Raw genomic sequence first — 144,179 nt, forward strand, 5'->3', positions numbered from 1 at the left:
TGTTCTTAATATTACACATGAATAATATTACATGTGCCTGATATCACACGTGTACAATGTTATATGTGACTGATATCACACATGTAGAATATTACATGTGCCTGATATCACACGTGTACAATATTACATCTGTCTGATATCACACCTGTTACTATTCCATGTTCTTAATATTACACATGAATAATATTACATGTGCCTGATATCACACGTGTACAATGTTATATGTGCCTGATATCACACGTGTACAATGTTATATGTGCCTGATATCACACGTGTACAATGTTATATGTGCCTGATATCACACGTGTACAATATTACATGTGACTGATATCACACGTGTACAATGTTATATGTGCCTGATATCACACGTGTACAATATTACATGTGACTGATATCACACGTGTACAATGTTATATGTGCCTGATATCACACGTGTACAATATTACATGTGTCTGCCATCAAGCGTGTAGAATATTACATCTGTCTGATATCACACCTGTTACTATTCCATGTTCTTAATATTACACATGAATAATATTACATGTGCCTGATATCACACGTGTACAATATTACATGTGCCTGCCATCCAGCGTGTACAATATTACATGTGCCTGATATCACACGTGTAGAATATTACATGTGCCTGATATCACACGTGTAGAATATTACATGTGTCTGATATCACACGTGTAGAATATTACATGTGTCTGATATCACACGTGTAGAATATTACATGTGTCTTATATCACGTGTAGAATATTACATGTGTCTTATATCACGTGTAGAATATTACATGTGTCTGATATCACACGTGTAGAATATTACATGTGCCTGATATCACACGTGTAGAATATTACATGTGTCTTATATCACGTGTAGAATATTACATGTGTCTTATATCACGTGTAGAATATTACATGTGTCTTATATCACACGTGTAGAATATTACATGTGTCTTATATCACGTGTAGAATATTACATGTGTCTTATATCACGTGTAGAATATTACATGTGTCTGATATCACACGTGTAGAATATTACATGTGCCTGATATCACACGTGTAGAATATTACATCTGTCTGATATCACGTGTAGAATATTACATGTATCTGATATCACACGTGTAGAATATTACATGTGTCTTATATCACGTGTAGAATATTACATGTGTCTTATATCACGTGTAGAATATTACATGTGTCTGATATCACACGTGTAGAATATTACATGTGCCTGATATCACACGTGTAGAATATTACATGTGTCTTATATCACGTGTAGAATATTACATGTGTCTTATATCACGTGTAGAATATTACATGTGTCTTATATCACACGTGTAGAATATTACATGTGTCTTATATCACGTGTAGAATATTACATGTGTCTTATATCACGTGTAGAATATTACATGTGTCTGATATCACACGTGTAGAATATTACATGTGCCTGATATCACACGTGTAGAATATTACATCTGTCTGATATCACGTGTAGAATATTACATGTATCTGATATCACACGTGTAGAATATTACATCTGTCTGATATCACACGTGTAGAATATTACATGTGCCTGATATCACACGTGTAGAATATTACATCTGTCTGATATCACACGTGTAGAATATTACATGTGTCTGATATCACGTGTAGAATATTACATCTGTCTGATATCACACGTGTAGAATATTACATGTGGCTTATATCACGTGTAGAATATTACATGTATCTGATATCACACGTGTAGAATATTACATGTATCTGATATCACACGTGTAGAATATTACATGTGTCTTATATCACGTGTAGAATATTACATGTGCCTGATATCACACGTGTAGAATATTACATCTGTCTGATATCACACGTGTAGAATATTACATGTGTCTTATATCACGTGTAGAATATTACATGTGTCTGATATCACACATGTAGAATATTACGTGTCTTATATCACGTGTAGAATATTACATGTATCTGATATCACACGTGTAGAATATTACATGTGTCTTATATCACGTGTAGAATATTACATGTGCCTGATATCACACGTGTAGAATATTACATCTGTCTGATATCACACGTGTAGAATATTACATGTGTCTTATATCACGTGTAGAATATTACATGTGTCTGATATCACACATGTAGAATATTACGTGTCTTATATCACGTGTAGAATATTACATGTATCTGATATCACACGTGTAGAATATTACATGTGTCTTATATCACGTGTAGAATATTACATCTGTCTGATATCACACGTGTAGAATATTACATGTGGCTTATATCACGTGTAGAATATTACATGTATCTGATATCACACGTGTAGAATATTACATGTGTCTTATATCACGTGTAGAATATTACATGTGGCTGCTTTCATGCGTGTAGAATATTACATCTATATAAGAAATAAATGGACTGACAGCCCCAGGCAGCGCACTGACAGCCACAGATGCACGGAGCTTCGTCTTGGCCGGACGTGGATAGATTGTGTGGATGCACGCAGCGGGAAGAAAGGTCTAGCGACACGTTTCGATCTATGAATGGATCTTTATCACAGTTAGGAGGTCGTAGAGTTTGTCAGAACCAAACAAATGTTTAACAACGTCAGATGACTCCATTCTAAGGTCCTGAAAGATCCAGAATAATGAAAACATATATGAACAATAATATAAAGATAACCAATGAGAAGACTAACAAAATCCACCACAAGTATGGAACATAATTCATCCCGTCTATTAAGACCGGCAGGGATCTGGTTCTATCTGGTCGGGAATCTCTCTCAGGTAAAACTATCAGATCAAGCACATTCTTATCCTCTGCTGACAACGTTATCTCCAAAAGGCAGCGGAGAAAACCAGGGGATCTGCTGCCCGGGATCTGCTGCCCGAGATCTGCTGCCCGGGGTCTGCTGCCCGGGATCTGCCGCCCGGGATCTGCCGCCCGGGGGTCTGCCGCCCGGGGGTCTGCCGCCCGGGGTCTGCCGCCCGGGGTCTGCCGCCCGGGATCTGCTGCCCGGGATCTAATCCTTATAAACAGGAGGACATGGCTGGGGAGGTGAGTGGCTGGGACCCTAGGAGGGAGCGACCATGCTATTTTATTATTGTGGATAACTCAGACTTCCAGGTTACATTTCAGAAAGGCAGATTGGGTCTCAGGAAGAGGATGGGAGGGATCCAATGGTCGGATATCCTTAACCCCTAATCCATTGGCCGTACTATCCCGTCAAGGTGACCTGGGACTTAATTCCCAGGGACGGGACAGGACGTCATAGCGATGGGCCGCGCTCACGGCCGGGTGTCAGCTGACTATCACAGCTGACATCCGGCACTATGTGCCAGGAGCGGTCCTGCAGGGAGGTGGCTGCTGCTCAGAGCCTGTAGCCCTGCACGTCACATTGCTGATCTGACACAGCGTTCTGCACAGTGTCAAAATAGTGAGATACCAGCGGGCGGGCGCACAGGGGGAGGGAGGGGGGAGATTACCGGGAACTTTATTTTAACAACAAAACAAATAAAAAATAAATGATTTTTCATTCCTTTGCTCCAGCGAATGCTGCTGGGAAGAAGGAATGAATTCTGGATTCAGCACCCAAAGCAGGGGACAGCGCTTACTGTAGCGCTGTCTCCTGCATGGTGCGTGTGGTACCCAGTCGGCACACGGACACACGGACACGGATAACTCCAGTACCGATTTCTCCGGTACCGGAATTATCTGGATGTGTGGGACAGGCCTAACAAAAAAATGTTGGTTCCAAAATTGTGCTGATGTAAAGTAGACATGTGGGAAATGTTACTTAAGTATTTTGTGTGACATATCTCGGTGATTTAAGGGCATAAAAATTCAAAGTTGGAAAATTGCAAAATTTTCAAAATTTTCGCCAAATTTCCATTTTTTCACAAATAAACGCAGGGAATATCAAAGAAATGTTACCACTATCATGAAGTCCAATATGTCACGAGAAAACAACGTCAGAATCGCCGGGATCCGTTGAAGCGTTCCAGAGTTATAACCTCATAAAGGGACGGCGGTCAGAATTGTAAATATTGGCGCGGTCAGTAACGTGACACTTACCGGCCTTAGAGGGCAATAAATTACCTAAATACAAAGAAACATTAAGAAGCTTTAATGTAGAAAATGGTGTTATCTAAAAAAGAAAAATGATTCCCGGTCCACCCTGCATTCCTTATTGGTACAGCATTGCAAAATTCATAAGTCTTCACCCCCCGGACCCCCATTGTGTCTGAGCCCCTCGCAGGACCTCGATTGCTGCCTAAAACCTTTATTACCTAAAATTCCTTCCTGTGTAGAGATTCGGGCGATTTCTTGATGGCAGTAGAATCTATTGAATGGCAGCCGGGCTATGCTATAGACGTCATTGACTATTGTACTAGGATACCACAGCAGGGACTGCATGCGCTGAAGATTAGAGCATTCCAATAGAACACCTCATTTCATTTCTTTCATTGTAGAAGGGTTACATTTTGTCTTGACACATGACGCATTTAAACTCTTAAATCAATGGTACCTGCAAGTATCCGGTACCACCATGGGTACACCGCCAGCATGCGTTTATGCAAATTTATTTTTGGCGGCTTTCAAATAAAAATGACCTGCATTCATAACCCGTTCCTGGAACACATCAAACCCTACATTCGCTACGTGGATGATGTATTTTTGGTGCGGGATGGCGACCATATCATTTTTGATAATTTTGTCGAATATTTAAATACCACTAACCACGAAAACATGCAATTTACCGCTTGTTTTGGGCAGGACAAATTACATTTCTTGGATGTAGAAATCAATATTTCTGATGGGAATTTGCTGAGAAAAGTGAACAGAAAATCTCCTGCTCCTAATGCGTTATTCAGATATGATTCCGCCCATCCTGATCATAAAGGGGTCTCCCTGACAGTCACATGTTACACCTAAGGAAAATGAATCATCATCAGGTTGGCTTTAAGCAACAAATTGAGGAATTAAAGGCCCGGTTCCTGGATAGGGGCACAAGGGAGTCATATCACACAAAAAGAGATAGATCAAAACAAAGAAAAAAGCATTCCCATATAACACCTCATGAAAAATTTTTCAATTTTAGTTTTAAATATACTCTGGTGGATTGAATAATTCATTCCTGGATCCGTAAAAACTGGCAGGTCCTTGAATCTGATAATGACTTAACCAAGTCTGGAGTAATCATAATCTTGCTGACTTACTGGTACGGAATCGCACAGAGACTATAGAAAATATTTACTGCGAGTGCCCTAAAGGGAATTATAGATGTGAAAGATCATTTCATTGGGACATCTGTAAGAGTGGGACACATCCAACACCGGGGTCTTCATTTCATTACTTGCAGGACTAAATTTGTGTGTTTTATTATTTTCTGCCCATGTTTATTTTTTTACATTGGGAAAACCATAAGATCAATGTTCATAAGATTTCAGGAACGCTTTAACTCCACAGGGAAAGGCTGGCTGCGTTTTATAAAACATATCCAGGAGGCTCATGGTTCCGATCCCCATTGCCTACAATTTGCAGGGTTAAAAGTGGTTAAACCACCAAAAAATGGGGGCGACCATAACAAAATTCTAATACGCCAGGAAGCTAAATGGATTATTAAAGGTAACGCGCAGGGCCCCTTAGGTCTTAATGAAAGGTTGGATTTTTGAGTTTATCCGATCTGTTTCGCTCAACCCTAATGGGGATGAATATTTATGGGAGGAGGATGATGGGGATGAATATTTATGGGAGGAGGATGCTTCTCGGGGGGCAATACAAACTGGTGGCGTTGCACGGTCAGGTACAGGGTTTTTGCGGGAGACAAGTGATGTTGATTTGCCAGAAAGTGCTCCTCAACCCAGCCCAAGCAGTGAATTGACACCTGGAACATTGGCCCACATGGCGGATTATGCCTTGCGCATCCTAAAAAGGGACCCCCGCATTATCAAAATGATGACCGATGACGATTACTGGTTGGCCTGCCTCCTGGATCCTCGCTATAAAGGCAAATTGAAAAATATCATGTCACATGAGAACCTGGAGCAAACATTGGCTACCAAACAATCAACTCTTGTTGACCGTTTGCTTCTGGCATTCCCTGCACACAGCGGCGGTGATGGTTCTCACACGAGCTGCAGGGGCCAGCAGACCAGAAGTGTTAGAGGGGCAGAAATCAGAAGTGGCGTTGGACAGAGGGGTTTTCTGACCAGGTTGTGGAGTGATTTTGCTATGACCGCAGACAGGACAGGTACTGCAGCATCAATTCAAAGTGACAGGAGACAACATTTGTCCAGTATGGTTACTAACTATTTTTCATCCCTTATCGATGTTCTCCCTCCCAGGTCATTCCTATTTGATTACTGGTCATCAAAATTAGACACCTGGCCAGAATTGGCAGAATATGCATTGCAGGAGCTTGCTTGCCCGGCAGCTAGTGTCCTATCAGAAAGAGTATTCAGTGCTGCAGGTTCAATACTGACCGAAAAAAGGACACGTCCGGCTACCCGAAATGTGGATGATCTAACCTTCATTAAAATGAACCACTACTGGATTTCTAATTATTTTGCCCCACCTTCCCCTGCTGACACGTAGCTTGCCTGATAAATGTCTTGCTTTTGGCTTCCTCTTACTGATTTCTCCAATTCCTCCATTTGCAGCTGCTGAATGTCCACCGTAGGCTATTTTTATACCTCCCTAAATGGTCTGACTCCCCCACAGGGCCGTGGTCACCACTTGGCGCAAGCACCCGTACGAGTGCCGTTTGCCTGGACAGGTGGGTGCGCCCACTCTTGGGGGACGGCGCTGGCACAGGGTCCCTCATAGCACAATGAAGTGTCTCTGACGGTGGTGGTGCACACCCAATGTCAGACACACCGTCGTAATATGAGGGGCCCTGGGCCAGTACCGTCGCCCACGAGAGAGTGTCCCCCCCAGCTCGAACAGTGCTCTACCACTTGTAATACTTACCTCTCCCTGCTCCACCACTGTGTAGTCTGTGCTGATAAATCCTTCAATGGCACTGTCAATAAAAATTTATTGAAATGATAGATGATCGTAAAAATATACAGGGGCCCTGGCCTCCATTTAGACCAGTTAATACTTTGTCCCAACTACCACTGTCTGCTGCTCAGCAGAGGAGCCCACCCCTGTACCGAGCTATGCCGCCTGGTTAGTCCGGTTACCAATTTTGAACTGCATTTAGCCTACTTTATTATTCGGGCCTACTAACCGTGCCCCTCATTACAGTTGTCCTCCACTGAACAAAGCAATGCCGCCTGGTTAGTCCGGTTACCAATTTTGAACTGCATTTAGCCCACTTTATTATTTGGGCCTACTAACCGTGCCCCTCATTACAGTTGTCCTCCGCTGAACAAAGCAATGCCGCCTGTTTAGTCCTGTTACCAATTTTGAATGGCAGGCGCGGTACTGTATAAGGTGCGCGTTTCTGACTGGGGAGCACATAGAGAGCAGCATTATAATGATGTCTGTGCCAGTTCCCCTCTAGCATCACTCCCCCCTTAGTGATGCACTAATTAGAAGACCCCCAGCCGGCCAGTGGGCACTAGAGGGGAGGGGTCCTACGGCCACTCCTACAGGGGTTAAATCCAGGTGTCCGGCCGGGAACTTTCTTTCTCTTTTTCTCCCGGCGGACACCTGGAAGCTTTTGTCCCACCCACCCTCCCTTTTAAGGGCTAATGGCGTTACTAACCGGCGTGATAATGTAAATTTGTAAATTCTATTGTAATATATTAAAAAAAAAAAAATGTTATATACGTATGTTGATACAACTAACGTTAGTAATTTTTATTAAGTCACAGCGGAAGAAGCGGGGGAGGGCAAAGGTCGTAACCGCTCATTGGGCCAGTTCCCCTGTTGATCACGGACAGGAGCTCGGCGCGAGCCGCTCGTTACGATATGTAATTGCCCTTTCTCTGCTTATTTAATTAATAAACTGTGACCGACCTGTTCAACCCACCTAGGACTGTGTGTGTTTCATTACGGGATTGATGGGAGGGGGGAAGGCACTGGTTACGACACCCAGGTCTCCACAGTCCTGCATTTAGCCCACTTTATTCTTTGGGCCTATATATGTGTTTCCTCCTCATCCTGCCCATTGCCCAGCCAGTGATAGATGAGTCTGCTGGTACATTGACCCATAACGCAACATTTCCCGTGCACGCTACACTGCAAGATTGTGACCCTGCTGAAAGTCAGGTCCCCTTCCCGCATACCATACCACCTTACACGGGGACAAACAGGAAGGTGCAGATGAAAGTGCAGGTTCCTTCATCAGGTGTGTGAGGGGGGGGGGGGGAGGGGAAACTCGTTGGCGACGTCACTGGCACAGGGCCCCTCATAGTACGCAAAAGTGTCGCTGCCGGTGGGAGGCGCCCCCGCCGTGCAAACACACCGCCGTACTTTGTGGGGCCCTGTGCCAGTGCCAATGTCAAACAGTGGGCCCCCCCTGCTTGCTCAGGTTCACAGCACTTGCAAAGTTTAAATACTTACCTCTCCCTGCTCCACTGCCGTGACGTGGTCCAGATTTCCTGGGCCCACAAAATACTTGAACCAGCCCTACCCCCCACAACTTTGGCCAAATGACCCCCAATTTCTAATGCCTAACTTATTTTAAGGGAAATTAAGATTGACAAGCTTCAGTAAGAAGAATGGATGTTTTTGCCATTAAAATGGGCACTCTAGGTGTTTTCCTGGCCCCCACTCACTGCCGACTATGCTGCCCCATTGACTTGCATTGGGTTTCGTGTTTCGGTCGATCCCGATTTTACGACATACTCGGCCGATTTCACTCGACCCGACTTTTGAGATAGTCGGGTTTTGCGAAACCCAACTCGACTCTAAAAAAGTCAAGGTCGCTCAACCCTAGTGATTAGGATTATGGATCGGGTTGGGATTAGGGTTAGGGGTGTGTTGGGGTTAGGGTTAGAGCTAGAATTGGGGGGTTTCCACTGTTTAGTTACATCAGGGGGTCTCCAAACACGACAGCCAATTTTGCGCTCAAAAAGTCAAATGGTGCTCCCTCCCTTCTGAGCTCTGCCGTGCGCCCAAACAGTGGGTTACCCCCACATATGGGGCATCAGCGTACTCGGGATCAATTGGACAACAACTTTTGGGGTCAAATTTCTCCTGTTACCCTTGTGAAAATAAAAACTTGGGGGCTACAATCTTTTTTGTTGAAAAAAAAATATGTTTTATTTTCACGACTCTGCATTCTAAACTTCTGTGAAGCACTTGGGCATTCAAAGTTCTCACCACACATCTAGATAAGTTCCATGGGGGGTCTTGTTTCCAATATGGGGTCACTTGTGGGGGGTTTCTACTGTTTAGATACATTAGGGGCTCTGCAAACGCAATGTGACGCCTGCAGACCATTCCATCTAAGTCTGTATTCCAAATGGCGCTCCTTCCCTTCCGAGCCCTCCCATGTGCACAAATGGTGGTTTCCCCCCACATATGGGGTATCAGCGCACTCAGGACAAATTGGACAACAACTATTGGGGTCCAATTTCTCCTGTTACCCTCAGGAAAATACAAAACTGGGGGCTAAAAAATAATTTTTGTGGGAAAAAATGTTTGTTTTATTTTTACGGCTCTGCATTATAAACTCCTGTGAAGCTCTTGGTGGGTCAAAGTGCTCACCACACATCTAGATAAGTTCCTTAGGGGGTTTCCTTTCCAAAATGGTGTCACTTGTGGGGGGTTTCAATGTTTAGGCACATCAGTGGCTCTCCAAACGCAACATGGCGTCCCATCTCAATTCCTGTCAATTTTGCATTGAAAAGTCAAACGGCGCTCCTTCCCTTCCGAGCTCTTCCATGCGCCCAAACAGTGGTTTACCCCCACATATGGGGTATCAGCATACTCAGGACAAATTGTACAATAACTTTTGGGGTCCAATTTCTTCTCTTACCCTTGGGAAAATAAAAAATTGGGGGCGAAAAGATAATTTTTGTGAAAAAAATGATTTTTTATTTTTACGGTTCTGCATTATAAACTTCTGTGAAGCACTTGGTGGGTCAAAGGGCTCACCACACCTCTAGATAAGTTCCTTAGGGGGTCTACTTTCCAAAATGGTGTCACTTGTGGGGGGTTTCAATGTTTAGGCACATCAGGGGCTCTCCAAACGCAACATGGTGTCCCATCTCGATTTCAGTCAATTTTGCATTGAAAAGTCAAATGGCGCTCCTTCGCTTCCGAGCTCTGTCATGCACCCAAACAGTGGTTTACCCCCACATATGGGGTATCGGTGTACTCAGGACAAATTGTACAACAACATTTGGGGTCCATTTTCACCTGTTACCCTTGGTAAAATAAAACAAATTGGAGCTGAAGTAAATTTTTTGTGAAAAAAAGTTAAATGTTCATTTAACACACACATTATTAAAAATTATTTTAATGAAATAAAAACACAGGTTGTTGTAATAATGTATTCTACGCTCAATCCTTCTGAAGACGCTCGCTCTGTAACAAAGTAAAAATAATAAACCAACAATATACATACCTTCCGAAGATCTGTAACTTCCCACGATGTAAATCCATCTGAAGGGGTTAAAATATTTTGCAGCCAGGAGCTCTGCTAATGCAGCTGTGCTCCTGTCTGCAAAACCCCGGAGAATGAAGGTAAAGTAGGTCAATGACCTATATTTACCTTCATTTGCGGTGAGGCGCCCTCTGCTGGTTGTTCCTCGAGCGTGGGAACTTTCCTAGAAAGCTCCCAGGCTCGAGCTCATATGAGGACAACCAGCAGAGGGCGCCTCACCGCAAATTAAGGTAAATATAGGTCATTGACCTACTTTACCTTCATTCTCTGGGGTTTTGCTGCTCGCTGCATTAACAGAGCTCCTGGCTGCAAAATATTTTAACCCCTTCAGATGGATTTACATCGTGGGACGTTACAGATCTTCGGAAGGTATGTATATTGCTGGTTTATTATTTTTTTTGTTACAGAACGAGGGTCTTCAGTGACTGGATTGGGCTTTGAATAAAATATTACAACAACCTTTGTGTTTATTTCATTAAAATAATTTTTAATAATGTGTTTGTGTTTTTTTTAACCCTTTACTAGTATTGGATTAATAATGGATAGGTGTCATAATTGACGCCTCTCCATTATTAATTTGGCTTAACGTCACCTTACAATAGCAAGGTGGCATTAACCCTTCATTACCCCATATCCCACCGCTACACGGGAATTGGAAGAGAGTGGCCAAGTGCCAGAATAGGCACATCTTCCAGATGTGCCTTTTCTGGGGTTGCTGGGGGCAGATGTTTTTAGCCGGGGGGGGGGGGGGGAATAACCATGGACCCTCTCCAGGCTATTAATATCTGCCCTCAGTCACTGGCTTTACTTCTCTGGCGGAGAAAATTGCGCGGGAGCCCACGCTATTTAGTCTTGCTTGATCCTTTAGTCAGTGCCAGTTGTCCATTGTTTTTGGAGGATTCACATCCTTACCTGGTCTCTCCTGTTTTGCTGTTCATTTCATCAAAGATAAGTTCTGGCTTTGTTTTTGCTGTCCACCTGCTGTGGACCTTATAGTTCTGTGCATTTTCATGTTTTGTCTAGTCCAGCTTTGTCTGTGAAGGATTTTTTGCAGCCAAGCTGTGTCTCTGGAGATGCAGATATACCCTCCATGTCTTTAGTCAGATGTGGAGATTTGTATTTTCTGTGGTGGATATTTTCTAGTGTTTTAATACTGACCGCATAGTACTCTGTCCTATTCTTTCTTTTTAGCTAGACTGGCCTCCTATGCTAAATCCTGATTTCAAGTCTGCGTATGTTATTTCCCTCTCCTCTCACAGTCAATATTTGTGGGGGGCTGTCTATCCTTTGGGGATTTTCTCTGAGGCAAGAAAGTTTTCCCATTTCTGTCTTTAGGGGAAGTTAGTTCTTAGGCTGTGTAGAGGGGTCTAGGGAGTGTTAGGTACTCCCCACGGCTACTTCTAGTTGCGATGCTAAGTTCAGGGTTTGCGGTCAGTACAGGTACCACCTTCTCCAGAGTACCTCACATGCTGCTCCTCGGCCACCAGATTATAACACCCTGTGATGATCAGTACACCCTCTCTCTTTGCTCGGGCCCCTGTGGTGATCAGTACACCCTCTCTCTGTAGGGGCCCCTGTGGTGATCAGTACACCCTCTCTCTGTAGGGGCCCCTGTGGTGATCAGTACACCCTCTCTCTGTAGGGGCCCCTGTGATGATCAGTACACCCTCTCTCTGTAGGGGCCCTGTGATGATCAGTACACCCTCTCTCTGTAGGGGCCCCTGTGATGATCAGTACACCCTCTCTCTGTAGGGGCCCCTGTGGTGATCAGTATAACCTCTCTCTGTTGGGGCCCCTGTGGTGATCAGTACACCCTCTCTCTGTAGGGGCCCCTGTGGTGATCAGTATACCCTCTCTCTCTGTTGGGGCCCCTGTGGTGATCAGTACACCCTCTCTCTGTTGGGGCCCCTGTGGTGATCAGTACACCCTCTCTCTCTGCTGGGTCCCCTGTGGTGATCAGTACACCCTCTCTCTGTAGGGGCCCTGTGGTGATCAGTACACCCTCTCTCTTTGTTGGGGCCCCTGTGATGATCAGTACACCCTCTCTCTGTTCGGGCCCCTGTGGTGATCAGTACACCCTCTCTCTGTAGGGGCCCCTGTGGTGATCAGTACACCCTCTGTAGGGGCCCCCGTGGTGATCAGTACACCCTCTGTAGGGGCCCCCGTGGTGATCAGTACACCCTCTGTAGGGGCCCCCGTGGTGATCAGTACACCCTCTGTAGGGGCCCCCGTGGTGATCAGTACACCCTCTGTTGGGGCCCCTGTGGTGATCAGTACACCCTCTCTCTCTGTAGGGGCCCCTGTGGTGATCAGTACACCCTCTCTCTGTAGGGGCCCCCGTGGTGATCAGTACACCCTCTGTTGGGGCCCCTGTGGTGATCAGTACACCCTCTCTCTTTGTTGGGGCCCCTGTGGTGATCAGTACACCCTCTCTCTCTGTTGGGGCCCTTGTGATGATCAGTACACCCTCTCTCTGTAGGGGCTCCTGTGATGATCGGTACACCCTCTCTCTGTAGGGGCCCCTGTGGTGATCAGTACACCCTCTCTCTCTGTAGGGGCCCCTGTGGTGATCAGTACACCCTCTCTCTGTAGGGGCCCCTGTGGTGATCAGTACACCCTCTCTCTGTAGGGCCCCCTATGATGATCAGTACACCCTCTCTCTGTAGGGGCCCCTGTGGTGATCAGTACACCCTCTCTCTCTGTAGGGGCCCCTGTGGTGATCAGTACACCCTCTCTCTCTGTAGAGGCCCCTGTGGTGATCAGTACACCCTCTCTCTGTAGGGGCCCCTGTGGTGATCAGTACACCCTCTCTCTCTGTAGGGGCCCCTGTGATGATCAGTACACCCTCTCTCTCTGTTGGGGCCCCTGTGGTGATCAGTACACCCTCTCTCTGTAGGGGCCCCTGTGGTGATCAGTACACCCTCTCTCTCTGTAGGGGCCCCTGTGGTGATCAGTACACCCTCTCTCTCTGTAGGGGCCCCTGTGGTGATCAGTACACCCTCTCTCTGCAGGGGCCCCTGTGGTGATCAGTACACCCTCTCTCTGTAGGGGCCCCTGTGGTGATCGGTACACCCTCTCTCTCTGTAGGGGCCCCTGTGGTGATCGGTACACCCTCTCTCTCTGTAGGGGCCCCTGTGGTGATCGGTACACCCTCTCTCTCTGTAGGGGCCCCTGTGGTGATCGGTACACCCTCTCTCTCTGTAGGGGCCCCTGTGGTGATCGGTACACCCTCTCTCTGTAGGGGCCCCTGTGGTGATCGGTACACCCTCTCTCTCTGTAGGGGCCCCTGTGATGATCGGTACACCCTCTCTCTCTGTAGAGGCCCCTGTGGTGATCGGTACACCCTCTCTCTCTGTAGAGGCCCCTGTGGTGATCGGTACACCCTCTCTCTGTAGGGGCCCCTGTGGTGATCGGTACACCCTCTCTCTCTGTAGGGGCCCCTGTGGTGATCGGTACACCCTCTCTCTCTGTAGAGGCCCCTGTGGTGATCGGTACACCCTCTCTCTCTGTAGAGGCCCCTGTGGTGATCGGTACACCCTCTCTCTCTGTAGGGGCCCCTGTGGTGATCGGTACACCCTCTCTCTCTGTAGGGGCCCCTGTGGTGATCGGTACACCCTCTCTCTGTAGGGGCCCCTGTGGTGATCAGTACACCCTCTCTCTCTGTAGGGGCCCCTGTGGTGATCAGTATACCCTCTCTCTCTGTTGGGGCCCCTGTGGTGATCAGTACACCCTCTCTCTCTGTAGGGGCCCCTGTGGTGATCAGTACACCCTCTCTCTGTAGGGGCCCCTGTGATGATCAGTACACCCTCTCTCTGTAGAGGCCCCTGTGGTGATCAGTACACCCTCTCTCTGTAGGGGCCCCTGTGGTGATCAGTACACCCTCTCTCTGTAGAGGCCCCTGTGATGATCAGTACACCCTCTCTCTGTAGAGGCCCCTGTGATGATCAGTACACCCTCTCTCTCTGTAGGGGCCCCTGTGGTGATCAGTACACTCTCTCTCTCTGTTGGGGCCCCTGTGATGATCAGTACACCCTCTCTCTGTAGGGGCCCCTGTGGTGATCAGTACACCCTCTCTCTGTAGGGGCCCCTGTGGTGATCAGTACACCCTCTCTCTGTTGGGGCCCCTGTGGTGATCAGTACACCCTCTCTCTGTTGGGGCCCCTGTGGTGATCAGTACACCCTCTCTCTGTTGGGGCCCCTGTGGTGATCAGTACACCCTCTCTCTGTAGGGGCCCCTGTGGTGATCAGTACACCCTCTCTCTCTGTAGGGGCCCCTGTGGTGATCAGTACACCCTCTCTCTGTTGGGGCCCCTGTGGTGATCAGTACACTCTCTCTCTGTTCGGGCCCCTGTGATGATCAGTACACCCTCTCTCTGTTGGGGCCCCTGTGGTGATCAGTACACTCTCTCTCTGTTCGGGCCCCTGTGATGATCAGTACACCCTCTCTCTGTTGGGGCCCCTGTGGTGATCAGTACACCCTCTCTCTGTAGGGGCCCCTGTGATGATCAGTACACCCTCTCTCTGTAGGGGCCCCTGTGATGATCGGTACACCCTCTCTCTGTAGGGCCCCTGTGATGATCAGTACACCCTCTCTCTCTGTAGGGCCCCCGTGATGATCGGTACACCCTCTCTCTGTAGGGGCCCCCGTGATGATCGGTACACCCTCTCTCTTTGTTGGGGCCCCATGCTGGTCAGGGGCCGGGCTGAGGAGCGTACACAGGCTGCTGAGGAGGTGCGGACGCCTCTACGCTGTGATTTAGGATGTAATTATTCATTTTCTTCCCGCCGACGTCGGGATTTCTTCAATCACTTTTTTCATCACTTTTGGAGACATTTCCTTAATTGCGCAGCAGCCGGAGCGCTCGCCGCTCTTCGTGCCTCCGTCATGGCGGAAACTAATTAAATTGTCAGAAAGTAATTGTTCTCGGATTTACCGCCACCTTTGCGGTTTGTGTTTAGTAGCAAATAGAAAAAAACGTCAAATTGAGCACCATTAACCCTTTCCTGGGAGCGTGGTTCCGGGCCCCCGGGTGGTAGCAGTCAGGGGCCCCGTCCGCGCCCCTGGGGCCCATCTTTCAGTTCCTCTTGTCCTCAGTTTCTCTCTGAGGCGCGAGATAGAAGGATATTAAAAAGTAGTCGGTGATCAAAGCTCGGGGCCGGTGTCCGCCCTGTGTGCAGCAGATGTGCAGCAGATTTATGGCGGCGGCCTGCAGGTAACCCCGCGTCCCGCATGCTCCGCGCCATCATGTCGGTTATTAGTTTTCAGTTGAAAATGACCAGATAAGAGTCCGTCCACTTCATCAGGATGGAGCATTACTGCCTGTCAGGGCCGCCGCCCATAAATCTGCCATCCTGGGCCTGAAGACGAGGATGATGAGGGTCCTCCTCCCAGCTCCGCACACTTAACCCTTTATCCGATGCAGGTCAGTGCCCCCGCCGCGCCCCTGCATGTCACCGTGGACGAGGCACTGACTGGTATTACACATTCCTAACAATGGAAATATCCGGAGAAGAATCCTCCATCTGGAGACTCGGAAATTCTGCGCTGAAGTCTCTGAATTTATGTAATGAAATTCCTCTTCTAATCAGAGATAGATCATTCATCGAGACGGCGCAGCGAAGCGTGCGCCAAATGCTGCACCCCTTCATGGCCGGGAAGGCAGTGATGCCACACAAAGCGCTGATGGCAAGCGTTAAGTCATTCCATCAGCCAATGGTGGGTGAGAGGGTCCCTACATTATCAGTCATGGTGGGTGAGAGGGTCCCTACATTATCAGTCATGGTGGGTGAGAGGGTCCCAGCACATTGTGCCAATATAAATCATCGTGGGCGAGAGGGTCCCAGCAGCCGGCTACATTATCAGTCATGGTGGGTGAGAGGGTCCCAGCAGCCGGCTACATTATCAGTCATGGTGGGTGAGAGGGTCCCAGCAGCCGGCTATATTATCAGTCATGGTGGGTGAGAGGGTCCCAGCACATTGTGCCAATATAAATCATCGTGGGTGAGAGGGTCCCAGCAGCCGGCTACATTATCAGTCATGGTGGGTGAGAGGGTCCCAGCAGCCGGCTACATTATCAGTCATGGTGGGTGAGAGGGTCCCAGCACATTGTGCCAATATAAATCATCGTGGGTGAGAGGGTCCCAGCAGCCGGCTACATTATCAGTCATGGTGGGTGAGAGGGTCCCAGCAGCCGGCTACATTATCAGTCATGGTGGGTGAGAGGGTCCCAGCAGCCGGCTACATTATCAGTCATGGTGGGTGAGAGTGTTCCAGCAGCCGGCTACATTATCAGTCATGGTGGGTGAGAGGGTCCCAGCAGCCGGCTACATTATCAGTCATGGTGGGTGAGAGTGTTCCAGCAGGCGGCTACATTATCAGTCATGGTGGGTGAGAGGGTCCCAGCAGCCGGCTACATTATCAGTCATGGTGGGTGAGAGGGTCCCAGCACATTGTGCCAATATAAATCATCGTGGGTGAGAGGGTCCCAGCAGCCGGCTACATTATCAGTCATGGTGGGTGAGAGGGTCCCAGCAGCCGGCTACATTATCAGTCATGGTGGGTGAGAGGGTCCCAGCAGCCGGCTACATTATCAGTCATGGTGGGTGAGAGGGTCCCAGCACATTGTGCCAATATAAATCATCGTGGGTGAGAGGGTCCCAGCAGCCGGCTACATTATCAGTCATGGTGGGTGAGAGGGTCCCAGCAGCCGGCTACATTATCAGTCATGGTGGGTGAGAGGGTCCCAGCAGCCGGCTACATTATCAGTCATGGTGGGTGAGAGTGTTCCAGCAGGCGGCTACATTATCAGTCATGGTGGGTGAGAGGGTCCCAGCAGGCGGCACCACTATCAGTCATGGTGGATGAGAGGGTCCCAGCACATTGTGCCAATATAAATCATTGTGGGTGAGAGGGTCCCAGTAGCCGGCCACATTATCAGTCATGGTGGGTGAGAGGGTCCCAGCAGCCGGCCACATTATCAGTCATGGTGGGTGAGAGGGTCCCAGCAGCCAGCTACATTATCAGTCATGGTGGGTGAGAGGGTCCCAGCAGCCGGCTACATTATCAGTCATGGTGGGTGAGAGGGTCCCAGCAGCCGGCTACATCAGCCATAGTGGGCGAGAGGGTCCCAGCAGGCGGCTACATTATCAGTCATGGTGGGTGAGAGGGTCCCAGCAGCCGGCTACATCAGCCATAGTGGGCGAGAGGGTCCCAACAGCCAGCTACATTATCAGTCATGGTGGGTGAGAGGGTTCCAGCAACCGGCTACATCAGCCATAGTGGGCGAGAGGGTCCCAACAGCCGGCTACATTATCAGTCATGGTGGGTGAGAGGGTCCCAGCAGACGGCTACATCAGCCATAGTGGGCGAGAGGGTCCCAGCAGCCGGCTACATTATCAGTCATGGTGGGTGAGAGGGTCCCAGCAGCCGGCTACATTATCAGTCATGGTGGGTGAGAGGGTCCCAGCAGCCGGCTACATTATCAGTCATGGTGGGTGAGAGGGTCCCAGCAGCCGGCTACATTATCAGTCATGGTGGGTGAGAGGGTCCCAGCAGCCGGCTACATCAGCCATAGTGGGCGAGAGGGTCCCAGCAGCCGGCTACATTATCAGTCATGGTGGGTGAGAGGGTCCCAGCAGCCGGCCACATTATCAGTCATGGTGGGTGAGAGGGTCCCAGCAGCCGGCTACATTATCAGTCATGGTGGGTGAGAGGGTCTCAGCAGCCGGCCACATTATCAGTCATGGTGGGTGAGAGGGTCCCAGCAGCCGGCTACATTATCAGTCATGGTGGGTGAGAGGGTCTCAGCAGGCGGCATCACTATCAGTCATGGTGGGTGAGAGGGTCCCAGCAGGCAGCACCACTATCAGTCATGGTGGGTGAGAGGGTTCCAGCAGCCGGCTACATTATCAGTCATGGTGGATGAGAGGGTCCCAGCAGCTGGCTACATTATCAGTCATGGTGGGTGAGAGGGTCCCAGCAGCCGGCTACATTATCAGTCATGGTGGGTGAGAGGGTCCCAGCAGCCGGCTACATTATCAGTCATGGTGGGTGAGAGGGTCCCAGCAGCCGGCTACATTATCAGTCATGGTGGGTAACTATGCCCAAGCATGTGGCCCCACTATTAGTCATGGCGGATGAGTGGGTCCCAGCAGTCGGCCACATTATCAGTCATGGCGGATGAGAGGGTTCCAGCAGGTGGCACCACAATCAGTCATGGTGGGTGACTATGCCCAAGCATGTGGCCCCACTATTAGTCATTGCGGATGAGTGGGTCCCAGCACGTGGCGCCAATATAAATCATGGTGAGTGAGAGGGTCCGAGCAGGCGGCACCACTATCAGTCATGGTGGGTGGGAGGTTCCCAGCACGTGGCACCAATATAAATCATTGTGACTGTTGGTTATACAGTTCCTTTCAGGAGACCAACCTCGCAGTAGCAGCTCCCTGGTGTCAGCCTAGTCTGGTGTTTGGAGCTCAGTTGCTGTACTATCTTTGTTGTGGAGTCTGCAGCGGCGTGCACAAGCTAAGTTCTGAGTTGTTACTTTGTAGTTTGTGCATTCACCTTTTGGTATCTTGTTCCCCTCACTCTTATATTGTTTATTTGCTTTGTGGTGCTGTTTACACTGTTCACCCCCTGGGGTGAGGGTTGGGGGTTTAGTTCAGGGTTTAACAGGAGACAGGGACAGGTCGGTGACTTGGGCCTCCCTACCTTCAAGGGTGCCTTCAAGTTAAGGAAAGACAGGGCTTCCCCTAGCCTGAGGGGCAGTTCAGGGGCCCAGATACCTCATCTCTTGTTTTCCTATTTCTGCCTCGTGACACACACCCTGACAAATAGTGGGGCGGGCTCCTGGGATCCTCTAACCCACCATGAATGAGAGTTGGGCCGCCTATTGGGACCCTGTCACCCACCATGACTGATCGTGGTGCCAGCTGATAAAACCCTCTTAGGGTACCGTCACACTATAACATTTCGATCGCTACGACGGTACGATTCGTGACGTTCCAGCGATATCGTTACGATATCGCTGTGTCTGACACGCAGCAGCGATCAGGGATCCTGCTGAGAATCGTACGTCGTAGCAGATCGTATGGAACTTTCTTTCATCGCTGGATCTCCCGCTGTCATCGCTAGATCGGTGTGTGTGACACCGATCTAGCGATCTAGCGATGCGATCCAGCGATGCGTTCGCTTGTAACCAGGGTAAACATCGGGTAACTAAGCGCAGGACCGCGCTTAGTTACCCGATGTTTACCCTGGTTACAAGCGTTAAACTAAAAAAAAAACAAACAGCACATACTTACATTCTGGTGTCCGTCAGGTCCCTTGCCGTCTGCTTCCAGCACTGTGACTGCCGGCCGTAAAGTGAAAGCAGAGCACAGCGGCTGTGCTTTCACTTTCACTTTACGGCCGGCAGTCACAGTGCGGGAAGCAGAGACTGCAAGGGACCTGACGGACACCAGATGTAAGTATGTGCTGTTTGTTTTTTTTTAGTTTTACACTTGTAACCAGGGTAAACATCGGGTAACTAAGCGCGGTCCTGCGCTTAGTTACCCGATGTTTACCCTGGTTACCCAGGGACCTGGGCATCGTTGGTCGCTGGAGAGCGGTCTGTGTGACAGCTCCCCAGCGACCACACTACGATTTACCTACGATCACGGCCAGGTCATATCGCTGGTCGTGATCGTAGGTAAATCGCATAGTGTGACGGTACCCTTACTCACTATGACTGATAGTGTGTCGCCTGCTCGGACCCTCTCATGCACCATGCCTGATAGTGGGGCCGATTGCCTGTCCCCCTCACCCACCATGACTGATAGTCGGGCCAGCCACATGCTTGTACATAGTCACCCACCATGACTAATAGTGGTGCTGCCTGCTGGGACCCTCTCACCCACGACTTATAGTAGGGCCACGTGCTGGGACATAGTCACCCACCATGACTGATAGTGGTGCCGCCTGCTGGGACCCTCTCATCCACCATGATTTATATTGGCGCCACGTGCTGGTACCCTCTCACCCACCATGACTGATAATGTAGCCGGCTGCTTGGACCCTCTCAGCCACCATGACTGATAGTGGTGCCACCTGCTGGAACCCTCTCATCCTCCATGACTGATAATGTGGCCGGCTGCTGGGACCCACTCATCCGCCGTGACTAATAGTGGGGCCACATGCTTGGTCCGAGCAGGCGGCACCACTATCAGTCATGGCGGATGAGAGGGTGCCAGCAGGCGGCACCACTATCTGTCATGGTGGGTGAGAGGGTCCCAGCAGCCGGCTACATTATCTGTCATGGTGGGTGAGAGGGTCCCAGCAGCCGGCTACATTATCCGTCATGGTGGGTGAGAGAGTCCCAGCAGCCGGCTACATTATCAGTCATGGTGGGTGAGAGGGTCCCAGCAACCGGCTACATTATCAGTCATGGCGGATGAGAGGGTGCCAGCAGGCGGCACCACTATCAGTCATGGTGGGTGAGAGGGTCTTGGCAGGCGGCACCACAATCAGTCATGGCGGGTAAGAGGGTCCCAGCAGGTGGCACCACTATCAGTCATGGTGGGTGACTATGCCCAAGCATGTGGCCCCACTATTAGTCATGGCAGATGAGTGGGTCCCAGCAGCCAGCCACATTATCAGTCATGGTGGGTGAGAGGGTCCCAACAGGCAGCACCACAATCAGTCATGGTGGGTGAGAGGGTCCCAGCACGTGGCCCTACTATAAGTCAAGGTGGGTGAGAGGGTCCCAGCAGGCAGCACCACTATTAGTCATGGTGGGTGACTATGTACAACCATGTGGCCCCACTATTAGTCATGGTGGATGACTATGTCCCAGCACGTGGCCCCACTATAAGTCGTGGGTGAGAGGGTCCCAGCAGGCAGCACCACAATCAGTCATGGTGGGTGACCATGTTCAAGCACGTGGCCCTACTATAAGTCAAGGTGGGTGAGACGGTCCCAGCAGGCAGCACCATTATTAGTCATGGTGGGTGACTATGTACAAGCATGTGGCTGGCCCGACTATCAGTCATGGTGGGTGAGGGGGTCACAGCAATCGGCCCCACTATCAGGCATGGTGCATGAGAGGGTCCGAGCAGGCGTCACCACAATCAGTCATGGTGGGTGAGAGGGTCCCAGCAGGCGGCCCCACTATCAGGCATGGTGCATGAGAGGGTCCGAGCAGGCGGCACACTATCAGTCATAGTGAGTAAGAGGGTTTTATCAGCTGGCACCACTATCAGTCATGGTGGGTGACAGGGTCCCAATAGGCGGCCCAACTCTCATTCATGGTGGGTTAGAGGATCCCAGGAGCCCGCCCCACTATTTGTCAAGGTGTGTGTCACGAGGCAGAAATAGGAAAACAGGAGATGAGGAATCTGGGACCCTGAACTGCCCCTCAGGCTAGGGGAAGCCCTGTCTTTCCTTAACTTGGGGGTACCCTTGAAGGTAGGGAGGCCCAAGTCACCGACCTGTCCCTGTCTCCTGTTAAACCCTGAACTAAACCCCCAAACCCTCACCCCAGGGGGTGCACAGTGTAAACAGCACCACAGAGCAAATAAACAATATTGAGGGGAACACGATACCAAAAGGTGAATGCACAAACTACAAAGAAACAAAACTCAGAACTTAGCTTGTGCACGCCTCTGCAGACTCCACAACAAAGATAGTACAGCAACTGAGCTCCAAACACCAGACTAGGCTGACACCAGGGAGCTGCTACTGCGAGGTTGGTCTCCTGAAAGGACCTGTATAACCAACAGTCAGCTGATGCACCAGGTGACCTTATAAAGGATGGTGGGAGTGGTCACCAACATCAGCTGACCAAGCAGCAATGCAATAACACCAGCGGCCACCGGGGGGAGGAAACTGCATTAACCCCCAATGACCAGAAAAGGAAAAAAGGTTTAAATCTGAAGAAAACCAGATCTGCCACAGATCCAAACATGGATCGTGACAGTACCCCCCTTTCAATGAGTGGCCTCTGAACACTCAACATCAGACCTCACCACATAACCTATGGTGAGGACGCCTCGATCCACCAACGTTCACCTCGGCAGTCACCTGACTCAGGTTTACGGCAAACGTGGCCTGATGAAAATGCCACCAGTGAGAGCTCCGGAGGCGCCATAAACCTCCAGAGGGCCGACCTGGGGAATGAGTTGTGTATATGCATTACTGGGGGTAACTCCAACTGAAAAGTCCCCGGGCTGAGAATGGCTGACACCCGATATGGCCCAATCACCCTGGAACTCCAGGACCCCGTTGCACACTGCCACCTGATGTTTTTGGTGGAAACCCATACATACTTATTCACACCCAGGTCCGTTTATTTCCATGCATGCGTCTGTCACAAGATGGTGGTGAATTTCTAGAGGAATTGACAACAGAGGCGTCCCCCTGTGTCACCAAACTCACACCCCCATTATGCTCAGAGGGAACCACCACCCTCCTCTGACCCCTCCTCCTAAGAGGTCTCTGACACACCGGGTTAGCATGTAGCGAGGGAAGAGTCTTGCCCCTACTCTCTAGCAGCATCTCTGCTGCCCCCACTGGAGAGGAAGGGGTAGGTTGTAGAAGGACGGCAGAGACAGTTGCACCTGGGCAGCAGCCCTCACACGACTGATCCCAGCTGACCACTTCCCTTGACCGCCAATCTATGACTGGGTTGTGTTTTTTCAACCAAGGGAGTCCTAAAATGATGGGTGTTGGTATTCCCCCCAAGACGTAGCACGACAGGAACTCCTCACGATGAGTCCCTATACGCAGGTGTATATCATCCACCACTTGGGTCACCCACCCCTGGCTGAGTGGTACGGAGTCAATGGCCTGGACACTTAGGGGTTTAGTTAGTGTTCTACACCTCAGGCCATGGGTCTGGACAAGATGAGCATCCACCAGATTGACACCTGCTCCACTGTCCACAAACACCGGTATACACTCAGTGACCCCGCCAACCACTACTTCAGCTGACAGGTTACACTGAGGAGAAGATATGGAGGAAATGTACACTCCCTTGTCGCCTCCCTCCACACGACCAGGGGAATGCGGCTTCTTAGGTGGTACAGGTATTTTGGCGCGAGCTGGGCAGACACCGATAAAATGACCAGTCTGCCCACAGTAAAAACATGCCCCCACACCACGGCGAACCGCAGGCAACCCCGTCTGAGAAACAACTCGTCCCACCTGCATGGGTTCATCCACCTGCTCAGGTGTGTCCTCCTCCCTAGCAAGGACTACCGGAGGCACATTAGGTGTATGTCTCTCCCTCAAACGTCTATCTACCCGGATGGCAAGGGACATGGCGGCCTCCAAAGACCTGGGGGCAGCGTACTGCACAAGAGCATCCTGCAACCTTGGAGACAGACCCTGCCTAAAATGGCTCCTAAGGGCAGGGTCATTCCACTGTGTGTCAGTGACCCATCTCCTAAACTCCGAGCAGTAATCCTCCGCCGGCCGAGCCCCCTGCTTGATTTTACGCAGTCGGGATTCTGCCAGGGAGACGCCATCAGGATCACCATATACCAGCGCCAGAGCCGCAAAAAACTCGTCCACTGACCGTAAAGATGGAGAACCGGCCGGCAGGGAGAAAGCCCAGGATTGGGGATCACCCTTAAGAAGGGAGGTTATAATCCCCACACGCTGCTTCTCACTCCCTGATGAACGAGGGCAGAGCCTGAAGTAAAGTTTACAGTCTTCCTGAAAAACCAAAAATGTATCTCTCCCTCCAGAGAACCTGTCAGGAAGAGATATCTTGGGCTCTGGTTGAGCATTTACCTGGGCCGAAGCCCAAAACCCCACCAACTGCTGCAGCTGCTGCACCACCTCACCACAGAGCACCTTAAACTCATCAGTGAGGGTCTGAAGCAGTTGGGGAAAGGCCTGCATTTGAGCCATAGCTCACCAACAAAAAAAAAATATGGGATGGTTGGTTATAATGTCATGATGCAGAAACAGGAAAACAGGAGATGAGGAATCTGGGCCCCTGAACTGCCCCTCAGGCTAGGGGAAGCCCTGTCTTTCCTTAACTTGGGGGTACCCTTGAAGGTAGGGAGGCCCAAGTCACCGACCTGTCCCTGTCTCCTGTTAAACCCTGAACTAAACCCCCAACCCCCACCCCAGGGGGTGAACAGTGTAAACAGCACCACAGAGCAAATAAACAATATAAGAGTGAGGGGAACAAGATACCAAAAGGTGAATGCACAAACTACAAAGTAACAAAACTCAGAACTTAGCCTGTGCACGCCGCTGCAGACTCCACAACACAGATAGTACAGCAACTGAGCTCCAAACACCAGACTTGGCTGACACCAGGGAGCTGCTACTGCGAGGTTGGTCTCCTGAAAGGAACTGTATAACCAACAGTCAGCTGATGCACCAGGTGACCTTATAAAGGATGGTGGGAGTGGTCACCAACATCAGCTGACCCAGCAGCAATGCAATAACACCAGCGGCCACCGGGGGGAGAAAACTGCATGAACCCCCAATGACCAGAAAAGGAAAAAAGGTTTAAATCTGAAGAAAACCAGATCTGCCACAGATCCAAACATGGATCGTGACAGTGTGTGAGAGGAATCCAGCAGCCCACAACACTGTTAGTCATGGTGCATGAAAGGGTCTCAGCAGGTGGCCCCACTATAAGTAATGGTGGCTGAGAAGGTCCCAAAATCCGTCCCCTCTATCAGTCATGGTGCATAAGAGGGTCCCAGCATGGGGCACCACTATCTGACATGGTGGGTAAGAGGGTTTTGGAAGCCGACCCCACTATCAGTAATTGTGGCTGAGAAGGTCCCAACATTATAAATGTTGTTATTTATTATTATTATAGCACCATTTGTTCCATCACGCTTTACATGTGAAAAGGGGTATACATTAAAAAAAAAAGAGTAAAGTAATCTTAAACAATACAAGTCACGACTGGTACAAGAGGAGAGAGGACCCTGTCCGCGAGGGCTCACAATCTACAAGGGATGGGTGAGGATACAGGAGGAGAGAGGACCCTGCCTGCGAGGGCTCACAATCTACAAGGGATGGGTGAGGATACAGGAGGAGAGAGGACCCTGCCCGCGAGGGCTCACAATCTACAAGGGATGGGTGAGGATACAGGAGGAGAGAGGACCCTGCCCGCGAGGGCTCACAATCTACAAGGGATGGGTGAGGATACAGGAGGAGAGAGGACCCTGCCCGCGAGGGCTCACAATCTACAAGGGATGGGTGAGAATACAGGAGGAGAGAGGACCCTGCCCGCGAGGACTCACAGTCTACAAGGGATGGTTGAGAATACAGGAGGAGAGAGGACCCTGCCCGCGAGGGCTCACAGTCTACAAGGGATGGGTGAGAATACAGGAGGAGAGAGGACCCTGCCCGCGAGGGCTCACAGTCTACAAGGGATGGGTGAGGATACAGGAGGAGAGAGGACCCTGCCCGCGAGGGCTCACAGTCTACAAGGGATGGGTGAGGATACAGGAGGAGAGGACCCTGCCCACGAGGGCTCACAGTCTACAAGGGATGGGTGAGGATACAGGAGGAGAGAGAACCCTACCCGCGAGGGCTCACAGTCTACAAGGGATGGGTGAGGATACAGGAGGAGAGAGGACCCTGCCCGCGAGGGCTCACAGTCTACAAGGGATGGGTGAGGACACAGGAGGAGAGAGGACCCTGCCCACGAGGGCTCACAGTCTACAAGGGATGGGTGAGGATACAGGAGGAGAGAGGACCCTGCCCGCGAGGGCTCACAATCTACAAGGGATGGGTGAGGATACAGGAGTAGAGAGGACCCTGCCCGTGAAGGCTCACAATCTACAAGGGATGGGTGAGGATACAGGAGGAGAGAGGACCCTGCCCGCGAGGGCTCACAATCTACAAGGGTTGGGTGAGGATACAGTAGGTGAGGGTAGAGCTGGTCGTGCAGTGGCTTGGTCGATCAGTGGTTACATCTGGCCCCACTATCACCCATGGTGGGTGAGAGGGTCCTAGCACCCAGCCCAACTATCAGTCATGGTAGGTAAGAGGGTCCAAGCAGGCTCCCACACTATCAGCTAGTGGATGACAGGGTCCCAGCAGCCGGCATCTTTATCAGTCATGGTGGCTGACAGGGTCCTAGCAGCCTGATACATTGTGAGCCATGGTGGATGAGAGGGTCTCAGCAGCCAGACCCATGATCAGTCAAGACAGGTGAGAGGGTCCCAACAGGCAGCCCTAAAATAAGTCATAGTGAGTAAGAGGGTTCCAGCAGAAAGCGCCACTATCAGTGATGGTGTGTGAGAGGCTTCCTGCAGACGGCTCCACTTTCAGTCTTGGTGGGTGAGAGGGTCCCAGCAGCATGCCCCACTATCATGGTGGGTGAGAGATCCAGGCATCCAGTCCGATTGTTAGTCACGGTGGGTGAGGGGGTCCCAGCAGGCAGCACCACTGTCAGTCATGGTTGGTGAGAAGGTCCCAACAGCCGGCCCTTCTATCAGTCACAGTGGCTTAGAAGATCCCATAAGCTGATCCTACTATCAGCCATGGTGGGTGAGAGGGTCCCAGAAGCCAGCCCCATATCAGTCATAGTAAGATAGAGGGTCTTAGTAGGCAGCCCAACTCTCAGTTATAATGGGTGAGAGGGTACGAGTAAGCAGACCCACTATCTGTCATGGTGGGTGATAGGGTCCCAGCAGGTGGCCATAATGTCAGCCATGGTGGGTAAGAGGGTCCCAGCTGCTCGCCCCACTATCAGTCATGGTGGGTGAGTCCCAGGAGCTGGCCCCACTTTTAGTCTTGGTGGAAGAGAAGGTTCCAGAAGCCCGCACCACTATCAGTCATGGAGGATGAAAGGTTCCAGCAGGCAGCACACTATCAGTCATGGTGGTTAGAGGGTTTTATCAGTCGGCCCCAGTCGGCCCACTATCATTCATCCCATCAATCGGCCCCTTATCAGTCATAGTGGGTGAGAGGGTCCCAGCAGCCTACCCTTTATTAGTCATGGAGGGTGAGAGGGTCCCAATAGGTGGCCCAACTCTCATTCATGGTGGGTGAGAGGAATCCAGCAGCCAACCCTACTGTCAGCCATGGTACATGAGAAGGTCCCAACATCCATCCCCACTATCAGTCATGGTCGCTAAAGGTACCGTCACATTAAGCGACGCTGCAGCAATATAGACAACGATGCCGATCGCTGCAGCGTCGCTGTTTAGTCGTTGTGTGGTCGCTGGAGAGCTGTCACACAGACAGCTCTCCAGCAAACAACGATGCCGAAGTCCCCGGGTAACCAGGGTAAACATCGGGTTACTAAGCGCAGGGCCGCGCTTAGTAACCCGATGTTCACCCTGGTTACCATTGTAAAAGTTAAAAAAAACAAAACACAACATACTTACATTCCGGTGTCTGTCGCGTCCCCTGGCGTCAGCTTCCCTGCACTGTGTAAGCGCCGGCCGTAAAGCAGAGTGGTGACGTCACCGCTGTGCTCTGCTTTACGACCGGCCGGCGCTGACACAGTGCAGGGAAGCTGACGCCGGGGGACGCGACAGACACCGGAATGTAAGTATATAGTGTTTTTTTTTTTTTACATTTACAATGGTAACCAGGGTAAATATTGGGTTACTAAGCGCGGCCCTGCGCTTAGTAACCCGATGTTTACCCTGCTTACAAGTGAAGACATCGCTGGATCGGCGTCACACACGCCAATTCAGCAATGTCAGCGGGTGATCCAGCGACGAAATAAATTTCTGGCCTTCTAACTCCAACCATCGATGTCACAGCAGGATCCTGATCGCTGCTGCGTGTCAAACACAACAATATCGCTATCCAGGACGCTGCAACGTCACGGATCGCTATCGTTATCGTTCTAAAGTTGCTCAGTGTGAAGGTATCTTAAGAGGGTTTTAGAAGCCGGCCCCACTATCAGTCATAGCGGCTGAGAAGGTCCCATCATCTAGCCCCACTATCATCCATGGTGGGTGAGCGTCTCAGCTAAAGGCCCCATATCAGTCATGGTGGATGAAAGGGTCCAAGCAGCCGGCATCTTTATCAGTCATTGTGGATGAGATGGTCCCAGCATCCAGCCTCACTATCAGTCATGGTTGGTGAGAGGGTCCCAGCAGGCGAGCATACTATCAGCTATAGTGGGTGACAGGGTCACAGCAACTGGCATCTTTATCAGTCATGGTGGCTGACAGGGTCCTAGCAGCCGGGATACTGTCAGCCATTGTGGATGAGAGGGTCCCAGCAGGCAGTGATGGTGGGTGAGAGGTTCCCTGCAGACAGCCCCACTTTCAATCTTAATGGGTGAGAGTGTCCCAGCTGCTTGCGCCACTCTCAGTCATAGTACATGAAAAGGTGCCAGCAGCCGACCTTACTATCAGTCATGGTTGGAGAAGGGTCCCAGCAACCAGTCATACTATCAGTCATGATGGCTTAGAAGATCCCAATCATCTGGCCCTGCTATCAGACAAGGTAGGTAAGAGGGTCCCAGAAACCAGCCACATATCAGTCATGGTGGGTTAGAAGGTCTTTGTAGACAGTCCAACTCTCAGTCATAATGGGTGAGATTGTCCCAGCAGCAAGCCACACTATTAGTCATGGTGGGTGAGAAGGTCTCAGCAGAAGACCCTATTATCAGTCACGGGGGTTGAGAGGATCCCAGCAGTGGGACCCACTATCAGTCATGGAGAATGAGAGGGTCCCAGCAGTCGTCCCCACGATCAGCCATTTTGGGTAAGAGGGTCACAGCAGCCAGCCCCACTATCATGGTGGATGAGGGGGTCCAAGCAGTCATGGTGGATGAGGGGGTCCAAGCAGCTGGCCCCACTATCAGTCACGGTGGGTGAGCGGGTCCCAACAGGTGGTCTCACTATCTGTCATGGTGGATGAGATTTCCAGCAGCCCGCCCCATTATCTGTCATAGTGGGTGAGAGGGTCCCAGCTTGTGACCCCATTATCAGTCATGGTGGATGAAAGGGTTCCAGCAAGCGGCCCCACTATCAGTCATGGTGGGTGAGGGGCTCCCAGCATCCAGTCCCACTATCAGTCATGGTGGATAAGAGGGTCCTAGCAGGCTGCCCCACTATCAGTCATGTCAGATGAGTGGGTCCCAGCACGTGGCGCCAATATAAATCATGGTGAGTGAGAGGGTCCGAGCAGGTGGCACCACTATCAGTCATGGTGGGTGGGAGGGTCCCAGCACATTGTGCCAATATAAGTCATCGTGGGTGAGAGGGTCCCAGCATCCAGTCCCACTATCAGTCAAGGAGGGTGAGAGGGTCCCAGCAGTCGTTGCCACTAATAGCCATTTTGGTAAGAGAGTCCCAGCAGCTGGCTCCACTATCAGTCATGGTGGATGAGAGGGTCCCAGCAGCTGGCTCCACTATCAGTCATGGTGGATGAGAGGGTCCCAGCAGGCATCCCCACTATCAGTCATAAGGTACCTTCACACTCAGCAACGCAGCAGCGATACCGACAACGATGTCGATCGCTGCAGCGTCGCTGTTTGGTCGCTGGAGAGCTGTCACACAGACAGCTCTCCAGCGACCAACGATGCCGGTAACCAGGGTAAACATCGGGTTACTAAGCGAAGGGCCGCGCTTAGTAACCCGATGTTTACCCTGGTTACCATCGTAAAAGTAAAAAAACAAACACTACATACTTACCTTCCGCTGTCTGTCCCCGGCGCTGTGCTTTCCTGCACTGACTGTGAGCACAGCGGCCGGAAAGCACAGCGGTGACGTCACCGCTCTGCTTTCCGGCTGGCCGGCGCTCACAGCCAGTGCAGAGAAGCAGAGCGCCGGGGACAGACAGCGGAAGGTAAGTATGTAGTGTTTGTTTTTTTACTTTTACGATGGTAACCAGGGTAAACATCGGGTTACTAAGCGCGGCCCTGCACTTAGTAACCCGATGTTTACCCTGGTTACCCGGGGACTTCGGCATCGTTGTTTGCTGGAGAGCTGTCTGTGTGACAGCTCTCCAGCGACCACACAACGACTAAACAGCGACGCTGCAGCGATCGGCATCGTTGTCTATATTGCTGCAGCGTCGCTTGTGACGGTACCTTTAGCGACCATGACTGATAGTGGGGATGGATGTTGGGACCCTCTCATGTACCATGGCTGACAGTAGGGTTGGCTGCTGGATTCCTCTCACCCACCATGAATGAGAGTTGGGCCACCTATTGGGACCCTCTCACCCTCCATGACTAATAAAGGGTAGGCTGCTGGGACCCTCTCACCCACTATGACTGATAAGGGGCCGATTGATGGGATGAATGATAGTGGGCCGACTGGGGCCGACTGATAAAACCCTCTAACCACCATGACTGATAGTGTGCTGCCTGCTGGAACCTTTCATCCTCCATGACTGATAGTGGTGCGGGCTTCTGGAACCTTCTCTTCCACCAAGACTAAAAGTGGGGCCAGCTCCTGGGACTCACCCACCATGACTGATAGTGGGGCGAGCAGCTGGGACCCTCTTACCCACCATGGCTGACATTATGGCCACCTGCTGGGACCCTATCACCCACCATGACAGATAGTGGGTCTGCTTACTCGTACCCTCTCACCCATTATAACTGAGAGTTGGGCTGCCTACTAAGACCCTCTATCTTACTATGACTGATATGGGGCTGGCTTCTGGGACCCTCTCACCCACCATGGCTGATAGTAGGATCAGTAGGATTCAGCGATGTCTGCAGGGAGTCCAGCGACGAAATAAAGTTCTGGACTTTCTGCAGCGACCAACGATGTCACAGCAGGATCCAGATCGCTGCTGCCTGTCAAACTCAACGATATCGCTAGCCAGGATGCTGCAACGTCACGGATCGCTAGCGATATCGTTCAGTGTGACGGTACCTTTAGTGAGTGAGAGGGTCCCAGCAGGTGGCCCAACTATCAGTCATGGTAGATGAAAGTAGGGCTGCTTGCTGGGACCGTATCAGTCACTGTGGGTGACAAGGTCAAAAAAGCCCAACCCACTATCAGTCATGATGAGTGATAAGGTCCAAGCAGCCCACCCAACTATCCTTCATGATGGGTGACAGGGTCCCAGCAGCACGCCCCACTATCTGTCGTTTTGGGTGAGAGGGTCCCAGCAGCCAGCACCACTATCAGTCATGGTGGATGAAACGATCCCAGCAGCTGGCTCCACTATCAGTCGTCCTGGGAGAGAGAGACCCAGAAGACGGCCTCGCTATCAGTCATGGTGGAAGAGATGGTCCTATTAGATGACCCCACTATCAGTCAAGATGGGTGAGATGGTCTCAGCAGCCCGCCCATCTATCAACCATGGTGGGTGAGAAGGTCACAACAGCCGGTTCCATGTCTGTTATAGTGGTTGGCTTCCATTATAACCCACGACGGATGGCGCAGGATCCCTCACTGTCCGACTTTTCGACATACACAAAAAACGTTGCTTTGTCCGTTGTCTCAAGCCAATGGACAAAGACTTTACAACGGATGACGGATATAACGGAAGGCCATCCATCAGAATCCATCACTAGATCTAATAACAATAATTATGAACGCCGCCGTCGCTGCAAAGATTTCCTATCGCACAGAACACAGCCAACCCAAATCAGTAGCGCAATTCACTTCAGAGGACACAGTTCGTTATAGAGCAGAAGAGACAAGCTAGCAATTAAATATTTTACTCCATGAAAAATTAAGCAGTGTTTACAAAGTATAAAAAGATATTAGAAAGGAGACAATTCGTATATACATTACAGATTACAAAATAAAATAGGATTAACAGAAGAAAAACATACTTACAGGTCGGTAGATCATGTCATATCAGCATGGCGGCCGTGTGCTCAAGAGATACATCCAGGTGTATTGGAAACAGCTTGAAGAGCTGTTGTTAGCTGCTTCCCGGGCCAAGACTGACGGCTGGGCTAAGAGTATAGTGACTTATACTTCTGAGCTTGTGACATCACTAAAGGACTGGTTAATGATATGCACTGATCTGATAATTATTTACACTTTTCCAAATTCTCAGACAAAGGCATTCCCCAGTGAGAGGGGAGGGACCACGAGAGTTTACAGGATTGGTCACCTGCAGTTTAAAGCCACACCGTGCTCACACACTAGGTTCAAGTTGCATAGTGTCTCTATACCAGCAAATGCAGTGGGGGGAGAAAGGAGGGAGGTCGCAGCTGCACTTGTGCCTGTGACATAGTACTCTCTAGGACTAAACTCAATATCACATTTTTGGCATTATCGTGACAGTACCCATGAGAGGTTCTGGCTGTCAGCCATACAGCTTGAGAATACAGACATTGAGAGGACTCGAGCAGAGCTTCAGGCAGCAAGGGTCAGATATACAGCGCAGAGGGAAGGCCTCCAAACCCACCTGGATAAGTGGATGCCAAGCTGTTTCCAGGCTGCCCGGACCCCACCATCACCTGTTACCTGCACCCTGGACTGTACCTGAATTCTACCAGTAAAAGGTAAAGGACACTGCTATCCCTGTGTCCTGCAATTATTTCCTGCACCCTCAGTCCTGCAGCCCACTGTCAACCATCCCTCCTACCAGCTACATCGGGAGCCCTGTGGACCAAGCTCTACCTGTGGGGAGCGATCCCATCTAAGCTGAAAAATCATCAGCTCCAGAGGACCCTTTTAAGCAGCATCGTCCACCCCTGGCCGAATACCAGAGGTGGCATCACAAACATTCCTACATTAGACTTTATTCCCATTTTCAGCCACCATGACCACCCCTTTAAGAACAGAACCGGCCCAGTACCGAGTACCCCACGGTCCTAGCGGGCGCCCAACTTGGCGTCATGAACAGGATACGTCCCCCGGCATTGCCAGGTGCTGTGTGCCATAGACTTTGTTACACTGAGTGGTAACTGCCATTGCTGTGCCTCATGGCGCACGAGGAACAGAGAAGGTGTGTCTGTGGGCGGAGCCAGAGGAAAGAGCGCGAAAGGAAGCAGCACTCCGTGCTCTGCGGTGTGCGGATGAAAAGCAGGAGGCCCCGGGCTTAAGAACTGGAAGGAGCACCGTCCAGATCGCCCGGTGGAGCAGCCACTCACAATGGTAACGGAACGCGGGGGCCTGGCTGATGTTAACTAGGGGGAGAAGGAACATGTCCAGCCTGAGTGGAGATGCAGCGCAGGCGGCAGCCGCAGCCCCAATAGCGCCACAAGATTCAGTGGCAGACACAGCCGCAGCCCCCATAGCGCCACAAGAATCAGTGGCAGACACAGCCGCAGCCCCCATAGCACCACAAGATTCAGTGGCAGACACAGCCGCAGCCCCCATAGCGCCACAAGATTCAGTGGCAGACACAGCCGCAGCCCCCATAGCACCACAAGATTCAGTGGCAGACACAGCCGCAGCCCCCATAGCACCACAAGATTCAGTGGCAGACACAGCCGCAGCCCCCATAGCGCCACAAGATTCAGTGGCAGACACAGCCGAAGCCCCGATAGCGCCACAAGATTCAGTGGCAGACACAGCCGCAGCCCCCATAGCGCCACAAGATTCAGTGGCAGACACAGCCGAAGCCCCGATAGCGCCACAAGATTCAGTGGCAGACACAGCCGCAGCCCCCATAGCGCCACAAGATTCAGTGGCAGACACAGCCGCAGCCCCCATAGAGCCACAAGATTCAGTGGCAGACACAGCCGCAGCCCCCATAGCGCCACAAGATTCAGTGGCAGACACAGCCGCAGCCCCCATAGCGCCACAAGATTCAGTGGCAGACACAGCCGCAGCCGCCATAGTACAGCAGAACCCAGCAGCCGACGCAGCCTCCAGAGTGCAGCAAGATCTGGCAACCGCCGCCCCAGTCCCCATAATGCCGCTATCAATGCCGTACATACTGGGAGAGGCCTGGTTACCACAGTATTCAGGGGAATCACACACACTTAAGGTACCGTCACATTCAGCGACGCTGCAGCGATATAGACAACGAGCCGATCGCTGCAGCGTCGCTGTTTAGGTCGCTGTAGAGACGTCAAACACGGCAACACCAGAACGATGCAGGAGCGATCCAGTGACGTACTTCTCGTTCTCGCCGGTTGTTAGCTCCATGTAAAACATTGCTGCCATCGTTGCTTTTGATGTCAAACATGACGAATCACGCCGACCTGACGACCAAATAAAGTTCTGGACTTTCTGCTCCGACCAGTGATGGCACAGCGGGATCCGGATCGCTGCTGCATGTCAAACACAACGAGATCGCTATCCAGGACGCTGCAACGTCACGGATCGCTGTCGTTCTCGTTGTAAAGTTGCTGAGTGTGACGGTACCTTAAGTGATTTTAAGGAGAGACTCTGCAGTTTGTTTGCTGATTAGCAAAAAGTCAGCATCCTCATTGGTCAGTTAACTGGTGCGGCCCAGAGGGAAGTAAAGTCCTGGCCGAACACTGATAAAGGGGCTGTCAAACAAATCTTGGCTGGGCTGAAGGACACTTTTGACACTCTCCCTGAAGCAGAAATAAAAATGAGATTCTTTGGATGTAAACAAAGGGTGCAGGACAGTATATGGGACTATGCCCTTAATCTCCAGGAGGCACTGCGGGCCATTAAGCAGATGTCAGCATGCAAGATGGGAACAGATTATTAAAGGAGCAGTTTATCTTGCCTTGCGCAGGCGTGTACTATGGAGGACAGAGAATGAACTTCAATCCAATATTGCAGCCAGCGGGTAAGGAAAGGGTGAATCAAACACCTGACAACCCCACCCCTATGGCTGAAGATTGTTCCCTCCAAATTCAGGTGACAGAGTCCCTTTAAATAAACTGCCAGCGTGGCTGAAGATTAGGCCCATCAACAGAGAGTCCCATAGCCACGCCCGGGAACGAAGCAAAGGTGGGTTGGGGCGGTTCCCACCTAGGCAACTCAAAAGTCTCTAGGGAACACAAATGGACCAGCGTTGCCCCCAGGAACTTAATTGGTCAATTCTGACTGGTTGTTTTTTGTAATTTTTTATATTTTTGAAAACTCTGTAACCCTTTTACCATTGTTCACCTGTTTATATGTTTTCTTTTGTTTCCTCAGTCCGGGAGTACTGAATTGTACTAGGGGGGAATGTGGCACCCCAGGAGTCCAGATGCCACAATGGTATTGCCTTCCTCATGGGGAGGTGATGTCCTGCCTGGAAACAAGGGGGGATCCCTTAATCAGGTATTACTGACATGGAACACTGTCCTGACTCTATACCAGGAGGGGAGCTCTAAACCCGGTTTCAGGGGAACTTCCCTATAAAATTCTGGCCTGGGGGAGGAGTTAGACAGTTTGCTAGGGACAGTGAGAGGAGAGAAAGCAAAAGGAGAGGAGCCTGGGGTCTGGAGCTGTGAGTGGGCTCACCCCAGAAGAAAGCACCAAGAGACTGGACACTGGGGTCCGTAGTGGTGTGGGAGTTGCAGACCCAGCCACTAATCCCGGAGGGCAGGAGATTGCAAGTCTCCTGTCCCATCTAACACCTGCAGGTACCACAGCAAGTGAGGAGCCTGGGGCTGCCAGAGGAAAGTGCCCATGAAAGTTTCAAGCTGTCAGCAATACAGACACTGAGAGGACTCGAGCAGAGCTTCAGGCAGCAATGGTCAGCTATACAGCCAGTGGGAAGGCCTCCGAACCCACCTGGATAAGTGGATGCCAAGCTGTTTCCAGGCTGCCCGGACCCCACCATCACCTGTTACCTGCACCCTGGACTGTACCTGAATTCTACCAGTAAAAGGTAAAGGAAACTGCTATCCCTGTGTCCTGCAATTATTTCCTGCACCCTCAGTCCTGCACCCCTCGATCAATCATCCCTATTACCAACTGTACCGGTAGCCCTGGGGACTAAGCTCTACCTGTGGGGAGCTATACCAACTAAGCTGCAAAACCATCAGCCTCAGAGGACCCCTTTAAGCAGTGTCGGCCACCCCTGGTCGAATACCACAGGTGGCATCACGAACATTCCTACATTAGACTTTATTCTTATCTTCATTAACCCCTTTTATTGGATGCCAGGGCCATGGACCGGGTCACAGCCACCATGACCACCCCTTTAAGAACAGAACCAGCCCGGTACCGAGTACCCCACGGTCCTGGCGGTTAAAGCAGTCGGCACCATTATGAATCATGGTGGGTGAGAGGGTCCCAGCAGCCTGCCCTATTCGAGTTCTGCGGCCCAAAACCTCATGTCATCACCAGGTAGCACTGATATCGAGTCCTGGGAGCTGGCGGTGTAAAAATTGACCAGGAGTCACTCGCTCCCCATAACCCTATGCCTGGGGATGAGCCATCACATCTACTGCTCCCCCCAATCAATACATCAGTCTTTTTCCCTTAATGGTTCCTGGATGAAACGTCTAGATTTTCAGTATCTCGATGCCATATTCCTGGCTTTTGTGGTTTCTCTTCCTTCCAAATTTTGGTGCCATATTTCAGTCATCTGCAGAGTCTTTCCTTTCATATATCAGCACAATATTCCAACCGTCTGTGGTTGCTGTTCCTTCCATATTTCAACACCACATTCCTGGCACCGGCATAGTCTGTTCCTTCAATATTTCGGCTAAATATTCTGTGCAACTGTGGTTTTCTTCCTTTAGTATTTTGGCGCCATATTTCTGGCGATTGTGATTTCTCTTCGTTATTTCAGTGCCATATTCCTGGCGTCTGCTGAGTCTTTTCTTTCATTATATTGGCACCATATTCCGTCTGTGATTTTTCTTCCTTCAGCATTTCAGCACCATATTCCCGGCATTTGCGGAGTTTGTTTCTTCGGTATTTTGGCACAATATTCTCAGCATTTGCAACCTCTGTTAATTCAGTACTTCGGCACCATATTAAAGATGTTTGCTGAGTCTGCTCCTTCAGGATTTTGGTGCGCTATTCCTGGTGTTTGCAGAATCTGCTCCTTTTGATATTTTGGCACCATATTCCCGGCATTTGCAGAGTCAGCTTCTTCAGTATTTTTGGCACCATATTTCTGGCATTTGCAGCGTCTGCTCCTTCGGTATTTCGGCACCACATTCTTAGCGTTTTTGGAGCCTATTCTTTCAGTATTTCGGTGCCATATTCCCAGGCAATTGAGAAGTCTGTTCCTTGAGTATTTTGGCACCATATTCATGGCATTTGCAGAGTCGGTTCCTTCAGTATTTCGGCACTGTATTCCTAGTGTTTGTGAAGTCTGTTATTTCAGTATTACAGCACTATATTCCCGCCATTTGCTGTGTCTGCTCCTTCATTATTTTCGCACCATATTCTTGGCATTTGCAGAGTCTGCTGGAACACCCCAGGACGCCGGTTGTTACAGTGGTGTTGCCTTTCTTTCGGGGAGGGTGCTGTCATTCCTGGAAGCAAGGAGGATCCCTTTAACAGGTAGCACATACCTGCAATATGTTCTGATTCCAGGCCAGAAGGGGGAGCTCTGAACTCATTTTCAGGGGAGCCTCACGAGATATATGTTCTGGCTTGGAGGAGGAGTTAGAGTATTCGGTAGCAGACAGTGGAGGAGAGTGGAAAGAGCAGGAGAGCTGGAGCCGTGCAGGCATGTGGTGCTGCAGCTCCTGACCAGAGTGGAGGAGTCAGATTCAGTTGTGTGACATGTGAGAGGAGAAGAAGCATAGGAGAAGTGAAGAGCTGGAGTGGTGCTGCAACTGAGCTCCCTCCACGCTAAAGCGCAGGAACCGGACACCGGGAGTCCAAGGCTGTGTGGGACTGTATGCCCCACAGCAGAAACCAGAGGGCAGAAGATTTCAGGTCGTCTGTCTGCAAGCACACCCAAAGGCGCAGCAACATATAGAGCCCGGAGTCATAATTAGAGACACCTGTAAAAAGGCTTGCGTTGCCTGTCATGCGGGTACTATCTTAGGACAGAGAGAGAGAGGACCTTGTGTGTAGCCATAAGCAGCAAGGGACTGGCCTTACTGCGCAGAAAGGAAGGCTTCCAACCTCACCTAAAAGGGGGATCCATAATCGCTTCCAGGCTGACCAGACCTCACCATCACCTGTTAACGGTACCCTGGGCTGTGGCCGAAAACCACCAGTAAAAGGTAAAGAGACTGCAACCTTGTGTCCTCTGATTCTTTCTGGCACCAAGCCATCTTTGCCTATTACACCGAGAGCCCTGGGGATTCGGCTTCACCTGAGGGAAGCCATACCACCCCTGTTGCAGTACCATCATTATTTTTCAGTGGACCCCTTTAAGCAGCGTTGGTCATCCCTGTCAGAATACGACAGGTGGTCCCTTTAAAGACCTTCCCTTTTACTTGGATGCCCAGGACCACAGACCGGGTCATTTCTGCCGTGACTACCCCTTTAACGACCACCAAACTCGGCCCAAGTACCCCAGGGTTCTATTGGAGCCCTCCACTGCTCCTTCAGTATTTTGTTTCCATATTCCTGGTGTTTGCGGATTCAGTTATTTGTGTTCTTTCAGTATTTCGCACCATATTCCCGGCATTTGTGGAGTCTATTCTTTCAATATTTCGGCACCATATTCCCGACATTTGCAGAATCTTGTCCTTCGGTATTTCGGCTCCATATTTCTGGCATTTGCTGAGTCTGTTCTTTCAGTATTACGGCACCATATTCCTGGTATTTGTGGAGTCTGTTGTTTCCGTATTTTTGCACCATATTCCTGGTGTTTGCAGAGTCTGTTCCTTCACTATTACAGCTCCATATTCCTGGTGTTTCCGGAGTCTGCATCTTCAGTATTTTCACACCATATTTCTGGCATTTGCTGAGTCTGTTCTTTCAGTATTACGGCACCATATTCCTGGTATTTGTGGAGTCTGTTGTTTCCGTATTTTTGCACCATATTCCTGGTGTTTGCAGAGTCTGTTCCTTCACTATTACAGCTCCATATTCCTGGTGTTTCCGGAGTCGGCATCTTCAGTATTTTCACACCATATTTCTGGCATTTGCTGAGTCTGTTCTTTCAGTATTACGGCTCCATATTTCTGGTGTTTGCGGAGTCAGCATCTTCAGTATTACGGCTCCATATTCCTGGTGTTTGCGGAGTCAGCATCTTCAGTATTACGGCTCCATATTCCTGGTGTTTGCGGAGTCTGTTCCTTCAGTATTACGGCTCCATATTCCTGGTGTTTGCGGAGTCAGCATCTTCACTATTACGGCTCCATATTCCTGGTGTTTGCGGAGTCAGCATCTTCACTATTACGGCTCCATATTCCTGGTGTTTGCGGAGTCTGCATCTTCAGTATTACGGCTCCATATTCCTGGTGTTTGCGGAGTCAGTATCTTCACTATTACGGCTCCATATTCCTGGTGTTTGCGGAGTCAGCATCTTCAGTATTACGGCTCCATATTCCTGGTGTTTGCGGAGTCAGCATCTTCACTATTACGGCTCCATATTCCTGGTGTTTGCGGAGTCAGCATCTTCACTATTACGGCTCCATATTCCTGGTGTTTGCGGAGTCTGCATCTTCAGTATTTTGGCACCATATTCCCGACATTTGCAGAGTCTGCTCCTTCATTATTTCAACATCATATTCCTGGTATTTACGGAGTCTGTTTCAGTATTTCAGCGCCATATTCCCGACATTTGCAGAGTCTGCTCCTTCGGTATGTCGACACAGTATTCCTGGTGTTTGCGGAGTATTTTCTTTCAGCATTTCAGCGCCATATTCCTGACATTTGCAGAGTCTTCTCCTTCGGTATGTCGACACAGTATTCCTGGTGTTTGCGGAGGATTTTCTTTTAGTATTTCAGTACCATATTCCCAGCATTTGCGGAGTCTGGTCCTTCAGTATTTCGGCACAGTATTCCTGGTGTTTGCGGAGGATTTTCTTTCAGCATTTCAGCGCCATATTCCTGACATTTGCAGAGTCTTCTCCTTCGGTATGTCGACACAGTATTCCTGGTGTTTGCGGAGGATTTTCTTTTAGTATTTCAGTACCATATTCCCAGCATTTGCGGAGTCTGCTCCTTCAGTATTTCGTCACAGTATTCCTGGTGTTTGCGGAGTATTTTCTTTTAGTATTTCAGCACCATATTCCTGACATTTGCAGAGTCTGCTCCTTCAGTATTTCGGCACAGTATTCCTGGTGTTTGCGGAGTATTTTCTTTTAGTATTTCAGCACCATATTCCTGACATTTGCAGAGTCTGCTCCTTCGGTATGTCGACACAGTATTCCTGGTGTTTGCGGAGTATTTTCTTTTAGTATTTCAGCACTATATTCCCAGTATTTGGGGAGTCTGGTCCTTCAGTATTTCGGCACAGTATTCCTGGTGTTTGCGGAGTATTTTCTTTTAGTATTTCAGTACCATATTCCTGACATTTGCAGAGTCTGCTCCTTCGGTATGTCGACACAGTATTCCTGGTGTTTGCGGAGTATTTTCTTTTAGTATTTCAGCACTATATTCCCAGTATTTGGGGAGTCTGGTCCTTCAGTATTTCGGCACAGTATTCCTGGTGTTTGCGGAGTATTTTCTTTTAGTATTTCAGTACCATATTCCTGACATTTGCAGAGTCTGCTCCTTCGGTATGTCGACACAGTATTCCTGGTGTTTGCGGAGTATTTTCTTTTAGTATTTCAGCACTATATTCCCAGTATTTGGGGAGTCTGCTCCTTCGGTATGTCGACACAGTATTCCTGGTGTTTGCGGAGTATTTTCTTTTAGTATTTCAGCACTATATTCCCAGTATTTGGGGAGTCTGCTCCTTCAGTATTTCGGCACAGTATTCCTGGTGTTTGCGGAGTATTTTCTTTTAGTATTTCAGCACTATATTCCCAGTATTTGGGGAGTCTGGTCCTTCAGTATTTCGGCACAGTATTCCTGGTGTTTGCGGAGAATTTTCTTTTAGTATTTCAGCACTATATTCCCAGTATTTGCGGAGTCTGGTCCTTCAGTATTTCGGCACAGTATTCCTGGTGTTTGCGGAGGATTTTCTTTTAGTATTTCAGCACTATATTCCCAGTATTTGGGGAGTCTGGTCCTTCAGTATTTCGGCACAGTATTCCTGGTGTTTGCGGAGGATTTTCTTTTAGTATTTCAGTACCATATTCCCAGCATTTGCGGAGTCTGGTCCTTCAGTATTTCGGCACAGTATTCCTGGTGTTTGCGGAGGATTTTCTTTTAGTATTTCAGCACTATATTCCCAGTATTTGGGGAGTCTGGTCCTTCAGTATTTCGGCACAGTATTCCTGGTGTTTGCGGAGGATTTTCTTTTAGTATTTCAGTACCATATTCCCAGCATTTGCAGAGTCTGGTCCTTCAGTATTTCGGCACAGTATTCCTGGTGTTTGCGGAGTATTTTCTTTTAGTATTTCAGCACCATATTCCTGACATTTGCAGAGTCTTCTCCTTCGGTATGTCGACACAGTATTCCTGGTGTTTGCGGAGTATTTTCTTTTAGTATTTCAGCACTATATTCCCAGTATTTGGGGAGTCTGGTCCTTCAGTATTTCGGCACAGTATTCCTGGTGTTTGCGGAGGATTTTCTTTTAGTATTTCAGTACCATATTCCCAGCATTTGCGGAGTCTGGTCCTTCAGTATTTCGGCACAGTATTCCTGGTGTTTGCGGAGTATTTTCTTTTAGTATTTCAGCACCATATTCCTGACATTTGCAGAGTCTGCTCCTTCGGTATGTCGACACAGTATTCCTGGTGTTTGCGGAGGATTTTCTTTTAGTATTTCAGTACCATATTCCCAGCATTTGCGGAGTCTGGTCCTTCAGTATTTCGGCACAGTATTCCTGGTGTTTGCGGAGTATTTTCTTTTAGTATTTCAGTACCATATTCCTGACATTTGCAGAGTCTGCTCCTTCGGTATGTCGACACAGTATTCCTGGTGTTTGCGGAGTATTTTCTTTTAGTATTTCAGCACTATATTCCCAGTATTTGGGGAGTCTGCTCCTTCAGTATGTCGACACAGTATTCCTGGTGTTTGCGGAGTATTTTCTTTTAGTATTTCAGCACTATATTCCCAGTATTTGGGGAGTCTGGTCCTTCAGTATTTCGGCACAGTATTCCTGGTGTTTGCGGAGAATTTTCTTTTAGTATTTCAGCACTATATTCCCAGCATTTGCGGAGTCTGCTCCTTCAGTATTTCGGCACCATATTCCTGGCGGCTGCGACACCTGAGCAGGGTCTGGAGTGGCAGAAAATGATGTCATTTACAGTCAGTTTCACCTGTGATATTTTATAATTGTTTCGATGAGGCGCCGATAATCCTTCCATCCCTTCGCCTCTGAGAAGCGTGATAACTGGGAGAAGCGCGGTTAATAAAGTCGCCAGCACCGGGCCGTGTGATATTAGGAAAGTCAATCTTTGATCAGCCAGGCTGGAATGAGTTTGATAAGTGTGGCCGCCTCTCAGCAGCCGCTCTCCAGTTTGTTACAGCTGTTTGCTCATCTTTCTCAAGTGCAAAATAAGCAGAAAGGCGCAGGCGGCCCCTTATCTGGCGCGACTTTCTTCTGAAGATCTCGGGCGCTTTAATCCTACGTGTCTGCGGCTGGTTAACAAGGAAATCCTGTGTCAATTATCACCAACAACTTCCTACTGTGCGGCAGGGGGGAATCAAAGCTTTGGAGAGCCTTTTCACACCAGGGAGAGCTGCTGCCTCTAATTAAATGGTTTCCTCTCCTCCAGTTGCTGGAGATCGCTAATGGCAGATAACCTGGCCATGCTGCCACCATCGTACTCCCACGCCCCGAAGCTGTGACTGGAAGTCTTACTACTTGTGGTCCTATAGAATTCACGGCCCCATGAAAGACGCTTCTCCCGAGCTGCTGGCATCGGTTATTCACCACAGAACTGCAGTGTATGGGTGACGGCATCAGCACGGGGACAACGCACAGCGACCACACGATCGCCCATGGCGGAGAGACGGAAGATATGGAGATGTTATTATTATTTATTTATATAGCACCATTAATTCCATGGTTCTGTACATGAGACGGGGTTACATACAGAGTTATAGATATCGTTTACGATGACAGATGATATGGCAGAGAGACAGGCATCACAGCTGAGAGCTTGCTGCAGTGCAGCTGGTGGTGTGGCCCAATGTGTCGGTATGGTTTGGTGTGGCCCCGAGTAGTGGTGTGGCCCTCGGTGACATTGTGGCCCCAGGTAGTATGTGGTGACACTGTGATGGTAGTTAACCTGTTAATTGTTGTAGAGCGAGCCGCCGCCTCCTTCAGCTCACGCTACACTGCGCAGAACCAGATCCTATAATAATCAGCAGACCCCGATGAGTCCGGTGAGGTACTGGTCGTGGTTCTTCTTCTATGAGAGGCATGGAGGAGGATCTCTGCTCAGATCATTACCAGTCACATAGTCACGGCTGCCATGGTGGTGATAGCCTGAGATGTGTGCACAGCGCCCCCTCTGGACAATAACCTGACAGCGGGGTGAAAACAACAAGATTATTTACAAGAATCAATGAGGAGCAGAGCCCAGGAGAGGCCGAATTACTGGAAACTACTAATATAGAGCAGCCCGGGGCCACAGCCACTCCCAGGGCCCCACACAGCCCCTGGGGTCCAGCTATACAGCTACAGTACAGTAATAAGATCAGCTTCCCCAGGGGTGATGACTGCGCTCCACCTACCGCCAAACGCAGGGAGGAACAGCTGTCAGCACAGATATCGTCACACCCGGGCCCTGGTGACCGAGGTGCCCGTCTGCCAGTATTATGACCGTCACACCCGGGCCCTGGTGACCGAGGTGCCCGTCTGCCAGTATTATGACCGTCACACCCGGGCCCTGGTGACTGAGGTGCCCGTCTGCCAGTATTATGACCGTCACACCCGGGCCCTGGTGACCGAGGTGCCCGTCTGCCAGTATTATGACCGTCACACCCGGGCCCTGGTGACTGAGGTGCCCGTCTGCCAGTATTATGACCGTCACACCCGGGCCCTGGTGACTGAGGTGCCCGTCTGCCAGTATTATGACCGTCACACCCAGGCCCTGGTGACTGAGGTGCCCGTCTGCCAGTATTGTGACCGTCACACCCGGGCCCTGGTGACTGAGGTGCCCGTCTGCCAGTATTATGACCGTCACACCCGGGCTCTGGTGACCGAGGTGCCCGTCTGCCAGTATTATGACCGTCACACCCGGGCCCTGGTGACTGAGGTGCCCGTCTGCCAGTATTATGACCGTCACACCCGGGCTCTGGTGACCGAGGTGCCCGTCTGCCAGTATTATGACCGTCACACCCAGGCCCTGGTGACTGAGGTGCCCGTCTGCCAGTATTGTGACCGTCACACCCGGGCCCTGGTGACTGAGGTGCCGGTCTGCCAGTATTATGACCGTCACACCCGGGCCCTGGTGACCGAGGTGCCCGTCTGCCAGTATTATGACCGTCACACCCGGGCCCTGGTGACTGAGGTGCCCGTCTGCCAGTATTATGACCGTCACACCCGGGCTCTGGTGACCGAGGTGCCCGTCTGCCAGTATTATGACCGTCACACCCAGGCCCTGGTGACTGAGGTGCCCGTCTGCCAGTATTATGACCGTCACACCCGGGCCCTGGTGACTGAGGTGCCCGTCTGCCAGTATTATGACCGTCACACCCGGGCCCTGGTGACTGAGGTGCCCGTCTGCCAGTATTATGACCGTCACACCCGGGCTCTGGTGACCGAGGTGCCCGTCTGCCAGTATTATGACCGTCACACCCAGGCCCTGGTGACTGAGGTGCCCGTCTGCCAGTATTGTGACCGTCACACCCGGGCCCTGGTGACTGAGGTGCCCGTCTGCCAGTATTATGACCGTCACACCCGGGCTCTGGTGACCGAGGTGCCCGTCTGCCAGTATTATGACCATCACACCCGGGCCCTGGTGACTGAGGTGCCCGTCTGCCAGTATTATGACCGTCACACCCAGGCCCTGGTGACTGAGGTGCCCGTCTGCCAGTATTGTGACCGACACGTGGTCACTGTGGTCCCAGGATAAATATTACATTGGGGCCCCAGGCTCCAGGTCACTAGATTTTTCACATAAGGGTGACGGAGAACAGCACGAGCCGCAGATTAGCAGATGCCAGAGATTCATCAGGGGATCTGCACCTGATCAACATCCGACACCATGGTGATGTAGAAATTGCAGGAACGCAGGACGCACTGATGAGCAGGAGGCAGAACAGGAGTTAAAGGGGTTTATTACAGGGGACACTCCACGCAGGGAGTGAACTAGTGACGAAGGGGGGAAGAAAGTGAAAAGCATAAACAAGGGTAACAAAACAGTTGGCTAAACAACAGGCAAACTTATCAGTCTGAAGTTTTCGGGGTGATGGAGGCTTGTACTCCCACGGTGGCGCCGTAGAAAGCGCGTGAAGTCTCTGGCTTGGTCCTAAAGGAAACCAAAGCACTGTCTCCTGAAGAAAGCAGTGTGTCCAGGTTCTCTGGAGCGAGGCCCTGCGGGGACGAAGCAACGTAGGGGTTGTGACACAGTTTCTGGTTCCGCTGGAGTGCTGTAAAGTTCAGTGGCGGAGGCGGGATGTAAGCCAGACAGCATCGGCTGATCGTCCGATTTAGCAGAGGGCTGCGCGCCTGCGTTAAGCTGAGGAACGGCACGCACGGTCAATTCAGTGTTACAGCTGGGTGAAGGCACACAGTCAATTCCCTCACAGTCAGCAGGGGAGCGAGGTAGCATACGGCAGTGAGAGTCGGTGCTGCGACGTCATCTCGCGGAGTGAGACTTAACTGTCTCCTGTTGCATACTCTGCCTTCCCACCGAGTCTCCCCTTTTCCCGCACGCACCGCCTTTTATGTCTGTCACGCCCCCTTCAGACAAGTGCAAAGGTCTGTCCAGGTCTAAATGCTTTCCCCCTTGCAACAATGGTGACAGTCCCGATGGTTCCGGGACCGGCACAAGAGAGTCACCACCGGCCCAGTCCATCTTCCTACAATGACACCATGATTAAGGCTAGATGCTGAAACGCATTGGTTTTTTCCATATGTGTGGAATATCTGGTATTGTTACCTACATTGGTTAAATGTTTTAGTGGATTCGATTAAAAGTTACGTTTTTATCTGACAAGTGGAGTCATTCATCACTGGACACATCCCCTATTCTTCTTTGCTATTCTGACTACGCCCTGGACTGCGGTGGCTCCATGTGGAGGAGTTCCACAGACAAGGTGCACATCATACTGGTGAGCTGACTTTCCTTTTTCCCTTTCCCTCATTATTCTGGGACTATGGGACCTCCTATATCACTTGTGGACTCACTCAAGGAACCTGCCATGGAGCCATCAACAGAACCTGTTCCAAAATCTGCCACAAGACAACCCATAGAATGTGCTCCAGAATCTGCCACGGAACCATCTTCAGAATCTGCTCGAGAACCTGCCACAGGACCACCCATACAATATGCTCCAGAACCTGCCACAGGACCACCCATACAATGTGCTCCAGAACGTGCCACAGGACCACCCATACAATGTGCTCCAGAACGTGCCAGAGGGCCACCCATAGAATGTGCTCAAGAACCTTGCTTGGAACCATCAACAGAATCTGTTCCAGAACCTTCCACAGAACCACCTATAGAATGTGCTCTAGAACCTGCCTCGAAACCATTGACCCAATCTATTCCAGAACCTGCCACAGGACGACCCATAGAATGTGCTCCAGAACCTGCCATGGAACCATCAACAATATCTGTTCCAGAAACTGCCACAGGACCACCCATACAATGTGCTCCAGAACCTGCCACAGGACCAACTTTAGAATGTGCTCCAGAACCTGCCACAGAACCACAAATAGAATATGCTCCCGAACCTGCCACGGGTCCACCCATAGAATGTGCTCCAGAACATGCCACAGGACCACCCTTAGAATGTGCTCCAGAACCTGCCACAGAACCATAAATAGAATGTGCTCCAGAACCTGCCACAGGACCACCCATACAATGTGCTCCAGAACCTGCCACAGGACCACCCATAGAATGGGCTCCAGAACCTGCCACAGGACCACCCATAGAATGGGCTCCAGAACCTGCCACAGGACCACCCATAGATTGTGCTCCAGAACCTGCCACAGGACCACCCTTAGAATGTGTTCCAGAACCTGCCACAGGACCACCTGTAATAGAGTGCAGGGTTGCGTATGTCACCACGGAACAGACAGACCAACTGTTGAGGGGAATTTATTAACAGGAGTAAGATTCTCCTCGCAGGGAGTAAACAGGGGGTTAAAGGGAACCGGTCACCCCGTTTTTTCAGTACGAGATAAAAATACTGTTAAATAGGGCCTGAGCTGTGCGTTACTATAGTGTATTTTGTGTACCCTGATTCCCCACCTATGCTGCCGAAATACCTGACCAAAGTCGCCGTTTTCGCCTGTCAATCAGGCTGGTCAGGTCATATGGGTGTGGCGACATCGTTGTTTCTTCCCCCAGATCTTGCATATATTTCCGTTGGTGGCGTAGTGGTTTGCGCATGCCCATCTTGTGAATCCACTGGGCAGGAGAAGAAAAAACGCGCAATCGGCGCTATTTCCCTGGTGATCTGTGGGGGCGGCCATCTTCCTGAGGCCGCGCGTGCGCATATGGAGTCCTCTGCTGCCCAGGGCTTCAGGAAAATGGCCGCGGGATGCCGCGCGTGCGCAGATGGAGATCGCGGCGGCCATTCTCCTGAAGCCGAGATGCGAACTTTGCTGATTGACAGGCGAAAACGGCGACTTTGGTAAGTTATTTCGGCAGTATAGGTGGGGAATTAGGGTACACAAAATACACTATAGTAATGCACAGCTCAGGCCTATTTAACAGTATTTTTATCTCGTACTGAAAAATCGGGGTGACAGGTTCCCTTTAAGAGAGGTAAATCAAACAGTAAACAGTTAAGCGAGAATAAAAGGGTTAACGAGTGTTCTTGTGACTTATCAGTCCAGGGAGGTCCTGACTGGAGGGTCCTAATTCCAGCGTGGGTACAGTCACCAGCAGAGTCCGCTTTCATGTACTCACAAGATGTAGTCTTTAGCTTTTACAGCACAGCCAGGAATCAGGGGCTCCGCACTGTTAAGTCTCTCACCAAGAATCACAGTCTCTGTACTGATACTGCGGAGACCAGGGAATATAAGTCTCTTCTCTGTTTCCTGGAAACTCTGGGGTTAAGTCTCTGCAGCCTGTTCTTCTCAAAGTGAAACTGAAATGGGAAGTAGCACAGTCTGGTCAGTCACTGCCCAGGAGTCTCTGTGCCTGGCAGCTTCTCTGTAGTAAAGTCACACACACACTGGGCAGTTACTTATCACACTCAGGGATCTTTGCTTGTCACTGCGGTCACCAGAGCTGCGGTCACCAGGGCTGCACTGTCAGGTGAAGAGTCTTCTCAGATTATGGAGGCTTCCAAGTCCCCACTCTCACTCCAGCCTTAGTGCCCTCACGGGGAGCCCTCTGTCATGGGGAGCGCGATGCTACAGCCTGCCCTCTCTCTGTGCAGCTGTCCCCTCTCTCTGCTGGCGTGCTCTGGTCTCCTGCACTTTTCTGACCACACCTCCGTCCCTTCCTCCCTGCCTCAGCCGTCACATGGTCCCTAGTGTCCAGAGCGGAAAGTCTTCCCCCCGACAACCCAGCTGTCTGACTAAGTGGTTCCAGGTAAGGAGCAGGGACAGCAACCTCCTTACACACCCATACAATGTGCTCCAGAACCTGCCACAGGACCACCCATAGAATATGCTCCAGAACCTGTCACAGGCCCACCCTTAGAATGTGTTCCAGAACATGCCACGGAACCATCTTCAGAATCTGTTCCAGAACCTGCCACAGGACCACCCATACAATGTGCTCCAGAACATGCCACGGAACCATCTTCAGAATCTGTTCCAGAACCTGCCACAGGACCACCCATACAATGTGCTCCAGAACATGCCACGGAACCATCTTCAGAATCTGTTCCAGAACCTGCCACAGAACCACCCATACAATGTGCTCCAGAACATGCCACGGAACCATCTTCAGAATCTGTTCCAGAACCTGCCACAGAACCACCCATACAATGTGCTCCAGAACCTGCCACGGAACCATCTTCAGAATCTGTTCCAGAACCTGCCACAGAACCACCCATACAATGTGCTCCACAACCTGCTGTAGAACCATCTCATTAGTGTTTTGCTGCTGCTGCTGATACCACAGCTGCCGATGATGATTGTGCTGCTCCTGCTGCTGCCCCTGAAACTGTATCTGCTGCTGCTCCTGCTGCCATTGCTGAGGACCAACTGCTTCAAAAGCTCCTCCATCATGTCCGCAGGCTTGGGCTGCAGTGTTACAGGCCTAATAACCGACAATGAAAACAAGGCAAACACAACAGGCGATAATACAAATGTATAATGATGCTATCGTCAGGAAACGTCCATATAATAAGCCTGTAGCTGGCAAAGTGTGGGACACACTAATGCTCGCATAAAGCTAAACCACTAAACAGAAAATAGTGCCATAGTCCAAATATATAGAAATTCATAGAAAATTGTATTCAATAAATATAAGACAAAGAACAAAGACAGAAAATTGGGGGATATGTGACAACACACAGCATGGAAGCAAGGAGTACAGCAGCAATCCCCATGTATGAAGACGGTATCTAATGACAAGTAAAGCACATAAGGCTTAGTGTACCGGGAGTTCCACATCAATGGAGTATAGCAATGTCACATTTTAAGTTAGGGACATACTGTGTACAGATAAAGATGTAGACATAACAGTGATACTCAGGGGATCGCGCCGGCTCAAAACCCACCCCGACGCGCGTTTTGGTAATATCATTCTTCAGGGGACGTGCCAAAAAAACAACCCACAAGTAATTTGTAGCTGCCGAGCGGCTAAGTCTGACCAATGTGTGAACTCCCCACTTAATCCGGACCACGCCTGCCGGCGCTGGAAAACACAGGCCCATGTAAACCAGCGCGGGACTGCGGAGCGGAGATGGCGAAGAAGCACAGGTTCAGACAGCGCATGACCGGAAGTATGTCAGCGGCCATTTTGATTTAGGGCAAACCATTACAAGCATATTAACTACGAGTAGGTATATAGGTACAAAACACAAAACGTGCGTGCGCAACAACAACAATAAGACAAACAATATATCACATGGAATATAGCTGAGACCAAATACCTATGACACAATGTGATAAACTTCCTTCACGGCAGTAATTAAGTTAGTCATAAATACACATGATAAGCAAATATGAAAACATGAATAGCGAATGTTCACGCATTCACATATAGGATATCTGCAAATAACTATGTACACACTCAATATATCAGAGAACATTTAGAAAATGATATGTTTATATAAATGAGGCCACACAGGAATGGAGCCCTGAACGGAACAAACAACAAAGAACACACAATAACTTATAAAGACAGCGCCTCTATAGATGTCCGGAGATGTATTACAGAGAATCGGAAGTCCAGACTATATCACGGAATAGAAATCTCCATTGCAGACAAGCAGGTAGATATCGTGGCAAGAAGACATAAACACTGAAAAAAATAAAAATGTCATTAAAATAAAAAATAAAAAACAACCATGCGGATAGTGGCACAACAGCCGGAGGACTAAAGGAAGGGTACAAATGAAAGGCGTTCATTAAGGCCAAAGGGATGGACCGTATTAAGTTGCCAGATCCATCTCCTCTCCAGGCTCCCCAAACGTCTGGACAAATCACCCCCTAATACTGATCTTAATGGCATCCATGCTTAACAGGGTAATCTCGCAGTTATTTCGTGTTTTCAGGTTTGCATGTTTTGTCGCTGCAGTGTGCTGCCTTATTTACTTGACTGTATACGAGTTGGCGACTCTGGGTTCAGCACCTGTTCACACTGAGTCTATGTTTGGATGTGCCGGTCAGGTTTTTGAAATGTATTCTTTAGCCTTCTGATCGTGCACTCCGCCTCCTAGCCACAGGTGTTTTAATTACAGCAGGTCCAATACCCCTCCACAGAGAGAGAGAATTTTAGTCTAAGAAGAGGTTTCACATGTACCCATTCAGATGGAGACGTTTATTCTCAGCGAGGTAAGGCAAGTGTAGGACCTGGTATAAGAGAGATGCCGTAAAAGGGCTACCAGGTACACATAAAATTGGCCATTTTTATGCGCTAAACGCTCTCATTTTTCATATTTCTAGTGCAGTAATGCAGTTCAAATTTCGTGTTTTCAAGTTTCCATGTTCTAGTGCTGCAGTGTGCTGCCCTATTTATTTAACTATATACGAGTTGGCCACTCTAGGTTCAGCACCTGTTCACACTGAGTCTATGTTTGGATGTGACGGTCAGGTTTTTGAAATGTGCTCTCTGATGCGGACCGTGAGCTGCCGCGTAGTACCTAGTGGTGCAGGTGATATGATGTCTGATCTTATGGCTCTTGGTCCCATCAGAGTTGACTAAAGTGTCCCAGCGATCAACATTGGGGCAGGCAACACAGCCTCCACCAGAGCACAGCCCACCCTTCTTACAAAACTGTCCAGGAACGTAGGTTTGTGATCATTGGAATAATGACTGGAGACGAGATGCTCCCTCAAGTTTTTGGCCCGTCTAAAGGCCATCGAGGGATCCTTAGGGATAAATTCAGAGATAATAGGATCCACCCTTAAAATGGGCCAGGCATTTTGCCGAATGGAGCGAACCCTGTAAGACCGAGAGTTAACGGTGGTGACAAATCTCACTGTCTGCTTATCACCCGACACACCTGACGATCTGTTGTTGTACAATAGGTCAGGACGAGAGACATGTTTTCCCTATGATTAGCACACGTAATCATCCTCCGTCTATATCTGCGTGATCGGAGACGTTCCCTCGGCTCCTCCGCTCTGCATTCAAAAACGCTATCGGATGAACAAATTCTGCGGATGCGGAGAAACTGACCAATTGGAACGGATCTGATCACGTGCCGTGGACGGGCTGACGATGCATGCAGCAGTGTGTTTGTGGCTGTAGCATGCCGAAATGGTGTCTCCTGATAGTTACATCAAGAAAATCTAAAGATACCGCACTGGATGAAAATGTTAAATGGACATTAACCCCTTCATGACCGTGGGATTTTTCATTTTTCCGTGTTCATTTTTCACTCCTCTCCTTCGCAGAGCCATAACTTTTTTATTTTTCCATCAATTTGGACATGTGTGGGCTTATTTTTTGTGGGACGAGTTGTACTTTTGAACGACATCATTGGTTTTAGCATGTCGTGTACTAGAAAACAGGAAAAAAATTCCAAGTGCGGTGAAATTGCAAAAAAAGTGCAATCCCACACTTGTTTTTTGTTTGGCTTTTTTGCTAGGTTCACTAAATGCTAAAACTGACATGCCATTATGATTCTCCAGGTCAGTACGAGTTCATAGACACCTAACATGACTAGGTTATTTATTACCTAAGTGGTGAAAAAAATTCCAAACTTTGCTAAAAAAAAAAAAAAAAAAAATTGTGCCATTTTCCGATACTCGTAGCGTCTCCATTTTTCATGATCTGGGGTCGGGTGAGGGCTTACTTTTTGCGTGCCGAGCTGACGTTTTTAACGATAGCATTTTGGTGCAGATACGTTCTTTTGATCGCCCGTTATTGCATTTTAATGCAATGTCGCGGCGACCAAAAAAACGTTATTCTGGCGTTTCGAATTTTTTTCTCTCTACGCCGTTTAGCGATCAGGTTAATACTTTTTTTAATTGATAGATCGGGCGATTCTGAACGCGGCGATACCAAATATGTGTAGATTTGATTTTTTTTATTGATTTATTTTGATTGGGGCGGAAGGGGGGTGATTTAAACTTTTATATTTTTTTCACTTTTTTTTTACTTTTGCCATGCTTCAATAACCTCCATGGGAGGCTAGAAGCAGGCACAACACGATCGCCTCTGCTACATAGCAGCAATCTGCTGATCGCTGCTATGTAGCTGAAATTCAGGTGTGCTGTGAGCGCCGACCACAGGGTGGCGCTCACAGCTACCGGCGATCAGTAACCATAGAGGTCTCTAGGACCTCTATGGTTACCATCCTGAAGCATCGCCGACCCCCGATCATGTGACGGGGGTCGGCAATGACGTCATTTCCGGCCGGATGCGGTAGTTAAATGCCGCTGTCTGCGTTTGACAGCGGCATTTAACTAGTTAATAGGCGCGGGCAGATCGCGATTCTGCCTGCGCCTATTACGGGCACATGTCCCGGCTTTGATGCGGGCTCACCGCCGGAGCCCGCATCAAAGCGGGGCTTCTGACCTCGAATGTACTATCCCGTCCGAGGTCAGAAAGGGGTTAAGGTCATTACCATTCAGTACCTCAATAAGCTGCGCGGGGTGCCCTGCCAGACAAAGAAGATGTCTATGTAGCGTGTCCAAAAGGGAACAAGCTCCATAGACCCCAATTTGTCCGACAGGAAGAGGTCCCTCTCCCACAGCCCCAGGAAAAGACGGCATAGGACGGCGCAAAGGCCGTCCCCATAGCGGTCCCCTGGAGCTGCAGGTAAAAGGACCCCTTAAAGACAAAAAAGTTGTGGGTGAGGGTGAACTCCAATAGTTCCAGCAGAAGGTCCCGAATGCCAATCGATAGCGACGAGCTGCTCAAAAAGAATTGTACCGCAGCCATACCATCTGTATGTTATTGGTATAAAGGGATTCGACATCCGCTGAAACCATTAGAGAATCACCCTCTAAATGCAGCCCATCGATCCTGTGCAGCAAATCACCCGTATCCCCGAGGAAGGAAGGGGGGCTCGAGACAAGGGGTTGAAGATGATAGTCAATCCACTTGTTTGTATGCTCCAAAAAGTTACCCCTACCAGAAATGATTGGTCTGCCAGGTGGTGGGGTGGAATTTTTATGGATTTTAGGAAGTAGGTATAGGGTCGGGCCGACATGCAGCGGGCTTTGGGTATGCCTCAGTTCACACTGCCCGCATTCTCCAAACATATGTAGTGCAGCGGGGTTGGTGCAGTGTGACAGATAGGCAGGGACCACAGGAAAGTTCACAGTGAACAACACACGGTACCCTCCGGATCGCAGCCGGGGTGTCACAACAGTCTGTATATGAGAGTGGTTGCCGAGGGTGACTACACCACCGTGCAGGGCCGCCATCAGGGCATTACAGCCGTGACTGGCGTATGGGGCCCGGTGACCAGTAAAGCTGGACATGGCAGTAAAGCTGGACACAGGGTGGGGGCCAGGGGGCAGTAAAGCTGGACACAGGGTGGGGGCCAGGGGGCAGTAAAGCTGGACACAGGGTGGGGGCCGGGGGGCAGTAAAGCTGGACACAGGGTGGGGGCCGGGGGGCAGTAAAGCTGGACACAGGGTGGGGGCCGGGGGGCAGTAAAGCTGGACACAGGGTGGGGGCCGGGGGGCAGTAAAGCTGGACACAGGGTGGGGGCCGGGGGGCAGTAAAGCTGGACACAGGGTGGGGGCCGGGGGGCAGTAAAGCTGGACACAGGGTGGGGGCCGGGGGGCAGTAAAGCTGGACACAGGGTGGGGGCCGGGGGGCAGTAAAGCTGGACACAGGGTGGGGGCCGGGGGGCAGTAAAGCTGGACACAGGGTGGGGGCCGGGGGGCAGTAAAGCTGGACACAGGGTGGGGGCCGGGGGGCAGTAAAGCTGGACACAGGGTGGGGGCCGGGGGGCAGTAAAGCTGGACACAGGGTGGGGGCCGGGGGGCAGTAAAGCTGGACACAGGGTGGGGGCTGGGGGCAGTAAAGCTGGACACAGGGTGGGGGCCGGGGGGCAGTAAAGCTGGACACAGGGTGGGGGCTGGGGGCAGTAAAGCTGGACACAGGGTGGGGGCCGGGGGGCAGTAAAGCTGGACACAGGGTGGGGGCTGGGGGCAGTAAAGCTGGACACAGGGTGGGGGCCCGGGGGCAGTAAAGCTGGACACAGGGTGGGGGCCGGGGGGCAGTAAAGCTGGACACAGGGTGGGGGCCGGGGGGCAGTAAAGCTGGACACAGGGTGGGGGCCGGGGGGCAGTAAAGCTGGACACAGGGTGGGGGCCGGGGGGCAGTAAAGCTGGACACAGGGTGGGGGCTGGGGGGCAGTAAAGCTGGACACAGGGTGGGGGCCGGGGGGCAGTAAAGCTGGACACAGGGTGGGGGCCGGGGGGCAGTAAAGCTGGACACAGGGTGGGGGCCGGGGGGCAGTAAAGCTGGACACAGGGTGGGGGCTGGGGGCAGTAAAGCTGGACACAGGGTGGGGGCCGGGGGGCAGTAAAGCTGGACACAGGGTGGGGGCTGGGGGCAGTAAAGCTGGACACAGGGTGGGGGCCCGGGGGCAGTAAAGCTGGACACAGGGTGGGGGCCGGGGGGCAGTAAAGCTGGACACAGGGTGGGGGCCGGGGGGCAGTAAAGCTGGACACAGGGTGGGGGCCGGGGGGCAGTAAAGTTGGACACAGGGTGGGGGCCGGGGGGCAGTAAAGCTGGACACAGGGTGGGGGCCGGGGGGCAGTAAAGCTGGACACAGGGTGGGGGCCGGGGGGCAGTAAAGCTGGACACAGGGTGGGGGCCGGGGGGCAGTAAAGCTGGACACAGGGTGGGGGCCGGGGGGCAGTAAAGCTGGACACAGGGTGGGGGCCGGGGGGCAGTAAAGCTGGACACAGGGTGGGGGCCGGGGGCAGTAAAGCTGGACACAGGGTGGGGGCCCGGGGGCAGTAAAGCTGGACACAGGGTGGGGGCCCGGGGGCAGTAAAGCTGGACACAGGGTGGGGGCCGGGGGGCAGTAAAGCTGGACACAGGGTGGGGGCCGGGGGGCAGTAAAGCTGGACACAGGGTGGGGGCCGGGGGGCAGTAAAGCTGGACACAGGGTGGGGGCCGGGGGGCAGTAAAGCTGGACACAGGGTGGGGGCCGGGGGGCAGTAAAGCTGGACACAGGGTGGGGGTTGGGGGCAGTAAAGCTGGACACAGGGTGGGGGCCGGGGGGCAGTAAAGCTGGACACAGGGTGGGGGCTGGGGGCAGTAAAGTTGGACACAGGGTGGGGGCCGGGGGGCAGTAAAGCTGGACACAGGGTGGGGGCCGGGGGGCAGTAAAGCTGGAAACAGGGTGGGGGCCGGGGGGCAGTAAAGCTGGACACAGAGTGGGGGCCGGGGGGCAGTAAAGCTGGACACGGGGGGGGCAGTAAAGCTGGACACAGAGTGCTGGACAGAGATGGGGCAGAGTGCTGGACAGAGATGAGGCAGAGTGCTGAACAGAGATGGGGCAGAGTGCTGGACAGAGATGGGGCAGAGTGCTGGACAGAGATGGGGCAGAGTGCTGGACAGAGATGGGGCAGAGTGCTGGACAGAGATGGGGCAGAGTGCTGGACAGAGATGGGGCAGAGTGCTGGACAGAGATGGGGCAGAGTGCTGGACAGAGGTGGGGCAGAGTGCTGGACAGAGATGGGGCAGAGTGCTGGACAGAGATGGGGCAGAGTGCTGGACAGAGATGGGGCAGAGTGCTGGACAGAGATGGGGCAGAGTGCTGGACAGAGATGGGGCAGAGTGCTGGAGAGAGATGGGGCAGAGTGCTGGACAGAGATGGGGCAGAGTGCTGGACAGAGATGAGGCAGAGTGCTGAACAGAGATGGGGCAGAGTGCTGGACAGAGATAGGGCAGAGTGCTGAACAGAGATGGGGCAGAGTGCTGGACAGAGATGGGGCAGAGTGCTGGACAGAGATGGGGCAGAGTGCTGGACAGAGATGGGGCAGAGTGCTGGACAGAGATGGGGCAGAGTGCTGGACAGAGATGGGGCAGAGTGCTGGACAGAGGTGGGGCAGAGTGCTGGACAGAGTTGGGCAGAGTGCTGGACAGAGATGGGGCAGAGTGCTGGACAGAGATGGGGCAGAGTGCTGGACAGAGATGGGGCAGAGTGCTGGACAGAGATGGGGCAGAGTGCTGGACAGAGATGGGGCAGAGTGCTGGACACTGATGAGGCAGAGTGCTGGACACTGATGGGGCAGAGTGCTGGACACTGATGGGGCAGAGTGCTGGACACTGATGGGGCAGAGTGCTGGACAGAGATGGGGCAGAGTGCTGGACAGAGATTGGGCAGAGTGCTGGACAGAGATGGGGCAGAGTGCTGGACAGAGATGGGGCAGAGTGCTGGACAGAGATGGGGCAGAGTGCTGGACAGAGATGGGGCAGAGTGCTGGACAGAGATGGGGCAGAGTGCTGGACAGAGGTGGGGCAGAGTGCTGGACAGAGATGGGGCAGAGTGCTGGACAGAGATGGGGCAGAGTGCTGGACAGAGATGGGGCAGAGTGCTGGACAGAGATGGGGCAGAGTGCTGGACAGAGATGGGGCAGAGTGCTGGACAGAGATGGGGCAGAGTGCTGGACAGAGATGGGGCAGAGTGCTGGACAGAGATGGGGCAGAGTGCTGGGCAGAGATGGGGCAGAGTGCTGGGCAGAGATGGGGCAGAGTGCTGGACAGAGATGGGGCAGAGTGCTGGGCAGAGATGGGGCAGAGTGCTGGACAGAGATGGGGCAGAGTGCTGGGCAGAGATGGGGCAGAGTGCTGGGCAGAGATGGGGCAGAGTGCTGGGCAGAGATGGGGCAGAGTGCTGGGCAGAGATGGGGCAGAGTGCTGGGCAGAGATGGGGCAGAGTGCTGGGCAGAGATGGGGCAGAGTGCTGGGCAGAGATGGGGCAGAGTGCTGGGCAGAGATGGGGCAGAGTGCTGGGCAGAGATGGGGCAGAGTGCTGGACAGAGATGGGGCAGAGTGCTGGACAGAGATGGGGCAGAGTGCTGGACAGAGATGGGGCAGAGTGCTGGACAGAGATGGGGCAGAGTGCTGGACAGAGATGGGGCAGAGTGCTGGACAGAGATGGGGCAGAGTGCTGGACAGAGATGGGGCAGAGTGCTGGACAGAGGTGGGGCAGAGTGCTGGACAGAGTTGGGCAGAGTGCTGGACAGAGATGGGGCAGAGTGCTGGACAGAGATGGGGCAGAGTGCTGGACAGAGATGGGGCACAGTGCTGGACAGAGATGGGGCAGAGTGCTGGACACTGATGAGGCAGAGTGCTGGACACTGATGGGGCAGAGTGCTGGACACTGATGGGGCAGAGTGCTGGACACTGATGGGGCAGAGTGCTGGACAGAGATGGGGCAGAGTGCTGGACAGAGATGGGGCAGAGTGCTGGACAGAGATGGGGCAGAGTGCTGGAGAGAGATGGGGCAGAGTGCTGGACAGAGATGGGGCAGAGTGCTGGACAGAGATGGGGCAGAGTGCTGGACAGAGGTGGGGCAGAGTGCTGGACAGAGATGGGGCAGAGTGCTGGACAGAGATGGGGCAGAGTGCTGGACAGAGATGGGGCAGAGTGCTGGACAGAGATGGGGCAGAGTGCTGGACAGAGATGGGGCAGAGTGCTGGACAGAGATGGGGCAGAGTGCTGGACAGAGATGGGGCAGAGTGCTGGACAGAGATGGGGCAGAGTGCTGGGCAGAGATGGGGCAGAGTGCTGGGCAGAGATGGGGCAGAGTGCTGGACAGAGATGGGGCAGAGTGCTGGGCAGAGATGGGGCAGAGTGCTGGGCAGAGATGGGGCAGAGTGCTGGGCAGAGATGGGGCAGAGTGCTGGGCAGAGATGGGGCAGAGTGCTGGGCAGAGATGGGGCAGAGTGCTGGGCAGAGATGGGGCAGAGATGGGGCAGAGTGCTGGGCAGAGCTGGGGCAGAGATGGGGCAGAGTGCTGGGCAGAGATGGGGCAGAGTGCTGGGCAGAGATGGGGCAGAGTGCTGGACAGAGATGGGGCAGAGTGCTGGACAGAGATGGGGCAGAGTGCTGGACAGAGATGGGGCAAAGTGCTGGACAGAGATGGGGCAGAGTGCTGGACAGAGATGGGGCAGAGTGCTGGGCAGAGATGGGGCAGAGTGCTGGGCAGAGATGGGGCAGAGTGCTGGACAGAGATGGGGCAGAGTGCTGGGCAGAGATGGGGCAGAGTGCTGGACAGAGATGGGGCAGAGTGCTGGGCAGAGATGGGGCAGAGTGCTGGGCAGAGATGGGGCAGAGTGCTGGGCAGAGATGGGGCAGAGTGCTGGGCAGAGATGGGGCAGAGTGCTGGGCAGAGATGGGGCAGAGATGGGGCAGAGTGCTGGGCAGAGATGGGGCAGAGTGCTGGGCAGAGATGGGGCAGAGTGCTGGGCAGAGATGGGGCAGAGTGCTGGGCAGAGATGGGGCAGAGTGCTGGGCAGAGATGGGGCAGAGTGCTGGGCAGAGATGGGGCAGAGTGCTGGGCAGAGATGGGGCAGAGATGGGGCAGAGTGCGGGGCAGAGATGGGGCAGAGTGCGGGGCAGAGATGGGGCAGAGTGCTGGACAGAGATGGGGCAGAGTGCTGGACAGAGATGGGGCAGAGTGCTGGACAGAGATGGGGCAGAGTGCAGGACAGAGATGGGGCAGAGTGCTGGACAGAGATGCGGCAGAGTGCTGGACAGAGATGGGGCAGAGTGCTGGACAGAGATGGGGCAGAGTGCTGGACAGAGATGGGGCAGAGTGCTGGACAGAGATGGGGCAGGATTGCACACAGACTGGGCAGAGTGCTGGACACAGATGGGGCAGGATTGGACACAGATGGGGCAGAATGGAGACAGATGGGGCAGGATGGATACGATGGAGACAGATGGGGCAGGATGGGGAGATCATATGGGGCAGAATGGATACCCATGAGGGCAGGATGGGAGAACATATGGCTGGAGCCTGGAATGAGACACACGGGGGCTAGGATGGCGAATATTACCATAGGGGCTAATTAAGGGATATTATTATTGCAGTGATGTATTTATTTTATTTTTTGAGTATACTGTTTTAAATGGGGGGGCGGTCCTGTTACTGTGCAGAGTGATACTATGTCGCCTTCTTCATGTGGTGTAATGTAGAAGTTGGGAAAATTAAGTAATGTGTTCTACAAGCGGAACTCGAGATAACTGTTTTATTTCCTGCAGAGACGAGTCCTGGCTGGATGAAGTGATGGCGGTCTGTGCTGGATGAAAGATGAAGGACTTCACCTAGAGACGTCACTGGTGAGTCAGTGTTACCTATACACTGACACTATACACTGTATACTATATACAGAGGTCCTGTGTACAATGTCACCAGTGATTACTGTATTACCTATACATTATATACAGAGCTCCTGTGTATAATACCACCAGTGATCTCTGTATTACCTCTACACAGACACTGCTTACTAATTACAGATCTCCTGTGCATAATGGCACTGATGGTGATAGTATTGTGGTTTTTTTTTTATTACTGATCAGTATTGTAGTATTCAGTCATTGGTGGTAATATGCGGTCTGGACATGGTGTAGCGGTATTTGTTCCTTGTATTTTATATTATTCGATCACTGTGGTGGTAATATGTCATCTGGTCATGGTGTTGTGGTATTTGTTCCTTCTATGTGATATTATTGGTCATTTTAAAAATTGAAAAATAAATAAAAATATACCTAAATTGTATTGCATATTTTAACAAATATTTAATAGGTTACAGTAGAGTAGGGCCCGGCCAAAAGTGTCTACCATGTTATGGTGGCGGCTTAAAAAATCTTTTGGCCAAAACAAAAGCTGCCGGCTATATGTGTGATCTGGTGATGGGAACTGTTAATGTGTGATAGGTGAGAAGTGGAGATTTTCCAAGAGAGAGCGGTGGGACTGTGGACAGTTCGTGGGGTGGAGCCTGGAGGCGGGGCTGGGGTGGAGCCTGGGCGGAGTTTCAAGGGGGCCCCGAAAATGTTGCCAGTATGAGGCCTCGAAATTTCTAGTGGCAGCCCTGCCACCGTGTCATACTGCGGGGTGCCAGGTGTTCACTGCTCTTGGCTCTGTTTTACCTTAGAAAAAAAAGAAGAAATTCAGCTCACCCTTATAGAAAATTCCCATAATCCACGGGAAAAGTCCGAGCACGGAGAGGCGTCTCCGCTTGACGCTGAAAACTTGTATGGAAAGAAAAGAGGTATCCAGCTCCGGAGACAAAAGCAATAGTCTTTATTATGACATGTTTAAAATAAGAAGCTGCTTACAAATGACCGGCGTTTGCCATGGAAAATGCGTTTCGAACACGTGTAGTGTTCTTAGTCCTCATCATGTGGTGGTGCACCATCTTGGGTGTCAGGTCCGAGCATTCATACATGAACAGTTTCCTGGAAAGTGGATTGGTCGTCATGGGCCAGCTGAATGGCCACCAAGGTCTCCCGATCTGACCCCCTTTAGACCTTTATCTTTGGGGTCATCTGAAGGCTATTGTCTATGCTGTGGAGATACGAGATGTGCAGCATCGATACTGGACGCCTGTGCTCGCATTTCTTCTGTGGTGTTGCTATCAGTGTGTCCAGAGTGGGAGAAGAGGGTCGCATTGACAATCCAACACAACGGGCAGCACTTTGACCACATTTTATAGGTGGTCATAAACTTGTATATAACGCATGAAAGAATAAAGTTACATTAAAACCAAGCACACCATTGTTTTTCTTGTGAAACTCTCAATAAGTTTGATGTCACATGACCCTCTTCCCATTGGAAAAAATAAAGTTGGATCCAAAATGACCGACTTCAAAATGGCCGCCATGGTCACCACCCATCTTGAAAAGTTCCCCCTCCCATATACTAGTGTGCCAGAAACAGGAAGTTGACATCACCAACCATCCCCATTATATTTAGGTGGGTCCATATACATGGCCCACCCTGTGTAACAAAACGTGTAATTGCAATAATTTTCTGGGAGAAATATTCCATTTTCTGGAACAATTTAAAGAGTCCCAACACTTTTGGCCATGGCTGTACAGTGTCTTGCGAATTCACCTCTTGGCATTTTTCGTATTTTGCCACCTTACAGCCTCGAATTTCACTGTTTTCTTTAGGGTTTCCATCAGTTCATGTAAAGAACTTGCTGACGACTGTGAATATTTGGTTTTCTTTTTATTGTGAAGCAAATAACAACTTGGACAAAGTACCTGATAACTTCTGAGTCCATAACCATTCACCCCCTACAGTCAGCACTTTATGGGCCACATTGGCGACAATTACAGCTGCAGTGGCTTGGGTCAGTCTCTCTGAGCTCTCCACATCTGACCACTGGGATTATTGCCCATTCCTCAAGGCAGAACTGCTCCAGGTCCTTCACATTAGATGTTTCCTCTGGTGAACATCGATCTTCGCGTCTGACCACAGGTTCTCCATTGGATTAAGGTCTGAGCTGTCTATGTACCATATACAGTGCCTTGCGGAAGTATTCACCCCCTTCACTTGGCTTTTTACCTATTTTGTCACATTACAGCCCGTGTGTAAATATTTTTGCAATCTGTCTTGTGTGTGATGCATCAGTGCTAAATAGTCAAAGTTGATGAAGTGAAGAGAGAACAAAATATAGGCAGAAATTAAATGTATGGGATCAAATAACTAAAAATTGTCATGTGCTTATGTAATCACCCCTTTTAGGATGCGAGCGATTCCCTTCATCAGTCGCATGCCTAGTCACTGTCCAGACTGTCCAGTCTGCTGAATGTTCCCCCTGACACCGTCCCTCCGACAGCTTCTCTACCAGGGTAGACACAAATGGTAAACGGGCATGGATTGGGGCGAGGTCAACATTTGCCGAGGCGCGCGCAGGGCGCCACATCATTTATCCTTCCTTCTGTTCTTCAAAAGTTGTGAGGTCTGGTGTCTATACTCCTCCACTGACTGTGACCCCACCATGTGACTAGATGTAACATAGTAAGGCCGAAAAAAGCCATCTGTCCATCCAATCACCCCGTATTCCGTCAGAATAAATCCCAGATCTACGTCATAGTAACATAGTAAGGCCGAAAAAAGCCATCTGTCCATCCAATCACCCCGTATTCCGTCAGAATAAATCCCAGATCTACGTCCTTCTACAGAACCTGATAATTGTATGATACAATATGGAAGACATCCCGGCCTCTCCTGCACCCCTCGACTGAGGCCCCCATCACCACCTCCTCAGGCCAAATAGTAATGTGATCAGATTCCTACCTACATATGCATTTGGCCAAAACATTGGCTCAGTCTGCGTTCACATGGGTCAATTTTCTCAAGTTGGTGCTCCTAACAGCCAGTTTCCTACTCCACACTGATGAGGGGCAAATACCCCGAAACAGCTGTCTGTGGATGGATACCATGTTTTGGCATAGGTGGTTTTCCTTTTTGGATGCTGCCCTTCCCGTGGTTGTTCCTTCCCGATGAAAGACCTGGCTATTTATTGCTTGTGTTGAGAAACACGTGATGGTGTCTCCGCGGCTTTTCTACATGCATAGCCACTGATATAGTGATATATAGTGGCAGCGGCCCACTCCTGGCATCGGCCCTTCTGACATTTGCCAGCCCGGCGCAGCAGTTGGTATATACAGTCAATGCAGGGGGTATTAATACGATTAATACGATTAATCCCCAATCCCCACAGTTTTAAGCACGCCCTAAAAACTCATTTGTTCAGACTGGCCTACCGCCTCAATGCATTAACCTAACGATCCCTGTGTGGCCTATTTATAATAAAAAAAAAAAAAAAAGGTTCCTCGCATCATGTTCTCATACACTTTATGCAGTATTACCCCTCTGTGTCTGTACTGCTACATACTTAGGCAGGTAACTGGTTCATGCAGCTTTACATGAACACCTGATCCTTACACTATGGCCGGTCCGAATAACTAAAGCAATTGTTACCATCCACCTCTCGTGTCTCCCCTTTTCCTCATAGTTTGTAGCTTGCGAGCAGCAGGTCCCTCATTCCTCCTGTATCTGGTGATCGGGGTCCTCACTCCTCCTGTATCTGGTGATCGGGGCCCTCACTCCTCCTGTATCTGTTTTGAACTGTATTTCTGTTATGCTGTAATGTCTATTGTCTGTACAAGTCCCCTCTATAATTTGTAAAGCGCTGCGGAATATGTTGGCGCTATATAAATAAAATTATTATTATTTACTGCGCTGACTGTATATACTCCCTGCACCGACTGTATATACCTCCTGCACTGACTGTATATAACCCCTGCACCGACTGTATATAATCCCTGCACCGACTGTATATACTCCCTGCACTGACTGTATATACCCCCTGCACCGACTGTATATAACCCCTGCACTGACTGTATATACCCCCTGCACCGACTGTATATAATCCCTGCACTGACTGTATATAATCCCTGCACTGACTGTATATACCCCCTGCACCGACTGTATATAACCCCTGCACTGACTGTATATAACCCCTGCACTGACTGTATATACTCCCTGCACTGACTGTATATACTCCCTGCACTGACTGTATATACCCCCTGCACCGACTGTATATAATCCCTGCACCGACTGTATATACTCCCTGCACTGACTGTATATACCCCCTGCACCGACTGTATATAATCCCTGCACCGACTGTATATACTCCCTGCACTGACTGTATATACCCCCTGCACCGACTGTATATAACCCCTGCACTGACTGTATATAACCCCTGCACTGACTGTATATACTCCCTGCACTGACTGTATATACTCCCTGCACTGACTGTATATACCTCCTGCACCGACTGTATATAATCCCTGCACCGACTGTATATACTCCCTGCACTGACTGTATATACCCCCTGCACCGACTGTATATAATCCCTGCACCGACTGTATATACTCCCTGCACTGACTGTATATACCCCCTGCACCGACTGTATATAACCCCTGCACTGACTGTATATAACCCCTGCACTGACTGTATATACCCCCTGCACCGACTGTATATAATCCCTGCACCGACTGTATATAATCCCTGCACTGACTGTATATACCCCCTGCACCGACTGTATATAACCCCTGCACTGACTGTATATAACCCCTGCACCGACTGTATATAACCCCTGCACTGACTGTATATAATCCCTGCACCGACTGTATATAACCCCTGCACTGACTGTATATACCCCTGCACTGACTGTATATAATCCCTGCACCGACTGTATATAACCCCTGCACTGACTGTATATACCCCCTGCACCGACTGTATATAATCCCTGCACCGACTGTATATAATCCCTGCACTGACTGTATATACCCCCTGCACCGACTGTATATAACCCCTGCACTGACTGTATATAACCCCTGCACCGACTGTATATAACCCCTGCACTGACTGTATATAATCCCTGCACCGACTGTATATAATCCCTGCACAGACTGTATATACCCCCTGCACTGACTGTATATAACCCTCTGCACTGACTGTATATACCTCCTGCACCGACTGTATATAATCCCTGCACCGACTGTATATAATCCCTGCACTGACTGTATATAACCCCTGCACTGACTGTATATACCCCCTGCACTGACTGTATATAACCCCTGCACTGACTGTATATACCCCCTGCACTGACTGTATATAACCCCTGCACTGACTGTATATACCCCCTGCACCGACTGTATATAATCCCTGCACTGACTGTATATAATCCCTGCACTGACTGTATATAACCCTCTGCACTGACTGTATATACCTCCTGCACCGACTGTATATAATCCCTGCACCGACTGTATATACTCCCTGCACCGACTGTATATACCTCCTGCACCGACTGTATATAATCCCTGCACCGACTGTATATACTCCCTGCACTGACTGTATATACCCCCTGCACCGACTGTATATAACCCCTGCACTGACTGTATATAACCCCTGCACTGACTGTATATACCCCCTGCACCGACTGTATATAATCCCTGCACCGACTGTATATAATCCCTGCACTGACTGTATATAATCCCTGCACTGACTGTATATACCCCCTGCACCGACTGTATATAACCCCTGCACCGACTGTATATAACCCCTGCACTGACTGTATATACCCCCTGCACTGACTGTATATACCCCCTGCACCGACTGTATATAATCCCTGCACCGACTGTATATACCCTCTGCACTGACTGTATATACTCCCTGCACTGACTGTATATAACCCCTGCACTGACTGTATATAACCCCTGCACCGACTGTATATACCCCCTGCACTGACTGTATATACCCCCTGCACCGACTGTATATAATCCCTGCACCGACTGTATATACCCTCTGCACTGACTGTATATACTCCCTGCACTGACTGTATATAACCCCTGCACTGACTGTATATAACCCCTGCACTGACTGTATATACTCCCTGCACTGACTGTATATAACCCCTGCACTGACTGTATATACCCCCTGCACTGACTGTATATACCCCCTGCACTGACTGTATATAACCCCTGCACCGACTGTATATACTCCCTGCACTGACTGTATATAACCCCTGCACCGACTGTATATACCCCCTGCACCGACTGTATATACCCCCTGCACTGACTGTATATACCCCCTGCACTGACTGTATATACCCCCTGCACTGACTGTATATACCCCCTGCACTGACTGTATATACCCCCTGCACTGACTGTATATACCCCCTGCACTGACTGTATATACCCCCTGCACTGACTGTATATACCCCCTGCACTGACTGTATATACCCCCTGCACTGACTGTATATACCCCCTGCACTGACTGTATATACCCCCTGCACTGACTGTATATAACCCCTGCACTGACTGTATATACCCCCTGCACTGACTGTATATACCCCCTGCACTGACTGTATATAATCATACAATCCAAAGCGGACTTACATGATACCAGCCGCAAGAAGAGAACCATATAATAAAATGTATATAAATCTTTATTTAATTTTTATAAATAAAAACAGCAAGACCAAGCGATATAAAAAAAAACAACGTGTCCATAAAGAGAATGACCAGATCACATCACCTTGTATATATCACAACTATGTCACCGATGATACTGACATATCTATGGCCGGCTGGGGAGCCTAATGTTGGGCATTATAATTGTCTTCTGCTGTGGATATGTAAAGGTTATGGTAGTCCATACACAATCCCCCCTATCCACATCAGAAATACCTGGCTAACATGGCCAAACATGTGTGCTTTCAATTCCCAAAATGCTAATGCTAATAATACCTTAGGCAGTAAGTCCCCAAGCAGGTCAAATGGTACTCCCTCGTGCGCCCCGACGCACGTTTCGCCCAGAGCTTCTTCTGGGGGCGTGTTCTAGTGAGGGAACACGCCCCCAGGAGAAGCTCTGGGCGAAACGCTTAACGCTTCCCTTATATAAGAGGGAACGGCCTTCATATATAACGCACAGCCAATGAAGGTCTCATACGCAGGAAGAAGTAATGATGTTTACCCCGCTTGTCGGCACATGCATCTTCCGTCCTGCCCCTGATGTAAAGTGCATTTCCGAGCAGGCGCTTACTGGAACGCACGGTGAACCGCAAGCGTATCCAGGTGCGAGCGCTCTTGGAAATGCTAGGAGCTAGGACGTACCGCGCATGCGCACTGCAAAGAAAACACACAGGGACGGTGAATCCATACAAATAAGTAAGTATATAGAGTAGAAGATTCAGTGCCAAGCCCTTATCAATATAAAATACGGAGACGTGGGCTACGCGAAGTAACTACATGCTATATAGTATTGAAATGAATAGAATTAATAAAAGGGCCGGAATCATTTCAATACATCAGGTAAAAAACCGAATGACAATATTACGTGATGTGATTTCATCTGTGATCGCTATATCAGAAAATAAGGTGCTAGAATATTTCCAAATATTAATATGAAGTGCATAGTGCCGGGGCAAGTGATAAATTACTACCAACCTACCCAGATCCCAGCAATGATCATCCTCTCATCTATAGAGATATCTCCTGCAACCTCCAGAGCTAGAGGTCCATATTATGGATATAAAGGACCTAACATATTATTACATTTACCACACATAAGGTCCAAAATATATATAGGGGGAATATAGAAAATATGATCCCATCACACTAATAATTCTTATATACAGTGGGGCCAAAAAGTATTTAGTCAGTCAGCAATAGTGCAAGTTCCACCACTTAAAAAGATGAGAGGCGTCTGTAATTTACATCATAGGTAGACCTCAACTATGGGAGACAAACTGAGAAAAAAAAATCCAGAAAATCACATTGTCTGTTTTTTTAACATTTTATTTGCATATTTGGTGGAAAATAAGTATTTGGTCAGAAACAAAATTTCATCTCAGTACTTTGTAATATATCCTTTGTTGCAATGACAGAGGTCAAACGTTTTCTGTAAGTCTTCACAAGGTTGCCACACACTGTTGTTGGTATGTTGGCCCATTCCTCCATGCAGATCTCCTCTAGAGCAGTGATGTTTTTGGCTTTTCGCTTGGCAACACGGACTTTCAACTTCCTCCAAAGGTCCAGTATAAAGCCGCAACCCCTTCTCGGGTGAAAAGCTAGTACTATCCCTTGTTTCACCGCACTCTCAGGGCAGCAGTTGATGAGGGGCGTTTGTACCTCTGGTCGAGCAGTCTGTTCCGTGCATCCCCAGTCTTTCCATTGTGAAACTAAGCATCGTTTGTACTGTTCCCAGGTGAGCCTGATGACGTAAGAGCCCTCCTGTCGGGACCCGTCTGGTTGGATCCTTGGCGCATCCCATTCAAAGATCACCCCCTCGTGACTCACATCTAATGGTTCGCCCATAGATGTCGGTAGCGGGGGCAGTATCCCCTTCATGGCGTAAAGGGCTGCCACCACGATCTCGGCAGCGGAAGACCGGTCATAGATGGGATGGGGAGCGGTCGCTGGAGCTGGATCGGTCGGTGGGGCAGGGTCGTTTTTGGTACCTGCGTCTGATCTGGTTCCTCCGCTGATGAGGACACTGGAGTCTGCTGCGGCTCTGACCACGGCTCTCCCTGTGCGATCTTCTTGCACAGCTCCAACTTCCATTTCTTCACCGTTGCCGACTCCACGTCCGGAGGCGGGAGGTCTGACGCCTCCAGTAGCGGCAGGCTCTGGCTCGCCTCTGGTGGGCTGGGGCGACCCCGGGTCACTCCGTCGTCGTTCAGGCACCCGCTGGTCGCCTTCTCTGCTCCGGGATCTTCGCTTGCTCTCGCATGCTGCTCCTCCATTTTCTGGGGTTTGAGCTCCTGCATTCCTGAGCTCGTCATCCTGCAGCTGTAGTCGGAGGGTGCGGTCGCTACTTTTGGCGCCGCTTTCGCGATCTCCTCCCATGGCACGCCCTCCTTCTCCAGCGCTCCTCGTGGCGCGGCAATGGCAGCGATTTTGGCGGGAATCTTGGCGGCAAATAGCAATACACAGTCTTTACAATAAGTCACAGTTCAATCACAGTTCCAAGGCACACATGACCTGATTCTTCAGGCTTAAGTACATCCTGTTCGTGATGCCAAGTTGGAGCGCCCCCAGACGCAGGGCCGCAGGGTACTCAGTACCGGTCCGCTCTGTCTCAGTCCTGGGGTTGTCACGGTGGCTAGACCCGGTCCGTGACCCTGCTAAGGGGCGTCCAATGATAGGTGATGAAAGTTTGTCAAGTGTTCGTGACGCCACCTTTGGTATTCGGTCAGGGTGACCGACGCTGCTTAGGGGTCCACTGGGGTGATGTTGTGGCAGCTAGATGGAATTCCTTCCCATAGGTGAAGTATATCCCCAGGGCTTCTGTTGTGAATTCTGTGGCTGAGTTCACTTCTGTGGTCACAAGTGGTATTGCAGTCTCTGGGCTTCCTCCCTCAGGTGTTTTGGTGAGCTCGTTGGCTGCCTTGCTATTTAGCTCCACCTGAGTCTGTCTTCCTTGCTCCTTGTCAATGTTCCAGTGTTGGATCTGAGCTACTGCATCTTTCCTTGGGCCTGCTGCTCTGCTAGATAAGTGCTTCTAGTTTGTTTTCTGTTTTTTCTGTCCAGCTTGTTATTATCTTTTGCTGGAAGCTCTGAGAAGCAAAGGGGTGCACCGCCGTGCTGTTAGTTCGGCACGGTGGGTCTTTTTGCCCCTTTGCGTGGTTTTCGTTTTAGGGTTTTTTGTAGACTGCATAGTTCTCTTTGCTATCCTCGCTCTGTCTAGAATATCGGGCCTCACTTTGCTGAATCTATTTCATTCCTACGTTTGTCTTTTCATCTTGCTAACAGTCATTATATGTGGGGGCTGCCTATTCCTTTGGGGTATTTCTCTGAGGTAAGTCAGGCTTGTATTTCTATCTTCAGGCTAGTCAGCTCCTCAGGCAGTGCCGAGTTGCATAGGTAGTTGATAGGCGCAATCCACTGCTGCTTCCAGTTGTGTGAGGATAGATCAGGTACTGCAGTCTACAGAGATTCCACGTCTCAGAGCTCGTCCTATTGTTTTGGGTTATTGCCAGATCTCTGTATGTGCGCTGATTACTGCACGCTGTGTTGCCTGATTGCCAGCCATAACAGTACAAGGAGCCTTTCAATGATTTCCAATAGAGGGAAAAAAGAAATCCTGACATCATTTTTTTTTCTTAGCTCTGTCTTCAGTCTTTTTTTTCCCCTAGACATTAGAGTGCTTCAGGACACAGCTGTGGACATGGATATTCAGGCTCTGTGCTCCTCAATGGATAATCTCGTTGTAAATGTACAAAAGATTCAAGATACTATTGATCTGAAATCGATGCTAGAACCAAGAATTCCGATTCCTGATTTGTTTTTTGGTGACAGAACTAAGTTCCTGAGCTTCAGAAATAATTGTAAGCTATTTTTGGCCTTGAAACCTCATTCTTCTGGTAATCCTATTCAACAGGTTTTGATTATTATTTCTTTTTTGCGCGGCGACCCACAGGACTGGGCGTTTTCTCTTGCACCAGGAGATTCTGCATTGAGTAATGTTGATGCATTTTTCCAGGCGCTGGGATTGCTTTACGATGAGCCTAATTCAGTGGATCAGGCTGAGAAAAATCTGCTGGCTTTATGCCAGGGTCAGGATGATGTAGAAGTATATTGTCAGAAATTTAGAAAATGGTCAGTACTCACTCTGTGGAATGAATCTGCACTAGCGGCTTTGTTCAGAAAGGGTCTCTCTGAAGCTCTTAAGGATGTAATGGTGGGATTTCCTATGCCTGCTGGTTTGAATGAGTCTATGTCCTTGGCCATTCAGATCGGTCGTCGCTTGCGCGAGCGTAAATCTGTGCACCATCTGGCGGTATTGTCTGAGAGTAAGCCTGAGCCTATGCAGTGCGACAGGACTATGACTAAAGTAGAACGGCACGAACACAGACGTCTGAACAGACTGTGTTTCTATTGTGGTGATTCTACTCATGCTATTTCTTATTGTCCTAAACGCACTAGGCGGTTCGATAGCTCTGCCGTTATTGGCACTGTACAGTCCAAATTCCTTTTGTCCATTACCTTAATGTGCTCTTTGTCATCATATTCTGTCATGGCGTTTGTGGATTCAGGCGCTGCCCTGAATCTGATGGATTTGGATTATGCTAAACGTTGTGGATTTTTCTTGGAGCCTTTGCGGTGTCCTATTCCGTTGAGAGGAATTGATGCTACACCTTTGGCCAAGAATAAGCCTCAGTACTGGGCCCAGCTGACCATGTGCATGGCTCCTGCACATCAGGAAGTTATTCGCTTTCTGGTACTGCATAATTTGCATGATGTGGTCGTGTTGGGGTTGCCATGGCTACAAACCCATAATCCAGTATTGGATTGGAACTCTATGTCGGTAACCAGCTGGGGTTGTCAGGGAGTACATGGTGATGTTCCATTTTTGTCTATTTCGTCATCCATTCCTTCTGACATCCCAGAGTTCTTGTCGGACTTTCAGGATGTATTTGAAGAGTCCAAGTCTGATGCCCTACCTCCGCATAGGAATTGTGATTGTGCTATCGATTTGATTCCTGGTAGTTAATTCCCTAAGGGTCGTTTATTTAATTTGTCCGTGCCCGAACACACCGCTATGCGCAGTTATGTGAAGGAGTCCCTGGAGAAGGGACATATTCGCCCATCGTCGTCACCATTGGGAGCAGGGTTCTTTTTTGTAGCCAAGAAGGATGGTTCGCTAAGACCGTGTATTGATTACCGCCTTCTTAATAAGATCACTGTTAAGTTTCAGTATCCCTTGCCATTGATTTCTGACTTGTTTGTTCGGATTAAGGGGGCTAGTTGGTTTACTAAGATTGATCTTCGTGGTGCGTATAATCTGGTGAGAATCAGGCAGGGAGATGAATGGAAAACAGCATTTAATACGCCCGAGGGTCATTTTGAGTATCTGGTGATGCCGTTCGGACTTGCCAATGCTCCATCTGTTTTTCAGTCTTTTATGCATGACATTTTCCGTGAGTATCTGGATAAATTCTTGATTGTTTACTTGGATGACATTTTGATCTTCTCAGATGATTGGGAGTCTCATGTGAAGCAAGTCAGAATGGTTTTCCAGGTACTGCGTGCTAATTCCTTGTTCGTGAAGGGATCAAAGTGTCTCTTCGGTGTGCAGAAAGTTTCATTTTTGGGGTTCATCTTTTCCCCTTCTACTATCGAGATGGATCCGGTTAAGGTTCAGGCCATCCAGGATTGGACTCAGCCGACATCTCTAAAAAGTTTGCAGAAATTCCTGGGCTTTGCTAATTTTTATCGTCGCTTCATCTGTAATTTTTCTAGCATTGCCAGACCATTGACCGATTTGACCAAGAAGGGTGCTGATTTGGTTAATTGGTCTTCTGCTGCCGTGGAAGCTTTTCAGGAGTTGAAGCGTCGTTTTTGCTGTGCCCCTGTGTTGTGTCAACCTGATGTTTCTCTTCCGTTCCAGGTCGAGGTTGATGCTTCTGAGATTGGTGCAGGGGCGGTTTTGTCACAGAGAGGTTCTGGTTGCTCAGTGTTCAAACCATGTGCTTTCTTTTCCAGGAAATTTTCTGCTGCTGAGCGTAATTATGATGTGGGCAACCGAGAGTTGCTGGCCATGAAGTGGGCATTCGAGGAGTGGCGTCATTGGCTTGAGGGTGCTAAGCATCGCGTGGTGGTTTTGACTGATCATAAGAACCTTACTTATCTTGAGTCTGCCAAGCGCTTGAATCCTAGACAGGCCCGTTGGTCATTATTTTTTGCTCGTTTTGATTTTGTGATTTCATACCTTCCGGGCTCTAAAAATGTGAAGGCGGATGCTCTGTCTAGGAGTTTTGTGCCCGACTCTCCGGGGTTATCTGAGCCGGCGAGTATCCTCAAGGAAGGAGTCATTGTGTCTGCCATCTCCCCTGATTTGCGGAGAGTGTTGCAGAAATTTCAGGCTAATAAACCTGATCGTTGTCCGGCCGAGAAACTGTTCGTCCCTGATAGGTGGACTAGTAAAGTTATCTCTGAACTTCATTGTTCGGTGCTGGCCGGTCATCCAGGAATCTTTGGTACCAGGGAGTTGGTTGCTAGATCCTTCTGGTGGCCATCTCTGTCACGGGATGTGCGTGCTTTTGTGCAGTCCTGTGGAATTTGTGCTAGGGCTAAGCCCTGCTGTTCACGTGCCAGTGGGTTGCTTTTGCCCTTGCCGGTCCCGAAGAGGCCTTGGACACATATTTCGATGGATTTCATTTCTGACCTTCCCGTTTCTCAAAAGATGTCTGTCATTTGGGTGGTCTGTGATCGCTTTTCTAAAATGGTCCATCTGGTGCCCTTGGTTAAATTGCCTTCCTCCTCTGATTTGGTGCCTTTGTTCTTCCAGCATGTGGTTCGTTTACATGGCATTCCTGAGAATATTGTTTCTGACAGAGGTTCCCAGTTTGTCTCGAGGTTCTGGCGAGCCTTTTGTGGTAGGATGGGCATTGACCTATCTTTTTCCTCGGCCTTCCATCCTCAGACTAATGGCCAGACCGAACGAACCAATCAGACCTTGGAAACATATCTGAGATGTTTTGTTTCCGCTGACCAGGATGATTGGGTGTCATTTTTGCCGTTGGCTGAGTTCGCCCTTAATAATCGGGCCAGCTCGGCTACCTTGGTCTCTCCATTTTTCTGCAATTCTGGGTTCCATCCTCGTTTCTCTTCAGGACAGGTTGAGTCTTCGGACTGTCCTGGTGTGGATTATGTGGTGGACAGGTTGCAGCAGATCTGGACTCAGGTAGTGGACAATTTGACCTTGTCCCAGGAGAAGGCTCAGCTTTTCGCTAATCGCAGACGCCGTGTGGGACCCCGACTTCGTGTTGGGGATCTGGTTTGGTTATCTTCTCGTCATATACCTATGAAGGTTTCCTCTCCTAAATTTAAACCTCGTTTTATTGGTCCGTATAGGATTTCTGAGATTCTCAATCCGGTGTCTTTTCGTCTGACCCTCCCAGACTCCTTTTCCATACATAATGTATTCCATAGGTCGTTGTTGAGGAGATACGTGGCACCTATGGTTCCATCTGTGGAGCCTCCTGCCCCTGTTTTGGTGGAGGGGGAATTGGAGTATATTGTGGAGAAGATTTTGGATTCTCGTGTCTCTAGACGGAAACTCCAGTATCTGGTCAAATGGAAGGGTTATGCTCAGGAAGATAATTCCTGGGTTTTTGCCTCTGATGTCCATGCCCCAGATCTTGTTCGTGCCTTTCATGTGGCTCATCCTGGTCGGCCTGGGGGTTCTGGTGAGGGTTCGGTGACCCCTCCTCAAGGGGGGGGTACTGTTGTGAATTCTGTGGCTGAGTTCACTTCTGTGGTCACAAGTGGTATTGCAGTCTCTGGGCTTCCTCCCTCAGGTGTTTTGGTGAGCTCGTTGGCTGCCTTGCTATTTAGCTCCACCTGAGTCTGTCTTCCTTGCTCCTTGTCAATGTTCCAGTGTTGGATCTGAGCTACTGCATCTTTCCTTGGGCCTGCTGCTCTGCTAGATAAGTGCTTCTAGTTTGTTTTCTGTTTTTTCTGTCCAGCTTGTTATTATCTTTTGCTGGAAGCTCTGAGAAGCAAAGGGGTGCACCGCCGTGCTGTTAGTTCGGCACGGTGGGTCTTTTTGCCCCTTTGCGTGGTTTTCGTTTTAGGGTTTTTTGTAGACTGCATAGTTCTCTTTGCTATCCTCGCTCTGTCTAGAATATCGGGCCTCACTTTGCTGAATCTATTTCATTCCTACGTTTGTCTTTTCATCTTGCTAACAGTCATTATATGTGGGGGCTGCCTATTCCTTTGGGGTATTTCTCTGAGGTAAGTCAGGCTTGTATTTCTATCTTCAGGCTAGTCAGCTCCTCAGGCAGTGCCGAGTTGCATAGGTAGTTGATAGGCGCAATCCACTGCTGCTTCCAGTTGTGTGAGGATAGATCAGGTACTGCAGTCTACAGAGATTCCACGTCTCAGAGCTCGTCCTATTGTTTTGGGTTATTGCCAGATCTCTGTATGTGCGCTGATTACTGCACGCTGTGTTGCCTGATTGCCAGCCATAACAGGCTTCCCAGTAGTGTAGGTGGTGATAATGTGAGGCGCGGTTAATAACGAGGACACAGGGTTGCAGTCTCTTTACCTTTTTACTGAAGACTTTGGGATCCGCAATCCAGAACACTGTTAACAGGGCTATCCAAGACCGGCCGGTCCGAAGGCACATCCAGAGTTCCCTTTGCAGGTGGAAATCAGTGCCTACCAACTAGCGCCTGTGTGTTGTAGTCCTTCCCTGCTGAGCACCACGGGATAGTCCTCACAACTGTCATATTCGTTCTTTCTTTCTCCATCCCCCAGATAATATGGCTAGGACGCACCCGTATGACAGGTAGGCCTGGAGTTATTCTGGGACCCTAGAGATGCCCCTCTCCACGTTTGCCCCCTATGTCTGCTTAGGTGATGTAAGGTAGACAGCCAACCTATAATCAACTGTCCTGCCGCTGTTTGAAGTAATGCTTGGAGTCAGTTACTTCCTCGGCGTTCCGGCCACCGGCTACGCGCCTCAGGATGTTGCCGATCTCGGGGCACGACTCCTACTGGTTCTATCACCTTTTTGCTGTGATCTCGTTTCTCACTTCTCCACAATATACTTCGCTTCGTGTCCTTCCTTAGGATGCCGCCACAAGGTAGTGCAGGCGCGGCTCCGTAACAATCCGTCCTTTTGGCTAGGTACCTGCCAGGAACCCATCCCTGACAGGTCCTCCCTGGAGCTCTCCCAGGCTGCGTTCTCTCTAACTTCCTATCCAACCCCCAGTTTTACCAGAGTGTGAGGAGTGGCCTAATACATAGAGCCTTTTGCTCCCCCTGGTGGCCGGAGTGTGAAGTGTAATGTGTGACTGTGATACCTGGTCAGGTGAACTCCTTTAGTGCAATCAGACATAACATCACTCCCCTTAGTGGCAGAGCGACATTACTGCAACGACCAGGACTCTTGGGCGCTGCACATATATTATACATCCAATATGGTAATTACAGAAGCTCTTCTCTTGAGGCTGAAGGTGGAGGATAAAAGTCTATCATCATTGCAGGAACATTGTAACCTCCATTAACCCAACGTGCATCCAGATTTATATCCTTAGACTTGGTTTACTGGAGAAAATGAGAAAAAAACATGAGTGGTAATTAACACCGTCCGATAGCCCCATGTGGAACAATCTAATAAACACAATAATGATATATAATCATGCATCGACTATGTATACCCCCTACACTGACTGCATATGCCCGCTGCAATGACTATACACTGCGTGCAGAATTATTCGGCAAGTTGTATTTTGATCCCATGATACTTTTTATACTTGTTGTCCTACTCCGAGCTGTTCAGGCTGAGAGCCAACTACCAATGCAGTAAATCCGGTAATTGCATCTCTGTAATGAGGAGGGGTGTTGTCTAATGACATCAGAACCCTATAGAAGCTGTGCTTAATTATTAGGCAACTTCCTTTCCTTTGGCAAAATGGGTCAGAAGAGAGATTTGACGGCTCTGAAAAGCCCACAATTGTGAGATGTCTTGCAGATGGATGCAGCAGTCTTGAAATTGCCAAACTTTTGAAGTGTGATCACCAAACAATCAAGCGTTTCATGGCAAATAGCCAACAGGGTCGCAAGAAGCGTGTTGGGCAAAAAAGGCGCAAAATAACTGCCCATGAATTGAGGAAAATCAAGCGTGAAGCTGCCAAGATGCCATTTGCCACCAGTTTTGCCATATTTCAGAGCTGCAACGTTACTGGAGTAACAAAAAGCACAAGGTGTGCGATACTCAGGGACACGGCCAAGGTAAGGAAGGCTGAAAAACGAGAAACAGAAGATAAAACGTCAAGACTGGGCCAAGAAATATCTGAAGACTGACTTCTCAAAGGTTTTATGGACTGATGGAATGAGAGTGACTCTTGATGGGCCGGATGGATGGGCCGGAGGCCGGATCAGTAAAGGGCAGAGAGCTCCACTCCGACTCAGACGCCAGCAAGGTGGAGGTGGGGACTGGTATGGGCTGGGATCATCAAAGATGGACTTGTGGGACCTTCTCGGGTTGAGGATGGAGTGAAGCTCAACTCCCAGACCTACTGCCAGTTTCTGGAAGACTTCTTCAAGCAGTGGTCCAGGAAGAAGTCGGTATCATTCAAGAAAAACATGATTTTCATGCAGGACAATGCTCCATCACATGCCTCCAACTACTCCACAGCGTGGCTGGCCAGTAAAGGTCTCAAAGAAGAAAAAATAATGACATGGCCCCTTGTTCACCTGATCTGAACCCATAGAGAATCTGTGGTCCCTCATAAAATGTGAGATCTACAGGGAGGGAGAACAGTCCACCTCTCGGAGCAGTGTCTGGAGGCTGTGGTGGCCGCTGCACCAATGTTGGTCCTAAACAGATCAAGCAACTGACAGAATCTATGGATGGAGGCTGCTGAGTGTCATCAGAAAGAAAGGTGCTATATTGGGCACTCATTTTTTGGGGTTTTGTTTTTGCATGTCAGAAATGTTTATTTCTAAATTTTGTGCAGTTATATTGGTTTACCTGGTGAAAATAAACAAGTGAGATGGGAATATATTTGGTTTTTATTAAGTTGCCTAATAATTCTGCACAGTAATAGTTACCTGCACAAACAGACATCCTCCGAAGAGCCAAATCTAAAAAAAAAAACACTCCAACTTCCAAAAATATTAAGCTGTGATATTTACGAGTCTTTTGGGTGGATTGAGAACATAGTTGTTGATCAATATGGGGGAAATGGGGGAAAATGTGTGTAAATGGGTTAGTAACTGGCTTAGTGATAGAAAGCAGAGGGTGGTTATAAATGGTATAGTCTCTAACTGGGTCGCTGTGACCAGTGGGGTACCGCAGGGGTCAGTATTGGGACCTGTTCTCTTCAACATATTCATTAATGATCTGGTAGAAGGTTTACACAGTAAAATATCGATATTTGCAGATGATACAAAACTATGTAAAGCAGTTAATACAAGAGAAGATAGTATTCTGCTACAGATGGATCTGGATAAGTTGGAAACTTGGGCTGAAAGGTGGCAGATGAGGTTCATCAATGATAAATGTAAGGTTATACACATGGGAAGAAGGAATCAATATCACCATTACACACTGAACGGGAAACCACTGGGTAAATCTGACAGGGAGAAGGACTTGGGGATCCTAGTTAATGATAAACTTACCTGGAGCAGCCAGTGCCAGGCAGCAGCTGCCAAGGCAAACAGGATCATGGGGTGCATTAAAAGAGGTCTGGATACACATGATGAGAGCATTATACTGCCTCTGTACAAATCCCTAGTTAGACCGCACATGGAGTACTGTGTCCAGTTTTGGGCACCGGTGCTCAGGAAGGATATAATGGAACTAGAGAGAGTACAAAGGAGGGCAACAAAATTAATAAAGGGGATGGGAGAACTACAATACCCAGATAGATTAGCGAAAATAGGATTATTTAGTCTAGAAAAAAGACGACTGAGGGGCGATCTAATAACCATGTATAAGTATATAAGGGGACAATACAAATATCTCGCTGAGGATCTGTTTATACCAAGGAAGGTGACGGGCACAAGGGGGCATTGTTTGCGTCTGGAGGAGAGAAGGTTTTTCCACCAACATAGAAGAGGATTCTTTACTGTTAGGGCAGTGAGAATCTGGAATTGCTTGCCTGAGGAGGTGGTGATGGCGAACTCAGCCGAGGGGTTCAAGAGAGGCCTGGATGTCTTCCTGGAGCAGAACAATATTGTATCATACAATTATTCGGTTCTGTAGAAGGACGTAGATCTGGGGATTTATTATGATGGAATATAGGCTGAACTGGATGGACAAATGTCTTTTTTCGGCCTTACTAACTATGTTACTATGTAATAATAAAAATAATTCTCTAAAATACAACTTGCCTAATAATTCTGCACGCAGTGTATATAACCCTCTCCAATGACTGTATATACGCCCTCCACTGACTGTATATACCTTCTCCAACGACTGTATATACCACCTGCACTGACTGCATATACCCCCTTTACTGACTGTATATTCTCCACTGACTGTATATACACCCAGTACCGACTGTATATACCCCCTACACGACTGTTTATACCCTCTGCGCTGACTATATATAACCGCTTCAACGACTGTATATACTCTGCTGACTGTATATATCCCCTCCACCGATTGTATATACCTGCGCCCCCCCTTACTCTCAGGTCAGATTAGGTACTGCACCTGGGGTAATTAGTCGCCAGACAGGCTGCCTGCTATGTACTGGCTATTGGGCACGCTGCAGCGACGCGATAAACTACTCCCACTCAGGCAGGAACAATAATTATCAACACCGCAGTCGCTACAACATAACCCAACTACCCAGTACAAAACGTATGCTGCCACCAGCTTCAATTAACCGGGTCCGAAGCTAACCCAAAAAAAAGTAGTGTAATTCCCTTCAGGAGACTTAGGGTACGTTTTAGAACAGGATGAACGAACTAGTATTAAATAATATACCCCATCAAAAGTTTCAGGCAGTGTTTATAAACGGTTATATAAAGATGTTACAATATGAGACAATTGAAAATATGTACAAGATAATTATAAAATAAACAGGGATTACATAAGAAAAGGTACAACTCACATGTTCTCAGTTCATATCAGTTCAGGCAACCAGGCTAGTGGGGGGTTTCCATCTGTCCCAGTGCATGAGGACTGGGTAGGAACAGTTCTTCACGTCAGGCTCACATAGACTCCAGCAGCAGACTGTGTGGTGGAGTCTGGCCAACCAACTTATAGCTGCAGCCTGTGACATCACTGAAAGGGGTTGGATTACTCCGTCCCTCCTACCTCCTCAGTTTAAACTAACTTTAGACTATTTTCTCTAATGCTTGTAACTCTGCTACAGAACATGTCATGGTCATAACAAATCCAGCATTCATCTCAACATTGGCATTCTAATGAGATCAAATATGTCATATGTGTGATGCGTCATTACAGAGAAATGCCTAATTTTTTTACCTGATGGAGGTAGAAGCTCAGGTTTACCGTGATGGATAGATCCACCGAGGGAAATTAAGAATATGTATTTTCCTGTTCCTATCTTAAATCGTTGGCCCAATATCTTACAATAATGGAACAAAGGACTTCCATGGATTCTAGAAGATTCTCTACCAGTTTAAGCTGGTCACTTTCCACTGCAGGGATGCCGGTCGTAAATACCTTGGCGAGGGGGATGAGGGGCTTGGGAGCTGAAAGTCAGGAATTTGCAGCTACAAGCCATAAAAGCTGTTGCAGAATCACTCCAAGAAGGGGGGCTTAGCCCACAGCATGCTAGCAAGAGAAACTAAACTTATATGATATTTCATACCATATCGTGACAACTATATATACCCCCTCCACTGACTGTATATTCTGCACTGACTGTATATACCCTCTCCAACGACTGTATTTACACCCAGTACCGACTGTATATACCCCCTACCCAGCTGTTTATACCCTCTCCACTGACTGTATATACCCTCTGCACTGACTATATATAACCTCATCAACTGTATATACTCCACTGACTGTATATAGTCTCTGCACTGACTGTATATATCCCCTCCACTGATTGTATATACCCCCTGAACCGACTGTACATACCTCTTGCACCAAATGTATATTTCCCTTCAATGACTGTATGTATCCCCTGTATCGCCATTCTTCTTCTCTGCCTTTCTGATGTTTTTCTTGGCCTGCCACTTCTGGCCTTAACAAGAACTGTACCTGTGTTCTTCCATTTCCTTACTATGTTCATCACAGTGGAAATTGACAGGTTAAATCTCTGAGACAGCTTTTTGTATCCTTTCCCTGAACAACTATGTTGAATAATCTTTGTTTTCAGATCATTAGACAGTTGTTTTGAGGAGCCCATGATGCCACTCTTCAGAGGAGATTCAAACAGGAGAACAACTTGCAAGTGGCCACTTTAAGTAGCTTTTCTCATGATTGCATACACCTGGCTATGAAGTTCAAAGCTCAATGAGGTTAGAAAACCAAAAAAAAAAGTGCTTTAGTAAATCAGTAAAAAGTAGGTAGGAGTATTTAAAACAAGAAAATGATAAGGGTGCCCATACTTATGCACCTGTCAAATTTTGTTTGACTGCAGATTGCACATTTTCTGTTAGTGCAATAAACCTCATTTTAAGGCAGAAACATTACTGTGTCCAACAGTTATTAGATCTATGAAACTGAAATAGCTGTTGCAAAAAAAAACAATTTTTATAAAACATTAAGCCTAAGATTAATAGGGGTGCCCAAACTTTTTCATATAACTTTACCCTCTGCACCGACTGTATATACTCCACTCTCTGTATATACCCCCTGCACTGACTGTATATACTCCACTCTCTGTATATACCCCCTGCACTGACTGTATATAGGACAGTTCTAGATCTGCCTGGCTCCATCCCCTGGGACAGACCCTCTGGGGGCCGCACTGGATGTCGGGTGAGCTCTGAGCTGTGTGTTGGGGGTTCACTTACTTACTGCCCCCCTAAGACGGCATCGGTCTCTTCCCATAAATCCCTGCTGCTTAGACACCATTGTTTTCTTTGAAGTGCCGCTCGTTTTTGCCAAAGGAACAGATGCTTGAGAGGAGCTTAACGTGGAGCAGGAGCCTCCGGGGGCCCGAGCATTGGTCAGCCCGGATCCATTATACGCCACATAATCCCATTTCAAGATAATTAACTCCTTCAATTCATGTCCTTTCACTCCACACATCGCTAATAATGAGAGAGAGCAGGGAAAATGCCGCCATTTATAGGGTAAGTGCTGCTACACCACAGAGGAGGAGGAGGAGGAGGGTGCAGCAGCACAAGAGGAGAGCCGCACAGCAGCTGCACAACGCCTTACTGCCCCTGCTGACTGCATCTAATCACTGCATCTACTCACTGCCTGTAGTCACTGCCTGTACTCACTGCATCTAATCACTGCCTGCACTCGCTGCATCTAATCACTGCCTGTACTCACTGCATCTAATCACTGCCTGTACTCACTGCCTGCACTCACTGCATCTAATCACTGCCTGTACTCACTGCATCTAATCACTGCCTGCACTCGCTGCATCTAATCACTGCCTGTACTCACTGCATCTAATCACTGCCTGCACTCACTGCATCTAATCACTGCCTGCACTCACTGCATCTAATCACTGCCTGTACTCACTGCATCTAATCACTGCCTGCACTCACTGCATCTAGTCACTGCCTGCACTCGCTGCATCTAATCACTGCCTGCACTCACTGCATCTAGTCACTGCATCTAATCACTGCCTGTAGTCACTGCATCTAATCACTGCCTGCACTCACTGCATCTAATTACTGCCTGCACTCACTGCATCTAATCACTGCCTGCACTCACTGCATCTAATTACTGCCTGCACTCACTGCATCTAATCACTGCCTGCACTCACTGCATCTAGTCACTGCCTGCACTCGCTGCATCTAATCACTGCCTGCACTCACTGCATCTAGTCACTGCATCTAATCACTGCCTGTAGTCACTGCATCTAATCACTGCCTGCACTCACTGCATCTAATTACTGCCTGCACTCACTGCATCTAATCACTGCCTGCACTCACTACATCTAATCACTGCCTGTGCTCACTGCATCTAATCACTGCCTGTCCTCACTGCATCTAATCACTGCCTGTACTCACTGCATCTAATCACTGCCTGTACTCACTGCATCTAATCACTGCCTGTAGTCACTGCATTTAATCACTGCCTGTACTCGCTGTATCTAATCACTGCCTGTACTCGCTGTATCTAATCACTGCATCTAATCACTGCCTGTGTTCACTGCATCTAATCACTGCCTGCGTTCACTGCATCTAATCACTGCATGCACTCACTGCATCTAATCACTGCCTGTACTCACTGCATCTAATCACTGCCTGCACTCACTGCATCTAGTCACTGCATCTAATCACTGCTTGTAGTCACTGCATCTAATCACTGCCTGTACTCGCTGTATCTAATCACTGCATCTAATCACTGCCTGCACTCACTGCATCTAATCACTGCCTGTACTCACTGCATCTAATCACTGCCTGCACTCACTGCATCTAATCACTGCCTGTACTCACTGCATCTAATCACTGCCTGTACTCACTGCATCTAATCACTGCCTGCACTCACTGCATCTAATCACTGCCTGCACTCACTGCATCTAGTCACTGCCTCTAATCACTGCCTGTACTCACTGCAGCTAATCACTGCCTGTACTCACTGCAGCTGATCATTACATCTAATCACTGCCTGTCCTCACTGCATCTAATCACTGCCTGTACTCACTGCATCTAATCATTACATCTAATCACTATCTGTACTCCATCTAATCACTTCATATGATCACTGCATCTTGTCAATTTATCTAATCACTACCTGTACACACTGCATCTAATCTCATGTACTCATTGCATCTAATCACTACGCATAATCATGGTATCTAATCACTGCCTGCACACTCTGTATCTACTCTATACATCTAATCACCATATGTGCTCACCACAACTATCCCTGCATCTAATCACATGTACTCGCTGCATTTACTCCCTGCTTAGCGCTCCCAATCACTTGCGCCAGACTTGGATGAGTCTCACATGTTAATACCGGCACTCAGATCGGAGCGTGCGGCCCCATAGCAATACATGCAGCCGCACGCTCCGCTCCTGAGTGCAGCATCGGGTATTAACATGCGAGACTCATCCGAGTCTGGCGCAAGTGAGTAGGAGCCCTTATACTGATAGTATCTACTCACTGCATCTAATCACTCCCTGTACTCATTGTATCTTATCGCTGTCTCTGCTCAGTGCCTGTACTCGCTGCATCTGCTCACTGATGTCTCACTGTGTGCTGTTCTGTGTAAGTTGTGTTCTTTAGTTTTATGTGTTTTCATGCTGTGTCTGTTTTTACACTTCTGCTCTGCTGCCACCCAATGGCCTTTTTCCGGATGGCATCTTGTTATTAATTTATTCTTGTGGGCATGTCTTCCTCTTCAGGTTCAGGGGTCAAGTCTTCTCTTCCTCTGTCAGCCATTTCATTTTCAGTTTACATGCTGTTGTGAGAGGACACGCTTGAACCGGGCTTAGGAAGGCATCAGTCTTTCGACCTCTTGCTGTTCACTCTTGCTGCTCACTTGCTGTACCTTGACTTTTGGATATGGGATGGACCCCACTCCTTCTTAAAACCACCATAACTACTGTAAACCTAGGTACTAAAATAAATACACAAAACACATTATTTTGGTTGTCAAAATGGCCACAGCTTTTATTCAAATCACAGGATTAAATAATCACAGTAGGAGTCAGGTGGAGTGCTAGTACATTCACAAGTACTGCGATATCCCCAGCTGTCTGACATACAGCACCAGGACAGACAGCCATAAAGGGGCGGCACGCACTGGATTGCCATTCAAGCAGAGCCAGTAAACTTTCAGGGCACCAATGACCCTATTATCCTCACCCTGTGCTTAACCACTGTGCCCGCCCCTGATTGATGTTACCATTACAACGTCCTTGAGGCCACCAAAGCCGAGCCTGCTCACCACCATGAGGTTTTACATCCTCTATTAGTTAAAATAAGTCCACCTTAACTTGTCTGCAACTTCCACCTGACTCCTAAACCGCCACCAGCGAGGCCATTTGACACCTTGAATGGACTCGACCCCCATCACCCATGCCTAATAAAGTCATCAACCAGATCTGCATGCTATGGAAAGACTGTGCATATAAGGAACAAAATTCCAGGACTGCAACAGATTAATTTTATCAATGCAACACTACCAAATTATGATCGATAATATGGTAACTACAGCAATATAACAGCCGCTAAACACCCTGCAATGTGGATCCTATAATAGGGAATGCAGAAACTAAACCATAACAAAGGGGTAGCCACAGTCTGACTACCTGTATAATGACATCTGTGATGCCTCAAAAACTATTATACTGCATGTATTGCAGCCAGCTCTAATAACTCACTAATTCACAGATTTCAGTTCAAGAAACCACCATTACATACAGTAGCTGGGCTGTGCAGTAACCAATTCTTAAACCCACTTACTATTACTACCCAAAAAGTGATGAGTGTATGTAAAGAGAAAGATACTATAAACAAAGAGTAATTAAAAGCCATACACAATATAATATCGACATTATAACCGATCATTACATTAACTAATTTAAATAATTTCTGCAATATTTGGACATGGTAAATGAAATAAGCCTATAGCAGAAAAGTCTACAAAGACATTATTAATAACCTTGCCACGCCATTGTTAATTGCTTTACAGGCACTTAATAACATATACCATTAACCTTCTCCAACTGGGACAAAGGCATTGGGAATAGGCACATTGCCCTTCGTGTTAATGCACTTGATTTCTTCACCCCGAGCCGCTCCCACTGGCTCAAGGGCATCGGGATGCACTTTATTACTTTTCTCTTAGTCACTCCCACTGACTCCAGGGCACCCATATTAGGTACATTGCTCTTCAGTTTAATGCCCCAGATTACTGCATCGTCCAGACAACAACCTTGAAAGAAATAGGAGTTGGTCAATATAAACAGTCAAAATCTGTGCCTCAGCATTCTCAAGTCACAGGTACTATTCAGGACCTCGTCCAACACCCCAGGCATATGACCTGTCCAGGTGCTATTCAGGACGTCAGTCCAACACCCCAGGCATATGACCTGTCCAGGTGCTATTCAGAACGTAGTCCAACACCCCAGACATATGACCTGTCCAGGTGTTATTCAGGACCCCGTCCAACACCCCAGGCATATGACCTGTCCAGGTACTATTCAGGACCTCGTCCAACACCCCAGGCATATGACCTGTCCAGGTGCTATTCAGAACGTAGTCCAACACCCCAGGCATATGACCTGTCCAGGTGTTATTCAGGACCCCGTCCAACACCCCAGGCATATGACCTGTCCAGGTACTATTCAGGACCCCGTCCAACACCCCAGGCATATGACCTGTCCAGGTACTATTCAGGACCTCGTCCAACACCCCAGGCATATGACCTGTCCAGGTACTATTCAGGACTTCGTCCAACACCCCAGGCATATAACCTGTCCAGGTTCTATTCAGGACCTCGTCCAAAACCCAATTTGTATGCATGTAGAATATGATTGCCATGACCACAGGGACTTTACCCTAACAGGGTCTTGTAAGATATAAATGCTTCTGGAGACCAGGGGGCCATACCGTGATGGTCACTCTTCCACACCAGGGGGCCATACCAAAGATGGTTACATCTCCATTCCAGGGGGTCATACTATGATGTACACCCTTCCATCCAGGGGCCACACCCGAGATGTTTACTCCTCCACACAAGGGGTGATACTATGATGAACACCCCCCCTAAACAGAGGGTCCATACCTGAGATGGTTACCCCTACTGACCAAAGTGCTTTTTTTTTTTTTTAAATACACACCTTTATTAATACAAACATACAATAACCCAACAAAGCATAAATAACCTTAGCTAGCTGGTAGGAATCCTTGAAGCTCATAAGATCTGGCGATTACCAAGCATAAAGTGAACATAAAATGTACCAACAATTACTCCCAGCCGTTACCCCACTGGCTTGGGAGCACCATAACCACCGGGTTCCAATGTTCACTTGAACTTCCTGAGGATCCGACAAACCTTTGCCAAAACTCCCCTCCACATTTCACCAGATCAGAACCATATTTAATACCAAAAGGAAGAATCCATATCCCAATGGATCCCCCAGACCAATTTGTAACCAACTTCAAGGAACCCCCCAACTGCCCGGCTCCAGGTAATCCACTCAGTCTGTGCTATCCACCATCTTAGGTAATATAAAATGTAGCACTCAGTGGATATACACCATTCCTGCAAATATATGAAGGGGACAATATAAGAATTAAAAACAGCATACAATAAAACATCAAAGCATAAAGAACATTAACATGCTGGGAGGAGTCCTTGAAGGTCATAAGATCTGGTGATTACCAAACAAAAAGTGAACATAAAATGTACCAACAATTACTCCCAGCCGTTACCCCACTAGCTCGGGAGCACCACAACCACAGGGTTCCAATGTTCACTTGAACTTCCTGAGGATTCAACAAACCTTTGCTGAAAATCCCCTCTACCATTCACCAGATCAAGAACCAAATTAAATTCCAAAAAGAGGAATCCATATCCCAATGGATCCCCCAGACCAATTTATAACCAACTTCAAGGACCCCCCCCCCCCCCCTCCCAACTGCACAAGATGTGGGATAAGTGAAGATGAAAACACCATGTAAGTTTACAACCAAGGTATATTACAGGTTGACACTGGAAAATGTCCCATCATAAGGTCAGATACATTCGATGATGGGCAATGCTGTTATATGCTGTAACAATAAAGAAGCCGCCTGCTCCTCTACAGCAGTTACAGAGAGGCTCTCTAACCACCAGCTGCACATACATCATAAGAAAATATAATATGTAGATCTAGTATAAGCTGCCTGCAGCCATAAGTGTATGTGCAGAAAATGGCAAGGTCTGTGTCCCCAGTCAGTCACACTACCTACATACAATAGACGAGAGACAGGGCTGAAAACTGGGCCCATGAGGTGTTCTCCAGAGCAAGGTGCAGCATCACACTAGGAGTGCCCACTCACTGCCCGCCATGTGCTGAGTTATTAGTGCCCACTCACTGCCCGCCATGTGCTGAGTTATTAGTGCCCACTCACCATACCGCCATGTGCTGAGTTATTAGTGCCCACTCACTGCCCGCCATGTGCTGAGTTATTAGTGCCCACTCACCATACCGCCATGTGCAGAGTTATTAGTGCCCACTCACTGCCCCCGCCATGTGCTGAGTTATTAGTGCCCACTCACTGCCCCCGCCATGTGCTGAGTTATTAGTGCCCACTCACTGCCCCCGCCATGTGCAGAGTTATTAGTGCCCACTCACTGCCCCCGCCATGTGCTGAGTTATTAGTGCCCACTCACTGCCCCCGCCATGTGCTGAGTTATTAGTGCCCACTCACTGCCCGCCATGTGCTGAGTTATTAGTGCCCACTCACTGCCCGCCATGTGCTGAGTTATTAGTGCCCACTCACTGCCCGCCATGTGCTGAGTTATTAGTGCCCACTCACTGCCCCCGCCATGTGCTGAGTTATTAGTGCCCACTCACCACCCCACCATGTGCTGAATTACTCCCTGAATAATTATTGACACCTGATAAAATATATATAGTAAGGCTCCAGGTAATCCACTCAGGCTTGTGATAAGCTGCCTGCAGCCATAAGTATATACAGAGAAAGGGGTGGATATATGAGGCAGGACAGCATGCAACATAATAGGACTAAAGGCTGCCTTATCTCCAGAAATAAAGCACGGATTTGGAAGTCATGTACAGATTATATGTGCAGCAAGGAAAATAACCTGGAGACCCAGGATCTAACATGTACTCAAAGTCTGTATACATGATAAGCATGCTGCGCAGAGATGGAGCCTTTTCTCATATATCACATATAGATAGTGAGAGTAACCTGGTTATCACCCAGCATCATCAGACTGTACTGCAGCAGAGATGAGGTCACATACAGGTCACCAGACTCCGTAAATGAGAAGGGGGGAATCAGCAGACAGCAGCATGTAAAGCACAGACATGAAGTGCAGCCTCTTACCCTTATATATATATATATATATATATATATATATATATATACCATCCCTTTACTGCTCCCTCTCACCAGTGACTAGTCCCTGTAACTGCCCAGCTCCACGCTCCCAATAGCAGACACTGTATGTGCCAATGCTCTGACCCATCACACAGATACACAAAACTCATGAAGACTCTGCACAATACAGCAGAAATAAGACACAACAGCCATGTCTGTAAGGAGGTCACACAGGAGCTGTCTCTGCAGTGTGTGAGGCAACTTGTAACAGACCCATGAGGGAACATGGCAGCTACATGAATCTCTGAGGTAATATTACTCCCAAATAAGATGTAAGAGCTGAGACTACACTAATACATGATGAATGTGGAGTAGTACATCAGCCATGTCTGCAGGGAGGTACACATGAGGGAACATGGCGGCTACATGAATCTCTGAGGTAATATTGATCCCATATATGATATAGGAGCTGATACTACACTAATATATGATGTGTGAGGTGAATGTGCTCCTATCAGCTATAATGTGAGGTGATAACCCCAGTATTATACTCCCTGAGACTGCAGACATGTTTCCTCCAATGTTTCCTCCTGTCCATCATGTGAGAGAAAGAGGGAGAGCCAGAGCCGCCTCCCCTATATAAGCCCCACCCTCCTCACAGTAATACACCAGGCACAAACATCTAAACTCCTTCCTCTTAAAGCAACATCACTCTTGTTTAAAATCTACACTGCAATACAAACAAAGGCTGCAGGAGTTCTCAGTCCACCCATCCCCAAGTCATGTCCACCTCCGTCTAGTCTCCGGTGGTTTCTGACTCAACTCTGGAGAAGTTACTGTATACCATCCTACGCTGTATGTCCTGATTTCAAATAAACAAGTCTGGATTGCACAATCCCTGGTGTGCGTCATCTCTCCGGATGCTGAACTGCATTGGTCCTGTCTGCCTCACATGGAGGAAAACTGAAGGTACGATTCTCTTTCACAACCCGTAACCCCTTCCCAACATGCACCGTACTAGTACGGCGCATGTCGGGGCCCCTGCTTTGATGTGGGCTCCGGCGGTGAGACATGTACAGCTGACATGTGCGCGCAATAGCGGCGCGTGAAATCGCGATTCACCCGCTGCTATTAACCTGTTAAATGCCGCTGTCAAACGCTGACAGCGGCATTTTACCAGCGATTCCAGTCGCGCGGCCGGAAATGAGCGCATCGCCGACCCCCGTCACATGATCGAGGGTCGACGATGTGTCAGGATGATAACCATAGAGGTCCTTGAGACCTCTATGGTTATTGATGCCGGTTTGCTGAGAGCGCCACCCTGTGGTCGGCACTCATAGCAAGCCTGCAATTCAGCTACATAGGAGCGATCTGGTGATCGCTGCAATGTAGCTGAGCTGATCATGTTGTGCCAGCTTCTAGCCTCCCATGGAGGCTATTGAGGCACAGCACAAGTTAAAAAAAAAAAAGGTTTTTAAAAATATGAAAAAAATATATAAAAGTTTAAATCTCCCCCCTTTCGCCCCATCCAAAATAAAACAATTAAAAAAAAAATCAAATCTACACATTTGGTATCACCGCGTTCAGAATTGCCCGATCTTTCAATAAAAAAAAGCATTAACCTGATCGCTAAAGGGCGTAGCGAGAAAATTCGAAACGCCAGAATTATGTTTTTTTGGTTGCCGCGACATTGCATTAAAATGCAAAAACGGGCGATCAAAAGATCGTATCTGCACAAACATGGTATCATTAAAAACATCAGCTCGGCAAGCAAAATATAAGCCATCACCCGACCCCAGATCATGAAAAATGGAGACGCTACGGGTATCGGAAAATGGCGCATTTTTTTTTCTTTTAGCAAAGTTTTGATTTTTTTTTTTCACCACTTAGATAAAAAATAACCTAGACATGTTTGGTGTCTATGAACTCGTAATGACCTGGAGAATGATAATGGCAGGTCAGTTTTATCATTTAGTGAAGCTAGCAAAAAGCCAATCAAAAAACAAGTGTGGGATTGCACTTTTTTTTTGCAATTTCACCGTACTTGGAATTTTATTCCTATTTTCTAGTACAAGACATGGTAAAACTAATGGTGTTCTTCAAAAGTACAACTCGTCCCGCAAAAAATAAGCCCTCACATGGCCATATTGACGGAAAAATTTTAAAGTTATGGCTCTGGGAAGGAGGGGAGCGAAAAACGAAAGCACAAAAACGAAAAAGGGCCGCGGTGGGAAGGGGTTAATAGTTAACCACCCCTCCATTCGCCTCATGTGGGGACAGAACAGTGGAAAGACTGCCTTGAAGCCCGGCCAGAATCATCCTTATATCCCTATCCGCGTGCCCACGCTCTGCCTGCTCACATACCTCAGCCCTGCTCTGCTAAGAAATCTCCTGCAGCATCACCTCAGAACGCATTGTGCATAAAAACTCTCTGTGTATTATACCACATCGCTGCAGATTGTCGGACCGCAGAACCCCGCAATTCTCCAAAAACACCTTGGGAATCTTATCAGGGGGTCGCAACTAAGCTGCACCGCGATTTCCAGCCCCCAATTCAAAGGTTCAGTTTCTTAAAAGAGACAGCGCACCTTAAATCAAAATGGCCGAAAAGGACCTTACGCAGTTCCCCAATGCTGAAACAGAGCAAATACAACCCAATACTGTCTATTATGAAGACCAGGAAGAAGAGCCGGCTTCCGCAACAGACACAGGTGCACGACCAGTATGCTCCATCAAGCCAACATTAAAGGTCCTCGAGAATTATTATTCCACAAGGGATGAGTTCAATGACAACTTGGACGACCTATGGGAACGAGTCGCCTCCCTCATGTCAAGCGTCCAACGCCACAAAGATGATGCAGTGAGTGTACAGGACACTATAAGACAGCTAAACGTGGCCCACGGCAGATACAAGAGACTGTCCGCAAAGTATGCTGCCTTCCTAAAAGACTCTAAAATCGAAGAAGCCCTATCAGAGTTAAGCAAGGCAGATTCCACAGAGAAAGGGACGCCGCCATGCAAGATGCCAAAGATAAAGCGGAGCTTCGTATCGCCCATCTGCAAGAAACTAGATCGCACAGGTCAGCCTCATCTAAACACTCTGTTCGGTCATACAAATCATCCTGCTCAAGAACTTCAGCCCTCAGCAACAGAATTCTAGAAGCCCGTTTAAACGCAAAGCGGTCTAAACTAAGACGTTCATGCACAGAAAAGAAATCAGAGGCAGAGGCCCGAGCAAAGATTCTTCAAGCAGAAGCAGAGGCAGAAGCCAGGAAAGAAGAAACAGAGGCTCGAGCAAAGATTCTTCAAGCAGAGGCAGAAACAGAAGCCAGGAAAGCAGAAGCAGAGGCTCGAGCAAAGATTCTTCAAACAGAAATGAAGGAAGAAATCGCGCTAGCTAAAGTAAAAATATTCGAGCAAGCTTTGAAACAAAACCTCGACCCTATTTGCCTACCACCACAGGAAGAAGACGACCCAGCTGTTCGTACCAGAGACTACGTGCAGAAACAGATACCTGCAGCGCACAACTTCTCCAGCGACGTTCAACCCAACATTGCGGAAACGTCCAAGTCAGCCCGACCTATGGTGCCAGTATCGCCCACAGCCCCTTCAGAGACCCAAAACAAACGCCGTGATGCACCCCCTCAGGAGCAGTCATCACCGCAAGACGACCACAAGGCACACTCCAGCCCGCCTCCACAGTTCAAGCAGCAGTCATCGGAATCTCCAGAGATTAAACCACAGCTCAACCCTGCAGCGACATAATTCTACTCGGGAACAATTCACCCTTCCACGCCACACAGCTTATACGCCCGAGGGGCACCACAAGCTATTACGGTAACAAGGAGTGAAGGATCAGACATGTCCGAGTTTGCCAGGTTCATGGTGAACAGAGCTAATCAGCACCAGCCTCTCAAAATTCGACGACCGTGCAGAGAACTACAGAGCCTGGAAAGCAACCTTCAAGGCCACCATTGCTGATCACAACCTATCTGCAGAGCAGGAGCTCGACCTCCTGGTAAAATGGTTGGGTCCTGATTCCACAAACCGTATCAAGGGTCTTAGGACTGTCTATGTGGGGTAGGCTGAAGCAGGTCTCGCTGCGGCCTGGCAGAGACTCGAAAGAACCTACGGCAGCGCTGAAGCCATAGAAAAGTCCCTATTCAAGAGACTGCAGAATGTTCCAAGGATCAACCTTAAAGAAGCCCACAAGCTTCTGGACTTAGGTGACCTGCTTATGGAGCTGGATCTTGCTAAAAGAGACCCTCGTCTGTCTGGACTATGCTACCTGGACACTGCCCACGGGGTGAACCCGATCATCTCAAAGCTGCCACATAGTCTGCAAGAGAAGTGGGCAGTGTGCGTCTCCAGGTATAAAAGGTCACATGACGTCACCTTTCCTCCGTTCATTCAGTTCTGCAAGTTCATTGACGAACAAGCCCAAATGAGGAATGACCCTAGCCTCGACTTCCTGGAGTCTAACACTGCAGCTCCAGCAACACCTTCATCAAGGTATGAAAGCGTCGCACATAGACGCAAGTACTCGAGGAACAGTGTAAGCGTCAGAAAGACTAACCTGCCATCACTTGCAGTACCTGCCGATAAGCAGAACACTATTCCGTCGAGGGATAAGTCTTTCAATCGTGAGTGTCCAATTCACAAAAAAACACAATCACTGAACAAATGTAGAGGATTCAGGTTGAAAACCATGCAGGAGAGCAAGATAATCCTCTGCAAACTTGGGGTATGTTTCAAGTGCTGCGCTTCATTAGAACACATGGCCAAGGACTGTAAATCTGCCATTAAGTGTGAAGAGTGTCATAGTTACAGACACCCATCAGCCTTGCACCCAGCCTCAGCCACCGGCCTTTTTCCGTATGGCAGCTTGTTATTAATTTATTCTTGTGGGCATGTCTTCCGCTTTAGGGGTCAAGTCTTCTCTTCCTCTGGCAGCCATTTAATTGTCAGTTTACTTGCTGTTGTGAGAGGACACGCTTGAACCGGGCTTAGGAAGGCATCAGTCTTTCGACCTCTTGCTGTTCACTCTTGCTGCTCACTTGCTGTACCTAGGGCTTGGTTCTCACACCCCCTCCTGTCCATTTGATTTAGCACTTTTCATGTGCGGCTCCGCAGCATTCTGTTGAGCCCCCTGGGGTTCTTTGGCTCCGTTTTCTTACAGCTTGGCATAGCTGAGTATTTGCCTTACAGCTTTCCTTCTATGAGTCTTTTCATTGGGAGCCCACCCATTTGGGTCAGGTTACATCTGGAGCCTATTTAGGTAAACTGCGCCCTGTCTCAGTCCTGGATACATTATTTGCATGTTTTCATTGACTTAGACAGTCTTTTCATACCTAGGAGTTTCTATCCTCTGTGTATTATTCACCTAACTACGATATTTATATCGCGTTATTATATTTCTCTTGGGTTATGTGTAGGCTTATATGTATATACATGTCTTGTATTTCCAGGCTGATGTGACAATATATCAAATGTGCAGTTCGTTATCTATTCTTCAGGTATTAGTGGGGTGTTTTTTACACATGGTGTATTTTAAGTGTTTTTATATTTGTCATGGTGTTCAATAAACATGTTTTGTTATTTCGAGTATTTGGTTGTGCAGGCCTGGTTTAGTCCATTCTGTTCTCTTTCTGTTATGCACTTGCTGTACCTGACTCAACTCTGGAGAAGTTACTGTATACCATCCTACGCTGTATGTCCTGATTTCAAATAAACAAGTCTGGATTGCACAATCCCTGGTGTGCATCATCTCTCCGGATGCTGAACTGCATTGGTCCTGTCTGCCTCACATCGAGGAAAACTGAAGGTAAGAATCTCTCTCACAACCCTTAATAGTCAACCACACCTCCATTGGCCTCATGTTGGGACAGAACACACTGCATCTAATCCCTGTACTCATTTTATCTAGTCTTCCTATACTCACTGCCTTTACTCATCCTATGCTACCTGCATCTAATCACTGCCTGTTTTCACTGCATCTAATCATTGCACCTGCTCACTGCCTCTACTCCCTGCATGTAATCACTGTCTGTACTCACTGCATCTATTCATTGTACAGTATATAAGCACTGTGTGTACTCATTGCATCTAATCGCATGTACTCACTGCATTTAACCACTGCATCTAATCACCATCTGTACACACTGCAACTGATGACTGCCTGTACTCACCACATCTACTCATAGCATCTATTCTTTATTTACTCACTGCCTGTGCACATCCAATATTTGCCAGTACTCACTGTATGTAATAACTGCCTGCACAGATTGCGTCTAATCACTGCATCTAATCCTTCAATGTAACCACTGACTGTACTCGCTGCAATTAATAACTGCATCTAATCACTACTAGTGATGAGTGAGCATGCTCAGAAGTGCTCGACATGTTCTGCGGGAGCTCTGGTCACTGCATGAACATGCAGGGATTGTCTGCCACACACTGTAATGCCGCAGCCATGTTGGTTGTGGCATTACGGTGATTGGCTGGCCGCACGGCGTCATCAGGTCTATATCAGACCTGGCGCCACCCTGCTCATCACAGCCAGCTCCTGACTTAAGAAGTGTAGGGAGAGCTGCTGCAGAGATGGGGACAGATTTGGTGGTGTATAAGTTAGTGTGGATATACCATATTGAATACATAAATCCATCAGAACCAACAGTCCTTCTGAAGACTAATTACGGTGAGTATATAAGTATCAGTGCTAGGCAGGCAGTGTATGTGGCATACTCCAGTGCATACCATTACTGGCTGCTGCTGCCTATTGCATATATTGACCGTATATACGGTACATAAGCCCAGGTATGAGCGTTCAGGAAAAAAAAAATTTGCATCTTAATCCTGATTATTTTCTTTAAAAGCAATCCAGAGCAGATTTTTATTTTTATTTTTTGCTCCATTTGCTTGTTGGCACTGCAGAATACAACCAGATCCTTTCCATAGTACAGTGTGAAAATCCAGCTAATCTATACAGGGGTCACATCGGAGTGCGCAGACAATTCTGCCATTTCTGGGCTACTGTAAAATTTTGTTGGAGTGTCTCATACAAGTTATTGACACCAGTTTGCTGAAAAAAAAATATTACCTACAGGCCAGATACTTTAAACTCAGCCAGTTGTAGTGACGTGCAAAATATTGACCTCCATTTAAAATGTGCAAGGGATGGGGAAGTGGACATTATGGTGATGGTGCATGCAGAGGCCGAGGGCAAGCTGAAATTGTGCCACAACAAACACCCACATCTTCTCGCCTGACCTTCCTGTCCCAATTACTAGGGTGCTGCAGCAGCATGTTGGCTGGCAGGGGTACTGGCGTTGGTTGCAGGCTTACCCCCTCTCCAGCTGGTGGTGACTGGCTTCCGCACTTCCGATCTACGGTTGGCCTCATAGGCATCGGCAATCTGCGCTGCTTTCGTCACGTCTTTGGGTTCTCTGTCCATCACGAACTGTCGCACCTCAGCTGGGCAAAGATGAAAGAACTGGTCTTTGATCATCAGGTCTCGCAGCTGTGCAAAGGTGGTCACTGACAGTCCTTGGGTCCACTGGTCAAAGTGGGTCCCCAGTCCATGCACCACATCACTGTAACTGTGGTGTGGGCCACGTTGGAGGGTCCGGAACTTTCTACGGTACACCTCGGGTGTAAGCTGGTACTTTGTTACCAGGGCCTGCTTCATACCTCCCAACTTTTGAAGTTAGGAAAGAGGGACAACGCGCGCCGCGGCAAATTTTAGGCCACGCCTCTGACCACACCCATTCATAATTAGTCACACCCATATCCACGTCCCAACCACACCCATTTAGCACTGCTGATCACACTGTTTCATATACAATAATTATAAACAAAAAAATATGGCCACACATGATGCTGCATACTGTATAATGACCGCACATGATGATCCATACTATATAATGGCCACACATGATGCTCCATACTGTATAATGACCCCACATGATGCTCCATACTGTATAATGAACACACATGATGCTCCATACTGTATAATGACCCCACATGATGCTCCATACTGTATAATGAACACACATGATGCTCCATACTGTATAATGGCTGCACATGATGCTCCATACTGTATAATGAACACACATGATGCTCCATACTGTATAATGACCCCACATGATGCTCCATACTGTATAATGACCGCACATGATGCTCCATACTGTATAATGAACACACATGATGCTCCATACTGTATAATGACCCCACATGATGCTCCATACTGTATAATGACCGCACATGATGCTCCATACTGTATAATGACCACACATGATGCTCCATACTGTATAATGAACACACATGATGCTCCATACTGTATAATGACCCCACATGATGCTCCATACTGTATAATGACCGCACATGATGCTCCATACTGTATAATGGCCACACATGATGCTCCATACTGTATAATGAACACACATGATGCTCCATACTGTATAATGACCCCACATGATGCTCCATACTGTATAATGACCGCACATGATGCTCCATACTGTATAATGGCTGCACATGATGCTCCATACTGTATAATGAACACACATGATGCTCCATACTGTATAATGGCCACACATGATGCTCCATACTGTATAATGACTGCACATGATGCTCCATACTGTATAATGGCCACACAGTGCTCCATACTGTATAATGGCCCCACATGATGCTCCATACTGTATAATGACCGCACATGATGCTCCATACTGTATAATGGCCATACATGATGCTCCATACTGTATAATGGCCACACATGATGCTCCATACTGTATAATGACCCCACATGATGCTCCATACTGTATAATGAACACACATGATGCTCCATACTGTATAATGACCCCACATGATGCTCCATACTGTATAATGACCGCACATGATGCTCCATACTGTATAATGGCTGCACATGATGCTCCATACTGTATAATGAACACACATGATGCTCCATACTGTATAATGGCCACACATGATGCTCCATACTGTATAATGACTGCACATGATGCTCCATACTGTATAATGGCCACACAGTGCTCCATACTGTATAATGGCCCCACATGATGCTCCATACTGTATAATGACCGCACATGATGCTCCATACTGTATAATGGCCACACATGATGCTCCATACTGTATGACCGCACATGATGCTCCATACTGTATAATGCCTGCACATGATGCTCCATACTGTATAACGACCGCACATGACGCTCCATACTGTATAATGAACATACATGATGCTGCATACTGTATATAGCCGCACATGATGCTCCATACTGTATAATGAACACACATGATGCTCCATACTGTATAATGGCCACACATGACGCTCCATACTGTATAATGAACACACATGATGCTCCATACTGTATAATGAACACACATGATGCTCCATACTGTATAATGAACACACATGACGCTCCATACTGTATAATGAACACACATGATGATCCATACTGTATAATGAACACACATGATGCTCCATACTGTATAATGGCCACACATGACGCTCCATACTGTATAATGAACACACATGACGCTCCATACTGTATAATGGCCACACATGACGCTCCATACTGTATAATGAACACACATGATGCTCCATACTGTATAATGGCCACACATGATGCTCCATAGTGTATAATGACCGCACATGATGCTCAACACTGTATAATGGCCACACATGATGCTCCATACTGTATAATGAACACACATGATGGTCCATACTGTATAATGACCGCACATGATGCTCCATACTGTATAACGGCCGCACATGATGCTCCATACTGTATAATGAACACACATGATGCTCCATACTGTATAATGGCCACACAAGATGCTCCATACTGTATAATGACCGCACACGATGCTCCATACTGTATAATGACCGCACACGATGCTCCATACTGTATATTGGCCGCACGATACTTCGTACCATATAATGGCCACACATAGCTACTCCTACACACACGGCTCCGCTCCATACACCTCATACACACACGGCTCTGCTACATGCACACTGTAAACACCTCCTGACCCCACACAAGGCATTACACGCCTTGTCAGCTCTACAGCACTGTATCTGTGAGACTCGTCGGTGGTCCTGGCACAGGAGGGGTAACATCATCCTGTCCTCTGCCTTTGCCTATAGGGACCCTGCACATGTCACTGGCTGCAGTAATGTCGCAGCGATTGTTTCTCTCTAGTTGTGAATATCACCATTGATTTCGGTCTCTCTGTCCATTCCTGAGAGTTCAGGGCACACAGCCTGTCCGTCCATCCACCACCTGCTCTGCTGCTCTGTGTTACCAGCACATAGGAATTACAGCTATGGAAAATGTCTCTGAACTTCACCTATTTGTTGCTGTGTACGGACAGTGCTTTCTAGATTATTCAGCAATAATAAAGTGATTGTGTTGATCGGCAGCACATTACCTCCTGCAGGACCATGTGGCAAGGTGGCAGCAACCCTAACCAGCACAGCCAAGCCTGCCTTCTGCGAGTATGCACAGGACCTGTGATGAGGTCACAGGAGGGGAGGAGTCAGGGGTCACATGATCGGCAGATCGGGACCTCCATGGATTGCAGGACTGAGGCAGCCATACGGAAGGGTAACTTGGCCTGGGGCATGGCTTAACTACACAAAGGGGCGTGTCGGTCCTGCTGTCTGCGGGATCAGAGCGTCCCGTGCGGGAGTGCGGGGCAAAGGCTGAAAACCGGGACAATCCCGCACAATGAGGGACGGTTGGGAGCTATGCTGCTTGATGGCCTCATAGTCACCATCTTGTTCTTGAGGGAGGGCAGCAAACGCCTCCAGAGCTTTACCTCTCAGCCCTGGTGTCAGGTATCGTGCCCATTGGTCTGTAGGCAGCCGGTACTGTCTGCAGGCTTTCTCAAAGGCCCGCAGAAACGTGTCCAAGTCCCCGTCCTCCATAACAGGAAAGTGATCGGGCCGGGGCTTCGGTGTCTGAGTGCTGCTGGGCTCACGGCTGGACTTGGACGACCCCTGCATTTGCAGTCGGGCCATCTGCAGCTAGTACTCCCGCTCCGCTTGCCGCTCGGCTCTCTCAGCCTCCCGCTCGGCTCGGGCCTCGGCCTCTTGCCGGTATTGCTGAATCAGCTGCCGACGTCCCTCATGGTCGTCAGTGGGGAATTCTTTCAAGGCCGCCTGCAGGTGGTGTCCAATTCGCCCTGATTGCTAATAGGGCCGACATTCGGTGGTTGGACCTCTTCTGCAGCACCATGTTCGCTTGTGCTGGCTTCTGCGGCCTCTGGGATCTGTGGCCTGGCTTGGTCTGCTTCCCATTGCACCAGATCTGCAACCAGTTGGGCTTTGTTTTTGCCTGCATAAGGCAATACAGGTGCCTCTGGTCTGCTGCTGATAAAAGGTTTCTCCCAGCCCAACCATGGTTGCCAAATAAAAGATAGGATAGAAAAACGAAGAGAAAGGGAGGGGATAATTACCAGTACATACAATTGTCTCAGGAGGACTAATAAACACTGAGTTCGTTCTTCAAACTTATTTGCCCAAAGTCCTCGCAAGAACTTTCTGCAAGTTTTTAGTGAGAGGAATGATTGCTCAAACCAAATCACTAATGCTCTAAGATATCCCACCGCCTTGCCACCAATTTGTTACGATTCACACCGTGACCGTCACCCCTACGTCACGGATTGAGGTGACTTTAGGCCAACAGACGGCTATCACATGTGCAGGGGGCTTATCTTAGTTATCCCTCCACTCCACGATGTGATGAGAAAACACACACAAGGCTATTGACCTCTTAGTTTACAGCAGGGGCTTATTCTAGGTATCCCACTGCTTTTCTATATACCACGAACTGCAGGGATTTATGCATATCCCGCTTTACAGTTCCACTTAAAGGGACTCTGTCACCTGAATTTGGAGGGAACAATCTTCAGCCATAGGGGCGGGGTTTTCGGGTGTTTGATTCACCCTTTCCTTAGCCGCTGGCTGCAATCTTGGATTGAAGTTCATTCTCTGTCCTCCGTAGTACACGCCTGCACAAGGCAAGATTGCAGCCAGCGGCTAAGGAAAGGGTGAATCAAACACCCGAAAACCCCGCCCCTATGGCTGAAGATTGTTCCCTCCAAATTCAGGTGACAGAGTCCCTTTAAAACTTGCAGCTCTCTGGCGCCCCCTTACACTCAGGTCAGATTAGGTACTGCACCCGGGGTAATTAGTCGCCGGAAAGGCTGCCTGCTATGTACTGGCTATTGGGCACGCTGCAGCGACGCGATAACTACTCCCGCTCTGGCAGGAACAATAATTATCAACACCCAAAGGCACAGAACACGGTATGCTGCCACCAGCTTCGATTAAACGGGTCCGAAGCTAACCCAAAACGGTAGCGTAATTCCCTTCAGAAGACTTGGGGTACATTTTAGAACAGGAACATAATATTATATTTCATACAATATCGTGACAGGGAGATGATCGGACATCATACTGTATATAGGGGAGCTGTGGGGGCATCATACTACATATAAGTGACTATGGAAACATATTTTATAGGAAGCAGTGGTGTGGAGAAATCCTGTATATATGGAGATGTGGGAGCATCTTACTGTATATTCGGAGCTGTGGTGAAGTCATACTGTGCATAAGGCTCTGTGTGGGACATCATACTATATATAGGGAGATGTGGGGATATAATGTATATAGGGAGCTGTGTGGACATCATGCCTTATATAAAGAGCTGTACATGGGGATATGCAGGGGACATTATTAAATGTTGAGTGTGCACTATCCTAATGGAGGCACTCAGATTATTGTAACTGTCAAAGGGCACACAGGGGGCATTATTACTTTCTAGGGCACATGTACAAGGCATTAATATTGACTAGGGGCCAATTTTACCATCTAAAGGGCATGAAGGAATCATTTTACTTTGCATGGGGCACAGTGGTGACATTATGTGGGGGCACAATGGGGGCATTATTATGTGGGTGCCCAGTGGTGGGCATTATTATGTGGGGGCACAGTTGAGGCAATTATTATGTGGGGGCACAGTGGTGGTATTATGTGGAGACACAGTGGTGGCATTATTATGTAGGGGCACAGTGGTAGTATTATGCAGAGGCACAGTTGTGGCATTATGTGAGGCACAATGGTGGAATTACGTGTTGGCAGAGTGGTGGCATTATTATGTGGGGGTATTATATGGGCACACAATGGTGGCATTATTCTCTGTGGAGAGAGTGGTGGCATTATTATTTGGGGGTATTATGTGGGAGCACAATGGCGGCATTATTATATGGGCACACAATGGCGGCATTATTGTGTAGGGGCATGGTGGTGACATTATTATGTGGAAGCACAGTGGTGGCATTATGTGGGGGCACAGTGGTGGCATTATGTGGGGGCACGGTGGTTGCATTATTATATGGGGCACAGTGGTGACATGTGGGGGCACGGTGGTGGCATTATGTGGGGGCACAGTGGTGGCATTATGTGGGGGCACGGTGGTGGCATTATTATATGGGGCACAGTGGTGACATTATGTGGGGGCACGGTGGTGGCATTATGTGGGGGCACAGTGGTGGCATTATGTGGGGGCACGGTGGTGACATTATGTGGGGGCACGGTGGCATATTATGTGGGTGCGCAGTGGTGACATGTGGGGGCACGGTGGTGGCATTATGTGGGGGCACGGTGGTGGCATTATGTGGGGGCACAGTGGTGACATTATGTGGTGGCACGGTGGTGGCATTATGTGGGGGCACGGTGGTGGCATTATGTGGGGGCACGGTGGTGGCATTATGTGGGGGCACGGTGGTGGCATTATGTGGGGGCACGGTTGTGGCATTATGTGGGGGCACAGTGGTGACATTATGTGGGGGCACAGTGGTGACATTATGTGGGGGCACGGTGGTGGCATTATGTGGGGGCACAGTGGTGACATTATGTGGGGGCACGGTGGTGGCATATTATGTGGGGGCACGGTGGTGACATTATGTGGGGGCACAGTGGTGGCATTATGTGGGGGCACAGTGGTGACATTATGTGGGGGCACGGTGGTGGCATATTATGTGGGTGTGCAGTGGTGACATTATGTGGGGGCACGGTGGTGACATTATGTGGGGCACAGTGGTGACATTATGTGGGGGCACGGTGGTGGCATTATGTGGGGGCACATTCAGATGTGTTTCGTCCCTGAGCTGAACCCTTCGGTGCTCCTATTCCTCCTTGCCTTGTATAGCAGAGCGGACCCTTAGCGCATAGTGTCGTGCACGCTATATAACTGTGCAGTAAGAATTCTGGGAAGGCCACAGAAGCTGCTCCAGCAGGAGCCTCCACATAATGCATCTCTAATGACACCTTGTCCACCCTGTTATTTACATTTTTAGAGCTTGAATTCTTTGTGGCCATTGATTATAGATCCCTTTGTGTAGGAGGCGGTGGATTCATAATTTGAGTCTTAATCTTGTAACATAGACGATGAGAACAATGCAGCTATAGTTGTCTGTGGGGTCGCAGAATATCCCTCTTTTCTATGTCTCTGATCTGCTGTGATAACTGTTATTTAGATTGTAAGCTCCCGGGAGGACAGATTCCTCAGTACTAATTTCCTGAGTGTGTGTACATTTATAACATGAGAGCAACCGCAACAGAATTTTGTGTCTGTGCATCCTCATCCTCATCCCTCGAGAGAAATCGGTGGGAAAAAAACAGAACATGGGGAGTAAATATAGGAAAACTGACTGAACAGCAATCTAGTCTGAACTGGTGCATAACCAAAAAAGTCATATAGCAAATAGATCAATGGCTGCACTCAAAATGAATCTGTGCTAGAGCAAGGAAATGTGCGATACATGAAATGCAGAGGCGTAGCTAGAGCTTTTGCCGCCCGGGGCTGTTCCCGAGTTTGGCGCCCCCCCCCCCCCCCCGGCTCAATACACACAAAGGTTACCAAAAACGGTTTTCCTGTTTTGTAGAACTTAAACTGGGCCTAATGGTGTCACCCCCACATGCCACACCTGTGACTTAATACCACCACACCATGACCAGGCCACATAGTGACCGAATAATACTACATACAAGGGACAAATACCACAACACCATTTCCAGACCACATATTACCACCACATAGTGACTGAATACTACAATACTGATCAGTAATAAAAAAAAACCCACAATACTATCACCATAAGTGCCAGTATTCACAGGAGATCTGTACTTAGTATGCAGTGTCTGTGTAGAGGTAATACAGAGATCACTGGTGACATTATACACAGGACCTCTATATAGTATACAGTGTATAGTGTCAGTGTATAGGTAACACTGACTCACCAGTGACGTCTCTAGGTGAAGTCCTTCATCTTTCATCCAGCACAGACCGCCATCATTCCTTCCAGCCAGGACTCGTTTCTGCAGGAAATAACACAGTTATCTCGAGCTCCGCTTGCAGAACACATTACTTAATTTTTCACAACTTCTACATTAATAATAATCTTTATTTTTTTAATAATCTTTATTTTTATATAGCGCTAACATATTCCGCAGCGCTTTACATTTTGCACACATTATCATCACTGTCCCCGATTGGGCTCACAATCTAGAATTCCTATCAGTATGTCTTTGGCATGTGGGAGGAAACCGGAGTGCCCGGAGGAAACCCACGCAAACACGGAGAGAACATACAAACTCTTTGCAGATGTTGTCCTGGGTGGGATTGGAACCCAGGGCCCCAGCGCTGCAAGGCTGCTGTGCTATCCACTGCGCCACCGTACATTACATCACATGAAGAAAAAAAGGTGATATAGTGTCACTCTGCACAATAACAGGACCGCCCCCCCATTTAAAACAGTACACTCAAAAAATAAAATAAATACATCACTGCAGTAATAATATCCCTTAATTAGCCCCTATGGTAACACTATTCCCCACCCTGGCCCCGTTTCTCATTCCTGGCTCCAGCCATATGTTCTCGCATCCTGCCCTCATGAGTATCCATTCTACCCCATATGATCTCCCCATCCTGCCCCACCAGCCTCCATCGTATCCGTCCTGCCCCATGATCCAATCCTGCCCCGTGTCTCCAATCATGCCCCGTATCTACATTCTGCCCATGCCTCAAGTCCTGCCCCCAGTGTGTCCAGCATATTACCCCCATGTTGTCCAGCAATCTGCCCCAGTGTGTCCAGCATATTACCCCCATGTTGTCCAGCAATCTGCCCCAGTGTGTCCAGCATATTACCCCCAGTGTGTCCAGCAATCTGCCCCAGTATGTCCAGCACTGCCCCCAGTGTGTCCAGCAATCTGCCCCAGTGTCCAGCCTTTCCCCAGTGTGTCCAGCAGTCTGCCCCAGTGTGTCCAGCATATTACCCCCAGTGTCCAGCATTGCCCCAGTGTGTCCAGCATATTACCCCCAGTGTGTCCAGCAATCTGCCCCAGTGTCCAGCATTGCCCCAGTGTGTCCAGAAGTCTGCCCCAGGGTCTCCAGCATTGCCTCAATGTGTCCAGAAATCTGCCCCAGGGTCTCCAGTATTGCCCCAGTGTGTCCAGCAATCAGCCCCATGGTCTCCTGTATTGCCCCAGTGTGTCCAGCATTCTGCCCCATGGTCTCCAGTATTGCCCCGGTGTATCCAGCAATCTGCCCCATGGTCTCCAGTATTGCCCCAGTGTGTCCAGCAATCTGCCCCATGGTCTCCTGTATTGCCCCAGTGTGTCCAGCATTCTGCCACATTGTCTCCTGTATTGCCCCAGTGTGTCCAGCAATCTGCCCCATGGTCTCCAGTATTTCCCCAGTGTGTCCAGCATTCTGCCCCATGGTCTCCTGTATTGCCCCAGTGTGTCCAGCATTCTGCCCCATGGTCTCCTGTATTGCCCCAGTGTGTCCAGCATTCTGCCCCATGGTCTCCAGTATTGCCCCAGTGTGTCCAGTAATCTGCCCCATGGTCTCCTGTATTGCCCCAGTGTGTCCAGCATTCTGCCCCATGGTCTCCTGTATTGCCCCAGTGTGTCCAGCATTCTGCCACATGGTCTCCTGTATTGCCCCAGTGTGTCCAGCATTCTGCCCCATGGTCTCCAGTATTTCCCCAGTGTGTCCAGCATTCTGCCCCATGGTCTCCAGTATTGCCCCAGTGTGTCCAGCAATCTGCCCCATGGTCTCCTGTATTGCCCCAGTGTGTCCAGCATTCTGCCACATTGTCTCCTGTATTACATAGTAACATAGTAACATAGTTAGTAAGGCCGAAAAAAGACATTTGTCCATCCAGTTCAGCCTATATTCCATCATAATAAATCCCCAGATCTACGTCCTTCTACAGAACCTAATAATTGTATGATACAATATTGTTCTGCTCCAGGAAGACATCCAGGCCTCTCTTGAACCCCTCGACTGAGTTCGCCATCACCACCTCCTCAGGCAAGCAATTCCAGATTCTCACTGCCCTAACAGTAAAGAATCCTCTTCTATGTTGGTGGAAAAACCTTCTCTCCTCCAGACGCAAAGAATGCCCCCTTGTGCCCGTCACCTTCCTTGGTATAAACAGATCCTCAGCGAGATATTTGTATTGTCCCCTTATATACTTATACATGGTTATTAGATCGCCCCTCAGTCGTCTTTTTTCTAGACTAAATAATCCTAATTTCGCTAATCTATCTGGGTATTGTAGTTCTCCCATCCCCTTTATTAATTTTGTTGCCCTCCTTTGTACTCTCTCTAGTTCCATTATATCCTTCCTGAGCACCGGTGCCCAAAACTGGACACAGTACTCCATGTGCGGTCTAACTAGGGATTTGTACAGAGGCAGTATAATGCTCTCATCATGTGTATCCAGACCTCTTTTAATGCACCCCATGATCCTGTTTGCCTTGGCAGCTGCTGCCTGGCACTGGCTGCTCCAGGTAAGTTTATCATTAACTAGGATCCCCAAGTCCTTCTCCCTGTCAGATTTACCCAGTGGTTTCCCGTTCAGTGTGTAATGGTGATATTGATTCCCTCTTCCCATGTGTATAACCTTACATTTATCATTGTTAAACCTCATCTGCCACCCTTCAGCCCAAGTTTCCAACTTATCCAGATCCATCTGTAGCAGAATACTATCTTCTCTTGTATTAACTGCTTTACATAGTTTTGTATCATCTGCAAATATCGATATTTTACTGTGTAAACCTTCTACCAGATCATTAATGAATATGTTGAAGAGAACAGGTCCCAATACTGACCCCTGCGGTACCCCACTGGTCACAGCGACCCAGTTAGAGACTATACCATTTATAACCACCCTCTGCTTTCTATCACTAAGCCAGTTACTAACCCATTTACACACATTTTCCCCCAGACCAAGCATTCTCATTTTGTGTACCAACCTCTTGTGCGGCACGGTATCAAACGCTTTGGAAAAATCGAGATATACCACGTCCAATGACTCACCGTGGTCCAGCCTATAGCTTACCTCTTCATAAAAACTGATTAGATTGCCCCAGTGTGTCCAGCAATCTGCCCCATGGTCTCCTGTATTGCCCCAGTGTCCAGCAATCTGCCCCATGGTCTCCTGTATTGCCCCAGTGTGTCCAGCATTCTGCCCCATGGTCTCCTGTATTGCCCCAGTGTGTCCAGCAATCTGCCCCATGGTCTCCTGTATTGCCCCAGTGTGTCCAGCATTCTGCCACATGGTCTCCTGTATTGCCCCAGTGTGTCCAGCAATCTGCCCCATGGTCTCCAGTATTGCCCCAGTGTGTCCAGCAATCTGCCCCATAGTCTCCTGTATTGCCCCAGTGTGTCCAGCAATCTGCCCCATGGTCTCATGTATTGCCCCAGTGTGTCCAGCAATCTGCCCCATGGTCTCATGTATTGCCCCAGTGTGTCCAGCAATCTGCCCCATGGTCTCCTGTATTGCCCCAGTGTGTCCAGCAATCTGCCCCATGGTCTCCTGTATTGCCCCAGTGTGTCCAGCATTCTGCCCCATAGTCTCCAGTATTGCCCCAGTGTGTCCAGCAATCTGCCCCATGGTCTCCAGTATTGCCCCAGTGTGTCCAGCAATCTGCCCCATGGTCTCCAGTATTGCCCCAGTGTGTCCAGCAATCTGCCCCATGGTCTCCAGTATTGCCCCAGTGTGTCCAGCAATCTGCCCCATGGTCTCCAGTATTGCCCCAGTGTGTCCAGCATTCTGCCCCATGGTCTCCAGTACTGCCCCAGTGTGTCCAGCAATCTGCCCCATGGTCTCCAGTATTGCCCCAGTGTGTCCAGCATTGCCCCAGCCCCAGACAGTCAGACATAAAGAAAAAAAAAAAAGTAAAATCCTCACCTCTCCCGTTCCCAGCGCAGGTCCGGTGCAGTCAGCGTCTCTCCGGCTCTGCGACGCTCAGGACAGAGAGGCAGAGCGGCGCGCACAGTAGTGACGTCATCGCGCCCTCTGCTCTGAGACGTCGCAGAGGACGCTGCAGCTGCCGGCGCCGCAGGAACCAGGAGAGGTGAGTATAGAGCGGGGGGCGGGGTCCGGTGGTGGGGGGAGCTGGCCCTGGTCGTGGCGGCGGACGGCGCCGCCCGAAGATTTAAAGGGGCGTCTTTTTTTTTTTTTATTTCTTCTGCAGCGCCGGCCGCCCCCTGCATTGTGCCGCCCGGGGCGGACCGCCCCCCCCGCACCCCCCTTCCTACGCCACTGATGAAATGGGAATAGCATAATGGCTTGTGAAATATATGAAAAAACACATGAGATTCTTAGCACAAGATTTGGCCAAAAGTTGTGAGCCCATCCACCAATCGTCAAGGTAATCGCAGAACGGATGGGTACCTGGCTCACATTTTTTGGCCAAATCTTGTGCTAAGAATCTCATGTGTTTTTTCATATATTTCACAAGCCATTATGCTATTCCCATTTCATGTATCGCACATTTCCTTGCTTTAGCACAGTAAATTTTGAGTGCAGCCATTGATCTATTTGCTATATGACTTTTTTGGTTATGCACCAGTTCAGACTAGATTGCTGTTCGGTCAGTTTTTCTATATTTACTATGTACTATTTTTTCTGACTTGAACGCTCCGCCCTTCACCATGCTGTGATTTTAATTACATCCTAACACAGTTGGTTCTGAGCTTCCTATATAAGCAGGCTTTACCACGTTATTAGCCATAGGTAAGTGTTCACACTAGGCAGCTCAGGTACCCATCCGTTCTGAGATTACCTTGACGATTGGTGGATGGGCTCACAACTTTTGGCCAAATCTTGTGCTAAGAATCTCATGTGTTTTTTCATATATTTCACAAGAACATGGGGAGATCAGTGAGAAATGAGACCCAGTACCTGAAGATCCTCAAGAAATGAGACCCCGTACATGGGGATCAGCAAGAAATGAGACCCCGTATATGGGGATCAGCAAGAAATGTGACCCAGTACATGGGGATCAGCAAGAAATGAGACCCCGTACATGGGGATCAGCAAGAAATGAGACCCCGTACATGGGGATCAGCAAGAAATGAGACCCCGTATATGGGGATCAGCAAGAAATGAGACCCCGTACATGGGGATCAGCAAGAAATGAGACCCCGTACATGGGGATCAGCAAGAAATGAGACCCCGTATATGGGGATCAGCAAGAAATGTGACCCAGTACAAAAATGACCAAGAATATGGGGAGATCAGTGGAGAGAGACCCAGATCAAGGGGAGATCAGCAGAGAAAGTCTCATAACCTGGAGAGATCAGCGGACAGTAACCCAGAACATTGGATGAGCAGCAGAGAGTGACCCAGAACTGGGGATATCAGAGTAACGCAGAACATAGGATGAGAGAAGAGTGACCCAAAACATGGTGAGATCAGCAGAGAGAGACCCAGAACATGGGATGAGCATCAGAGAGTGACCCAGAACATGGGATGAGCATCAGAGAGTGACCCAGAACATAGGGAGATGAGTGAAGAGAGACTCTGAACTTGGGGAGAACAGTGGAGAGTAACCCAGAACATGTAAAGAGCAGAAGAGTGACCCAGAACATGGACAGATCAGAATATAGTGATTGCCAAATATGGGAATATCAGCGGACAGAGACACAGAACAGAGGGAGATTAGTGGAGAAAGACCCAATACATGACGAGATCAGAAGAGAGTGACCCAAAACATGGGAAGATCAGCAAGAAAAGTGACACAGAACATTGGGAGATCAGAAGGTAGAGATCCAGAACATAGGAAGATCAGCGGACAGAGACCGAGGACATTGGGAGATCAAAGGAGAGTGACCCAGAACATGGGGAGATCAGCAGAGAATGACGCAGAACATAGAGAGATCAGCAAAGAGTGACCAAGAACATGGAAGGATGAGATGAGGGATTAAGAAAATGAGATCAGTGGATAGAAACTTAGAACATAAGGAAATAAGCAGAGAGAGAATGTGAATATCAGCAGAGAGAGAACCAGAACATGAGGAGATCAGAGAAGAGTGACCCAAAACATGGTGAAATCAGCAGAGAATGACCCAGAACATGGGAAGAAAAGCTAGAATAATAACCCAGAACATGGGGAGATCAGAAGAGAGTGACCCAGAACATGGGGAGATCAGCAGAGAGTGACCCAGAACATGGGGAGATCAGAGGAGAGTAACCCAGAACATTGGGAGATTGGCAGATAGTGACCCAGAACATAAGATTGGCAGATCAAAAGAGGATGGGGATATCAAAGGAGTTTGACCCAGAATATGGGGATATTATCAGAGATTAACCCAAAACATGGGTAGATCAGCTGGGAGAGTAACCAGGAACATGGGAAGATCATAGGAGAGGGATGCAGAACATTGGAAATCATCATAGAGTGACCCACGACATGGGAAGATAAGATGAGTGTGACCCAGAACATGAGGAGATCGTCAGAGAGTGACCCAGAAGATGGGGAGAACAGCAAAAAGTGACCCAAAACATAGGGAGATTTGCAGAGAGTGACCCAGAAAACTGGAAGGTCAACATAGAATGACCAAGAACATGGAAAGTTTAGTGGAGTGTGACCCATAACATGGGGAGTTCAGCAGTGAGTGACCCCGAACATAGGGAGATCAGCAGAGAGGGAAATAGAACATGGAGCGATTAGCAGAGAATGACCAGAAAATGGGAAGATCAGTGGAGAGCAATGCAGAACATGGGAAGATTGGCGGTGGGTGACCCAGAACATGGGGAGATCAGCAGAGAGTGACCCAAAGCATGGATAGTTCAGATGAGAGTGACTCAGAACATGGGGAGATCAGCATGGATAATTCAGAGGAGAGTGACTCAGAACATGGGGAGATCAGCAGAGAAAGACCTAGAATATGGGGAGATCAGAGCAGAGTAACCCTGAACATGGGAAAATCAGCAGAGAGAAACTCAGAACATGGGGAGAAAAGCTGGGAGAATTACCCAGAGCATGGGGAGATCAGGGGAGAGTGACCCAGAACATGGGAAGATCAAAGGATTGTAACACAGAACATGGGAAGATTGGCAGAGAGTGACCCAGGACATGTGTAGTTCAGAAAAGACCCAGATGATAGGAGAGTGACCCAGAACATGGGGACATCAGGGGAGAGTAACCCAGAACATTGGGAAATTGGCAGATAGTGACCCAGAGCATAAGATTGGCAGATCAGAAGAGGATGGGGAGATCAGAGGAATTTGACCCAGAACATGGGGAGATTATCAGAGAGTAGCCCAAGACATGGGGAGATCACCTGCAAGAGTAACCTAGAACATGGGAAGTTCATTGGAAAGAGATCCGGAACATCAGGAGATCGTCATAGAGTGATCCAAAACATGGGAAGATAAGATGCATGTGACCCAGAACATGAGGAGGTTAGCAGAGAGTGAACCAGAGGATGGGGAGAACAACAACAAAAGTGATCAGTGGAGAGTGACCAAGAATATGGGGAGAACAGCTTAGAGTGACAGATCATGTGGAGATCACAGAATAATGACCCAGAACATGGGGAGATCAATGGAGAGTAAACCAGAACATGGGGAGATCAGCACAGAGAGACCTAGAACATGGGAAGATCAGAAGAGAATGACACAGAATATGGGGAGATCAGAGGAGAGTAGCCTTGAACATGAGAAAATTGGTAGAGAGTCACCCAGAACATGGGGAGATCAGCATGAATAGTGGCCAAGAACATGGGAAGATCAGATGAGAGTAACCGAGAACATAGGAAGATCAGCAGACAGAAATACATAACATGGAGAGATAAAAATGAGTGACCCAGAACATAGGAAGATCAGAGGAGAGAGACCTAGTATATGGGTAGATCAGAGGAGACGAACCCAGAACATGGGAAGATTGGCAAAGAGTGAACCATAGTGTGGGGTGATCAGAGGAGCCAAAACCAGAACATAAAGAGATCGGCTGAGAGTAACCCAAAATATGGGGATATCAGAGGAGAGTGATTCAGAATATGGGGAGATAAGATGAGTGAACTAGAACATGGAGCGATGAAAGGAGACTCAACCAGAACATAGTGAAATCAACAGAGAAAGACCCACAACATGGGAGATGAGATTAAAGTGACCCATAAAATGGAGCGATCAGAGGAGAATGACTAAGAATATGGGGAGAACAGCTTACAGTGAAACAGAACATGCAGAGATCACAGAAGAATGACCCAGAACATGGGGAGATCAATGGAGAGTAAGCAGGAAGATGGGGAGAGCAGCGCAGAGAGACCTAGAACATGGGAAGATCAGAAGAGAGTGACCCAGGACATGAGGAGGTGAGAGTGACCCTGGACATGGGGTAATCAGAGGAAAGTGACCCAAAATACAGGCAAAAAAGCAGAGAGAGACCAAGAACATGGGGAGATCAGCAGACAAAAACCCAGAACAAGGGGAGATCAGCAGAGAGTGACCGAGAACAGGGGGAGATCAGTGGACAAAAACCCAGAACATGGGGAGATCAGTGGAGAGTGACCCAGTACATGTGCAGATAAGATGAGTGACCCAGAACATGAGAAGATCACCTGGGAGAGTAAACAAGAACATGGAGACATCAGAGGAGAGTGACGCAGAATATGTGGAGATCAGATGAGAGTAATCCAGAACATGGGAAGATTGGCAAAGTGTAACCCAGAATATGGGGAGATCAGAGGAGAGTAACCCAGAACATGAGAAGATCAGCTGCCAGAAACCCAGAACATGGAGAGATAAGATGAGAGTGAACCAGAACACGGGGAGATGAGATGAGTGACCCAAGACATGGGGGGATCAGAGGAAAGTGACCCAAATTATAGGGAAATAAGCAGAGAGAGACCCAGAACAGGAGAAGATCAGCAAAAACCCAGAACATGGGGAGATCAGCGGCAGAGTGACTCAGTACATATTAAATACATCCCACTGTGGACATCATGCTCAAACTGGAGTGTCTGAGCTAATGATAGAGAGCCCACATTACAAAAATAGGACACTCCAAATTGCAATACATCTTACCAAGAAAAATGGAGTACAAGTCCAAAATAGTACAAAGTTAGATTTATTTATTTATTACAAAATTACATCAGACAATTAAGATCACAGACAATTCATCAAAAACACATGTCATGCTCAGCGAGGACAAAACATGATGGACACAAACCATCTGGCCACCTAGCACTGCAAAGTATATGAAGTAAAGTGTCAAGTGCTATATAAGTAAATAGGATACGGGGACACTATAGGGCATATTAATTAATGTATCACAGATATAAATCCATAAAAATGGACCACAATCATAAATATTTCATCAACCTAAGTGCAAATACAGTCCAGAGGTCCCTTACCCATATTGCAGTGTCAGGAGATCCACACAGTGCAGCCCCAACGCGCGTTTCGCGTCAGCTTCATCAGAGGAGAGTGACCCAGAACATAGGAAGATCAGAGATGAGTGACCCAGAACATGGGCAGATCAGGGAAAAGTCACAGAAAATGGGAAGATCTGCAGATAAGGACCAAGAATATTTGGAGAAAAGGGGATAGTGATACAGAACATGGGGAGATCACAGAAGAATGAGCCAGAAAATGGGGAGATTAGCAGAGAGTAATCGAGAACATAGTAAGATCAGCAGAGAATGATCCAGAACATGGGAAAATTGGCAGAGAAAGAAAGAAAACATCGGTACTTCAGAGGAGAGTGACCCAGAACATTGAGAGATCAGAGGAGAGTGACCCAGGACAGGAAGAAATCAAAGAAGAGAAACCCAAGACATTGGTAGATTCACTGGGAGAGTAACACAGAACATAAGAGAGATCATAGGAGAGCGACAAAGAACATGATGAGATTAGCGGAGAGTGACCCAGAACATCGGTAGATCGGCAGTGAGTGACACTGAACATGGAGAGATCAGAGGATCCCAGAACATAGGGAGATTGTCAATAAGTGACCCAGAAAATGGGAAGATCAGCAAGAAAAGTGACTCAGAACATGGGAAGATTGGCAAAGATTGACCCAGAACATGGGAAGAACACAGGAGACTGTCCAGGAGCATGAGGAGATCATTGGAAAGACAGAAAAGCAGGAGTGCCAGCGAGTGGTGAAGGAAAATAATTACTTTTAATGAAAGTAAATTAAAAATATATCTATATGTATGGCATCCAGCACTCAGTACACACTGGCTATAGAACTTAATGACGATCTATGCTTTTCGACCTGGTGGTCTTAGTCATGATCATGAGATGGACTCACCTGCTTTTCTGTTGGATTCATTGTGGCTACTTCACCCTGGTCCTTGAGAGGTGTTTGGTGATCACACAGGAGGTCAAGATAAAAGACATGGTGAGCTGATTTTTCTTTTTTCTCTATCAGTGGAAAGTGACCCAGAACATCGTGAGATCAGCAGAGAGTGACCCAGAACATGGAGAGATCGGCAGAGTGTGACTCACAATATGGGTAGATCAGAGAAGAGTGACCCAGTACATAGAAAGAAAAGCAGAAGATCACACAGAACATGTTGAAATCAGCTAATGGTGAACCAGACAACAGAGAGATCAGCAAAGAGTGACAGAGAACCTATTGAAATTAGCAGAAAGTTAGCCAGAAGGTGATGATATTATTGGGGAGTGATCCAAAACATGGGGAGAATTGAAGCCGGTAAGCCAAAACATGGGAATATCAGGGGAGAGTGAACCATAATATGAAAAGATCAACAGAGAGTGACCCAGAACACAAGGATATCAGCGGAGAGTGACCCAGAACACGAGGAGACCAGCTAAGATGACCCAGAACACAAGGAGATCAACAAGAAGTGACCCAAAATACAAGGAGGTAAGCGGAGAGTGGCCCAGAACACAAGGAGGTAAGCTGAGAGTGGCCCAGAACACAAGGAGATCAACTAAGATGACCCAGAACACAAGAAGATCAGCAGAGAGTGACCCAGAACACAAGGAGATAAGCAAAGAGTGACCCAAAACACAACGAAATCAACTAAGATGACCCAGAACACAAGGAGATCATCAGAAAGTGATCCAAATCACAAGGAGATCAGCGGAGAGTGGCCAGAACACAAGGAGGTAAGCGCAGAATGTCCAGAACACAAGGAGGTAAGCTGAGAGTGGCCCAGAACACAAGGAGATCAACTAAGATGACCCAGAACACAAGGAGATCAGCAGAGAGTGGCCAGAACACAAGGAGGTAAGCTGAGAGTGGCCCAGAACACAAGGAGATCAACCAAGATGACCCAGAACACAAGGAGATCAGCAGAGAGTGGCCAGAACACAAGGAGGTAAGCGCAGAGTGGCCCAGAACACAAGGAGGTACGCGCAGAGTGGCCCAGAACACAAGGTAAGTGGAGAGTGGCCCAGAACAAAAGGAGATCAGCAGAGAGTGACCCAGAACACAAGGAGATCAGCAGAGAGTGACACAAAGCACAATGAGATCAGCAGAGAGTAACCCAGAACACAAGGAGGTCAGCAGAGAGTGACCCAGAACACAAGGAGACCAGCGGAGAGTAACCCAAAACACAAGGAGATCAGCAGAGACTGACCCAGAACACAAGGAGATCAGCGGAAAGTGACCCAGAACACAAGGAGATCAGCGGAGAGTGACCCAAAACACAAGGAGATCAGCGGAGAGTGACCCAAAACACAAGGAGATCAGCAGAGAGTGACCTAGAACACAAGGAAATTAGCGGAGAGTGACCCAGAACAAAAGATCAGCGGAGAGTGACCTAGAACACAAGGAGATCAGCGGAGAGTGACCTAGAACACAAGGAGATCAGTGGAGATGACCCAGCACACAAGGAGATCAGCGGAGAGTGACCTAGAACACAAGGAAATTAGCGGAGAGTGACCCAGAACAAAAGATCAGCGGAGAGTGACCTAGAACACAAGGAGATCAGCGGAGAGTGACCTAGAACACAATGAGATCAGCGGAGAGTGGCCTAGAACACAAGGAGATCAGCGGAGAGTGACCCAGCACACAAGGAGATCAGCGGAGAGTGGCCCAAAACACAAGGAGATCAGCGGAGAGTGGCCTAGAACACAAGGAGATCAGTGGAGATGACCCAGCACACGAGATCAGCGGATAGTGGCACAGAACATGGTGGGGATGAGCAGAGGAGTCTCAGAACTTGGGGAGATCAATAGAGGAACCAGCATTTTGTTATGTAATTGGGACATTTTCTGATACTTTTTTTAGGGGTCTCCATTCTTGGGAGTTGCATTGTGGCAGTATAAATCTCATTTAGCGGCGTGGTGGCGCTGTGTTTGCCCGTTTATCTCATACAAGGACAGGACTGCGCTTTGTGTTGACAGAACCTGAGATTTCATTAATCTTCCTAATGAAAATTTAACCAGTGTTATAAACAAATAGCGGCCCATTATCCTGGCAGAGATCCGAATAAATTACCTCCCCCACCTGGCTCCAGCACGGCAGCGTATCAGATCCGCAGCCCCCACACAATTCATATTCATTAGGTGAATGATGATATTTTCGTGCTGCAGCCGCTATGTTGACTCTGCTTTATTTAATTTAATAAATGCAGGTGAAGTGTCCGCATTGAGCATCTGCCACACTGTGCCCAATAAGTATGCTGCACTCTTCATTTCCGCTATGCTCCTAAACTCTACTTTGCCTGTGAGATCCACTTTGCTCCTAATTTCCGTGATCTCTGCAGTGCCCCTGATCTTTGCTTCACCCCGAAAATCTGCAGTGCCCCTGATCTTGCTTTTACTCCTGACCTCTGTTGAGCCCCCTATCGCCTCGGAGCACCTGATCTCTGCTTCACCCCTAAAATCTGCAGTACCATGATCTCCTTTGCATCCCTGACCTTTGCTTGATCTCTGATCTCTGCCATTTCATAGAATGGTAGAGTTGTATGGTACCTCCAGGGTCATCATGTCCAATGCTCAAAGCAGGAGTCACTAAATCATCCCAGACAGGTGTCTGTCCAGCCTCTGAAGACTTCCATGGAAGGAGAACTCGCCACCGCTCGTGGCCGTCTGTTCCACTCACTGATCACCCTCACTGGCAAAAGTTTTTTCTAATATCTAATCTGTGTCTCCTCCCATTCAGTTTTATCCCATTGCTTCTAGTCTTTCCTTGTGCAAATGAGAATATATAGAATCCTTCTACTCTGTGACAGCCCTGGAGATATTTGTAGATGGCTATTAAGTCTCCTCTCAGTCTTCTTTTCTGCAGCTAAACATTCCCAAATCCTGTAACCGTCCCTCATAGGACATGGTTTGCAGACCGGTCACCATTCTGGTCGCTCTTCTTTGAACTTGCTCCAGTTTGTTGATGTCTTTTTTAAAATGTGATGTCCAAAACTGGACCCAGTATTCCAGATGAGGTCTGATCAAAGAGAAGTAGAGGGAAATAATGACTTCACGTTATCTAGACTGTATGCTTCTGTTAATACATCCCAGAATTGTATTTGCCCTTTTTGCTGCTGCATCACACTGTAGACTCATGTTCAGTGTTAGGGCTAGCGGAACGCACCGAGTAAATAGAGATGTTTATTGATATTGGTGCGTTCGCAGCCCGGGGTCCACCGTGCAGGACTACCTGCTGCTAGCAAACGGTGGAGCTATATGGCGGTATAGACTAACTCAGTTAATTCACTGAGTAGCCGTGAAAGGAAAGCACTGTGCCCTGATAGACTCCACAGAGGCACAGGCTAACTGCCCAAACAGAGAGCAGTCAGTGGTCACACAAACACACAAAACTCCTCGCCGGAGGAGCCAGCATTCTAGGGGCTTATTTCAGCCGGGTCCCTGAACACACATACATGTGACCACACTGGCGCAAAGCACATAACATAAGACAATACTAGCGCATGGCCGTGCGATCATGCGCAGTTTATATAGTTGCAGCACAGGAAGCTGCTACTGAAGTTTTTGCCCTTTCAGGACCTTCCAGAAAAACCAATGGAAAGTGCTGCAGTACCTGAGCATGTTTTGCCCTTTCAGGACCTTCCAGAAGGACCAATGGAATGTACTGCAGCACCTGAGCATGTGACCGAACATGTGGCCCTCGACCTCCAATGGGAGACCCTGCCCTGGGCATGCTCAGTGTGAGTAAACAAGGACTTAGTCCCAGAGAGGCTCGCTCGCCGCAGATCAGTGCAGGGTACCATAGGAAAGCCAGAAAAGGCAGTAGTGACCCTATGCACCGAATCAGCCCCAACGAGACGCTGGGAGCGACGTCTCCGCTGAGCAGGCCCCACTGCGGCCGATACCACATGGGAGACCGCAGCAGACACGGATCGAGATTCCCCCTGTGCAGCAGAGGAAACTCGACTCCTAACATTACCCCCCCCCCCCTCCTAGGGCCCCCCCCTCCTTGAGCCTCACTACGCTCAAAAGCTGCGATAAGCAGCGGAACCCGAATGTGCTCCACAGGCTCCCAGGTTCTATCCTCTGGGCCGTGACCCTTCCAGTCCACCAGATAAAATTTCTTGCCACGTACCACCTTGCACCCCACAATAGCATTCACCTCAAACTCATCCGTGGATGAACCCGATGTCCCAGCAGATGACTCGGAAAACTGGGACAAATGAACGGGCTTTAAGAGGGAAACATGGAAAGTATCGGTGATACCAAGGCGTGGAGGAATAGCCAAACGGTAGACCACAGGGTTGACCTGTTCCAGAACCTTAAACGGGCCAATGTAGCGAGGAGCAAACTTAGTGGACTCAACTCGCAGCCTGATGTTACGGGCGGAGAGCCACACTAAGTCGCCAGGAGCAAAGACCGGAGCGGGGCGCCGGTGTGTATCAGCCGAAACCCTCATTCTCTCCTTGGAGGCCCGGATGGCATCCTGTGTGCGGTCCCAGATGTCACATGCCTCCACCGCCCAGTCTGCCACCCTAGAATCGGTGGATGACACGGGCATGGGCACAGGGACACGCGGATGCTGGCCGTAATTAAGGAGAAAAGGAGTTTGACCAGTGGAATCGGCTACGGCGTTGTTCAGGGCAAATTCCGCCCTAGGTAGCAAAGATGCCCAGTCATCCTGCCTAGCAGAGACGAAATGTCGCAAATATGTCACCAGAGTCTGGTTGGTTCTCTCCACCAACCCATTCGTCTCAGGATGATATGCAGAGGAGAGGTTTAACTCTATGCTGAGTAAACGACAGAGCTCTCTCCAAAACCGAGATGCGAACTGGGGACCCCGATCGCTGACAATCTTATCAGGCATACCATGCAATCGGAAAACGTGTTTAATGAACAACACCGCCAAGGCCCGTGCTGAGGGTAACCGAGGAAGCGGCACCAAATGCACCATCTTGGAGAAATGGTCGGTGACAACCCAAATAATGGAGCAGCCACGCGACTTGGGTAGACCCACCACAAAGTCCATCCCGACCATCAGCCAGGGCCTGTCTGCCACCGGTAGAGGGTAAAGCAACCCAGCAGGCCGTTGCCGAGGAGACCGATTCTGGGCGCAAGAAACGCACGCCTGAATATAGTCCTTGACATCTCGGGCCATATGCGGCCACCAGTATGTTCTCGCCAGAAGCTCAGATGTCCTCTTGGACCCAAAATGCCCACCCACTCTGGAGGAGTGAGCCCAAGAGAGAACCTCCGGTCGCAAGTTAGCTGGTACGAAAGTCTTGCCCGGGGGCACAGACTCTAGCGAAACCGGAGCTACAGTTCTTAGGCTCTCAGAAGGGACAATAAGCCGAGGCTCCTCCTCCTCCTCCTCCGATGACCCCACGGAGCGGGAGAGAGCGTCAGCACGAACGTTCTTCTCCCCGGAGAGGAAATGGAGAGTAAAATGGAACTGGGAGAAGAACAGGGACCATCTAGCCTGGCGAGAATTCAGCCGCTGGGCCGTTTGCAGATACACCAAGTTCTTGTGGTCAGTGAAGACTTGGAAGGGAAAGCGAGCTCCCTCCAAGAGATGTCTCCACTCCGAAAAAGCCAACTTCATGGCCAGCAACTCCCTGTCCCCGATGGAATAATTCCTATCCGCTGGTGTGAAGGTCTTGGAGAAGAAGAAGCAAGGATGCTTCCGACCTTGAGCATCCTTTTGGAAAAGGACTGCTCCAGCACCAACGGATGAGGCATCCACCTCCAAGATAAATGGCTTATCAACATCGGGGCGATGTAGGATGGGAGCGCTAGCGAAGTGTGACTTGATCGAGAGAAAGGCCTTGGAGACCTCCTCTGACCACAACTTGGGATTTGCTCCCTTCTTGGTGAGGGCAACCAAGGGAGCTACCAAAGTTGAGAAGTGTGGAATGAACTGGCGATAGTAATTAATGAACCCCATAAAGCGCTGCACCGCTTTAAGAGAATGGGGTTCCTGCCAGTCCATTACAGCCTGTAGCTTGGCAGGATCCATAGCCAAACCCTGGGCAGAGATGATATAACCAAGGAAAGGCAAGGACTCCTGCTCAAACACACACTTCTCCAACTTGGCGTAGAGGGAGTTTGCCCGTAAGAGGTCGAAGACTTTGCGAACATCTCTCCGATGGGAGTCAATATCTGGAGAGAAGATGAGAATATCATCCAGATAGACTACAACCGAGGTGGTGAGCATATCCCGGAAGATGTCGTTCACAAAGTCTTGGAAAACGGCTGGGGCATTACAGAGCCCGAAGGGCATCACCAGATATTCATAGTGCCCATCCCTGGTGTTAAAAGCCGTCTTCCATTCATCCCCCTCACGGATGCGAATCAGGTTGTAAGCACCCCGCAGATCTAACTTTGTAAATACCCTCGCTCCCCGTAGCCTATCAAACAGCTCAGATATCAGGGGTAGTGGGTACTTGTTCTTAACGGTGATGGCGTTAAGACCCCTGTAGTCTATGCATGGACGTAAGTCTCCAGTCTTCTTCTGTACGAAGAAGAACCCTGCCCCTGCCGGTGACACTGACTTCCTAATGAATCCTCTTGCCAGATTCTCTTGGATGTACTGGGACATTGCCTCCGTCTCCGGGAGAGATAACGGATAGACTCGACCCCGGGGAGGCTCAGCACCAGGCAAGAGGTCAATAGGATAGTCATAGGGGCGGTGAGGCGGAAGGGTCTCCGCAGCTCTTTTGGAGAACACGTCTGCATATGGCCAATAGTGCTTGGGGAGAGAGGAAAGATCTGCGGGTACCTGTGTAGTAGCAACCTGAACGCACTCCCTCAGACATCTACCCTCGCAGGATTTACTCCATCCCAAAATTCTCCCAGAGGACCACTCAATATGAGGAGAATGGTAGCGAAGCCATGGTATCCCCAACAGGACCTCATCAATTCCCTCAGGAATGACTAATAGGGAGATTATCTCCTGATGTGATGGAGACACAGATAGCGTGAAAGGAATGGTTTGGTGGGTAATCTGTGAGGGTAGTGTTGACCCATTTACCACTCGAACGGTTACTGGCTTGGCGAGCATCACCAAGGGAATTGCGTGACGCTGGGCAAAAGCGGAAGACATAAAGTTACCCTCTGCCCCAGAATCCACGCATAGCTCGACCATAAGAGTGGATGGGCCTATGGTAATTGTCCCCTTGAAAGACAATTTTGAGGCAATCGTCGCCGTGTCTAGTGTACCTCCTCCAACTGCCACTAGACGCTGACGTTTCCCCGACCGCTGAGGACCCTTGGAGGCAAGGTGTCCTGACTGCTGGCAAACATGACGGACCTTATGTGCATGGGCAGACTGAGACTTGGATCCCGCTCGTGTCACCTCTAAGGCCTCATGTGACTCGGATGCCTGGACTGGAGATTCCAAAGGTTTGGCGAAGGTGGGAGCCAGCCGAAACCTCTGCCTACACTGGGCTCGCTCCAACCTCCGCTCGTTAAAACGGAGGTCAATACGAGTAGAGACAGTTATTAATTCCTCCAGTGTGGCAGGAATCTCCCTAGTGGCCAGAGCGTACTTAATGTGGTCAGCCAGGCCCCTCCAAAATATGGGGATAAGGGCTTTATCCGACCACTCCAGCTCGGAAGCTAAAGTACGGAAGCGGACGGAAAAATGGCTGACCAAGGACTCACCCTGAGTTAATGCCAGTAGTTGGAGCGCTGTGTCATGGGTGACTTGAGGTCCTAAAAAGACCTTTTTCAGAGTGCTCAGGAACAACGGAGCACTCTGCACCACATGATCACCACGCTCCCACAACGGCATAGCTCACTCCAACGCCCTGTCCGACAAAAGAGACACAATAAATCCCACCTTAGCCCGCTCTGTAGGAAAACGTGCAGCCAGGAGCTCGAGGTGAATAGAGCACTGACTCACGAATCCCCTACAAGTTTTGCTATTTCCAGAAAATTTTTCTGGCAGCGGGAGGCGAGATAACGTCGGAACAGGGGTGGCAATGGACAGGGTTGCTGCAGCCACGCTAGCAGCCTGTACAGCAACTGCGGTAACATCCACAGCTGAGGTTGAGCTCTCGAGAGCCGCCAACCTACCCTCCAGCTGCTGGATGTACCGCAAAGATTGCTGAATGTCCGCCATTTACTAGCCAGACCCTGGCGCGCTAGTATTCTGTTAGGGCTAGCGGAACGCACCGAGTAAATAGAGATGTTTATTGATATTGGTGCGTTCGCAGCCCGGGGTCCACCGTGCAGGAGTACCTGCTGCTAGCAAACGGCGGAGCTATATGGCGGTATAGACTAACTCAGTTAATTCACTGAGTAGCCGTGAAAGGAAAGCACTGTGCCCTATTAGACTCCACAGAGGCACAGGCTAACTGCCCAAACAGAGAGCAGTCAGTGGTCACACAAACATGCAAAACTCCTCGCCGGAGGAGCCAGCATTCTAGGGGCTTATTTCAGCCGGGTCCCTGAACACACATACATGTGACCACACTGGCGCAAAGCACATAACATAAGACAATACTAGCGCATGGCCGTGCGGTCATGCGCAGTTTATATAGTTGCAGCACAGGAAGCTGCTACTGAAGTTTTTGCCCTTTTAGGACCTTCCAGAAGGACCAATGGAAAGTGCTGCAGTACCTGAGCATGTTTTGCCCTTTCAGGACCTTCCAGAAGGACCAATGGAATGTACTGCAGCACCTGAGCATGTGACCGAACATGTGGCCCTCGACCTCCAATGGGAGACCCTGCCCTGGGCATGCTCAGTGTGAGTAAACAAGGACTTAGTCCCAGAGAGGCTCGCTCGCCGCAGATCAGTGCAGGGTACCATAGGAAAGCCAGAAAAGGCAGTAGTGACCCTATGCACCGAATCAGCCCCAGCGAGACGCTGGGAGCGACGTCTCCGCTGAGCAGGCCCCACTGCGGCCGATACCGAATGGGAGACCGCAGCAGACACGGATCGAGATTCCCCCTGTGCAGCAGAGGAAACTCGACTCCTAACATTCAGTTTATGATCTATATAGTTTACCTTTTCCTTTGATCTCAATTGCATACTTAATCTTAGCTCTGTAACTCATCTTCTATGTACCCCTAATTTCATCACAGTGCCTGTTCTCCAATGCACTCTTTATTCCTGCTTCACCCCTTATGTCTGCTGCACCCTTTACACCCTACCCGTGCCCTCCATGGCTCAGCACCACCCTACATCTCCTCCCTGGTCTCAGCCTACCACCCTACCCGTGCCCTCTATGGCTCAGCACCGCCCTACATCTCCTCTCTGGTCTCAGTCTACCACCCTACCCGTGCCCTCCATGGCTCAGCACCACCCTACATCTCCTCCCTGGTCTCAGTCTACCACCCTACCCGTGCTCTCCATGGCTCAGCACCACCCTACATCTCCTCCTTCATCTCAGCCTACCACCCTGCCCGTGCCCTCCATGGCTCAGCACCACCCTACATCTCCTCCCTGGTCTCAGCCTACCACCCTACTAGTGCCCTCCATGGCTCAGCACTACCCTACATCTCCTCCTTCATCTCAGCCTACCACCCTACCCATGCCCTCCATGGCTCAGCACCACCCTACATCTCCTCCCTGGTCTCAGCCTACCACCCTACCTGTGCCCTCCATGGCTCAGCACCAACCTACATCTCCTCCTTCATCTCAGCCTACCACCATACCCATGCCCTCCATGGCTCAGCACCACCCTACATCTCCTCCCTGGTCTCAGCCTACCACCCTACCCGTTCTCTCCATGGCTTAGCACCACCCTACATCTCCTCCCTGGTCTCAGTCTACCACCCTACCCGTGCTCTCCATGGCTCAGCACCACCCTACATCTCCTCCCTGGTCTCAGCCTACCACCCTACCTGTGCCCTCCATGGCTCAGCACCACCCTACATATCCTCCCTCATCTCAGTCTACCACCCTACCTGTGCCCTCCATGGCTCAGCACCACCCTACATCTCCTCCCTGGTCTCAGTCTACCACCCTACCCGTACCCTCCATGGCTCAGCACCACCCTACATCTCCTCCCTGGTCTCAGCCTACCACCCTACGTGTGCCCTCCATGGCTCAGCACCACCCTACATCTCCTCCCTTGTCTCAGTCTACCACCCTACCTGTGCTCTCCATGGCTCAGCACCACCCTACATCTCCTCCCTGGTCTCAGTCTACCACCCTACCCGTGCCCTCCATGGCTCAGCACCACCCTACATCTCCTCCCTTGTCTCAGTCTACCACCCTACCCGTACTCTCCATGGCTCAGCACCACCCTACATCTCCTCCCTGGTCTCAGCCTACCACCCTACGTGTGCCCTCCATGGCTCAGCACCACCCTACATCTCCTCCCTGGTCTCAGTCTACCACCCTACCCGTGCTCTCCATGGCTCAGCACCACCCTACATCTCCTCCCTGGTCTCAGCCTACCACCCTACCTGTGCCCTCCATGGCTCAGCACCTCCCTACATCTCCTCCCTGGTATCAATCTACCACCCTACCCGTGCTCTCCATGGCTCAGCACCACCCTACATCTCCTCCCTGGTCTCAGTCTACCACCCTACCCGTGCTCTCCATGGCTCAGCACCACCCTACATCTCCTCCCTGGTCTCAGTCTACCACCCTACCCATGCCCTCCATGCCTCAGCACCACCCTACATCTCCTCCCTGGTCTCAGTCTACCACCCTACCCGTGCCCTTCATGGCTCAGCACCACCCTACATCTCCTCCCTGGTCTCAGTCTCCTACCCTACCCGTGCCCTCCATGGCTCAGCACCACCCTACATCTCTCCTCCGTGGTCTCAGTCTACCACCCTACCTGTGCCCTCCATGGCTCAGCACCACCCTACATCTCCTCCCTGGTCTCAGTCTACCACACTACCCGTGCTCTCCATGGCTCAGCACCACCCTACATCTCCTCCCTGGTCTCAGTCTACCACACTACCCGTGCTCTCCACGGCTCAGGACCACCCTACATCTCCTCCCTGGTCTCAGTCTACCACCCTACCCGTGCCCTCCATGCCTCAGCACCACCCTACATCTCCTCCCTGGTCTCAGTCTACCACCCTACCCGTGCCCTCCATGGTTCAGCACCACCCTACATCTCCTCCCTGGTCTCAGTCTACCACCCTACCCGTGCCCTCCATGGTTCGGCACCACCCTACATCTTCTCCCTGGTCTCAGTCTACCACCCTACCCGTGCCCTCCATGGTTCGGCACCACCCTACATCTCCTCCCTGGTCTCAGTCTACCACCCTACCCGTGCCCTCCATGGTTCGGCACCACCCTACATCTCCTCTCTGGTCTCAGTCTACCACCCTACCCGTGCTCTCCATGGCTCAGCACCACCATACATCTCCACCCTGGTCTCAGTCTACCACACTACCCGTGCTCTCCATGGCTCAGCACCACCCTACATCTCCTCCCTGGTCTCAGTCTACCACACTACCCGTGCTCTCCACGGCTCAGCACCACCCTACATCTCCTCCCTGGTCTCAGTCTACCACCCTACCCGTGCCCTCCATGCCTCAGCACCACCCTACATCTCCTCCCTGGTCTCAGTCTACCACCCTACCCGTGCCCTCCATGGTTCAGCACCACCCTACGTCTCCTCCCTGGTCTCAGTCTACCACCCTACCCGTGCCCTCCATGGCTCGGCACCACCCAACATCTCCTCCCTGGTCTCAGTCTACCACCCTACCCGTGCCCTCCATGGTTCGGCACCACCCTACATCTCCTCCCTGGTCTCAGTCTACCACACTACCCGTGCCCTCCATGGTTCAGCACCACCCTACATCTCCTCCCTGGTCTCAGTCTACCACCCTACCCGTGCCCTCCATGGTTCAGCACCACCCTACGTCTCCTCCCTGGTCTCAGTCTACCACCCTACCCGTGCCCTCCATGGCTCGGCACCACCCAACATCTCCTCCCTGGTCTCAGTCTACCACCCTACCCGTGCCCTCCATGGTTCGGCACCACCCTACATCTCCTCCCTGGTCTCAGTCTACCACACTACCCGTGCCCTCCATGGTTCAGCACCACCCTACATCTCCTCCCTGGTCTCAGTCTCCTACCCTACCCGTGCCCTCCATGGCTCAGCACCACCCTACATCTCTCCTCCCTGGTCTCAGTCTACCACCCTACCTGTGCCCTCCATGGCTCAGCACCACCCTACATCTCCTCCCTGGTCTCAGTCTACCACACTACCCGTGCTCTCCACGGCTCAGCACCACCCTACATCTCCTCCCTGGTCTCAGTCTACCACCCTACCTGTGCCCTTCATGGTTCGGCACCACCCTACATCTCCTCCCTGGTCTCAGTCTACCACCCTACCCGTGCCCTCCATGGTTCGGCACCACCCTACATCTCCTCCCTGGTCTCAGTCTACCACCCTACCCGTGCCCTCCATGGTTCGGCACCACCCTACATCTCCTCCCTGGTCTCAGTCTACCACACTACCCGTGCTCTCTATGGCTCAGCACCACCCTACATCTCCTCCCTGGTCTCAGTCTACCACACTACCCGTGCTCTCCACGGCTCAGCACCACCCTACATCTCCTCCCTGGTCTCAGTCTACCACCCTACCCGTGCCCTCCATGCCTCAGCACCACCCTACATCTCCTCCCTGGTCTCAGTCTACCACCCTACCCGTGCCCTCCATGGTTCAGCACCACCCTACATCTCCTCCCTGGTCTCAGTCTACCACCCTACCCGTGCCCTCCATGGCTCGGCACCACCCTACATCTCCTCCCTGGTCTCAGTCTACCACCCTACCCGTGCCCTCCATGGTTCGGCACCACCCTACATCTCCTCCCTGGTCTCAGTCTACCACACTACCCGTGCCCTCCATGGTTCAGCACCACCCTACATCTCCTCTCTGGTCTCAGTCTACCACCCTACCCGTGCCCTCCATGGTTCGGCACCACCCTACATCTCCTCCCTGGTCTCAGTCTACCACACTACCCGTGCCCTCCATGGTTCAGCACCACCCTACATCTCCTCTCTGGTCTCAGTCTACCACCCTACCCGTGCCCTCCATGGTTCGGCACCACCCTACATCTCCTCCCTGGTCTCAGTCTACCACCCTACCCGTGCCCTCCATGGTTCGGCACCACCCTACATCTCCTCCCTGGTCTCAGTCTACCACACTACCCGTGCCCTCCATGGTTCAGCACCACCCTACATCTCCTCCCTGGTCTCAGTCTACCACCCTACCCGTACCCTCCATGTTTCGGCACCACCCTACATCTCCTCCATGGTCTCAGTCTACCACCCTACCCGTGCCCTCCATGCCTCAGCACCACCCTACATCTCCTCCCTGGTCTCAGTCTACCACCCTATCCGTGCCCTCCATGGCTCGGCACCACCCTACATCTCCATCCCTGGTCTCAGTCTACCACCCTACCCGTGCCCTCCATGGTTCGGCACCACCCTACATCTCCTCCCTGGTCAAAGTCTACCACACTACCCGTGCCCTCCATGGTTCAGCACCACCCTACATTTCCTCCCTGGTCTCAGTCTACCACCCTACCGTACCCTCCATGGTTCGGCACCACCCTACATCTCCTCCCTGGTCTCAGTCTACCACCCTACCCGTGCCCTCCATGGTTCGGCACCACCCTACATCTCCTCCCTGGTCTCAGTCTACCACACTACCCGTGCCCTCCATGGTTCAGCACCACCCTACATCTCCTCTCTGGTCTCAGTCTACCACCCTACCCGTGCCCTCCATGGTTCGGCACCACCCTACATCTCCTCCCTGGTCTCAGTCTACCACCCTACCCGTGCCCTCCATGGTTCGGCACCACCCTACATCTCCTCCCTGGTCTCAGTCTACCACCCTACCCGTGCTCTCCATGGCTCAGCACCACCCTACATCTCCTCCCTGGTCTCAGTCTACCACCCTACCCGTGCCCTCCATGGCTCAGCACCACCCTACATCTCCTCCCTGGTCTCAGTCTACCACCCTACCCGTGCTCTCCATGGCTCAGCACCACCCTACATCTCCTCCCTGGTCTCAGTCTACCACCCTACCCGTGCCCTCCATTGTTCAGCACCACCCTACATCTCCTCCCTAGTCTCAGTCTACCACCGTTCTCGTGCTCTCCGTTCTGCTAATGACCTGAGGTTAACATCCTCAATAATCAGAACCTCCCACTACCCAAAAGTATCTGGGCCTTTAGTAATTGATCTGCCATAGCACTTATCCGCTATTTATCCTCTAGCACATAAAACTCACGGCGCGCCTATGTACACGCATGTGTTATCTACAGGTGTGATGAGCCATATGGATGGCCTTCTTGTAGACATGTTGGTGACTAAATAATGGAATGAGTTTTTCTACTTTCCTTTTTATGATCTACTAGCCCAGTGTGCATATTTCTATTTTCTACTTATATGAAAACTTTGCATCCAAATCTGCGCATGCGTGATATTTGCTATGGCGTGTGCTGTTAAGTGTTTGTTGCTATACTTCTCAAAAATTTCTTCTTTGTTATATAATCAGCGCCATCCTACATTCTTAGCGCACCAATTGCCTGTTATGGAGGAGCAGCATCTAACTGTGTGTTATGGATACATCGGTCCTTGTCTTATTTGTGCGCAGTGCACGCTGATAAGCAGAATCACTGCGGCATTGTTCCGTCAGTTTGCTACATGTTGCTCATCATTTCGCACATGCCCAGTATCTTGGTTTCGGCCATCTTGCTACACTCAGCCTTGGCTTCGTACACCTTTAAAGCTCTATTGTTGTATGTCTTCCGGTTGGATGCCGACACCCTAGTCGCCCAGCTGAGAGGCATCCTCTATTTAGGTGCGATGTATATAAAGGTATCAGGAGTCCAGCCGTCAGTACTCCTACCCCAGATGAAGCCACCGTAGTGGCGACGCGCGTCCAGCACCCCCTGGATTATAGGTTTGCGTTCATTCTGCACGGTGGCGCAGTTGTTAGCACTGCAGCCTTGCAGCGCTGGAGTCCTGGGTTCGAACCCCACCAAGGACAACATCTGCAAAGAGTTTGTATGTTCTCTCCGTGTTTGCGTGGGTTTCCTCCGGGCACTCCGGTTTCCTCCCACATTCCAAAGACATACTGATAGGGAATTTAGATTGTGAGCCCCATCGGGGACAGTGATGATAATGTGTGCAAACTGTAAAGCGCTGCGGAATATGTTAGCGCTATATAAAAATAAAGATTATTATTATTATTATTATTCTGCTCATGCTCAGTAGGTGCACATCTCTTATTATCAGAAATGAAGAGAGACGTGGCAACACTCACCGATCCTGTGAAGAAGGCTTTACCTTTTATTAAAGCAAACGGTGAGTGTTGCCACGTCTCTCTTCATTTCTGATCTAGATGTTTGCTGTGCCTTGGACGTGAGCACCTCGCTGTACACGCTGGGCTCAGTGGTTCCTGCGGTGACTCCATATGGTTACTCCTTATCGGGCTGTGCTGCTTTCTACCCTCTTTTGCACATCTCTTATTATGCTGGGGCTTAGCATTTAGCCTGTTTCTGACTATGTGACACTTATCTAACTTTTTGCCGTGGTATGACGTATAAAGGTCCTGATTTTGTGCTGCCCCGTATATGGTCTAATTGACCTTTATAGGATAATCTTTATTTCTACAGGGCATCTGCGCTGTCATTGTGGAGTGCACCTATGTGACACTATTAAGGACTACGCACGGGACAGTCATTGTGTTCGTTATCTAGCTCCACGTATGGCCTCCATCTTCTTCGTCATTGTTGGAGTCTATGCCCACATTGGTAGGCGGTGTGCCTATCTGAGACATGCTGGCAGCCCAGTACTGACCAACATATGGGGCCTAAACTGGGACTGGCGCTCCATATGTACTGACACCTCTGAGGGGCACAACCGGCAAAGCTCCCACCCAGGAAACTATTCTGGTTATCACTTCATACTCTTGCAAGACATTTTTCAATAAACATCCTTTTTTTTTTTTTTTCTCATGTGTGGGTCCTGGAATCCCCAATACATAGTGTGGTCCCTCAGGACTATATGGCGGGGAACTAGTGTATGGGCTTTGTGGACACCTTGTCATTTATACCTCCCTGCTCATGGCTGCTTTGTAGTGTCCCTGTGTATATACCATTATTTATTATACTAGTAAAGCGCCATGGAATAAATGGCTCTATAATAATAAATAATAAGAATACTAGATGGTGGCCCGATTCTAACGCATCGGGTATTCTAGAATTTGTATGTAGTTTATTTATGAAGATTTTAGAATAATACATTCAATACACACGATTCGGCCAACCACGACCAATTAGCGAAGCGTGGTTCAAATCCCGCTCCAATTCGCCGGACTGCACCTGTCGCTGATTGTTCGTGGCCGGCCATGTAGTATATAACAGCCCACGTATTAAATAGCACAGCCACGTAGTATATAGCACAGCCGCATAGTATATAACACAGTCACATAGTATATAGCACAGCCCATGGAGTGTACAACAGCCCACATAGCATATAACATAGCTCATATAGTATATAACAACCCATGCACGCAGTATATAACAAAGCCCACATAGTGTATAACACAGCCCACGTAGTGTATAGCACAGCCCATGTAGTGTATAGCACAGCCCACGTAGTATATAGCACAGCCCACATAGTGTATAGCACAGCCATGTAGTATATAGCACAGCCACATAGTATATTGCACAGCCACGTAGTATATAACACAGCCCACGGAGTATATAGCACAGCCCATGGAGTGTATAACAGCCCACATAGCATATAACACAGCTCACGTAGTATGTAACAGCCCACGCACGTAGTGTATAAGGCCGATTTCACATTTGCGGTTGTGTCCGCAGCGTTTATACCGCATATATCCGCATGCGTTGTGTATTCCTATATTTAACATTAGGGACGCATTGCTTTTGGCCGCGTTTGACGACGCATGCGTCATTTCGTCGTCTGCGATTTTGCGCGGAAATGCAACATGTAGTAATTTTTAGAGGCGTCAATTTGCTGCCTATAAACGTATGCGGTCGATTGCGTAAGGAATGCGCCAGAAAAACGCATTGCTGTTTATGCAAACGCATGCGTTCACAAGCACATGCGTTTGCTTGCGTTCGTAAAAGCATGCGTTGCACCAGAGAAAAACATGTCTAGACACTGATAAGCCACCCCCACATAGTAGGTGATAAAGGGAGGGAGTGGACATTTGCAGGTCACTACTTAGCAGGACAGCCAAGCAGAGCAGACGGACCACAGCACCTTTGAGAAAACAAGCCTCTGAACAATGTATCCTAGCCAATGCCTTTATTTTCTATTTTCTGTCTCTACATGTCCTAATTTCTGCCCTTTCTTTCTTTCTGCATGCATCAGAATGTCTTCTTCTTCTGATGAGGAGCAACGTCCTGGGCCTTCGGAAGTCGAACATGTCAGTGAAGTGAGTACTCACCTCCTCAGAATGGTAAGTATTCACTGTCAAATCTACACATATGACAATCTTTTGTTTTTCATTTTTTTAGAGCACTTCTTCTACTGCGGCAGAGACTGGGCAGGAGCAGCGGAGTCACGGTCGGGTGGCAAGGCGGCAGCGGGTACGTATACAAGGCTGACTGCTGTATCCTCACTGTTGTATTCTTTAATCTTCCTTTCTGTACTTTACCCTTTCTTTTTAATTCTCTTCTGGACTCCTTTTTTAATCTTGACTTTCCTTATTCATGCCATTTCTCAGCCTCTGTTTTCTTTCTTTTCCTTATGTTAATGCATCCAACCTTAATGACTTTATTTAATTTTTAGGTTCCACAACGGGAGGATGATCTAATTGAAAATGACCTCCTCATCTCCCTGGTCCAGGAGCGAGTCCCGTTGTGGGACACCTGGGATCCACTGCAGCCAAACAACGTCACGATCCGGCGCCTATAGAATGAGGTGGCCAGAGCGATGTGGGATGGCTGGGACAACGCCCCGACTCCGGTCCGAAATGCATTTGGTAAGTATTGCTCTGCAATGTGAAGCAGCAAAGACCTTGGCCGTGCTCACTCAACTGTGTGTGATGACACAAACTCTCCGGAGTTACTCTCATCACACACAGTTGCGTGAGCACGGCCCAAAGTCCCTTTTCTGACCAAAATGTTTTTTTTTTTTTTAACAGTGTCCAAAGTCAAAACGCGTTGGCGTTTGATGAAGGACCGCTTCAACAAGACCTGCGTCAAGAGAGCCGTGTTCCCAGTGGTTCAGGAGCAAGGATCCGAAGATATAAATACCATCACGTTCTGTCATTTTTAAGACCGGTCCTTGCCCAGAGAACGTAAGTATTTATCATGTGCATTAGGTTGTATTGTATTGCCATAATCTGTATTTTTCTATTCCACAGGATTTTGCGTCTGGTTAATTTTTGGTATTAATTTCTTTTTTCTTTTTTTCACAGCACATGGAGCAGTACTGTTGGCCAAGGTTCTGGAGCGGTCCTTCATCCGGCAGCCACGGACCCGTCCCAGCCATCCAGCAGCGCTGCAGGAAGTGGGCCTTCCACAAAAACTGGAGACCAGGGAGCTGGTCCATCAGGTCTTCCCCTTTCCCAGTCCTCTGCCACTGCCTCTTTTTTGTAGGGCTCCTCCCGGCAGCGGCAGAGGGCATCGGACAGGTCCCTCATGCCCGAGTTTTTGCACTTAAGCTAGGTTTTTCACGAAGGACTCAAGGCTTTGGGTGACCGAATATATATTTCCCTTAGCCACATGAATACAGGTATCCAGGAGGTCACCAAAAGCCTTGACCAAGTGAAAGCCAACCTCCAGAGGCCAGCTTATCATTTTTTTTAACCAAATTGAGCAGGGCATGTCGGAACACCTTACTCCTGACATCCAGCTTAGTGTCATGCAGGCCTGCAATGCTGCTTACTTGCAGGCTGTTACAGAACCCCCCAGCACCAAGAATGTTATGCAGTATATGTATGTATAATAGTTTCCATGTGAAATGCATCAGTCCACAGGCTGCGCCCCTGGACAAGATATTCTCTTTCTGACCTCCCCCCACCTTTGTAATTCCCACAGTAAATATCGGCAGGCTCTGGCCCCCTGTGGCTATTGTAATGTATGTCTGGCCTGCTGTTTTCCTATTGACCTGCCTTGTGTATTTGTGTTATATATTCTGTGTGCTGTAAATAAAGGGTGTTCTTAGACTGGAAATACGTGGAGAAGCAGTCAGCTTTTATATGCTCTCATGTAATCAAGAAATTCCTGCCAGCGTCCTTCATTCAGAATCTAGCAAAAGCAGAGTGGACCTCCTGAAACACGGGGGGTGCTGAAAGAGGTACCATTACACTGGTGGCAGACAGCGGGATGTGATACCCCTTCTACAGGAGGAAAGAAATGAATGGAAGACTACTACCAGAAGTTAAAGAGGACTACATTAAAAGATCTGGTGGAAGCCCGAGGGTTAATCGCCAGCAACAAAACAAAAGCGGATTTGATAGCAGCCATCATGGAACACGACAGTGCAGCGCCCCCCAATGTGAACGTGGACGAGACTGAATTCCAGAGGGAGGTAAAGAACAGACTGGCGTTCTATGGCCCAAACCCTGCAGTAGAGATCATACGAGAGGTGATGGCTGATGTGCGTACTGATCTAAAGGAAAAGATGGCCGAGTGGACCAGGATAGAGCTAGCTAAGATGGAGATGGCAGAGCAGACCAAAGTGGAGCTGGCCAAGATGGAGATGGCAGAGCGGAGAGAGGAGAGTCAGCGAGCAGGGGGAGCTCTGGCCTTCGACCAGGTACCTTCAACAGTAAGCCACAAAAAGATCCAGTATAATGCCTTCCGACAGTTGGGGGAGGCAGAGGAAGACATTGATGGCTTTCTGCAGGACTTTGAGCGGCAGTGTGCCCTTCATCAAGTGAAGCCGGAGGAACGGGTTCAGATTCTGGCCAGCAAGCTGACAGGCCGGGCAGCGGACGCCTATCGCACGGTACCTGATGAGGACTGTATGGACTATGAACGGATCAAAGAAGTGATCTTGGCCCGGTATGCGCTGACACCAGAGGCATACCGCCAAAAGTTCCGCGGACTTATAAAACGAGTAACCGATACCCACGCTGAATGGGCCTGTAAATTACGGCGGTCACTGCTACAGTGGGTACAAGGGAGCCAAGCAACCACTAAGGAGGATGTCCTCCAGCTCTTCTTGTTAGAACGATTCTTTAATGGACTAAACCCCGAGACACAGGAATGGCTTCGGGACAGGCGGCCAATGACTCTTGAGGAAGCCGCTCGTTTGGCCGATGAACATCATGATGCCAGGAGTGTTGTGAATTCTGTTGTCGGGCTCCCTCCTGTGGTCATGAATGGTACTTCGGCTGGTTCTGCCCATGGACTTCCTGTGGTGGGTGTTTCTGAGTTTCCTTCCACAGGTGACGTGGTTAATTCGTTAGCTGGCTGCTCTATTTAACTCCACTTAGATCTTTGCTCCATGCCACCTGTCAATGTTCCAGTATTGGTCTAGTTCACTCCTGGATCGTTCTTGTGACCTGTCTTCCCAGCAGAAGCTAAGTTCCAGCTTGTATTTCTTTGGTTTACTATTTTTCTGTCTAGCTTGCTATTTTTATTGTTGTCTTGCTTGCTGGAAGCTCTGGGACGCAGAGGGAGCGCCTCCGCACCGTGAGTCGGTGCGGAGGGTCTTTTGTGCGCCCTCTGCGTGGTCTTTTTGTAGGTTTTTGTGCTGACCGCAAAGTAACCTTTCCTGTCCTCGGTCTGTTCAGTAAGTCGGGCCTCACTTTGCTAAATCTATTTCATCTCTGTGTTTGTATTTTCATCTTTACTCACAGTCATTATATGTGGGGGGCTGCCTTTTCCTTTGGGGAATTTCTCTGAGGCAAGGTAGGCTTTATTTTTCTATCTTCAGGGCTAGCTAGTTCCTTAGGCTGTGCCGAGTTGCATAGGGAGCGTTAGGCGCAATCCACGGCTATTTCTAGTGTGTTTGATAGGATTAGGGATTGCGGTCAGCAGAGTTCCCACGTCCCAGAGCTCGTCCTTTATTATCAGTAACTATCAGGTCATTCCGTGTGCTCTTAAACACCAGGTCCATTATTGTCCTGACCACCAGGTCATAACAGTACAGGTGGCCCAAAGTACTAATGCATCTCAATAGAGGGATAAGAGAAGTTCTGAGACCATTTTTTTTCCTTTGCAGTGTGTTTTGTCTCTCTTTTCCCCTTTACCTCTGGGTGGTTCAGGACACTGGTGTAAACATGGACATTCAAGGTCTGTCCTCTTGGATGGATAATCTCACTACAAGGGTACAAAACATTCAAGATTTTGTGGTTCAGAATCCGATGTCAGAGCCTAGGATTCCAATTCCTGATTTGTTTTTTGGTGATAGATCTAAGTTCTTGAATTTCAAATATAATTGTAAATTGTTTCTTGCCTTGAAACCTCGCTCCTCAGGTGACCCTGTTCAACAAGTAAAGATCATTATTTCTTTGTTACGTGGTGACCCTCAAGACTGGGCATTTTCCCTTGCGCCAGGAGATCCGGCATTGCGTGATGTTGATGCGTTTTTCCTGGCGCTTGGATTGCTTTATGACGAACCTAATTCAGTGGATCAGGCAGAGAAAATCTTGCTGGCTCTGTGTCAGGGTCAGGATGAAGCGGAGATATATTGTCAGAAGTTTAGAAAGTGGTCTGTGCTCACTCAGTGGAATGAATGTGCCCTGGCAGCAATCTTCAGAAAGGGTCTCTCTGAAGCCCTTAAGGATGTCATGGTGGGGTTTCCCATGCCTGCTGGTCTGAATGAGTCTATGTCCTTGGCCATTCAGATCGATCGACGCTTGCGTGAGCGTAAAGCTGTGCACCATTTGGCGGTACTATGAGCATGGGCCTGAGCCTATGCAATGTGATAGGACTTTGACCAGAGCTGAACGGCAAGAGCACAGACGTCGGAATGGGCTATGTTTTTACTGTGGTGATTCCACTCATGCTATCTCCGATTGTTCTAAGCGCACTAAGCGGTTCGCTAGGTCTGCCACCATTGGTATGGTACAGTCTAAATTTCTATTGTCTGTTACTCTGATTTGCTCTTTGTCATCCTATTCTGTTATGGCATTTGTGGATTCAGGCGCTGCCCTGAATTTGATGGACTTGGAGTTTGCCAGGCGCTGTGGTTTTTTCTTGGAGCCCTTGCAGTATCCTATTCCATTGAGAGGAATTGATGCTATGCCTTTGGCCAAGAATAAGCCTCAGTACTGGACCCAATTGACCATGTGCATGGCTCCTGCACATCAGGAGGATATCCGCTTTCTGGTGTTGCATAATCTGCATGATGTGGTCGTTTTGGGGTTGCCATGGCTACAGGTTCATAATCCAGTATTGGACTGGAAATCTATATCTGTGTCCAGCTGGGGTTGCCAGGGGGTACATGGTGATGTTCCATTTTTGTCTATTTCGTCTTCCACTCCTTCTGAAGTTCCAGAGTTTTTGTCGGATTATCGGGATGTATTTGATGAGCCCAAAGCCAGTGCCCTACCTCCTCATAGGGATTGCGATTGTGCAATTAATTTGATTCCTGGTAGTAAGTTTCCTAAGGGCCGATTGTTCAATTTATCTGTGCCAGAGCACGCCGCTATGCGGAGTTATATGAAGGAGTCCTTGGAGAAAGGCCATATTCGCCCGTCGTCATCACCGTTAGGAGCAGGGTTCTTTTTTGTGGCCAAGAAGGATGGTTCTTTGAGACCTTGTATTGATTACCGCCTTCTTAATAAAATTACAGTCAAATTTCAGTATCCTTTGCCGTTGCTGTCTGATTTGTTTGCTCGTATTAAAGGGGCTAGTTGGTTCACCAAGATAGATCTTCGAGGGGCGTATAATCTTGTGCGTATTAAACAAAGCGATGAATGGAAAACAGCATTTAATACGCCCGAGGGCCATTTTGAGTACCTGGTTATGCCATTCGGGCTTTCCAATGCTCCATCAGTATTTCAGTCCTTTATGCATAACATCTTCCGAGAGTACCTGGATAAATTCCTGATTGTGTATTTGGATGATATTTTGGTCTTTTTGGATGATTGGGAGTCTCATGTGAAGCAGATCAGAATGGTGTTCCAGGTCCTTCGTGCGAATTCCTTGTTTGTGAAGGGGTCAAAGTGTCTCTTTGGAGTTCAGAAGGTTTCATTTTTGGGGTTCATTTTTTCCCCTTCTACTATCGAGATGGACCCTGTTAAAGTCCAGGCCATTTATGATTGGACTCAGCCGACATCTGTGAAGAGCCTGCAAAAGTTCCTGGGCTTTGCTAATTTTTATCGGCGCTTCATCGCTAATTTTTCTACTGTTGCTAAACCGTTGACTGATTTGACCAAGAAGGGTGCTGATGTGGTCAATTGGTCTTCTGCAGCTATAGAGGCTTTTCAGGAGTTGAAGCGTCGTTTTTCTTCTGCCCCTGTGTTGTGCCAGCCAGATGTTTCGCTCCCGTTTCAGGTTGAGGTTGATGCTTCTGAGATTGGAGCAGGGGCTGTTTTGTCGCAAAGAAGTTCTGATGGCTCGGTGATGAAGCCATGCGCCTTCTTTTCTAGAAAGTTTTCGCCTGCTGAGCGTAACTATGATGTTGGTAATCGTGAGTTGTTGGCCATGAAGTGGGCATTCGAGGAGTGGCATCATTGGCTGGAAGGAGCCAAGCATCGAGTGGTGGTCTTGACAGATCACAAGAATTTGACTTATCTTGAGGCTGCCAAACGGTTGAATCCGAGACAGGCTCGATGGTCGTTATTTTTCTCCCGTTTTGATTTTGTGGTTTCGTACCTTCCGGGCTCTAAGAATGTGAAAGCTGATGCCCTGTCAAGGAGTTTTGTGCCTGACTCTCCGGGTGTTCCTGAGACGGCGGGTATTCTCAAAGAGGGGGTAATTTTGTCTGCCATCTCCCCTGATTTGCGGCGGGTGCTGCAAAAATTTCAGGCTGATAGACCTGAACGTTGCCCAGCGGAGAAACTGTTTGTCCCTGATAGATGGACTAGTAGAGTTATCCCTAAGATTCATTGTTCAGTGTTGGCTGGGCATCCTGGAATCTTTGGTGCCAGAGATTTGGTGGCTAGATCCTTCTGGTGGCCGTCTTTGTCACGGGATGTGCGTTCTTTTGTGCAGTCCTGTGGGACTTGTGCTCGGGCTAAGCCCTGCTGTTCTCGTGCCAGTGGGTTGCTTTTGCCCTTGCCGGTCCCGAAGAGGCCCTGGACGCATATTTCTATGGATTTTATTTCGGATCTCCCCGTCTCTCAAAAGATGTCGGTCATTTGGGTGGTTTGTGATCGCTTTTCTAAGATGGTCCATTTGGTACCTTTGTCTAAATTGCCTTCCTCCTCTGATTTGGTGCCATTATTTTTCCAGCATGTGGTTCGTTTACATGGTATTCCGGAGAACATCGTTTCTGACAGAGGTTCCCAGTTTGTTTCGAGGTTTTGGCGATCCTTTTGTGCTAGGATGGGCATTGATTTGTCTTTTTCCTCGGCTTTCCATCCTCAGACAAATGGCCAAACCGAACGAACTAATCAAACTTTGGAAACATCTGAGATGCTTTGTTTCTGCTGATCAGGATGATTGGGTGTCCTTTTTGCCGTTGGCTGAGTTCGCCCTTAATAATCGGGCCAGCTCGGCTACTTTGGTTTCGCCTTTTTTCTGTAATTCTGGTTTCCATCCTCGTTTCTCTTCAGGGCAGGTTGAGCCTTCGGACTGTCCTGGTGTGGATACTGTGGTGGACAGGTTGCAGCAGATTTGGACTCATGTGGTGGACAATTTGACATTGTCCCAGGAGAAGGCTGAACGTTTCGCTAACCGCCGGCGCTGTGTGGGTCCCCGACTTCATGTTGGGGATTTGGTTTGGTTGTCGTCTCGTTATGTTCCTATGAAGGTTTCCTCTCCTAAGTTTAAGCCTCGTTTCATTGGTCCGTATAAGATTTCTGAGGTTATCAATCCTGTGTCATTTCGTTTGGCCCTTCCTGCTTCTTTTGCCATCCATAATGTGTTCTATAGGTCGTTATTGCGGAGATACGTGGCGCCTGTGGTTCCATCCGTTGATCCTCCTGCCCCGGTGTTGGTTGAGGGGGAGTTGGAGTATGTGGTGGAGAAGATTTTGGATTCTCGTGTTTCGAGACGGAAACTCCAGTACCTGGTCAAGTGGAAGGGTTATGGTCAGGAAGATAATTCCTGGGTTTTTGCCTCTGATGTTCATGCTGCTGATCTAGTTCGTGCCTTTCATATGGCTCGTCCTGATCGGCCTGGGGCTCTGGTGAGGGTTCGGTGACCCCTCCTCAAGGGGGGGGTACTGTTGTGAATTCTGTTATCGAACTCCCTCCTGTGGTCATAAATGGTACTTCGGCGAGTTCTGTCCATGGAATCCCTCTTGTGGCTGTGAGTGGAGCTGCTGCTTCTGAGGTTCCTTCCACAGGTGACGTAGTTTGTTCTTTGGCTGGCTGCTCTATTTAACTCCACTCAGATCGTTACTCCATGCCAGCTGTCAATGGTCTTGTACTGGTTCAGTTCGCTCTTGCATCTTTCTGGTGACCTGTCTACTCCAGCAGAAGCTAAGTCCCTGCTAGTTTATTATTTGTTCATTGTTTCCTTGTCCAGCTTGATATTATGATTTTGTCGTGCTAGCTGGAAGCTCTGGGATGCAGAGTGGCACCTCCGCACCGTGAGTCGGTGCGGAGGTCTTTTTGCACACTCTGCGTGGTCTTTTTGTAGTTGTTTGTGCTGACCGCAAAGATACCTTTCCTATCCTCTGTCTGTTTAGTTAGTCTGGCCTCCCTTTGCTGAAACCTGTTTCATTTCTGCGTTTGTGACTTTCATCTTATCTCACAGTCAATATATGTGGGGGGCTGCCTTTTCCTTTGGGGAATTTCTCTGAGGCAAGGTAGGCTTTATTTTCTATCTTTAGGGCTAGTTAGCTCTTAGGCTGTGAAGAGGTGTCTAGGGAGAGTCAGTTACGCTCCACGGCTATTTCTAGTTGTTTTGATAGGATTAGGGGTTGCGGTCAGCAGAGATCCCACTTCCCAGAGCTTGTCCTGTGTGAGTTTAACTATCAGGTCGTTCCGGGTGCTCCTAACCACCAGGTCCATAACAGGGTACCTATTGTACCCTATGTGCTGGAATTCCGGGACCGCCTACAGGAGCTGACCCACGCTGTACGTGGGAACATGCAGGTGGCCTAGCGGCAACAGCGCGTATGTATGGTGCGATCGGAGGGCCAGAGAACGCACCTTGGCAATAGGACAGAAGGTCCTGGTGTTAGAGCCCACCAGGCAGAACAAGTTCCAAGCTGCATGGCAGGGGCCCTATCAGGTAGTGGGGAAAATAGCCGACACAACCTATAATGTCGCCGATTGTGACGACCCCAGGGTTATCCGCATGTTCCATGTGAATATACTGAAGCCCTACCGGGAGCACCCTGAAGAGGTATTGGCCATCTGTGCACCTGAAGAGGATTTAGCCGGACTTCCCTTGCCTGATGTCTTAGGGGAAAGGACTCAGTCTAAAACATGGGACCAGGTACACTTGGGTGAAGGCCTAGGCCCCCTGGAGAGACAGCAGGCGGAGGAGTTGTTGAGGCAGCGACAGAGAATGTTTTCGGGGAGACCAGGGTACACTCGCCTGGCACAACACAAGGTTGAGACCCAGGATCAGACCCCCCTGCGACAACCCCCCTTCCGCGTCCCTGAGTCTGTACGAGAAGGGATGCGACAAGAGATACAAGAGATGTTGCGTTTAGGGGTCATTGAAGAGTCAGAGTCCCTGGGCATCCCCCATAGTGTTAGTGCCCAAGAAGGATGGGACTACACGGTTTTGTGTAGACTATTGTAAGCTCAATGAGAAAACAGTGACGGATGCATATCCCATGCCGCATGTGGATGAGTTGTTAGACCGGCAGGTGGGGGCAAAGTATTTGACCACCATCTATCTATGCAAAGGCTACTGGCAGATTCCCCTTAGTCCTGATGCTATTCCCAAGTCGGCATTTGTCACCCCGCTCAGCTTATTCCAATTTCGAGCTATGCCATTCGGGATGAAGAATGCCCCGGCGACCTTCCAGAGGCTGGCTGATCGGCTTCTGGATGGTCTCCAGGACTATGCATGTGCCTACGTGGATGATATCGCCATCTACAGTGCAACATGGGAAGAGCATCTAAGTCACCTAGAGACAGTATTAGACAGGATCCACCAGGCCGGAATCACCCTGAATCCAAACAAGTGTCACGTGGGCAAAGCAGAGGTTCAGTATTTAGGGCATTGGGTGGGAAGTGGGAAACAGCCAAGATTGAGGCCATAGCCAAATGGCCCACCCCACGCACTAAAACCCAGTTCATGGCGTTTCTAGGGACAGCGGGGTAGTACAGGAAATTAGTTCCCAATTACAGCAGCGTAGCCAAGCCCCTCACTGATCTGACCCGTAACAACCAACCCCGCCAGGTAACCTGGACCCCAGAGTGTGAGGAAGCCTTCCGCCAACTAAAGGACGCCCTCACCAATACCCCTGCATTGGCCGCACCCGATCCAACTAAACATTTCCTTGTTCACACAGACACTTCTATGTTTGGATTGGGGGCAGTACTGAGCCAAGTCGGGCTGGACGGCCAAGAACACCCGGTAGCTTACCTGAGTCGGAAACTACTGAAGTAAGCTATGTGGCCAACGAGAAGGAGTGCCTGGCGGTAGTATTGCCACTCAAAAAGTTGCAACCATATTCGTATGGACAACAGTTTTCCGTCCTAATGGACCATAATCCCCTAGTCTGGCTTAATCGGGTCTCCGGAGACAACGCCAGATTGCTGCGGTGGAGTTTAGCCCTACAACCTCTGGACTTCACCATCCACTACAGACCCGGCAAACAAAACGGTAATGCCGATGACTAAGTCGACAAACAGAACTTGTACCAACCCCATAAACTTCGGTCATCCCCAAACCGATCCGTTAAGGATCAGACTGTGTATGCCGATCGCGTCGCTGAAAAGGGGAGTCGTGTTACGTGTTACAGAACCACTCAGCGCCCAGAATATGTTGTGCAGTTATATGTATGTATAATAGGTTCCATGTGAGATGCATCAGTCCACAGGCTGCGCTCCTGGGCAGAGGGGACACGATATTCTCCTTTTGTCCGCCCCCTCACCTTTGTAATTCCCACAGTAAATATCGGCAGGCTCCGGCTACCTGCGGCTATAGTAATGTATGTCTGGCCTGCGGCTTTTCTATTGGCCTTCCCTCTGTATCTGTGTGATATATTCTGTGTCCTGTGAGTAAAGTGTTGTCAGACTGGAAATACGTGGAGAAGCAGTGATCTTTTATATGCGCCCATGTAACCAAGCAATTCCAGCCCGCGTCCTTCATTCAGACTCCAGCCAAAGCAGAGTGGACCTCCTGAAACACGGGGTGGTACCAAAAGAGGTCCCCCTGCTTGGTAGACCCCGTTATATGCGGTATATTCTGTATATCCTGTGTCTCTGGTATCTGCAGTATATTCTGTATATCCTGTGTCTCTGGTATCTGCAGTATATTCTGTATATCCTGTGTCTCTGGTATCTGCAGTATATTCTGTATATCCTGTGTCTCTGGTATCTGCAGTATATTCTGTATATCCTGTGTCTCTGGTATCTGCAGTATATTCTGTATATCCTGCGTCTCTGGTGTCTGCAGTATATTCTGTATATCCTGCGTCTCTGGTATCTGCGGTATATTCTGTATATCCTGTGTCTCTGGTATCTGCAGTATATTCTGTATATCCTGCGTCTCTGGAGTCTGCAGTATATTCTGTATATCCTGCGTCTCTGGTATCTGCAGTAACTTCTGTATATCCTGTGTCTCTGGTATCTGCAGTATATTCTGTATATCCTGTGTCTCTGGTATCTGCAGTATATTCTGTATATCCTGTGTCTCTGGTATCTGCAGTATATTCTGTATATCCTGTGTCTCTGGTATCTGCAGTATATTCTGTATATCCTGTGTCTCTGGTATCTGCAGTATATTCTGTATATCCTGTGTCTCTGGTATCTGCAGTATATTCTGTATATCCTGTGTCTCTGGTATCTGCGGTATATTCTGTATATCCTGTGTCTCTGGTATCTGCGGTATATTCTGTATATCCTGTGTCTCTGGTATCTGCAGTATATTCTGTTTATCCAGTGTCTCTGGTATCTGCAGTATATTCTGTTTATCCTGTGTCTCTGGTATCTGCAGTATATTCTGTATATCCTGTGTCTCTGGTATCTGC

The 144,179-nt window shown here is 49.3% G+C and overlaps 1 protein-coding gene across 1 annotated transcript; it reads left to right on the plus strand.

Annotated features, from left to right (window-relative positions):
• The first annotated feature begins 46,642 nt into the window (after positions 1–46,642).
• LOC138666895 (diacylglycerol kinase kappa-like) lies at positions 46,643–47,311 on the plus strand. Its single transcript, XM_069755074.1, has one exon. The coding sequence runs from the start codon at positions 46,643–46,645 to the stop codon at positions 47,309–47,311; it is 669 nt and encodes a 222-aa protein (XP_069611175.1).
• The last annotated feature ends 96,868 nt before the right edge of the window (positions 47,312–144,179 follow it).

Source organism: Ranitomeya imitator, chromosome 2 (genome assembly GCF_032444005.1).
Source record: "Ranitomeya imitator isolate aRanImi1 chromosome 2, aRanImi1.pri, whole genome shotgun sequence".
Lineage (NCBI taxonomy): Eukaryota > Metazoa > Chordata > Amphibia > Anura > Dendrobatidae > Ranitomeya > Ranitomeya imitator.

Excerpts from the sequence above, each read along its gene's own strand:
- LOC138666895 (XM_069755074.1), top strand. The coding sequence starts at position 46,643 with ATGGGACCTCCTATATCACTTGTGGACTCACTCAAGGAACCTGCCATG.